This window comes from Moschus berezovskii, chromosome 8, assembly GCF_049115385.1.
Source record: "Moschus berezovskii isolate FMDL1 chromosome 8, NW_MosBer_1.0, whole genome shotgun sequence".
In the NCBI taxonomy this organism is placed as follows: domain Eukaryota; kingdom Metazoa; phylum Chordata; class Mammalia; order Artiodactyla; family Moschidae; genus Moschus; species Moschus berezovskii.
In genome coordinates this window covers 31656642-31800820 of record NC_142467.1, presented here as the reverse complement: position 1 = coordinate 31800820, position 144179 = coordinate 31656642, and the positions used below count along the sequence as shown (strand labels likewise).

The following is a 144179-nucleotide window of genomic DNA, read 5'->3' as shown; positions in this document are numbered from 1 at the left end:
CCTGTGGCCTAAATTGAGCTATGTTTGTGTGTAGTTGTAACTGCCTGTGGTGTTTTTAAGTTTTACGAGAAGCAGAAGTCTAGAGGAGGTAAAGATTTATACAGGGTTCCTAAAAGTGTGACCAAAAGGTTCAGAAAGTGAAAAATGCAAATGGACACCTTCTGATTCTTGTCAAATTGGTTCCAGTTACAAGCCTCATCTGGCCCATTGCTGGTTCTATTCTGTTATCTCGGTCTTAATTCCTTCCCTGGTTCCCATGGTTTCCCCACCCCCACCCCCCACAGCTACACTAGTAATGACGTTTGCCTTTGTCTTAATTTCAAAACAGGTTTTAAAATGCTAATGTTTGTAATGTCAAGAGATTAGGTGACTTGACTTAAGGAAATCTGGCATTTCACACTTGGGCAAACTGCAGTAAAACAGTGTCTTCCAAACAAAGGATGCACCTGGCTCTTTTCCACTGCCTAAAGCATATCAAATCGCAGGAAGTGAGATATGACAGGTTATTTTTATACTGTTCTTTTATTCTAGTACAGGTAAAAGGTAACGGGAATTCTCATTTACTTCTGGGGGGAGCATTAGGGGAGGGCAACTTGCTGAATAACAGCTTCTCACTGTATATTTAAAATAACATTTCAAACATTCATACATGTTGATCCAGCAAGACTTCATTTCAGAATTCATCCTCAGGAAATGAACAGAACAGTTTAGGAAGATCACTATATGCTTATATTATTTACAGTAACTTAATTTTTAAAAACCCAATTATCTAATAATTTGAGGCTGACTCAGTAAGGTACGGAGCATCATACAAAGGAAATACTGAATGGCCATTAAAGATGTTGCTACAGAAGAAGGAATATTTAACGCCAGAGGAAAATATTCTCAATATGTGAAGGGGCAACAAGCAAATTATAGAATAGTGATTTGGGTCTTACAAAGGAAATAGAAAGGACCAAAGAATAATCTCACTCTATTCTCAAGCTAAGTTAGAAACCAACAGAGGGAGAGCCAGATCATTGAGATTAATATAGCAGCTTCCTAGTACTCTTTGTTACTCTTCAAATTTACCCCCTCCCCGAGTGAAACTGAGTACACAGTCGCAGGTAGACCCAAGCAGTGCCAAGTCTCCTGGTCACAGAGCATGGCAACTGGAGAGTGGAATCTGCTTGTCCATTTCATTTTTACCAGTCAGACAAGTGATTCCTGTTCTTCGGCGGAGAAGTAACCAAGAAGTTGAAAGGGATGGAACTGGATCCTAGAACTCTATGCCTCTTCTGTCTAGAACATGGACATTCCTTCTTTTCTATGGCAAGAGAGGAGTAGGGGCAAAGGCTTTCACGTTTTGTGCTGCAGTTTTAGAGTGCTTCTTAATTAGTTTGGGACTCAGGAGGAGAGAGGATTACTATTCCTGCTACTTCTATAAACACCAATAAATATGTTTAGTGGACTATTAAATTTTTGCATGTGTGTATTACTATACATTTAATGGCTAGAAATATCCATATATCCATGCAAAATATTTTCTACAATGAGCATACACTGTTTTTAGTGAATTATGTATATGTGTACACATGCCCATATATGTAAAATAAATATATAATAGAATATGTGACAATGTATTCCTTTGTATAATACTCACAGTATAAAAGAATCTATCTGTAATGCAGGATAAAAGAATCTATCTGTAATGCAGGAGACCCAGGTTTGATCCCTGGGTTAGGAAGATCCCCTGGAGAAGGGAATGGCAACCCACTCCAGTATTCTTGCCTGGCAGTCTAAGGTCCATGGGGTCACAAAGAGTTGGACATGACTGAGAGACTAACACACTTTTATAAAAATATACATACACATATATGTAAAATATATAGTGAAACATATGAAAATGTATTCCTTTGTATAATACTTACAGTATATTATAGTATATTTGAGCATATACTTGTATTAAATATATATCTAGATACCCATATATTTAAAAAGATAAATAAAAAGTGTAATTATTAAGATAACCTGATACATATCATGACATAAAATTCTTCAGGTGCTTTAATATACAAGCAAAGTTAACCATTCCATACAGGGACCCTTTCTCCCTTAGACGTAGAAAATAGTTGGATGCTTGAACATAGCAAACCCTTCTGCTTACTCTTGTGTGGTTATGATGAAGGGATAGTTTTGTGTTGGTGACATAGGACGTGGAAGAGAGGAAGAGGCAGAGGGCCCCTGTGGATAGAAAGGATGCTTGCTGGGAAAGTGGTTCTTCCTGTGCCAGGAAAGTTCCCTCCCAGAGTCTCCCTGGAACCGCCCATGGCTGGATGGCATCACCGACTCTGTGGACATGAGTTTGAGTGTACTCTGGGAGTTGGTGATGGACAGGGAGGCCTGGCGTGATGTGATTCATGGGGTCGCGGAGAGTCGGACACAACTGAGCGACTGAACTGAACTGAACTGAACTGATGTCCATCATTCATTTTGACAAGCTTATGGGAAACACCATTAACTATTAGCTAATGCCAAGACAGAAAGTATTAAAACAGTTGTCCGTCATAGGAAGGACTTTTAATCAAGTCATCATTTCCAAGATAAATCTGTTATGCTACATTATCAACAAATAGTACAATAAACATTTGATATTATGAATTATATCTCGTACTATACATTATACATGCACTGACTTCTTGGATCCTCCCTACCAGCAATTCTTGCGCCTAAACCAGAGTTCTTATACCCCTTATATTTTTAAAATTTTTTAATGTAGTATTTTAAATTTTAATTATTTATTTTTGGCCGTAGTGGGTCTTCATTGCTTCCCAGGCTTTTCTCTAGGCGTGCACGTGTGTCCAGTCACTCAGTCTTGTCTCGCTCTTTGCAACCCCATGGATGGTAGCCCGCCAGGCTCCTCTGTCCATAGGATTTCCCAGGCAAGAATACTGGAGTGGGTTGCCATTTCCTTCTCCAGGGAATGTCGGCCGAGGAATCGAACCTGCGTCTCCTGCATCAGCATGCGGATTCTTTACCACTGAGCCGCCAGGGAAGCAGTGTGCAGGGGCTAGTCTCCAGTTGTGGTGCATGGGCTTCTCATTGCTGTGGCTTCTCTCATTGCAGAGCATGGGCTCTCGGGCATACAGGCTCCAGTAGTTGCAGTTCCTGGGCTCTAGAGCACAAGCTCAGTAGCTGTGGTATGCATGCTTAGTTGCTCCTTTGCATGTAGGATCCTCCCAGATCAGGTTTTGAACCTGTGTCTCCTGAATTGGCAGGCAGATTCTTTATGACTGAGCCACCAGGGAAGCCCTCTTATGCTCGTGTTTTAGATGAGAAAGCTCAGCCACAGAGTTTAAAAATTGCTCACAGTCATATAGCAAGTAAGTGACCAAGAAAATTTCATACCTGTACAATCTGACTCCCAATTTGTGTGCTCTTTGTTACCATTCCACACAGCCCTCACAGTCTGATCTGTTCAAATGTAACATGAGTTAGCTTTCTGAAGGCACCTCATAGTTTGCGGAAAGGAAAAGCACTTTAATATTCTGCGTCTTCTGGAGAAACATCAAAGTTCAGTGGCACCACATGATTTTTATAAAAAATATTTAAAATGGAATTCTAGTCATCAAGAGTGCATTGGTACTGAAGGAAAAAAAATAAATGACTGATGCTTGAAATAAACACCCCAATGCTGTATGTAATCACAAAAGAAAATAAGATGAGGATGCCGACCTGACTTATCTGATTCTCTCCCACCCTCCTCCTTGGGATTCTCAGTTTATCTTATAGTTGAAAAAGAACCCCAGGGATAAGTCACTTCATCCCATATCATTCCTTTCTGCTTTTTTGAATTTAAATTTGAAAATGTGAAGCCTGAGAAGTTCTAGAATCTAGTCTTTTTAATAAGAAATTTAATTTAGGGGATGGCATGGAAGAAGAGCTATAGAACCTCTAATGGATTTTTTTTTCTCCCCTCCGAAGTAACATGAAATTAAATATCGGTAATTATTTGATATGCTTTTAAATGTAGATTCTAAATCCATCCTATCAGAGGAACTTCCAGATGTACCAAGCATGAGTGTGACAATTGAAATGGTGAAATGCTTAAAAAATGATGAGAAATTTCATTTTCGAAACCAGATGACAGATACAAAAAGTTGGCAGAGTGTCTGAAACAAAACATAGCATGCAGAGGGAGATCTAAAAATACTGTAAACAAAAACTGAAAGACAACTTGGAATTTCACTTCAGAAATGTTGTAGATTTTAAAATAGCACCAGTGACTTCTTTTCCCCTATACAATGAAATTTGATGAATTTCCACTTTTTTCAATGCTTGTACCATTTTTTATACATTTTATTTTTGTTTACAGTTTCATTTTTAGTCATTTTTTTAATCATAAAATTATATGTAAATTCTCTAAATATGTTTCTCTGTCACAGTACCGTGGTACCATTCAAGAGAATGTACTAATTCACTTGTATTTCCTTGGTAATATCCCACTTAGTCACAGGGCAAGAGGTTGCCTGAGAGCAGTTGTTTCTAAACTGTGTATCGGGTGATCCATCAGAATCACCTGGATCATCATCAGAATCCTGTGGAGGGCTCCATAAACCATATTGCTGAACTCCATCCCCGGATTCTCTGATTTGGTTTGTCTGGGGAGATGCTTGAAGATTTGCATTTCTAGCAAGTTCCTGGATGATATATGTTCCATTGGACCACTCTTTGAAAACCCTTGACTTCCCTAGAAAAGAAGAAGCCAAACCATCTCCCTGTTGCTCCCACACCATATGATGAATGTCAGGGTCAGTAAAAGCTGAATTGATGCTGCACATGTGTGTACTGGGGGGAGGGCTGCAAAAAGTTTTAGCATCAATAATCATAACTGAAATATAGACTGAAGAAATAAGGGAGAGCATGAGTAAAATATGGATTTGTGAAAACAGAAGCCCTGTGTTGTGACCAAATACAGGTTGGTGTGGCTTTGGCAAAAAAAAAAATATGGATTTGGAGGGAAAATATTCAAACACTCAATACATATCATAAAACATTTCAAAGTTCTTGACTGAAGCATAAATATGCATATATGTTATGGCTAGCAGAAATTAAGAAAAACAAACGCTGGCCAAAAAATGAAATTCTGATGACTATTAATTAAATCAGTAAGATTGACTAGGCCACTAGAAGGGACATGTTTGCTTAGCTAGATGTGGGAGTGAAAGTGAAAATGAAAGTCGCTCAGTCGTGTCTGACTCTGTGACCCCATGGACTGTAGCCCACCAGACTCTTCTGTTCATGGGATTTCCCAGGCAAGAATACTGAAGTGGGTGGCCATTCCCTTCTCCAGGGGATCTTCCCAACCCAGGGATAGAATCCAGATCTCCTACATGGCAGGTGGATTTTTTACTGTCTGAGCTACCAGAGAAGCTCAGATTTGGGAGTGGGGGTAGCTTATAGCCACCCTGTTCTTTGACCAGATGACAATGGTGAAACCTAGCCAACTTCTTTTGGATCTGTATGACATGATGTAAACTGGATAAAAAAATTTTCACAATTTACTGCAGTGGCTGTAAAATATACAGCCCTTTCATCCATATCTTTAGATCATATCCATATTTAAAACATTGTTGAAGCAAATCCAGGGAAAGAGTCAATGAGATACAAGGTATGAAGTACCAATTTTATGGAACTTGGGAGAATTCTGAAAGGTCTGCATATAAATAAGGGATGGAGTGTAAATTATAACAGCTTGGCTATGCATTTAGCTAATGAACATCACTGATATTCAGAGAGCGTTGTCTCACCTCTTCCAGTGTATGTGTGTCTCCTTCCCACCTCTCTTTCTTCCTTTCTTCCCTACCCGCCTTTCTTCCCTTCTTTCTTTCCTCCTCCTTCCTTATAGTCAGTGAGTAGTTATGCACATCGGCTCTGTGCCAGGCACTGACCGTGAATAAGACTTGTTGTTTAATTGCTCAATCATGTCTGAGCCTTTTGTGACCCCATGAACTATAGCCCACCAGGCTCCTCTGTCCATGTGATTTCCCAGGCAGGATTACTGGAGTGAGTTGTCCTTCTCCAGGGGATCTTCCCAACCCAAGGATCAAACCCACATCTCCTGCATTGGCAGGCAGATACTTTATCACCAAACCACCAGGGAAGCCCAATGAATAAGATATAAATCCTCCTTACAACTTCATGGGTCTTTGCAGTCTATTAAGGATGTTAGATATTAAGCAAATTGAAGTAGAAAATGTCCTATGAAGTAAGGATGTGCATTGTAAAAGCTTATGACAGAGGGCAGGTCCTCTCAAGGAACTGGGTCACATTTCTCTGGATTAATGGTTAGACTTGCTATGTTTTTAAAAGCGTAGACTTTGCCTTGTCCATTCTTTTTCCTTTGCCTCTAAAGCACTGCCTAGAATATCTTGTGCACTCCATCAACCTGTGTTGAATGAATAATTCTGAGCTCTGAGTGTGACTAGGGCTGGCTAGGTGAAGGGTTACTTGGTAATAGGGAGCATTCCAGGAAGGGGGTGCATGATAATTGTACCCAAATGTGAGCAGAAGTGTATGGAACTTGGCTGTTCAACATGGTAGCCATTAGCAACATATGGCTGTTAAGCATTTGGAATATGGCTAGTCCTGTTTAGATGCATTATAAATATAAAATATACATAGATTTTTGAAGACATAGTAGGAAAAAAAGAACATAAAATGACCTGTTAGTAAAATTTAAAATACTGATTATATTGAAATTATAGTATTTTTGGATACATTAGATTAAATCAAATATCCCTTTAAAATTAATTTCACCTGTTTCTTTAAATTTTTCACGTGTCACCTAGAAAACGTAGCATTACATATGTGGCCTGTGTTTGTGGTTCCTATTATATTTCTACTGCACAGCGTTCATATTTAGTATACCATATGTATGATTTTATTTGATGGAAGTATCATGCGAGAGGAGTCTGATGTGTATTGCAAACTTCTGCTCCCTGACCTGAAATACGAGGGCATTTCATGGCATTCATTCCTGCAAGTCCCCATGCAGAGAGAAAACATGTGTCTTGCTGAAACACTGTTGTGTAGTAAAAGCTTAGTGTTTTGACCTATTATTCGATTGTTGTATTGTGCATCTCAATACAGAAATTTTAGTATCTGAGAATGCTGCTGAGCAAATAGATTTAGTGCGCAGCTTCTGAGAAGTGTGGTGATCGATGTAAATGCCAACCATATTTCTTTCCTGCGTCCCATTCCTAGTTTGTTTGCTTCAGAGGTTATGGTGATTGGACAGTTTTGTTTTTATTTGGCCAAGTGGTGATATATAGAGGCAAATTGGCTCTCTCTTTTGAGAAAGAATGAACTATGAGAAATATTAGTAGAGTGTGACCGTTCTCCACAGACACAACTTCAGCTTGTAGGTGTTTTAAATCCCTGAATAGGAAACAGCGCTAATGATTAGAGTCTTTATATTCTGAATACATTCAGAGGGATTGTGGCGTCTGGAAAGAAAAGGAACGTGATATAAAAGTTGATTCTGAGGTCCAGCTTTGTGTGCACATAAAGCAACAGAAGCATGAGAACTGACTGCATTTTTGCAATTGCTTTCAACCAAGGGGGTTCTTTGGATTCTAACAAATAACTAAATTCCAGTAGGGTTACAACGTACAAAGGTATAAAAACAAAACAATGAAACAGCACTCTTCCATAGGGAAATCTATAAATCTAAATAAACATTACAAGTAATAAGGGAGGGTTAAAAGAATTCATGTTAACGTCTAATGCAGTATATTCACTGTACATTTTACATGATATTTTATTTTCTGATTCTGTCCTTCATTCGCTTGGAACAAATGAGTTGAGAAGTAATATTTTCTTTACTTTTCTTGATGGAGAATGGGCAGAAGCTAAGGCTCTCTCCCTGCCCTCTGTTGAACTAATTTAGGCAAGTTTATGCTGTCCAGTTTGCACTCCACACAGCTGCTGAAAAATGGCCAAGTTCTGGGTCCCACCTCATCTTTGTAAAGGGTGGAGCATACCTCACTGACCTCATAAACTTCACCTACGAGATGTTTCACTTTGAATAAGGGAATCAAACTGACTTTGGACCATAGTTCCGTGAGGCAATACTTTGTTTTTTGTATGAATTTTTGAGATTTTGTGTGTTAGCTGTACTGTGGGTATCATGTTGTTTTGATATGCAATGTTATAGCATTGGAATTCTGGCTCTATCTTCTCAAAGGCCTAGTGGATAAATAATATTTGATAAATATTTATTGCATGCCTACTATGTGTCAAGGCAAATCTCTACTTGGCATCAGAAGAGATGAAGCATCCTCCACACTTGAAATGTAGAAAAATTTCTTGTTCAAAAATTTCTGAACAAGGTAGAGAAATGTATTCAGGGCCTAGATCAGGCCTTTTTGGGGGGCTTACTATGATGGAGATCTCCTGGCTTCTGCTCAAGTAAGAGTTCACAAGGTTAATTTGCTCTATGCTTCTGAAACCCAAAAGTGAAAATTTTAGAGGGCTATGAAATATCCTCTCTGAGGTTAGGGAACACTTTGCAGAAATTCAGAAAGCTACAGAATAGGAGTGCCAACGGTGATAAAGAAGGATATTGAGGAGTAGATGCCGAGCCCAAAGCTTGGGGAAATATTAGCCTGCACTATAATTCAACAAGTATGATGGAATCTAGCTGTGTCTGTTAATGTAGGCCAACCATGGCTGTAAAAAAAAAAAAACAAAGAATTCATTTGTTTCTTAATAACAGTAGTAGATAGGTGAATAGCAGTGAGTGGTTCTCTTTCACACTGTCCTTATAAGAGGGAGGGAACCCAGGTTAATAAGACTCTGCTACATTCAATATAAATCTTCAAAGATCACCCCCATTTGGGCCAGCTGTAGGAAAAGGAATGTGGTGAGGCATCTAGGAGGTCTTAATAGATTTTGACTGGAAATGGTCCACCTCACTTCTCTCTTTTCATTGGTAGATCTCAGTTCTATAGTCACACCTACGTGCAAGGGAGACTGTGAAAGATAATGTAGATGTGCACCCAGACCAGAGAGGAGAACCCAAAGTTAGGTCAGTGGCACGAAATCTTTGCTAGATGGGTTCAATGGAACATCAATCCCATGTACCCTTAACACAATCTGCTTTTTGCCTTGGGATCACTTTTGTGTAGACTTGACACAGCAACCCATGTCAAGCTGATACTTGTAACATTTCAGTTTTTCAAAATTATCTTACCTGAGTTGGCCTGCATGCTCCACTCTGATCTCACATGACATAGCTCTCTGGGAACAAGTTCAGATGAGTATAACATTACATCATCTTGTCCATAAACATTACATCATTTTGTTCATATCATGGCTGCACAGGCAACATGATGAATGCAATGACCATGTTTTTGGAGTCATCTGTAGATTCAGGCCGTGATTTTCAACTGCATAGCTTTGTACGCTTGGATAAGTGTCTTAAACTCTTTGCATTTTGGAGTCAGCATTTTAATGAGGAAAACAGAAACAAATAAAAAAAAATTTACCTTTCAAAGTTATCAAAGCAGTTCAATATTTTTAATGTAAAATAATTTTTAGAGATTAAAGTCTTAGCTCTGAGTCTCAATTTTTTGTGTTAAGATAGCTATCAATATCTATTTCTCAACTAATTTATTTTCACAAACCAAGATTGGAGGTTGGCCTTTCTTAAATAATGTTTTAGCATTTATGAAGACAGTAGCATTTTCTTACTTACCCATTCAAATGATTAATGTAAGAATAATCAACTTTATCCCTCCCCCCAGACTCTGCCAGTCATGTGGTATATAGGGCCATGTAGGACATGTTCATGTTGTGTGTATGCTGCATGCTCAGTCATGCCTGACTATTTACAACCCGTGAACTGCAGCCCACCAGGTCTCTCTGTCCATGGAATTTTCCAGGCAAGAATACTGGAGTGGGTTTCCATTTCCTGCTCCAGGGGATCTTCCTGACCCAGGGTTTGAACCCGTGTCTCTTGCATCTCCTACATTAGCAGATTCTTTACCACTGTACAGCTCAGAAGCCCCATAGTGCATACTGGGTGCTATACAAATACTTTCCAAAGGTCTGACTGTGTTCATTCCAAGCCCCAGAATTAACAATTCAAATTTGTTGCAAGCTAAAACTCTGACAATTCTGCAATGATTGTGATGTCCAGTTTTTCTGTCTTAGATGGGAGTGATCCACGAGAAAGGAACTTGGATGGGCTCATCTAAACCTTGCCTGCCAAATCAATTTGAAGTAAAGTTGGTAAACTCTTTTATCTCTTGGTTTTCCATCCTCTGAGATATTTAGTACAAATTGCTTGACTGGCATATGGGAAAAAGAAGAGACATTTTCTTCACTTCAGTGAGAATTAACAAAAGAACGATTTACACTCCCAGAGATCAGGTAGCATGGTGACCACGGACTTCTGAGCTTCCAAGGATCACAGTCAAAGTGTTCAGAACCAGGGAGAGAAAGGGTGAAAGAGAGAAAGGGCAGTTTTAGGAACAGCTGCCTTCTTCAGACCTTTCCCACCTAGGAGTTGCCTTCTTCAAAGCCTTCCAACAAAGACCAGGAAGAAAGCCATTTGTGTCAGAACCATGTCTCCTGCTGAATGCAGAGAGAAAGCACTCCCTTTCCTGCTGTGCTCCATGTGGAGATGAAATAGCAGCTGTCTATTATGCATTTGTGCCAAAGTCATTCCTTCATTCAGCTATCCTCCTTCCCAGGTAGAGTAAATTCTATCTGGGTCAGCCAATTAACCAGCCCTTGTCTTAAATTTATTCACCTACTCAGGCAGTCTGCAAAGATTCACTCGACTCAAGTACTATGAGGCTCTTCCGCTCATGGACATTACCAGGAAAAAAAAAAATTAGGGATCTCAACAAAAAATAGGAAAAAAAAAAGGATTATTAGGGAGAATGGTGACTACTGCTGATAAGGTGATACCTGGATACAGGGAGTAAGGAGTGAGTGTTGAATTTAAATAAGATGATCCATCCTGGAAGACCATTCTAGGTGAGGGACATTTGACCGAGGCCTGGATGGCGAGGAGTAATCGAGGAGGCAATCAGACATAACTCTGAGAATAGACCCTTCTGGAAACAGAACATCCAGTGCTGAGACACTGTGTGGGAATGTTTTTGACTAGTGCAGAGAACAGAAAGAAGACCCTTGTTTCCAGAGCGGGTCAATATGACTGATGGTGTGAGAACAGAAGATTCCAGGTTAGTTAGGTCCTCATAGGCCCCAGGAACAAGTGAGTTTAGATTTTATCCTGGGTATGATAAGAAACCATTTGTACCTACTGAGAATTTATTTATTTTTGTTTGTTCCATGTAGTTAAAATATTCTGTGCTACTGAAAGTTCTTTTTCTGGTGTCTTGAGCTCTGCACTCAAAATCTTAGTCTGTCAAATTGCAAAAGAAACAGAGACTCATAAAAGAATTTTTAAAATATTTATCGACACTTGCAAATTGCCAGCTCTTGAATGGCAAAGTTTATTCCTTTGTAATTTCCATTACATTTATGCCAAAGAGTAAAATCTTTTATTTTTTCCCCAGATGATTGTAATGAGGACTTTTATTTAATGTATCAGAAATTATACCATTATGAAGGCCCTATTTCCAAAGGGTGATTGCTAAAAGCCATTCTTTCTTTAAGGCATGCTTTCCATTTAAAAGCACTTATCTTTGCAAGAATGAATGAAGTAGTTAAAGGAACCAGTGCTAATTAGGAATGACAAGCTGATGATCAACTCCATTCCCCTTTTCTTCTTGGTATGTTTTTCTGCGAGTTTTATGTAAACCATTGGCATTTATTATAAATTCTTTCTTTCGTAGGAAAACGTATAGTTCAGTTATTTATTGCTTTGATTTCTGTAGTTTCCTTTGTTTGATGTTTGTCCATTCTTGAGAAGTAAAAATTTTAAGTGAACACGAAACTATAGACTAATTCATTTAAGGTATAATATCTCCAAGTAGAAGCTAAAGAATATGTCATATTGATTTAAATGAAATGGTAGCTCTAAGGTGTTGAAGGCTAAATTTTATTTTTATTCAGTGCTGTCTGTTATTGCATCTATGGTGATACCATGAAACACATGCTACCATAATTTTGTTTTTCCCTGAAATTGTTTAGAGCTCAGGATTATTAAAGAAATATTTGGAAATAATTATTTTTTAAAAACTTTGTATTTTGTATTGGATTATAGCTGACTGATGATGTTGTGGAAGTTTCAGGTGAACAGTGAAGGGACTCAGCCAAACATATATGTGTATTTGTGTGTGCATGCATGCTAAGTCCCTTCAGTCGTGTCTGACTCTATGTGACTCCATGGACTGTAGACCACCAGGCTCTTCTGTCCATGGGATTCTCCAGGCAAGAATACTGGAGTGGGTTGCCTTGCCCTCCTCCAGGGGATCTTCCCCACCCAGTGATCGAACCTGTGTCTCCTGCAACTCCTGCAATACAGGCAGATTCTCTACCGCTGAGCCACCAGTGAAGCTCACATGTGTGTCCATTTTGCCTCAAACTCACCTCCCATCCTGGCTGCCACAAAACATTAAGCAGAGTTTCCTATGCTATACAGTAGGGCCTTGTTGGTCATCCTTTTTAAATACAGGAGTGTGCACATGTCCATCCCAAAATCACTTCCTGTGCCTTCCCCTCATCCTTCCTCCCTGTAACCATAAATTCATTTTTTAACTCTGTGAGTCTCTTTCTGGGAAACAATGAGTTTTTGATGGTGGTTTGTAACATGTCTTGGGGAAATTGATGAGGCTTGTGATTGCTGTTATGTTAAATTCTCTGTATTCCCATTCATTATGCATTCTTTTGGCTTTAGCGTTAGCTTTGGTTTTGGATGTGATCCTACAATAAGTGGTACCCATCCTCTGAGTAATGAAATGCCTTTTGGTATGTTTTCAGGAGCCAGCCCATTTACATCGCTAGAGATGCAAGGAGATGACCTAGGTATTGCTTACAAGGTTTTGGTGTCCCTACAGTCTCTGGCTACAAGTAAAAGCAGGCTTTTGGGCTAGCAAAGCTTGGCAACCTTTGACATTAACACACTGAAGAATAAGTGGAAATTCTCCAGTTGTTACTACATGAGAAATAAAAGACAGTGGTGAAGCCATGCTTTGTCATGAATAACTGATCGAAAGCTACAAAGCCCAGTGTAAAAACTTAGATTAACAGAGCAATGGAAATAGTGTAACTGCCAGGGAATTTCTGCTGGCATTCATCTTTTGGTTTTTATTTATTGTAAAAGTAGTAGATGTTCATAGAAGTTGTAATTGGGATGCAAATTATTGTATTGACCTCCAAGTATAATGTAACATAAAGATCATTAGTAAAGTATAATATACACACTGAAGAACTAATGTAATTTATCCTCACTGTCAAGAAGGGTATTTTTTTTTTTTTTTGGTTGCTTCTCTATCAAAGCATGTGGAGATACAAGTGGAGTACACAGAAAGAGAATAATATATTTAGATTGATGCGCTTGGTGAAAAAGTAGCTAGGAGAGGGAGGGGAAATTAAGACAAGAGACAGATGAACATAGAGATAGGAAGAGAAGTTTTGGATGGCTTTAGGAGAAAGAAAAGTGAAAGTGGAATGGCTCCTATGGGGTGTGAAATTTGGGGAGATCAAGTGGTAGAACAATTTTTAAGAAAGTTTTACTGTGTAAAAAGATAAGGAGGTTTGCTGAATGTTGTGAGATGCAATTTTCCATTAATCCCTTTATACACTCTGAAAACATTTCAGTAAAGATATCCACATTTTTCTTCAATACTCGCAGTTAAAGTTGTGCTTATTTCTAATGCATCACCATGCTGAGATGGGATCTTGCTATTTGACAGGCATATAGATCAAGATTTTGATGGAAGAGCTTAAGGCACTATATCAATAAATTAGGTTATACAGATAAAATAGAATATGCAAAAAAGATAATGCAACTTTCTCCTAATACCATACCATAAAATAAGATCATACTCTATGTAATGTAACCTGTTTTTCACACTAAATATATTTACATACTGATACATGTCATTGTATTCCATGTGAAGTTTACAAAATATTTTATTTTGTGAGGGACTGCAATTGGTTAGTTCATTCTCCTATTTTTGGACAACCAATTGTTTGCAAATGCTTAGTTTCTATAAACACTACTGTGACACATATCCATGTAGCTAAATCTTTGGATATATCCTAATCTGTTTTGCAGGGACAAGAACTGGTGAGGAATAGATTGTTTGGAAATAAAGGATCGAATTTTAAGAGGTATCAAATAGTTTCTAGGAGTGATTTGCCAAATTAATTGAGGCAAAGCAAAAACAAGAATCCAGACAACTAAAAAATAAAGAACGTCAGCATAAAAAGCATGAAAATTAAGCAAACTCAAAAAAATATTACAAGATGAATTGAAAAAAGGTTTGCAATGAATATGTTACTTTAAGTCTGTCTTGTAGTTAAATGGACCAGTGAGATGTTGTAAAGACATCATAAGTGGAATAAAAAATATACTTAGTACACATAATTGCAAAGTAATGTAACAATTAAAACAAGTCAAAAATGATACAAAGAAGCTAGCAAAAATCCAAAGAGAAACGAGTCAAGATCAATGAAAATCAATTTTTATAAGAATATAGTCCAAATATTATACTCTCACATGAAGACTAAGAGTTCATGTGATCATGGTTGAAACCATGAAGCCAAGTGAAGTGAAGGACTTATGCAGCCCTTTGTTTTCCTTATTTCATAAAACAAGAAACAAAGAACACCCTTTGAAATTTAATTTGGATAGTTCTAAAAAAACAAAGAGAAAATAAAATCTTTTACTAACCAGCATTTGGAGATACTGTGTTTCATATTTTTCTTTTTATGCAATGTTAGCAACCTTTTTCTCATATATATGATGGGTATCCAAATGAGTTAGGAATGTATTAAACTGCAATTTAAAAAAAAAGCTTCAAATAAGAGATCTTTTTTTAAAAAAAAAAGAGGTTAGATTTTCTCATGTAACAAAATGTCCAGAGAAGTGGTACTCCTGATTTCAATTCAAGGGCTCAGAATGGGGTTAGTTAGATACTATGGTTTGTGTGTTACATTGTCATTTCCCAATGAACCATCTTTGCAGTCTCTATGCCTTTGTGTCTGCCCTTGGATCTCTGCTTAGCCTGAGAGAAGGTAGAGAAAGTGATGTAAAAGTGGTTCAAAACATTTTTGCATTTTTGTCTTGCACTTTCTTATTTTGAATGCCATAGTACCAAATACAGCCTCTTCTTTCCTCTCTTAGCTTCCTTCTATCATAAAAGCTTCGTCCATCTTCCTATTAAGAAATACATGTAGACATGGATGAAACTTTGTGTTCCTAAATCTGTTAAAACTTCAGCTGGAGTTTTCAGTTCAGTTCAGTTGCTCAGTCGTGTCCAACTCTTTGCAACCCCATGAACCGTAGCACACCAGGTCTCCCTTTCCATCACCAACTTCCGGAGTTCACCCAAACCCATGTCCATCGAGTCGATGATGCCATCCAACCATCTCATCCTCTGTCGTCCCCTTCTCCTCCTGCCCTCAATCTTTCCCAGCATCGGGGTCTTTTCCAGTGAGTCAACTCTTTGCATCAGCTGGCCAAAGTATTGGAGTTTCAGCTCTAGCATCAGTCCTTCCAATGAACTCCCAGGACTGATCCCCTTTAAGATGGACTGATTGGATTTCCTTGCAGTCCAAGGGACCCTCAAGAGTCTTCTCCAACACCACAGTTCAAAAGCATCAATTGTTTGGCGCTCAGCTTTCTTCACAGTCCAACTCTCACATCCATACGTGACCACTGGAAAAACCGTAGCCTTGACTAGTCAGACCCTTGTTGGCGAAGTGACGTCTCTGCTTTTTAACATGCTGTCCGGGTAATAGAGGGTTGTAGCTCTACTTGGGGATTACTCTCTGTCTCTGCTTCCATTTGTGCAATGAACATTTTGCTACAACTGACAACAAGAAGGGGTTTACTGATGTCTCCACCATTATTGGTCCCTCATAGGTTTCCGAAAATCAAAGCAAGAATAAATAAGCCTCTTAAGGCTTGGATATGTGAGAAGAATGTGCTAGACTAGTGATTCTCAAACTTGAGTGGGCATTAGAATCACTTGAGACACTTGTTAAACCCAGAGCAGTGGGTCCTATGCCCAGAGGTTTTGGTTCAGTAGGCCGAGGATGGGGGTCAGAATTTGTCCATCTAACAAAATCACAGATGATGCCGATGCTACTGCTTTGGGGACCATGCTTTGAGAATCACTGGGCTGCAAGTATGTTAGACCATAGTCAAACATGTAAACGTCAATAGAGGTCTGGCAGGTATATAAATGGTGAAATAGGGTTGAGCACTAGACCACAGAAAATATGGAAAACCAGAGATCTGGGGCTGAGTCTCTGGTGAAAGGGGATAGCCCCCAACAATCTTTTGCAGTTTGTATGTTGTAGTGTCTCTGGGTGATCTGATATCTAAACAGCAGCTGGAAATACATGTTTTATGAGTCATTTCTCAATTTTCATACATTGCACCCAACTAAAATAGGATTTAAATAATATGTGAGTCAAATAAATGTGTCTGCAGGTTAGACATGGCCAAGGAGTGGCCAAAATGTAACTGTGTCACCACACCCCTTCACTCCCTAGCTCAACAAAAACTCAAACTTGAATATGTACCTACTTTGGTTAAATGTAGATACTGACATTTTTGCAATACTCCCTATAGATACAACTTTCAATAAGGCATATGTCTATTTTTGGTGACAACATTCAAAGAAAGAGTAGCTATAAGATCATGTTTATTACCACCTTTATTCATCTTCTTTGATTTTTTTTTGCTCCTCATGACTCCTGGCCCTTTAAATGTTTTTCACAGAAAAATTCAATAAGTATCCTTATTACATCTGATAAATGTAAGAGATTACAAAAGGCTAAAGATAACAATATGCTCCTACCTTCAAAGTCTAATGCATCATAAAGTTAAGGATTGGTACTATTTTAAAAGCTAAGAATTGGTACCATTTTGAAGCAAAGAAGAGGAACGCCTGTTGACTTGCATGGGGTTTGCATTCTTAGTCGTTTTATTTCTTAGCCTTTCATTTTCTTGAATCAGTTAAAATGTTTTATTAACCATCTGGTCACCTACAGGAATAAACCATTGCCAAAATACATCAAGAGATCTTGTAAACACTCTATATAAAAGAATAAAATAAAGTCCTGGTCAGTTTATCCATCTTCATTAATGATTCATAATGTAGTTCTTTTTTTTTTTTTCACTATGACTAACAAGTATCATCTACTTATGATAGGCCATTATACAAAATCATTAAAACATGCTTAACGGTACTGTGTTAATTATGCAATGATAAATTATTCTTTATTTCTTCATTAACAGTATTGTAGCAGTAGAATTAGCATTGTTTGTTCCTTTTTGGAGAAAAAAATCATTAATATTAAAAAATGAAAATTCTAGAAACGTAATGTTGTGGAATGACAGCTTTAATTTGATCTTTAAAATCCTATTTGCTGCTCCCCTCAGCTATAAAAGTTTAACCATTATGTCACTGTAATTACATTGGCTGTTTATCTCTTATTCCGTGGTTACATCTAAGTCTGTGCGACAGACTGAAGGCTGCCTTTAGACTCTGCATCAGGAGACCTGAAGGGTCTTACTAAATCTTCTGCTGAATTTAATCTAATAGTATATTTAAATCTCCTCTAGTTTCACTCTCTGCTTTTGAATCATTTCATTTATTGAACAACAAACAATTCAGTAAATGCTTATGAAGCACTGAGCTAGGCACCATGGGAGACAGGCAAACAATGCAGATGAGCCTTCGTTTTCTGCCTTGTCGTACGGACAGTTTATCTTGAATGCTGGACATCTACATCATCATAAAATAAAGTGTAATCACTGGTGTGGGATGGTGCAAAAGCAACATTAGGACCTAGAAAGGAAAATGAGTCCAGCTAGACTGTTAAGTAAAATTTGAGCTTAGCCTCAGACAATGAAATAACAACAGTCATGACCAAAACACCACGGTGTGAACCTTTACTCTGTCTGGGATGCTGCCTCTAAGAGCTTTCTGTGCACGAGGTCTTTAAATCCTCACAAGATCTCTGTGAGTTTGGTCTTAGTATTATCCCATTTCACAGGCTCAAAAGCACAGAAGATTTTATTACGTTAGTGGTTCTCTACATTCTGATCTTAGGATCAGAAGCATCAAAGTCACATGGAAACATAAAAACTCCTGTTCCCTCCCCAACCCAGTCTTACTGACTGACAGACTCTCAGAGCGGGACAGCAATCTGTGTTTTGATATGCCTCCCAGGGGATTCTGATGTTCTCTGATGTTCCAGAGTCACAGCTCTAAGTGAAGAGGCTAGGGCAGCAGAGGGTCTATCAGGTGACGTAGAAGTCATGATGCTTGGTCACTGGTCCCATCTTTGGCACTTACTGCATGTGCAACCTTGAATATATTACTTACCCTCTTTAATCTCAGACGTATCATCTGTACAATGGGGAGAATCATTGTCCTTACTTCTCATCACTGTTTTGAGCATTAAATGAGACCACATACATAATTCTTAGCGCAGGTCCTGATACAAAGTGAGCTTTCAATAAGTGGTGGGCCTTATTATAGTGAATATCTTCACATCATCATCATCACCATCTTCATTGTTATTCCCATCCAGGCAAGGAAAACAGCATGAATTAAGGCAGGGAGAAGAGAGTAAATCCTTTTCCTAGGCAGAGGACTAAGGGGACAGTTTCTCCCTTTTGTGGCAGAAGCAGGTCACAAATAATGACCTGAAATATTAAAACCTTAATATTTATATCCTTCAAAAATCTCTTTGATTAATCTTCTTCCACAGGGACTTTTTTTTTTTTTTTGGTATGCTATCTTTGAACATGTTTGGATATATCCTGTTCTCAGTTTTTTATGTTACCTTATAATTGTTCTAATTTGAAAGAAAGAATGCATCTCTCTGGAATAGATAGCCAAGTCCCCTGGGTCTCCCATTTCTTTAATGTTCTCCAGTGGGAGAGTTGAACAGCTCCTGTTTTGGCATCAGAGTGAACTAAAAATCATCTCTAACACTCACCAGATGTTTGACTTGATGTCAGTGGCCTAAGGTACCTCATCTTTTAAATGGGATGATATTATATCACGTTGTTTGTTTTAAACAGAATTATTAAGATGTTTAATCTAAGAAGCTCTCAATAACAATCATGTATTTTCTTTCTTTTCTATTTTAAAAAATTTCTTTCTTTTGGTGCCTGAAAAGTTACAGAAGGATGTTGTTAATGGTTTGTGAAGTTCTAAAACGTTACAACTTAGCAGGACAGGGCAAGAAAGCAACAGTGTATAGTTGCCACTTCTTTCCCTTGTTTTTCCTAAGTGAGAAAAGATGAGTGCTATGTTCAGTTTGGGGGCAGGCAAGCTGGAATAAGGGAGATAAGTGCGAAGGAGGGGGCAAGGAGCGGAATTGCTGTAGTCTCAGTAGCTGTTTAACAAGCCTCAGTGAGAAAAGGGGTTAAAGGAGATATATCTCTGGTCTCAAATATGCACCTGGGAAGATTTTCTGGGAACCCTTCCAAGTACAACGCAAGGCTTTCAGTTTTCTGCGTACGATTATGTCTAAACACACTTCTGTTACAATTCAGTTATAGGACTTTGGCCAAATCACGTTCCCTTCCCTCTGCCTTTTTGTTTTAAGTAAATGAACAAATTCTTGCAGACTTGTTGGCATGTATGAATGCTTACTCTGTGTTAGGTGCTGCTTTCCTGTATTAGAATGTTTGCTCTAAGTCCTTGCAGTACTATCCTAGAAAAGTGAGGATTATTCTCATTTCTCAGAGGGGTAATGAAAGACGAAGACAGGCTAAGAATTTTGCTCAAGGGTCAGAGATAGCAAGGAGTGTTCAAGCTGAAATTTAAAACCGTGTGTGTGGACTCAGAGACTGAACTCTTGAATATTACTCCAGGGGAAAAGTGAGTGGACTAAGAGAGAAAATTAACAGTGTTTTCACCTCAAACTAGAATACTGTGGATTCCCCCACCCACTAGTTTTTACATATCCTACTTGGATGTTAATTTACATTCTGGCAATTCCCTTTATGCTAAAATAATAAAATTTCCTTCAATCCTGCATTTGCAATTCTTTAATATTTCTCTACTGTTCTTTTATATACCAGGCTTTCCCAAGCTACTTACTATCTGCTTTCTTGATTTATAAAACCTTCAGAAATGCTGGGCAACTCTGCTCCTTTTCCAGTGAAGAGCAAAAAAGCTTTCCATTGTTTGCTCTGCATCTTTGGTGGCTGGTACTAGGTCAAACAAGGAATTCCTAGTAGCCACAGTGCCTATTTTAAATGTGAAATTGAAGGCTGATTTCGCTGAAGGATTGGTATGAAAATGAAGAGACTATATTTTTATATTTTAGATATTGTTATTTATTTTGCATGAAAAAGCTGAAAAGATTGGCATTTGGCTATAGGGCTAACATGGAAATGTTACATTTAAGAACTGATGCTAATGACCCGAGGGACGTGTTCTCCCCACCTCCACCTACATCCTTATCTTTTATTTTTTGGTAAATTCTAATGCAGAGACAAGATGGGGCATGCTTGAAATAATTTGGCTGTTACTGCATATGGAAACATATTCATGAGTGATGTAGGAAATGTGACTGTTGAGTTGTATGTGTTTTGTTCCTAAACTCTGGGCTGTTTTCCCGTGGAGTGTGCATCAGCCTTCAGGCCCTCTGGTAGCTGCAACAGAACAGAGGCCCTCGCTGGCATCTGGAATAGGGAGTCACCCACTGTGGAATCTTTCCTAAACTGACCCAAGCAAGCACTGTGTCAAGATGCTTCTACCTGTATGCTTCCTATATGGCTTCTGTTACGTGAAATGAGTTGAGAGCTACATTTCTGTCACCAGGCCATGAATATTTTTCCATCTGAATATTATTTCTTCAGCAGTTTACATATCTAGGGCATTGAATGTTGCCGATGTGTGCTTAGCAAGTCAAACTGGCAGACAGACTTGTTAGCATCATCAAATTGTACCTAGGCATTTGGATGCCCAAGATATGTGCAAGGTCAGACAGAAAACGGGGTAAACAGCTTTCTCAGCCCAAGATTTTATTATCTGAAACAGCTAACTCTTATATGAGTCAAGTGCAAAGGAAAATAGTAAAGCCTTTCCGGAGAAGATGTAACCAGAGTGCATAAAAGCAAAGGGGAAGGTGTCCATTTCCAAGGGCTTTAGTTTGTAGAGTGCTAGGATGGGAGATGCAGTGTGGATTATGGTATTATCAAATCATCTTAATTTCATGTAAGTCCAGGTGATCGCTTCTTAAATTGATCTTTCTGTGTTCCAAATATGTGAAACTATCTTAAGTTGGTTAAAGCTGAAATGGAATTTTTTTTCCTTTGGGTACATAGATGTGAATCAATGTATAGAATTTTATGTAGCCTTGGAAAGTACGAGAACTAAGGGTTGGAAAACCATATAGACTCTCATTCCTACATCTCAGTGCAACTGCTTTATTCTTGTCTCACTCACAAAGTCAGTTCTTCTGCATCCGCTTGTCTCTTTACGAGCAAGAGGTTCTGATCTCACATTTTCCAAACTTGTACATTACAGATCCAGCTACTCGAATATAGTTGATTTCCATTAGTCGCTCCTTTACCTCCAAATATTTCCCTAATGCTGGGGAAGATACTGTCATTTTCCTCACTTTGGTCATGTGCTCACCCCTGTTCCAGTCAAACTGAAGAAATGGGGATTGGATTCATTTTACACTATGGTCAGTTCAGTTCAGTCGCTCAGTCCTGTCTGACTCTGTGACCCCATGGACGGCGGCATGCCAGGCCTTGATGTCCATCAACAACTCCTGGAGTTTACTCAAACTCATGTCCGTTCAGTTGGTGATGCCATCCAGCTGTCTCATCCTCTGTCGTCCCCTTCTCCTCCTGCCCTCAATCTTTCCCAGCATCAGGGTCTTTTCAGATGAGTCAGTTCTTTGCATCAGGTGGCCAGAGTATTGGTGTTTCAGCTTCAACATCAGTCCTTCCAATGAATATTCAGGACTGATTTCCTTTCAGATGGACTGGTTGGATCTCCTTGCAGTCCAAGGGATTCTCAAGAGTTTTCTCCAACACCACAGTTCAAAAGCATCAACTGTTTGGTGCTCAACTTTCTCTATAATCCAACTCTTACATCCATACATGACTACTGGAAAAACCATAGCTTTGACTAGATGAACCTTCGTCTGCAAAGTAATTTCTCTGCTTTTTAATATGGTGTCTATGTTGGTCATAACTTTTCATCCAAGGAGTAAACATGTTTTAATTTCATGGCTGCAGTCATAATCTTCAGTGATTTTGGAACGCAAAATAATAAAGTCTGTCACTGTTTCCATTGTTTCCTGATCTATTTGCCATGAAGTGGTGGGACTACATGCCATGATCTTAGTTTTCTGAATATTGCGTTTTAAGCCAACATTTTCACTCTCCTCTTTCACTTTCATCAAGAGGCTCTTTAGTTCTTCTTCACTTTCTGCCATAAGGGTGATGTCATCTGCATATCTGAGGTTACTGATACTTCTCCCGGCAATCTTGATTCCAGATTGTGCTTCATCCAGCCCAGCATTTCTCATGATGTACTCTGCATATAAGTTAAATAAGCAGGGTGACAATATACAGCCTAGATGTACTCCTTTCCCTATTTGGAACCAGTCTGTTGTTCCATATCCAGTTCTAACTGTTGCTTCCTGACCTGCATACAGGTTTCTCAAGAGGCAGGTCAGGTGGTCTGGTATTCCCATCTCTTTCAGAATTTTCCACAGTTTATTGTGATCCACAGAGTCAAAGGCTTTGGCATACTCAGTAAAGCAGAGGTAGATGTTTTTCTGGAACTCTTGCTTTTTTGATGATCCAGTGGATGTTGGCAATTTGATCTCTGGTTCCTCTGCCTTTTCTAAATCCAGCTTGAACTTCTGGAAGTTCACAGTTCACATACTGTTGAAACCTGACTTGGAGAACTTTGAGCATTATTTTACTAGCCTGTGAGATGAGTGCAATTGTGCGGTAGTTTGAGCATTCTTTGGCATTGCCTTTCCTTGGGATGGGAATGAAAACTGACCTTTTCCAGTCCTGTGGCCACTGCTGAGTTTTCCAAATGTGCTGGCATATTGAGTGCAGCACTTTCACAGCATCAACTTTCAGGATTTGAAAGAGCTCAACTGGAATTCCATCACCTCCACTAGCTTTGTTCGTAGTGATGCTTTCTAAGGCCTACTTGACTTCTCATTCCAGTATGTCTGGCTCTAAATGAGTGATCATACCATTATGATTATCTGGGTCATGAAAATTTCTTTTGTATAGTTCTTCTGTGTATTCTTGACACCTCTTCTTAATCTCTTCTGCTCTGTTAGGTCCATATCATTTCTGTCCTTCATTGTGCCTGTCTTTGCATGAAATATTCCCTTGGTATCTCTAATTTTCTTGAAGCGATCTCTAGTCTTTCCCATTCTATTATTTTCCTCTCTTTCTTTGCATTGATCACTGAAGAATGCTTTCTTATCTCTCCTTGCTATTCTTTGAAACTCTGCATTCAAATGGATATATCTTTCCTTTTCTCCTTTGCCTTTTGCTTCTCTTCTTTTCACCGCTATTTGTAAGGTTGCCTCAGACAACCATTTTGCCTTTTTGCATTTCTTTTTCTTGGGGATGGTCTTGATCCCTGTCTCCTGTACAATGTCATGAACCAGTTATTTAGGCACTCTGTCTATCAGATCTAATCCCTTGAATCTATTTCTCACTTGCACTGTATAATTGTAAGGGATTTGATTTAGGTCATACCTGAATGGTCTAGGGGTTGTCCCTACTTTCTTCAATTTAAGTCTGAATTTGGCAATATGGAGTTCATGATCTGAGCCACAGTCAGCTCCTTGTCTTGTTTTTGCTGACTGTATAGAACTTCTCCATCTTTGTGCAAAGAATATAATCAGTCTGATTTCGTTATTAGCCATCTGGTGATGTCCATGTGTAGAGTCTTCTCTTGTGTTGTTGGAAGAGGGTGTTTGCTATGATCAGTGAGTTTCTCTTGGCAAAACTCTATTATTCTTTGCCCTGCTTCATTCTGTACTCCAAGGCCAAATTTGCCTTTTACTGAAGGTATTTCTTGACTTCCTACTTTCATTCCCATCCCCTATAAACTAAAAGGACATATTTTTTTGTGTGTTAGTTCTAGAAGTCTTGTAGGTCTTCATGAGCCATTCAAGTTCAGCTTCAGCATTACTGATCAGGGCATAGACTTGGATTACTGTGATATTGAATGGCTTGCCTTGGAAATGAACAGAGATCATTCTGTCATTTTTGAGATTGCATCAAAGTGCTGCATTTCAGACTCTTTTGTTGACTATGATGGCTACTCCATTTCTTCTAAGAGATTCTTGCCAACAGTAGTAGATATAATGGTCATCTGAGTTAAATTCACCCATTCCAGTCCATTTTAGTTCACTGATTCCTAAAATGTCAATGTTCACTCTTGCCATCTCCTGTTTGACCACTTCCAATTTGCCTTGACTCATGGACCTAACATTCCAGGTTCCTATGCAATATTGCTCTTTACAGCATCAGACTTTACTTCCATCACCAGTCACATCCACAATTGGGCATTGTTTTTGCTTTGAATCCATCTGTTCATTCTTTCTGGAGTTATTTCTCCACTGATCTCCAGTAGTATACTGGGCAACTATCGACCTGGGGTGTTCATCCTTCAGTGTCCTATCTTTTTGCCTTTTCATACTGTTTATGGGGTTCTCAAGGCAAGAATACTGAAGTGGTTTGCTGTTCCCTTCTCTAGTGGACCACATTTTGTCAGAACTCTCCACTATGACCTGCCCGTCTTGGGTGGCCCTACACGGCATGGCTCCTAGTTTCACTGAGTTAGAAGAGGCTGTGGTCCATGTGATCAGATGGATTACTTTCCTGTGATTGTGGTTTTCATTCTGTCATTCCATAAGAGGCTTATGGAAGTTTCCTGATGAAAGAAACTGACTGAGGGGGAAACTAGGTCTTGTTCTGATGCGCAGGGCCATGCTCAGTGAATCTTTAATTCAATTTTCTGTTGATGGGTGGGGCTGCGTTCCCTCCCTGTTATTGAAGAAAGTGAAGTCCTCAGTCCTGTCCAACGCTTTGCGACCCTGTGGACTGTAGCCAGCCAGGCTCCTCTGTCCATGGGGTTCTCCAGGCAAGAATACTGGAGTAGGTTGCCATTTCCTTCTCCAGGGGATCTTCCCAACCCAGGGATCGAACCCGGTTCTCCTGCACTGCAGGCAGATGCTTTATCCTCTGAGCCACCAGGGAAGCCTGTTATTTACCTGGGGCCAAACTATGGTGGAGTTAATGAAGATAATGGTGACCTCCTTCAAAAGGTCCCATGCAAGCACTGCTACACTCAGTGCCCCCAACCCTGCAGCAGGCCACTGCCGACCCACGCCTCCACTGGAGACTCCTAGACACTCACGGGCAAGTCTGAGTCAGTCTCTCGTGGGGTCACTGCTCCTTTCTCCCGGTTCCTGGTGAGCACAAGGTCTGTTTGTGCCCTCCAAGAGTCTATTTCCCCTGTCCTGTGTAAGTTCTGGCAGCTCTATAGTGGGGTTAGTGGCAACCTCCTCCAAGAGAGCATATGCCATATCTGATCTGCTGCACCCAGAGCCCCTGCCCCTGCGAGTCCGCTGCTGACCCGTACCCAACAGGAGACAGCGAAACACAGCTCTGCCTCAGTCTCTGTGGCATCTCTGGGTCCTGGCGCACACAAGGTTTATTTGAGCCCTCTGAGTGTCTCTGGCACGTATGGGGTTTGATTATAAACATGATTTTGCCGGGAGTTGGTGATGGACAGGGAGGCCTGGCGTGCTGTAATTCATGGGGTCGCGGAGAGTCAGACACGACTGAGCGACTGAACTGAACTGAACTGAACCATCTTGCTGGGGCTTCTCCTTTGCCCTTGGATGTGGGATATCTCCTCAGTCACTCCAGCGCCACAGCCATATACAGTCTCATCACTGTATCAATAGTATTGCTCATGGCTCTGACACTGTGACAAACTTACAATAATCATCTGTGCTTTGGTCTGATTTCCAAGGAATGGGCAGGAAGATCAAAACAGAGTCCCTGTCTTTATTTGTTGTCTATCCACGGCATTCAGCATCGTTCCTAACTCTTTGGAGATGTACAGTAAGTGCTTGTTGAGTGCAAAGTTTAGAAACTGAATGAAGTCAAGCCCCAGTAATTGGAATGTCTGACTCTTCTCCTCCTTCAACCAACTGAGCCTCTCCTTTCAGTGTCTCCTTATTACAGTGATCATTTATCATGATTGTGAGATGGCAGATTGTCACTCATCATCTCAAGGAGAAGTGCAGAATTCCCCTGGAGTAAATTTTAATTCAAATTTAATCTTTAACAAATCACATGAAAACACTTGGGTATAATGGAAAGGGGGTTAACACTGAAAGAGAGGTCAAGGAATTCAACCTTGATTAAGGGTTGGAACCCTGGAGGAAGAAGTAGCAACCCACTGCAGGATTCTTGCCTGGAGAATCCCGTGAACAGAGGAGTTACAGTCCATAGGGTCAGAATGGGTTGGACGTGACTAAAGTGACTTAGCACGCACGCACACAAGGGTTGGAAAATTATTCGTTTGTTTTTGAAGTTTCTTCTTACTGGAAATAAAGTTTAATTTTCCAAAATTTAGATAATAAAGAGAGGTAGTTGGAAATAGAGTCATTTATAAATGCTTAAAATTTTAGATCATTTTTACATTGTGGAAATTTAACCTGTTTAAGAACAATAGAGGACACAGTATAGAAACAAAAAGAGGTGACATTTGTGGGTGATAGTCTAGGTTTAAAACTAGACGCCAGGATTTCTGTCCAGCCTCTGCTGCTTTTCTGTATTCTTAAGCCAAGTTTCTTTATTTTGTTCCTCGTTGGTAAAATGAAGATGGAGTAAGTCAATAAAAGAGTGGTCTGCCTTCCTGCATGCTGTATCACTTCAGCCTTGGGCAACTATTTGTGGCCCTATGGACCGTAGCCCTCCAGTCTCCTCCCTCCATGAGATTCTTCAGGCAAGAATACTGAAGTAGGTTGCTATGCCCTCTTCCAGGGGACTGACCCAGGAATCAAATCATCTCTTCTGTCTCCTGCATTGACAGGTATATTCTTTACCCCTAGTACCACGTGGGAAGCCCATAAAAGGATGAGAATGTTGTTTAAAGAGTTAGCAAGTACAGTCTCTCACATGGTATAGTAATTTAGACCTTCCCAATTCATATAAATAAAAGATTGCAGATATCCAGGTACACATGTTAATGACAATTTTGGGTAAATCTCACACCAAATTATAAATCATGAATGTCCTTTGATATGTGAATCACTTTTATAAGTTCCATTCCATCGGTTCCATCGCTCAGTCGTGTCCGACTCTTTGCGACCCCGTGGACTGTAGCCTACCAGGCTTCTCCGTCCATGGGATTCTCCAGGCAAGAATACTGGAGTGGGTTACCATTTCCTTCTCCAGGGGATCTTCCCGACTCAGGGATCGAACCCGGGTCTCCCGCATTGGAGGCAGACACTTTAACCTCTGAGCCACCAGGGAAGCCCTTTTATAAGTTAGGACAGTCCAATCCCATCTGTCTCTCTTCCTTGTTGGTTTATAGGAAACATGTTGCTCTGTGCTTTTCATCCCTCAGAATGTGTTGTGTTGTCTCTCCTCTTTGTCATCAACTGGTCCTGCTGGCCAAATCAACCTGTTGCTTTTTTTAAAATCCTGCCGCTTCCATAAAGGGTTATGAAGTTGTCTTTGAGTCCCCACTGAAAACCGCAGGTTATCCTGCTGGGGCATCTGAGAAGGCATTTGACAGAATCTGCCTGACGTTTGGTTCTGGTGTGTGCCCTTGTTTTGTTTGCTTGGCCATTTGTGCTTTGGGTCCTCAGCTGATGTTTCCCACAATCCTGACTACTTAGGTTTTCTAGCAACCTCTATTGAAAACCAATATTAATTTATCAAGCCTGGGTTTCTCTTCCACTCCCAGGACTTAAAGAGTGTCTATGTGTTGAAAGAGGGGTTTTGATGACCTCTTTGTGCCTTTATTCTTTCCCCACAAGAATGACCTTCCATTTTTCTAATCAAAGGCAAAGAAGAAGGTAGATTCACTTTCCAGGCAGTTGTACCAGAACACAAACATTTCATAGCATGAGGGATGTTGGTAATTGCTTTGGGAGGGAACATTCCCCTCTCAAAAATCAGAAGGTACCTCTATATTTCAGGCAGTACATCATAGCTGTCTCCCGCAGAGGCTTTTATCCACATGTATGGAAGAGTTTACACTGCTGTAACATTTGATACTATATTAGACAACAGAGAGTAATAGGCAAATGTGAGAGAATTTCATTTCCTTGAAACTCCAAGTGTTTACAGCATTATGTTTCTGGTGAATGGCAGTGCTAATGGTTGTAAAAATAAAGTGGTATACCTTGAGGGATCATTAGGAAATGCAGGAATGCAAGTACATAATTTTGAGATTCATGCTATTGAGTTTTTTTTCTTTAAATTTGCACATATTTTCTATTGGGCTCTGCATTTGCTAATCCTCTTTCATATTACCTATTGATTTACAACCAAACTACAATGGTAGGCACAGGCTACAAAGAGTCTTTTTAATAAAGGTTTGTATAAGTGAACTCTTAAGCTATTACTCAAATTCTTGCCCCTTCTTTATAAAAATACTTCTGAGCCAGAATGAATATGAGCTTCTTTCCAGGGGATTGTATTCTTCTGTGTCTTGAAACCTGAACTGTCAACATTTTTGGACACTGGAATTATAATCAATCTCAGACTTGCAAAATAAGGAATAGAGATGTAAATATGGGAGAAACAGTGATGTAAGAAAAAAAATGATTTGATATCATCATTGCTGCTTTTAATATTCAGTGACAAACCTAAATGCCAGAAAAGAATTGGCAAAATAGTAATTAGCAGGAGCAGTCAGGGAAGAACTAAACACATATTATGTAAAAAGGTCAAATTTCCAACTTGTTGTCACAAAAGCAGTTAACTACAAATCTGTCTTCTGGAGATGCACAGTTTTGGCTTGCAGCCAAAGAAAAAGTATCAATTTCAAATCAGCAACCTTCTAAATACAAGCAATTGCCTCTAGTTACATTGTTTTGGTTAGTACAAAACATTTTTTGATAATGGATGTCTCCTTTATGTTAATTCAACATTGTTAAGAAAATTTCTGGTAAGGAAGTCCTCCTCTAGGAAACACTTGGTGAGGCACGGTGAATTTCAAGCTAATAACTGGCCAGAATTCCGAACTTCTAGACAGCATATTAAAAAAGCAGAGATGTCACTTTACCAACAAAGGGCCGTAGAGTCTGGATAGTCAAAGCTATGGTTTTTGCAGTAGTTATGCATGGATGTGAGAGACAGACTGTAAGAAAACTGAATGCCAAAGAATTGACGCTTCTGAACTGTGATGCTGGAGAAGACTCTTGAGAGTCCCTTGGATAGCGAGATCAAATCAGTCCATCCTAAAGGAAATCAACCCTGAATATTATTCATTGGAAGGACTGATGCTGAAGCTGAAGCTCTAATACTTTGACCACCTGATGCAAAGAGCTGACTCACTGGAAAAGACCCTGGTGCTGGAAAAGAGTGAAGGCTGGAGGAGCAGAGGATGACAAAGGATAAGACGGTGGGATGGCATCATTGACTCAGTGGACAGGAGTTTGAGCAAACTCTGGGAAATAGAAGGACAGGGAAGTCGTGTGCTGCAGTCCATGGTGTCACAAAGAGTGGGACATGACTGAGCAACTGAACAATAGCAATCAAACTTCTTGATTTTGTTGGCTCTGTCCTTAGAGCAAGGGTTGAACTTCTGTGGCCTGAGGGTCAAATCCAACTTGCTGGCTGTTTTTGCAAATAAAGTCTTGTTGTTACACAAACACACCCATTCATTCAGGTATTTTCCCTGGTGGCTTTTGTGCTACAGGGGCATAGTGAAATAGTTGCAATAGATCCTACAATGCAGGGGGAAAAAAAATTACCACCTGGATCTTTACAGATACGTTTGTTGATTCTTGACACATGGCCTTGTGAAACCAGAGTTAAGTCACAAAGATAGACCACTGATCTGACTTCACCTGGTATCTGGAGCCAGCTTCTATTCTTTGAGTACTATTTAAAAAATTTCCAGGCAGTTGGCAATATTTATGCTTTGTTTTCCACTTAAGGAAGCAGAAGCTACCTTGAAAAAGAATGCTTACATTGTATTTGTTTGACAAAGCAGGAAGAACTATGTCACAAAATTTATATGAAAATTCTTATGGAAATCCTGCAAATTAGCAAAAGACATGAGAAATATGTTCAGGGAAGTTAAACACTAAGATAGAGAAACATTGCCTAAGATTTTTCAAAATTTTTCCCTTTTTTTTTTTAAGATTCCTTGATGTAAATACACAGGTATTTTAAACATAGTCTTTTTTTTGGGTGCTCATCAGAGGTGGGTTTGATGCCAAAAGCTCAACTTTTCTTTACACCACTAAATCATACCTTGGAGACAGAGTTTTTGGGTGAAGTAGAAAAGGATAGCTTTATTGCTTTACCGGGCAAAGGGGAACACAGAGGGCTCATGCCCTCAAAACAATGTGTCCCAACTTGGGGAAAACAGTGACCAGTTTTATAGTAAAAGAGGGTGTGATTAGCTCATGGACATTTTTTCTGATGGGTTGGTGGTAAGGTAAGTAGGAGTCAACATTTTCAGGTTTAACTGGTCTGGAGTTTACATGTTTGTGGGCAGCATACAGTAACTTCTTCCACCTGAAGGGGGTTTCAGTGTCTGCAAAAGAGCTCAAAGATAGTGTTCTGTGCATCCTTAGATGGGGAAGCAGGACCTTGTCCCATGGCTGCTCTTGACTGTTTCTTTCTGGTCTCACATTCCCTCCCTTCCCTAATTAACAATTGCTTGAATCTGTCCATTGGACTCAGGAAAGATCATGGAAGCTAAATGAAGGCTGTTTTCTATAATCAAAGAAACGGGGAGAAAAGCCTTGTGATCAAGAGCCCCGCCATGCCCTGCATGTTATCAGATTCTCTGCAATGTATCCACTCCTGGAAGTAGGTTCACTGACAGGAGACAAGGTCCCTGCCCTCAAGAAAGAACTTAGATAGTGAGAACATTTCTCTTTGCTTTCATCCCTTTCTGGATTTTGTACCTCAGTCTCATACCAGGTCATCATTGAAGCTAAGTCTTCATGAATGTTATTTACTTTCTCGTCAGAGTAAAATAGTAGAAAATATTGACTCCATGCTCTCACATCATGCAATCAAGTTCATAACAAAAATATGAATGTAGATTGTGCTGTAAGTTCAGTTCAGTCACTCAGTCCTGTCCAGCTGTTTGCAACCCCATGGACTGCAGCACACCAGGCTTCCCTGTCCATCACCAACTCCTGGAGTTTACTCAAACTCCTGTCCATCGGGTCAGTGATGCCATCCAACCATCTCATCCTCTGTCATCCCCTTCTCCTCTTGCATTCAATCTTTCCCAGCATCGGAGTCTTCCAATGAGTCAGTTCTTCACATCAAGTGGCCAAAATATTGGAGTTTCAGCATCAGTCCTTCCAGTGAATATTCAGGACTGATTTCCTTTAGGATGGACTGGTTGGATCTCCTTGCAGTCCAAGGACTCTCAAGAGTCTTCTCCAACACCACAGTTCAAAAGCATTTATTCTTTGGCACTCACTCCCATACATGACTACTGGAAAAACCATAGCTTTAACTAGATGTCTTTGCTTTTTAATATGCTGTCTATGTTGGTCATAGCTTTTCTTCCAAGGAGCAAGCGTCTTTTAATTTCACGGCTGCAGTCACCATTTGCAGTGATTTTGGAGCCCCCCAAAATAGTCTGTCACTGTTTTCACTGTTTCCCCATCTATTTCCCATGAAGTGATGGGACCAGATGCCATGATCTTAGTTTTCTGAATGTTGAGTTTTAAACCAGTTTTTCACTCTCCTCTTTCACTTTCATTAAGAGGCTCTTTAGTTCTTCACTTTCTGCCATAAGGGTGGTGTCATCTGCATATGTAAGTTTATTCATATTTCTCCTTGCAATCTTGATTCCAGCCTGTGCTTCCCCCAGCCCAGCATTTCTCATGATGTACTCTGCATATAAGTTAAATAAGCAGGGTGACAATATACAGCCTTGACGTACTCCTTTCCCAATTTGGAACCAGTCTGTTGTTCTATGTCTGATTCTGTTGCTTCCTGACCTGCATACAGATTTCTCAGGATGCGGGTAAGGTGGTCTTGTATTCCCATCTCTTTAAGAACTTTCCACATTTTGATGTGCTGTAAACCCCTCCCCTGAATCTTCGTTTTTGCTTGCTCATTCATTTTTATTTTTTATATTCCACATGAATGAAATCATACTGTATTTTCCTTTCTTTGTCTGACATTTTTATTTAGCATAATACCCTCAAGATCCATTCTTGTTGTCATAAATGGCAAGCTTTCATCTTTTTTATGTCTGAGTAGTTTTCCATTATATGTATGCATTCCACAACTCCTTTATTCATTCCTCTATTGACGGGCTCTTAGGTTCTTTCCAAATCTTTGCTATTGTAAATTATGCACAGATGAACATGGGGGTGCAAATATCTTTTCAGATTAGTGTTTCCATATTCTTCAGATAAATATTCAGAAGTAGCATAACTGAGTTTTGTGATGAAGGCAGGGCTTGGATAACTCTCATTCCTAATCTCTGCATGAACATTTATTGGGTGTGTGGAGTTAGCAAGTCACTTGACCTCACAGAGTTTCCATTTCCCCATCTCCAAAACATGGGTAAATATAAGCATGTCTCAGGATGTCAAAATGAGTGTCCACTTATGTAAGGAGTCGAACTCAAGACGTGGCATTTTGTAGGCATTCATTACATGGAAGCTTGATAATGACTGACTTTTAACATTTCATCTAGAAACCTGTGGTCTAACACCCTTCTCTCCCTGTGACAATTTGATGCTGATTTCAGTCTCATGTCTCAATACAGGGGCACACTCAACAAGACGGGAAGCGGATACTCACTGCTTTCCCTCGTTAGGTTTGGAGGCTGCAGGCTCCAGGCCTGCTCTGCTGGCTCTCTGAGCTCTGCCTGGCGGGGAGGAGGAGGGAAGGGACCATCTTTCCAGTTATGGTTCCTTAGCCAGTGCCTAAGGTGCAGCCATCTGTTCAGCTCCTGATCTCAGGAGGCAGAGAGGAACGCGGGAAGAGAGCAGAGGGGCCCACGTGTGGGGAAGGCGGAGCTGAAGAGCAAAGGCTTCAGTAAACTTCCACATTTCATATTGAAATTTTAGCAGGAGGTGTAGCCAGGCTGACTTTTGTGAATGTTAAACAGCTTGGAATGGAAAGAGGGAAAAAAGGGTGTGGAATTAGACTAAATACCAATCAGACATAGACTTTTGACTTCTCATTGATATTCAAGTGAAAAAAGACACAAACTCACAAGTTTGGACCATGATCACAAATATTTGGGCTTACAGGGTGCATTTCTGCCCTTCTGTGGCTCTAGCTCCTGGGGGCTTCTAGCATGGAGGAATAGCATTGCATTTCACAATTCATCAAATTTATAGACAGCAGATCCAGGGACCTATCTCACCATTTCCTACACAAATGGCTCCAGGGACCCTAACAGATTCTAAAAAGCAGCAACATGTCTCTCTGAAGCTAGAGAGCAAAGTACAATTGTGAATTTGCTTATCCTTTCTTGCTCTGGACATTAACCAGAGTTGGCTTTTTATCCCCAGACATATCAATAGAACAGCGCAGGGGAACAGAAAGCAAATTGCCTTTGACCTCTTATTTACTAGTGCATTAAATTACGAGGGCACCATCTTCCACTTTTGCTGATTTGAAACCAGATTTGCCCTGGTCCATTCAGAGGTCACAGGGATAGTCAGTCTTGAGATATTTTGGAGTATATCTGTGTTCAGACTTGTTCTTAAATGTTCCTAAGAGGAGAGACTGGAAATCTTCCAGGACACAGTCTGGTTTTCACACTGTGTCCTTTACAGTGCTATCTGGGGGTCGGGAAGGCTGAATGAGTGTGACTCGGACTCCCCACTCCTCTCTCTTTTATGGATGACTTCTGTATCATTTTTCATTTGGTGCTTTAAAGGTTTTAAAATAAAGCGCTTTCACAGAGGAGTTCTAGTACAGAGGAAAGGAATCTGTGAATGCACTGTTTTTAGGTTGACTTAGCATTTCTGCGTTTGGTAATAAACAAAATTTGCAGAGGAGTTAAGGATAAAAGGACCATGCATTATCCATTACATCTTCTTAAACACAGAAGCATGATACCTGCATTATTTAAGAAACAAGTAGACAATCCAATTAACATGTTATCAGGAGGAACAGCTTTTTTTTTTCTGTAAAAAAGTTTCTTTTTTACAGAAGCTTTCAGGTTGAGCTTTTAAAAATGCATTTTTTAAAAAACAAAAATGTGCTTATATAATGAAATTTTTTTTACTGGATTTCTAAAATATCTGTGACACCAGCTCAGATTAGGAAACAAGCGCCGCATGCACTGACCCTTCTCCAAATACCCTTGTGGACAAACTGCTTCCATGATGTATCATAATTTGAAATGAGGAAGAAAACTGGTCAAAGTGATGTGTATTCAGCATTGACAGTACCCCATATCAGATAGATTTTTGGTTTTCCTTGTACCATATCTCTCAGAGGTCTGTAGTCAATTTATAAGATGCAGATATTCAAGTACAATGAAACAGTGCCCAGAGTGTGATCAAAGACCATTGATGAGAGCGAGGCAAGTTTAAACAACTGCCTGCAGGATTGGTTGTCACAGAGAAATTGTAGCTCTCCATTAGACACACCTGAAGTCCACCTATGCATCATGCATTGCACATATTTGCATACCCACACAGGTACAACACACACACACACACACACACACACACATCTCAAATGGGCTGTCAGTGATTAACAAGTCAACCCCCTTAAGTAGTAGGATAATCTGAAAAGTTAATAGTGAACAGTGTTACAGCTCATAGGATTAGTTAATTAGACAAAGGCTTGCAGGCAAGATCTCTGTAGTCTTTTCTGCTAAAGTGATGGAACACACTTGGGCAACTGATGAAAAAACCAGTGTGAACACTCTTCAAGGGAGGAAATGTGGAATGTAACAGAATAAAAGCTCAGCATAGCAGGAACAAGCTGGCAGAGGCAGTGCCATCCATTGATTGCCATTTTTCAGTGACAGTAAAGGCAGAGGCTTGGGGAAAGATTTATAATTTTGGTTACCATCTTTCCTCCTGCTTCAAGGCAATTTTAATTACTTTTTAAAATCAGTCTCTAAACTTGCATTTTCCCACATGAATCTTTGACCTTCACTTTCAAGGACAGCTAGGCAAAGACTGCTTGTCCATAGGAGGTAATAAATATATTTTGTTAGATAAAGGATGGATATTTAGCCACATACAAATGAAGACTAATATCTTATTATTTTAAAATTTTTTTAAGATGAGAAATATGTTGGCAGATGCTGCTTCTTATAACTGTCCCATTGTGATCCCTTCCAATGACCACAAAATTGTTTCTTTTTCTTTTGTACCAACAATCACAAATGTATTGGCCTATGTTGGCCAAGCAAGGGTTTCAAATAAGTGAAGCAGACAGTCTATAAAATCAAAAGGAGTGATAAGATGATACTACTACTACTACTATTTTGGAGCATAGTACCCAGTTTAAAAGTGACCTCACAAATTAAACATTTGTTTTCATGATGGTGTTTGAACCCAGGTTTGCTGGATTGTCTGATAAATTTTTTAAATCAAGTTTTTGTTATAACCAGAGTCATGTACAATTTCAAGAAGTACGGAGACATCTGTGGTACCTTTAGTCAACTTCTACCAACAGCGATATCCTGCACAACTTTATTCTGATGTCAACAATAGAATTTTGACAGTGATACAGCCAAGACACAGAACATCATCATCAACACGGATTTCTCATGCTGACTGTTGGCAGCCATAATCATTTTCCTCGTATTTTCATTCCTTCCTTTTTCCTGGTAACCATTAGTCTGTTCTCATTTCTATATATATATATTTTTCATTTGAAGAATAGCATATAAATGGAGCATAAAGTATATAACCTTTGGAGTTGGCTGCTTTCACTTAGCATTATTCTCTAGAGAGTCACCCTGATTTTGTTTATATTAGTAGTTCATCCTGTTTTATTACAGAGCAGTATTTCCTGTCATGTGTACGCCAGAGTTTTGTTTAACCAGTCACCCATTGAACATGTATTCAGAATTGACAGAATTCCAAATCAGATGGACATTTGGCTTTTCTGGTGCTGTACCTCTCAGAGGTCTGCAATCAGTTGTTTCCAGATTGGGGCTATTATGAGTAAACATTCTGCTATAAACATTCATGTATAAGCTTCTGTGTGAACACAAGTTTTGTTTCTATGGAATAAGTGCCCAGCAGGGCAATTACGGGATTGTATGGTACTTCACATTCAGTGTTTTTTTAAAACTGCTCATCCATTTTCCAACATAACTGTGTCATTTTATACCTAAGCCAGTGGTGTTTAAGGGGTTTTTCCATATCCTTGTCAGTATTCAGTGTTGTCACTATTTTTTATTTTTTAAATTTTAGTCATTATGGCAAGTCTGTGGTAATATCTCATTGTAGTCTCAATTTGCATTTCTCTAATGGCTAATTGGGCTTCCCAGGTGGGTGGGTGGTAAAGAATCCACCTGCCAGTGGAGAATCCCAGAGACGGTGGAGCCTGGTGGGCTACCATCTATGGGGTTGCACAGAGTCGGACATGACTGAAGTGACTTAGCAGCAGCAGCAGCAGCCAATGCAGGAGACTCTGGTTCAATCCCTACGTCAGAAAGATCCCCAAAGAAGGAATTGGCAACCCACCCCGGTATTCTTGCCATGGAAATCCCATGGACAGAGGAGCCTGGCGGGCTGCAGTTCCTGGGGTTGCAAAAGAGTTGGACACAGCTTAGTGACTAAACAACATGGCTAATGATGTCAAACATCTTTCAAATAAATTGGTGAAATGTCACTTTTTCTTTTTGTCTATTTTCTAGTCAGATTTTTTTTAAGTTGAATTTTGAGAAATATTTTCTTTATTTTTATATATGTCCTTTATCAGCTATATGGTTTGCAAATAGCTGCTTTCAGTCTGTAGATGTTTCTTTCAGCCTCTTATCAGGGTCTTTTTATAGAGCAGAAGCATTTAATTTTAATGAAGTTCAATGTATTAATGTTTTATTTTATGGATTATGCATTCAGTATCAAGTCTAAAGGTTTTTTTTTATTCTAAAGGTTTTATAGTTTTTTCTATATAAAAGTTTTGCACTTTATGTCAATAAATCCATTTTAAGTTAATTTTTGAATAAATCTAAGCCAATAGACTTTTCTTTTTTTTTTTTCTTTTTTGGGAACTTATGGACATCTACCCATTCCACAACCATTTCTTGAAACTGTTATTCATTGATTTACTTTTGCATTGTTAAAAATCCTGTTGGCCATAATTTTTGTGAGTCTGTATTTGGGTTATTTATTTTATTCTCTTCAATTCACATTTATGTGTGTGTTCACTATGCCAATACCACAAAGTACTGTTACTGTAGCTATATAGAAGTCTTAAAACTGGGTAGGATGATATCTGACACTTCTTTTTAAAAATTGTTTTAGCTATTTCAGTTCCTCCCCCTTTCTATACAAAATTTAGAATAATCTCAACTGTGTCTGTAAAATTTTTTGCTGGAATTTGACATGAATTTCAATGTATATATCAGTCTAGAGAAAATTAGTATTTTTCCTTATAATGATTCTTCTATATCATGAATATGACATGTCTCTTCATTTATTTAGAATTAATTTATTTCATCAAAAAATTTAATTTCTTTCATCAAAAAAGTGTTTATTTTTCAGTTTACCATTTCTGTACACATTTTGTTAGATTTACATCTAAATAGTTTTCTTTTTTGAAAATTATATATAGCACTGTACTTTGAATTTTTGTATCTGTGTGTTTATTGCTAGTATATTGAAATTCAATTGATTTTTACGTGTTTTATCTTGTATCCTATAATCTTACTGAACTCACTTGTTTTCCACAAGTTTTTTTACGATTCTTTTCATAGAAAACCATGTTCTCTATAAAGAGGCACAGTTTTGTGTTGCCTTCCTGCTTAGTATGCTTTTTTTTTTTTGCCACGCTGTGTGTCTTGTGGGACCAGGGATTGAACCCAGGCCCTGGGCACTGAGAATGCAGAGTCCTAACCACTGGACCTGGAGAAGGAAATGGCAACCCACTCCAGTGTTCTTGCCTGGAGAATCCCAGGGACGGGGGAGCCTAGTGGGCTGCCGTCAATGGGATCGCACAGAGTCGCACACGACTGAAGTGACTTAGGAACCATTGGACCACCAAGGAATCCCCTCTGTATGCATTTTATTTCCCTTTCCTGTGTTATTGTATGGAATAGAATTTCTAGCACTGTGTTGAGTAATGTGATGGGAGCAGACATCCATGCCTCAGTCCCATCCTTGGGGACAAGTGTTTGTCTATCACCATTAAATATAATCTTAGTTGTAGATTTTTTATTGATTCTCTTGATCAAGTTGAGAAGTTCCCTCTACCATTTTCGTTTGAGTTTTTATCACCAGCAGATGTAGATTTTTGCCAGATGTTTTTTGTACTTTCACTGATTTTTCTTCTTTTTTTCTTTAATGTGGTGGATACACTATTTTAAAATGTTGAACCATCCTTGCATCCCCAGAATAAACCCTGTGTGGTCAGGATGTATAATTATTTTTATATACTGTTGACTTATGTTATCTTATTTGCTAAGATGAGAATTTATGTGTCTATATTCATGGGAAATATTGGTCTTTAGTTTTGGAAGTCTTTGGTTATGGTTAAGCAGCTTCATAAAATGAATTGTAAAGTGCTCCCTATTCTAGTTTCTGGGAGAGATTTTATAGAACTGATGTTAATTCTCCTTGAATCATTTGATGGATTTCTCCAGTGTAATCATCTGGGCATGAGATTTTATGTGAATTTTAAAATGACAAATTAAATTTCTATATTTGTCACAAAATTAGTCAAATGATCTAATATTTCATATTAGGGGAATTGCCATAGTCTTAGGATTTTGAGTTGTTGGTCCATTTCATCTTTGTAAATTTCTTTCAAGTACTAAGAATCTTGTTTACGCCATCAAGGCATCTAGTGATGTCTCCTGTGTCTTCTTTGTTTCTTTGTCACTCTGCCAGAGTTTGTTGATTTTATTGACTTTTTTCCCCAAAGAAGCCGCCAGTTTCATTGCCTTTCTGTGTTCTTTCTATGTGTGCAGTTTTATTTAATTTGGTTCTTTATTAATCTCTTCCTTCTCACTTTTAGTTTTACTGTTTTCTTCTGTTACTAGAATCTAGAAGCTTTGATTATTGATTTGAGACTTTTCCTGTTTTCCAATGAATGTGTTTAGTTCTGTAAATTTCTCTCTCAACTGAAACTGTTTTCAGTTTCTTACAAATTCTGATATATTTCCTTTTTCCTTCACTTTAATGTATATTTTGATCTTGTATGATCTTTTGTCCATGAATTATTTAGAAAATTGTTGTTTATTTTTTAAGTGTTTAGATATTTTCTTCTCACCTTTCTATTACTGATTTTGTTTGACTCTATTGTGGTAAGAGAACATACTCTGTGTGACTTCAGTTTGAGATTTGTTTTACAATCCAGGCTATGTTACTTGGGTACTTAAGGATGTCACAATCTGCTGTTGTTGGGAGGAATAGTCTGTAAGTGTTAAATAGGGCTTGTTGGTTGATGGTGTTTTGGGATTCTTCTGTATCTGTCTTGATTTTCTAGTTGTTGAAATTCCAGCATTGAAAGCTCCAGCTCTATTTATGGATTTATATATTTTCCCTTTCAATTCTGTTACTTTTTGCTTAATATACCTTGCAGTTTTTGTTATTGCTGTTTTTGTTTTGTACATATATATTTAGAATTGCAACTTCTTGGAAGATTGGTCCCTTTATCACTATATAATGCCCCTCTCTAGCTCTGATAATTTTCTTTGCTTATGAAGTAGACTTTATCTAATATTAACATAGTCACTCCTACATTCTTTTTGTTAATGTTAACTTTATATCTCTTTTTTCTTTGTTTTACTTTCAACATGCCTGCAATGTTATATTTAAATTTACTTACTCATTGACAATGTGAAGTGGGTTGTATTTTCTAATTCATTCTGAAGATCTCTATTTTTTAATTTGTGTATTTAGACCACTTACATTTAATATAATTATTGTTATTTTAGGGCTTAATTATGCCATTTTACTCTTTGTTTTCTATTTGTGCTCTTATTCTATTTTTCATTTTTCTCTTTTCTTCTTCCTACTTTTCTGTGGTTTATTGAACATTTTTTTGAACTCCATGTTGATTTATGTACAGTGTTTTTGAGTGCATCCTTTTGTATAGTCTTTTTAGCTGTTACATTATACCTACATATCTTATCACAATGTACTGCTTTCATCACCTTACTAGTTATATTGTTGAAACCCTACCTCCCTTTATATCTTTTTACCCTTCTCATTTATAATCGCATTTCTTAAATATGACCTCTACATGTATTAAGACCTCATCAGACAATTTTATAAATTTTACTTCAACCACTAAAAGTAATTTGGAAAACTCAAAAGGAGGGAGTCTTTGGTCTTTATTAATATTTTCACTAAGCATATATATTCTTTCTTATTTTTTCTTTCATTATTTTCAAGATTGTTTTTTTCCCCCCATTCTGTTTTAGAGAAGTATTTCTTTCAACATTAATTCAGAATAAGTCTGCTGGTCATAATGTTTCTTAGTTTTCATCCATCTGAGAATGTCATGTCTTCTCCTTCATTCTAGAAGGATATTTTCACTTGATCTAGATTTCTGGGTTGAAACTTCTTTTCTCTCAGTATTTGAAAAATGTTTTGCCATTTCCATCTTGCTTCCATGGTCTGAGAAAAAAAAATCTATGAGAAAAAAAAATCTACTTTCATTCAAATTGCTTTCCTCTAAGGGTAAGGTATCACTTTTCCTCACTGCCTTCTAGATTTTCTTTAAGTTTTCAGAAGTTTAGCTATGATAATGTCTTAAAGTAGATGCATTTGACTTTACCCTCTATGGGGTTTGTTCTTGATGTTTACAAATTTGAATGTATTCAGCTACAGTTTTAGTACTTTCTCCACCCCTCTTTCATGTCCTTTTCCTCTGTCTCTGAAGCATTAAGTCTTTTGTTCTCATTTTATAGGTAGGTCCCTAAGGCTCTGTTCATTTTTTCTTCTTTAGTTTGTTTTTTAATCAACTGTATAGAGTGGGTAATTTCCATTGTTAAGTTTTCAAGTTCCTTCATCCTTTCTTCTATCTCTTTATTCTTCTCTGGAGCCCATCTATTAATTTTTTTTTTTTTTGGCTATTTTAATTTTCACTTCTAAAATTTCTATTGGAGTCTCCTTTGTATCTTCTATTTGTTTGCTGAGACCTTTTTTTTTTTATTTGTTTATAAAGTGTGCTTTAAATTGCTGTTGAAGCATTTAATGATGGCTGTTTTTAAATCTATGTCAAATAATTCTAACATCTTTCTCCTCTCAATGCTCGTATCTATTGATTAAACCTTTTTCATTCAGTTTGAAAAGTTTCTAGCTCTTGGTGGTATAGGTTTCGTTTTGTTTTCTGAAATCTGGACATTTGAGGGATTATGTTTTGAGAGTCTGTGTCTTATTTAACCCTTCTAGTATAGTTGGTTTCCTCTGACACTGCTCTGTAAGATGAGGGATCCTACCTCATCATTGCTGCTTTTGCCTAAAAGTCCAGGTTTTTTCACTCAGTCTTTGCTAGCACTTTAGGGCAGAAAGTTCCTTGTTAGGATCTGGGAGAGGAGGAGAGCTGGGAGGTCTGGTTCCCCACTAGACCTCCACTGAGTTTCCCTGGTGGTAGGGTTAGGAGTGCTCCATTACTCTTCCCCACGTGATATCTGCTAGTGCCAATAGCCAACAACAATAGGCAGAAGGACTCATTCCCACTGGGAAATAATGAAGGTCCTGAGTCTCCACCAGTCCTCCTCCTGTACCACCCTAGCAGAGAAGAGTGGCACCTTATAACCATCCAGTGAGGGTGGAAGGCCAGGCTGGCATCCTCTGAGGAGGAGATGACCTCATTACTTCCTGTAAGGCATAAAAGTCCTATCTGCCTTCTTAACCTTCTGTGATAGCACTGTCTGGGGTTGGGGTCCTTGTTGCTTCCTCAGAAGCATGGAAATCTAGGCTCCACACTTGGCTTTTGCTGGTGAAGGTGGGAGTGGGAGCTACTGCATTTCCTATGCTCTTTGGCTGGGGTGAGATGGTTAACATCTAAATGTTTCCTCTCTTGTTAGGCTTCCCCTTTCAAAGTCCTTTGGCAAGAGGCAGCAGGATTTTGTTGGAATTTTTATTGTCTGAGTCTATTGCTGTTTCTGGGTTGACAATATCTTTAGTTCCAAAAATGAAATATATAGGGCAAAAAGAAATTTCAGAAACTCACCACAGTTTTGTTCCTTGGGTCCTGAGGGCACTAGTAAGTCTGTCTCTTATTCCTAACTTTCAGATTCTTCCTACTGTTATTTTATATATAATGTATAGGGTCTTCAGCTATACCTAGTGGGGAAAAAAATTGTAAAAGTACACTTATACAATCGTTTTGGAAGTGGGGATTTCTAGACTGCCTGATTTTCCATAATAAGCTCAGGACCCAGATTTTAATATGAATTCTGCAGGTTTGTCTCTTTTTTTATTGGAAATTAATTTTTAAATAACAAGCAGGCTAAATACAAAGTGTCTAGAGTCCAGCAGTCTGTATACTCTGCTCAGTTTTCTAAGAAATTAGCTTTCCCTGGCTAAAATTTGTCATTTTCTTACCTCATTTTATATAAATGTCTATCATTTATCTGGAGGTGACATTGCTGACAAACTGAACTATCAAGGGCATAGGCAAGAAAGAGAAATTTAGCAGGAAAAGATCACTAGGCAACCAAATTAGACGTCAAAATGTCCAAACATTAAATTTCTTGTACTTTATAAATAGGTAATAAGCCTTTAGGCGCCCACTTAGAGCTCGATTTTTAAAAATATGTGTAAAATAAAATCGCATACATGCACACGTAGAAAGTTAGCCCAATTTCCAAAGCATGATGCAAATTAGATAAGATAGGATTTCATGAGTTAGGAACACTGAAAACATTAAAAAGTAAAAACTCACAGTGAAGCAGAGGAGAGAAAAATGATAAAATACATTCAAAACAGCCAACCCTTCTGCTCCTAGAACATTTGTAGCTCCTCAGGGTTAGTGCACACAGTCTTATACATCTTTGTGTGGGTGCTCAGTTGGGTCATATTCTTTGCATCTTCATAGATGGTAGCTATGTATGGTTTTTCCAGTGGTCATGTGTGGATGTGTGAGTTGGACTATAAAGAAAGCTAAGCTCCAAAGAATTGGTGCTTTTGAACCTGTGGTGTTGGAGAAGACTCTTGAGAGTCCCCTGGACTGCAAGGAGATCCAACCTGTCAGTCCTAAAGGAAATCAGTCTTGAGTATTCATTGGAAGGACTGATGCTGAAGCTGAAACTCCAATACTTTGACACCTGATGTGAAGAACTGACTCCTCTAAAAAGACCCTGATGCTGGGAAAGATAGAAGGCAGGAGGAGAAGGGGACAACAGAGGATGAGACGGTTGAATGGCATCACCGACTCTATGGACATGAGTTTGAGTGAGCTCCAGGAATTGGTGATGGACAGGGAGGCCTGGCGTGCTGCAGTCCATGGGCTCGCAAATAGTCTGACACAACTGAGCAACTGAACTGAGACTGTAGCCCACCAGGCTTCCTCTGCCCATGGAATTTTCCAGGCAAGAATACTAGAATTTGATGCCATTCCCTTCTCCAGGGGATCTTCCCCACCCAGGGATCAAACTTGTATCTTGTCTTCTGCATTGGCAGGCAGATTTTTTTAGCATTAGTGCCACCTGCATCCTTAGTGGCTTCCCCAGTAGCTCAGAAGGTGAAGCGTCTGCCTACAATGCGAGAGACCTGGGTTTGATCCCTGGGTCATGAAGATCCGCTGAAGAAGGAAATGGCAACCCACTCCAGTATTCTTGCCTGGAAAGTCCCTGGACTGAGGATTGTGGTAGGCTACAGTCCATGGGGTCGCAAAGAGTCCTACTCGACTGAGTGACTTCACTTTCACTTTCACATCCTTCAGTTCAGTTCAGTTCAGTTCAGTCACTCAGTCGTGTCCAACTCTTTGCGACACCATGAATCACAGCACGCCAGGCCTCCCTGTCCATCACCAACTCCCAGAGTTCACTCAAACTCATGTCCATTGAGTCGGTGATGCCATCCAGCCATCTCATTCTTTGTCGTCCCCTTCTTCTCCCGCCCCCAATCCTTCCCAGCATCAGAGTCTTTTCCAGTGAGTCAACTCGTCTCATGAGGTGGCCAAAGTATTGGAGTTTCAGCTTTAGCATCAGTCCCTCCAAAGAACACCCAGGATTGATCTCCTTTAGAATGGACTGGTTGGATCTCCTTGCAGTCCAAGAGACTCTCAAGAGTCTTCTCCAGCACCACAGTTCAAGAGCATCAATTTTTCGGCGATCAGCTTTCTTCACAGTCCAACTCTCACATCCATACATGACTACTGGAAAAACCACAGCCTTGACTAGATGGACCTTGGTTGGCAAACTAATATCTCTGCTTTTTAATATACTATCTAGGTTGGTCATAACTTTCCTTCCAAGGAGTAAGCGTCTTTTAATTTCATGGCTGCAATCAGCATCCGCAGTGATTTTGGAGCCCCCAAAAATAAAGTCTGACACTGTTTCCACTGTTTCCCCATCTATTTCCCATGAAGTGATGGGACCAGATGCCATGATCTTTGTTTTCTGAATGTAGAGCTTCAAGCCAACCTTTTCACTCTTCTCTTTCACTTTCATTAAGAGGCTTTTGAGTTCCTCTTCACTTTTTGCCATAAGGGTGGTGTCACATCCTTCAGTTCAGTTCAGTTCAGTCGCTCAGTCGTGTCCGACTCTTTGCGATCCCATGAATCACAGCATGCCAGGCCTCCCTGTCCATCACCAACTCCCGGAGCTCACTCAAACTCATGTCCATCGAGTCGGTGATGCCATCCAGCCATCTCATTCTCTGTCGTCCCCGTCTCCTCCCACCCCCTATCCCTCCCAGCATTAGACTCTTTTCCAGTGAGTCAACTCGTCTCATGAGGTGGCCAAAGTATTGCAGTTTCAGCTTTAGCATCAGTCCTTCCAATGAACACCCAGGATTGATCTCCTTTAGAATGAACTGGTTGGATCTCCTTGCAGTCCAAGGGACTCTCAAGAGTCTTCTCCAGCACCACAGTTCAAAAGCATCAATTTTTTGGCGATCAGCTTTCTTCACAGTCCAACTCTCACATCCATACATGACCACGGGAAAAACCATAGCCTTGACTAGACGGACCTTTGTTGGCAAAGTAATGTCTCTGCTTTTTAATATGCTGTCTAGGTTGGTCATATCTTTCCTTCCAAGGAGTAAGTGTCTTTTAATTTCACATCCTTCAGTTCAGTTCAGTTCATTTCAGTTCAGTCGCTCAGTCATGTCTGACTCTCCGCGACCCCATGAATCACAGCACTCCAGGCCTCCCTGTCCATCACCAACTCCCGGAGTTCACTCAAACTCATGTCCACAGAGTCGGTGATGCCATCCAGCCATCTCATTCTCTGTCGTCCCCTTCTCCTCCTGCCCCAAACTTTCCCAGCATCAGAGTCTTTTCCAGTGAGTCAACTCGTCGCATGAGGTGGCCAAAGTATTGCAGTTTCAGCTTTAGCATCAGTCCTTCCAATGAACACCCTTCACATCCTTAGTAGACACTAAAAGTCTTCCTTTATCTGTATGTAGTTCAAGTATTGATATTTATAATTAGAAGTTTGAGTTTCAGGGATTCATATGATCATCTTTATCTTATGCAAATTTGCAGCTACTTAGCTAAGACAAAAAATTATTTTTAATCATTCAGAGGAGGAAAAAAACCTACTTATTAGAGAGCCTTTACCATGTGTTAGGCATCATATTGAGAGCCTTCCCATAGTGTCCCATCTAATTTTTATAAGTACTCTAATCTGTAAATACTAATTTTCTGTTTTCAGTGGTTGAGAACCTGAATTTTACAAGGGCTCTGGCTAGTCAGTAGTCATGATGAGATTGATATCCAACAAGACTACAATAGCCATGCTCTTAACCAGCCTATACTATGGATTCTAAAATGTTAAGATCACATTTTGGGTGTTAAGGGATAAGTTTTTGGACATCTGGAAATTGCACTAGTGTTAAGACACTTGAATCTTTGGTACAGCCCCCAAAACTTCCATGCTGACATTGATCATCTTTGTCCTCTAAGCAGGTCCTGGAGTCTTGATTGGTGACTCTCAAAGATGCTTCTCAGCTTCCTAAGTCAGAAACTGTAGGCTCCAGGAAACTGAGAATTTAAGTTTTTTATAAGTGACTGTGGCAACAGCTAACTCTGCTTGATGTTTACCACAGATATGCCCTCTTTTTATTGCCACTTGTCAAAAAAAGGTATTCATGATTACAGGCAATGTTTGATACTATACACAAATAGTCTTAATTAGGAGAGTTTCTGAGATCCAGAAGGACCTCTTGGTATGAAAGGACAAGAGGAAGAGATAACTTGGCTTCTGCTCTCTTGGGGCTGATGCCTTCCACATTGCTGCACATTTAGGTTAGTCCCTTGGTATACACAAGCATCCCATTGCAGTGTGGTAAATAACCAAAGAAGAGCAGAGGGGCTCCAAACTATAGATCTGCTCCCCAAGTACATTCTGACATACTGAGTAGACAGTGAGCATCAGGAGCCTGGAGAAAAATCATTACACTGGGTCTTGCTTGTATTTGCCATTTTAATTAAATTTGTGTTTTTTCATTCTGTCCAGGCCCTGGCCCTGTGGTCCAGGCTATTTTGCATGGCCGATGAAATCAATAAGAGCCTATCATTTGGAACTTGGAGGCATCTAAGCGTTTTGATCTTATTTGCTCGGCAGAAGGCTAGAGTTTTCTGAGTGATGTTTGTCTACATTTCTAGGTCCCGGGTGTCAAGCTGTGGGGCTCCCTGGTTGCCAGATCATATGTTGGAGAGGCTTCTTTACATCAACTTACCTATTGCATTCATTACTCTTCCCCATTTTTCTTTTGCACAGAGGATATCCCAACCGTGAAAAGGACACTAGGGTGGGCTTAGGTTGATAGCCATGTGGTTGTGCCAATTGGACCTCTGTGAGCAAGATGTACTGTTGGCAGGTGACTAGGGAAAAGACCAGGTGTGTCCAAGAATCAGATTTGCCAAGAAGATAAACCAGATGAATTTACTGAAGGCTCATTAAATAAATCAGAGGAAGACTGCATGTCAAGAATGCCTTATATTATTTTTCTCCGTACCCAGCCAGGCAAATTTTATGTCGGTCCAATGTGACCTGGTACCATTAAAAAGCATCATCAACATATATTTATGCCTTTTACATCTTTATTTTATTTGTATTTATTTAATTTTGGTGCCTTTTTTTCCCAGTCCTTCAGCAGCAAAAAGAGAATGCAATTAAAGTCAAATAAAATCAGTTTTACTCTGAACTACTTCATAGTAAGATGTTTCATTAGCGTGAAAGACTTACCATGTCTTCTTCACACATATAGAAAATCAAAATATGAGTTATTTTGCTACTATTTTTCCCTCAAATCTATTCAGTTAAACAGCATGGGAATTAATTTACTGCATCGAATGATTCTATTTAGGCTGATTGTTTAAGTATACGTTAAGCGTTTGCAGAAGAGATGATGCAGCGCTGACCAAATTTGCCTTTGTGCGTTTTGATCCGAGTCAAAGCATGAATCAGAACAGAAGGCAGTAATTCTTAGAATCATAGTCTGAGTTTTTCTCCTGTGATGTTTTTAGGTGGCCAAGTGACAAGTGCCCAAACCCCAGCCTGACTTTTCAGAAAGCATCAGCCTTCTGCCAGACCTGGGATAATGGATGTCAAGGACCGGCGACACCGCTCTCTGACCAGGGGACGGTGTGGCAAAGAGTGTCGCTACACGAGCTCCTCCCTAGACAGTGAAGACTGTCGTGTGCCCACGCAGAAGTCCTACAGCTCCAGCGAGACTCTGAAGGCCTATGATCATGACAGCAGGATGCACTATGGAAACCGAGTCACAGACCTCGTTCACCGGGAGTCAGACGAGTTCCCGAGACAAGGTAGGTGGAGCTGACCACACTGAGGGTCCGAGCGGTCTTCCTTGTTGCACCGTTGCGCATCGAAGACTGAGGCTGGTGGAAACAGGGAGCAAAGCAGGTCTGCATCAACTCTCCATTCAAGTTTAGTTCAAGAGAACAGTCTTCTTGTCAACCCATGTCAGATTCCTATGGGGATCACAGAAGGGCCTCTTCTGTCCTAGACGCTTCAATTCTTTGACAGTTTGTTGGTTACTTTTGGAGACATACCAGGGTAGGTTTGGATCAGATGTAACAGAGAGCAGACCCTTGGCTCCATGAGGGATATCCCCGTGACCATCATGGATTTTGGTCCCAAGGAACGTGGAATTATCTGTGATTTTTAAGCTATTCTCCTTGAAACTGAGACACAAGCCTCTAAGGGTTCAGATTTCTCCTGCTTCTCACATTGAGCTTCTCGGTAATATTCGCTTTGAACAAATCGTATAATGATAAAAACATATTTGAATCTCTCTCCACTCCCCTCCCATATAATAATATTTAATTTCTCTTTCCCCCCAAAAAATATGTGGTGTTAATTCTGAGTTATACATGTTTTTAATGTTTTGAAGTATAGGTCAATTCCAATTCCACTGGTATAATTCCCACACCTGCTTTCACCTAAACATAATTTTCTTATACAGTTTTGATTTCTTTGGGGAGGAGAATGTTTTCATCCTAAGCACTAACAGTTGGCATTCTCTTCTTAGTCACTATCCATGGGAAATGTTGTTATCACTTGTGATGAATTGCTGTAAATGTATGAACGCCTGGATTCAGGCACAGTGCTGAGAGGCAATGTGTCTAAGTTGACTGGCTGGCTCCAGGTCTTATGCTTTGTGTACCAGCCTCACCCTATATGTGATTTACATAAAGTCTTGGCCAAATTACCAGTGGACACGCAAAACTGCAGAGAAGGCACCAGGAAGGGGCACTCTGCAGTGCCAAGGGTCAAGGTTCTACCTGCTGGTTTACTGCATCGTGTTAATACTGATTCTATAGTTCTTGTTCTATGTCCCTGTCAGTAAATGTTGCAACTAATTTAATTCTTCATTAGATACTCTAGCTTGTGTCTTATTCCTTTCAGGCCGCTATAAGAAAATAGTGTGAACTGGTGGCTTATAAATAACAGAAATTTAGTTTGCGCAGTTCTGGAAGCAGGGAATGTCAAGGTCAAGTCCTAGCAGATTTGAGTTCTGCTGAGAGGTGTCTTCCTGGCCCATAGACAGCCATCTTGCCCTGTGTCCTCATACAGCTGAAGAGGGCAAGGAAACTCTCTGGGGGCTCTTTTATAAGGGCATTCAACCTATTTATGAGGGTTCCACCCTTGTAATTCATTTACCTACCAAAAGCCCCACCTCCAAATACCATTGAGGGTTAGGTTTCATATAAAAATTTTGGAGCGTCACAAACATTCAGTCTATAGAGGCTTCAAATTCCATCCCTGGTTTCTTAATTTCCTTAGCTTAGCTTACTTAGTCTTTTTTGTTTATTTCTTAGAAAACACTACTTATATGTAACATATATGTATATCTCCTATAATCCAGTGATTGTTCTAAAAAAACATGTTCTCAAATGCTCCTCCATTAGCCTAGCTTCACCTTTTATATTTAATAAAACATTCCACAAAATCAGTGGAGAAACAGTTAAAATTTTATCTCTGCTGCCTTTGTAGACCCTTGCAGAATGCACTTGTTATTTAATCTTCACTCTTATTTTCTGAGTTAACTGCATGTAAATGAAACACATTGCAAACAAGGGGAGGAGGGTTGCTTGAAAATTGCTCTGTATCAGATGTCTTTGATCTGTGAGTAACTTCAACAAGTGTTTTACTTTGTTAAGTTCTCACCCGACCCCAAAGTGCATGTAGTGGAAATTAGAAAAAAAAAAAAAACCTGAGGAATCACAGCTTAATTAAGGGAAGGCTTAACTATCCAATTTGAAAAATGAGGATATCTGCCTGTTGCTTCCAGGGGCGTATCTCATATAAGACTTAGATATTTTGAAAGGTGATGCACATTCAACAAGGTTGACAGCCTTCATTTTCTGTTTCCTTTATGATATTGTTGCGTATGTTTTTGTTTCTCATGATCCTGGGCTAAAATGTGGCCTCTCCTTCCTAAGTCTCATTAAAGGTGCATCCTGGCTTCTGATCATTGTGCACTGAGCTGTAGATCCCAGATTACTGTTGAACTGTGGATTTGCCTGTCACCTTTTCCCTTATTAATATTTACATAAAATGAAACCAAGTGCTTGGGATTTTATTTTCAAATATACCTTTATTCTTCCTGTTTAATCTTGTTCCTCTCCATTGATAATAATGAAAGTCGCTTGGCCATATCAAACCCTTCGCTTTGCAATTAACAATTCACACATGCCTTGTGTTGTTATTGAGCCCATATTTGTTTGTGTAATGTGTTTGCATGAATTAAAAACTGTGCAGGCCAAAAGTAGAAATGAAAAGGCATTGGAAGTATTTGCATATGCAAGTGCAATTCCTTCTGAAGACATCTATGAATTTATGCATGAAAATGTAGTCAGTCTGAGTGGATCTACTTTGATGGGTTCTAAAATTGAACTCTGCAGGAAGTAAATAAGCACATATTTAAGGAGAGGAGGAACAGGAGATACAATCTGGCAAGCGGCATTTTCAGTGTGAAACTTAGCCACTCCAGAGAGGGTTAAAACAAATTTTACACTCAGTAATAACAATAATTTTTTTTTAAATGTCATGCATTTCCCATTTTATTTTCTTATTCATGAAATCAAAGAGGAGGATCATCTCAGCACTTATTAGCCTAGAGATACATTAGCAAGGATCAGAGCAGGATCATCTCCTACAGTATTCTTATTTAAAACCCAAGACAGCGATCATAAAACAAACACGCTTCTCACTTGCAAGCAAGTTTGGCAAACACAGTTGGATGACTCTCCAGATGCTCAGAGGAGAAAAGACTTGCCAGCTAGTAGACGTGATTAGGGGCTAGGGTCAGACCTTGTCCGGTTTCCCCAGCTGGCCAGCAGCAAGCATCAAATGTGAGAACCTGCCAGGGCCCAGCGGGAAAGATGGGCCACCAGTTCCCCTGAGAAGCTTATGGAAATGCCCGTCAAAGTAAAGCGCCTTTGCTTGCTTTCCACACAGAATCCTCCTCCTGCCTCCTTCTCCTGTGGGTCTCTCCTACGAAAAGACAATGCAAATTACCTGTCTGGCCTCTATTATGTTGGATTCTCCTGGTGTGAAGGGAGAAAATGACTGACCTTAGGTCTGTGGCCTCTGGAGTAATTAGTAATTAGTAAATGACTAATCCTGCACTAAGTAGCATCCTAGTGGTCTGAAAGTTAATGCACTGACAAAAGTGACCAGTGGTCTGATCCCTGGGCAAACCCAGTCCCAGCCTGATCTGTGAAATAGATGCCACTTTGAGTAATACAGGTCAGCCAAGTTCTCAGCCAGGTTGTATCAGCTTGTCGTTTTGGACCCTGAAGTTAGGGTGTAGAGCAATGTGATACACAAGACATTCTCCTGGGGCTTAAGAGCCTCAAATTAGATGTGAATTCTGCTTTTGCATATTTATGCACTTTTGACTCTGGTAATACTGTGCTTCACCTGGATTATTATACAGTCTTCAGATATATTGAATAGCAACAACAATAATCACCAAAGAGTAATGGCTAACAGTCATGGAGTCTTTCTTCATCAGGTGCCCATCTAAGCACTTTACCTGTAGTAGCTCAGTTAATATTCATGGTAATACTGTAAAGTGGGTACTATTATTAGTCTGTTTTTTTCTGGATTAGGAAAGCAAGGCATGGGAAGATTAAAGAAATCATCCAAGGTCACAAACATAGGAAGAACTAGACCAGTTTCCCATACAGGAAGTTGGATTCAAGAGCTATGTTTTATTTGAGAAGTTTGAGAACTTCTCAAATAAATAAGTAAACCAATGAAAACCATGTGAAATTCAATGTATAAACCTTTTAGGTGTCAACACACCTATAAGGCTTTCTCAGTATAGGAACTATAGTCACGAAGGTTGATGAAACCTAGAATGAGCTCAACCACCGCCAGCACTGCTGATCTAGATTCCTGTTCTCGCCTACTCCCCTCCACTGTGCACAACTCTCCCAGACTCCTTGGAAACCTTCCTTCCTACAAGACCTTTCCTCCACTCACTCCTGTAGGAAAAAGTTTCCAGGGTCAATATGAGTGTCAGGCTAGTCAGCACCAATTCTCTGCCCTCCCCGAGGTCATCACTTTTATGTACCACCTCTCATTCTGGAACACTAACCAAGCAAGGGGTCCCTCTCTAAATACTATTTCTTAGGCAAACAGAGTTTCTGGGCTATAGGCAAGGCCCAGTGTACCAGAGAGTTCCACCAAACTGCTCATCCCTCAAACAGCCCTCCTCTCCAGTTAATAGTGCAAGCCTCTTGAGAGGGGGCCAAGATTAAATTCTTTCTCTGTACCTCAGGCTGTCTGTTTGGGTCAAGGTTGAAGAAAGAATTGGGGGAAGACTGGAGTTTCGAAAGATTGCTTGTATCACTTCTCTCCATCAGATCTAGCACAGAAATAACTTGACTAACCCTTTAAAAATACATCAACACATACACATATGCATTTGAGACTAGGTTTGATTTTGGCATGTCGTAAACCAGTTTTCACTCTTATGATCTTTAAAATAATTTGGGCAATACATTTTTTGCTCTGTGTAATTTGACACAGCATAACTTTAACATGTGCTAATGATCTAAAAACTCACGAACCAGTAAACTCAAGTGGTTACCTGTATCAATTAATGTATATTATAATTATTGAAGTACATTGGAAATGTATGAGCATTTCTGTTTATACCATTGTCTTAATATAGTTACTGATCCGCTGTACCCAAAGCACCATTTAGGTTCTATTTTGAAAAACCTAGCCTTTTAATTTGCCTGTAATGATAAACTTTTACATTTTAGGGGTGTTCAAAAGTTTGGTTGATAAATATCTGGAAGACTTGATCAGTAGCTTAAGGAGATTGCATTCCATTTATTCTTCTACCCCTAGGCAGGACTTCTTTTCGTGCCTCAACTGAGAATAATATTTTATCAATACTTCTTACTGTCGTGTTGTTGCTTAAAAAAAAAAATTCTTTAAGAAAAGAGAATTTCTAACATTTCAGTGGATAATGATATGTTATCTTCTTGCTGGCTAACTCAAATGTTTGTTGCTTCATCCGAAAGGCATATGGGAGAGTAGTTGCAGACCCAGAGTTAAACTGTGTCTAAATCTCAGTATCGACGTCTTTGAGCAGTGCGACCTTGATCACATTTGAGAATGTAGACTGTCTAAGTCTTATTTTCTGTTCTTATAAACGTTTCCACCAATATGATTTGGGACCCTTTCTTTTGACAATGCATTTATCATGCTGTGGATGTTATCTTTCTGTTAATAAGTGCTGAATATATGCTAACAGTTATAATTGCTATCATTTTAATCTTATAGCAAGCAAAAGTGGTGATCATCCTCTTTCTAACCTTACAATATTGTGTGCAACACAAATCTCTTTTTCCCCTTGCTTAGGTTTATTTCCTGTGACTTGCAATAGTTCTGGCTCCTCGAAGCCAGAAATTCTCTTCCAGCTGTTGGATTCCCCACACACCATACCTTTTGCTCCCGAAGATGAACATAATTCATAGATTCAGTTCAGTTCAGAAGCTCAGTCATGTCCGACTCTCCGCGACCCCATGAATTACAGCACGCCAGGCCTCCCTGTCCATCACCAACTCCCGGAGTTCACTCAAACTCATGTCCACAGAGTCGGTGATGCCATCCAGCCATCTCATTCTGTCGTCCCCTTCTCCTCCCGTCCCCAACCTTTCCCAGCATCAGAGTCTTTTCCAGTGAGTCAACTCATCACATGAGGGGACCAAAGTATTGCAGTTTCAGCTTTAGCATCAGTCCTTCCAACGAACACCCAGGATTGATCTCCTTTAGAATGGACTGGTTGGATCTCCCTGCAGTACAAGGGACTCTCAAGAGTCTTCTCCAACACCACAGTTCAAAAGCATCGATTCTTCGGCGATCAGCTTTCTTCACAGTCCAACTCTCACATCCATACATGACCACGGGAAAAACCATAGCCTTGACTAGACGGACCTTTGTTTGCAAAGTAACGTCTCTGCTTTTTAATATACTATCAAGGTTAATTCATAGATTATTTCCCTATTTTTAGAAAGGAATGAAAGATACCATCTAACAAATGTCAGCTGATGCCTATACACTGTAGAGTTGCTAATCAGACAATTTTACAAGGAAAGAAAGAACAGAAAAATGCTCGAAGGTAGTGGCATTGGATGCAATATTTTAACAGATGTGCCTTTTATAGCATATAATTGGCATGTGAATCTGAGGAACGGGTTTAAATTACAAGCAGATTTTATACATATAAACTCTGGATGAAAATGAATTCATTCTCATCATGCTACATGTAATACTTTGAAGTCCTTGTCAGCTTAGAGAGTTGAGCTTTTCTGGATTTTCATTTTTTATATTCTCTGCCCTTCTAAGATTACAATCTTCCTGTCTCCCAATTGTTTTTCTTTTAGTAATTACCTATTGTCAATTTTACCTTCAACTTCAGATCTAACTTTCTTCGGATTGTTTTCCTTTTTCTGCCCCCCGTGGTAATTCTCCATTTCACCTGTGACGTCCCCTCTTTCTTCTCCACCGCATCTCCTTTAAAACAGCCTTGTTTGTATAATGTCAGTGTTCACAACCTCTCTTTCTCAAGACTCATTCAATCACAAGTAAGAGTAGGATAATATCCCGACTGAAATTAACTTATGCAAAAATCATATGCTTTGTCTTACATCGTTGGAGAATCCAGAAGTATATCTGGCCTCACACTTATCATGTCTTGTTCCTCCTCTCTTTACTTGGCTTTACACTGGAGAGAGATATGTTTGATGTCTGTTGATAACCCCACTCTCAGATTTCTTCCCTGGGTAGCACCGTTGGAATCAGTATTTTGCAATCATCAGCAGAACATTCCTAACGAAGGTTCAGGTGGGCCGGGCATGGGACACATGCTCATGCCTCTGTCACTCTGCCCTCAGTTGGCCGTGTCTTGGGCTTAGGCTATCCTATACCTGGAGGTGGCTTATGGTGAGTACCTCTTAGGCCTGATGGCATTAATACTGTATAGCAAATACATGTCCTGACATCAGACATAGCTAAGAAATATCACCATGTCCCCAATACTAGCAGCACTCAAGTATGAAACACATGTGGTCTTTCCAAGCTGCATTATTGCTTTTCCAATTGCCATTGGAATATTTTTCTTAAAAAATCATGTGTCAAACGTAATTGTCTTTTCCTCAATATCTGTTTCCTGCGGCAGCCCCCCACCCCCCACTGAAATGCTAGTTTTGGGGAATGGCATCACATTTGCCTCTCTAAGACTCTTTTTTTCTTGCTTCTCTATATTGATCTTCACTGCATCGTGGCCATTATCCCTCTTAATTTTATTTTAGTCCCAAGCTTCCTAACCCATGGGAAGCGTCCAACATTGCAATATTTTCCCTCTGCTTCACCATTTAAGTTGCCTTTTGCCCTTGGTTTTTCCCCTAACATTTTTTTTTCTTTTGTATGATGGATAGTCTGGTGTTTCTAAAACACTGTCTTATTTTTAAGGAGTAGCCATGAGGCAACTGTGTTAAGTTATGGTACTCAACAATAAATAAGGCAAACATGACCACTAAGCTCACAAAACTTCACAATCCTAAAGAGGAAAATATAATAGAGAACTAGATTTGGTCTGATAAACACAGCAAAACAGAAAATATTAAATGGCTCTGGGGAGGTATCTCACCCAGAATTGTGCATCAAGGATCTCAGAAATTGTGATACTCCTTCATACTCTTGAAGGATGAGGAAGAGTTAGGTGATTTAAGAGGCAAGAAAGAGTATTCAGGCAAAAGATATAACATATCCAAATATCTGGATGTGACAAAGATGAGTTGTTCCAAGGATATAAGAGGAGTTCAGGTTAACTGAATGTGGCGTGGGGAAACATGAGATGGAGTGGAAGGGAGAAACTGGTTCCTGAAGGCATTTCAGAGAAATTACGCTTGCTTCAGTCGATGGAGTATGTTACAGGAAAACAAGATGATCAGTGAGGTGGGGCAGCAGGCTGTGTTTTGTTTAGGCAAGGGAGCCTCGTGCCCTAAACTGGGACAACAGAGATGATCTGAGAAATGTTGTTGAGGAACAGGCATGGTTGACTTTAAGGACCCTATGCAAGTGGGAGGCGGACATACTAATCTGGTTCTCTTGGGCAGTGACTGCTGTGTTCTCCTGCAAAGAGAATATTGCCTTTACTGATGCCAAGATCACTTTTAGAGTCAGAAAAGATCAATGTTTGTAAATATCCCCTTAAAGTGGAAATGCCTAAAACTGTTACTTCAAGTTTTCCTGCAGTGGCAACATAAGCCAGCATATAAAAATATGGTATTATAAAAATTTGAATGTTTTTCACAGTCTTATTAGGTTTGTCTATGCAAAGAATGGCACCAACAACAGAGTATCTCATATTGGTCCAGGGCAAAGAAAACAGGAAAAGATTTATGTGTTGTCTGCTGCCCCTTTGTGTGACCACAACACATTGCTCATTTTCTCTTATTGGCTAAATAAATCAGGAACTCATACCAGATTTGAGCACATGCCTGAGTGTATATTTTACTTCTGCCAATTGGAAACTTGACTAGCAAAAACAAGAGGATGTTGAGAATATGAAATCAATATTTCCTGGCAACTAGTGGGACAAGCAAGGTCAGGGAAGGAAGTAGAGTCAAGAACATCACTCAAGTTTCTGGATATGGCAACTGACTGCATGTTCTGCTCATCACTGAGGATGGGCTGTTTGTAGGTTCAGATAGGATGTATAACTGCAGACCTTTTGAATTTGAGGTGCCCTCAGGCCACACACATGTCAATGTCTAATAGACAGTTGAATGTACAACTCTGAAATTCTGCTGAGACATTTGAGCTGGATAGAGATTGAGAAGATGACAGCTAAATAATTTTATGGGACTCGGTTTGATCCAGCCTAAAAACTGATATAGAAGAGCTGTTTGTGAAGAAATTAAGTGGTCATTCTAATTAGTTTTGCTAAATGTCACTGGGAATGCTTTGAGCTTCCCTGGTGACTCAGATGGTAAAGAATCTGCCTGCAATGTGGGAGACCTGGGTTCTATCCCTGGGTTGGGAAGATCCCCTGGAGAAGGGAATGGTAACCCGCTCCAGTATTGCCTGGATAATTCCATGGACAGAGGAGCCTGGCAGGCTGCATGCAGTCCATGGGGTTGTGAAGAGTCTGACACATCTGAGTGACTTTCATTTTCACTTTGGTGTGATCAGTCAAGAAGAAATGTACAAGGAGCAGATATAATGGGCTCACATGAGAACACAGGTAATTAATAGACAGGAAGAAGATCCTGCAAAGAGAATGGAAACAAACAAAGAAAAAATATTATTGCTTTAGATACTCTACTGAGTCCATCTAAACTTGACTTAGCATTCCTTCCAGGTAAAAATAAATAAAACAACACCTGTTATATTTCCCATTCCACTGCAATGACTTGGCTTCCATTTTACCCCCTAGATCAGAGGTCACAAAGTCAATGCACACAGGCCATGCTTGGCTCCTGTGTTTTGTTTGGCCTACAGATTGCATTAGACATTTGAATGGTGCGCCCATAGCCAATCCATTTAGGTTCCCATTTGCCACAGATGCCATGGCTGCTTTTTAACACCTGTCCTTCTCTGTAGCCTCTTATGTTACACACCAGGACCCTGAAGGGTGTTGCCGTTGCAAAACTAACCAGAACTTTCCTGTGTCCGCTCCTTCCTTGTTGAATAATCTGACTGCTCCAGATCTATTCATCCCACAGATCTATTCTCTTTCGGATCCCCTCTATGGAGAAAACTCAGCCTTCTGATTTCCACAGGCCCTCCATGGCTGTTCTTATTGTCATTATCTCTTAATGAGTGACTCAGAAACCTTGGCACATGGAAGTTAAGACCCCCATGAATAAGGAGATTAACTGTTGCAGAAACCAGTAATTGAGAAACCAAGCATCATGCTTGGAGAGTTGGAGAACTCAGGTTTATTACACTGGCGGGTCCAGAGGAGTTAATACTCCAAAATCTGAGTTGACACTCCAAAATCTGGGTTACAGAGTTTTTATAGACAGACTATAGTGGGCAACACTAGCTGCTAACAGGCTGGTTTAAACCAAGGAGTTTCACATGCGCGGGAAAACCAGTCAAGATGGGGAGGGAAATGCCTGATCTTTACAGGGACAGGCATAAGATTAAGCAGGTTTGCAGGGGCTGGGCAATTGCAAAGAGCAGGACAAGGGTGAGTGAGATAAGCTTCAGCTTCTAGTATTTTAAGTCCCCACTTTCTGAGACTACATGACCTATATGATCCCAGACTTTGCAAAGAGCAAGCGGAGTTACGGAGGCAGAAGGAACAGGAGGTTACGTAAAATTTTAACTTTTCCTCTTCAAAACAAAGTGCAGTTTTCTGACTCATGGAGGCAGCGACAAGATAATTTATTTCCATTAGTGGTTTGTTTCCTGTTCTAATGAGAAGAATTTAAAGCACCATGACTCACAGAAGGAATCTGCTTAGAAATCTGGGTTGTGTATCTGTCCGGCATGACGACATCAAATCTCATGTTGTGAAATGCCAACTTGCAAGAGTTTTCTGCAACATACTTTGACGTACCTATGTTGAAATTCACTACCATATGCTTTTTATGTGTATTGGCAATCCGATGACAGTATTGGCTTTTCTAGGCTGGTGCTACGTACTGCAGTCCTGTCTCTGTAGGGACCTACTATGTCTTATGTGTAGGGAGCCTTTGGTGCACTGTGAGTGGTTCAGTTCAGTTCAGTTCAGTTCAGTCGCTCAGTCGTGTCCGACTCTCCGCGACCCCATGAATCACAGCACTCCAGGCCTCCCTGTCCATCACCAACTCCCGGAGTTCACTCAAACTCATGCCCACAGAGTCGGTGATGCCATCCAGCCATCTCATTCTCCGTCATCCCCTTCTCCTCCCGCCCCCAACCTTTCCCAGCATCAGAGTCTTTTCCAGGTGGCAGGATGTAATTCAGACCAGAAGCTTTAGAGAAATGTCACTGTGAGAGGTGGCATAATTGCCTATGCCTGTCTCAGGATACCTCGTACTGCGTTCAGAAGGGGTGCTGGCCCACCCACTCATGAATCATCATGCCGATATTATCAAAGGAGATACTCCATTTTCAGTGTCATGTTCTAGGTTTATAATTTAATTTTCAGCTCTGGCAATTCCAGAAGCATCTCTAGGGACATATAAAGGGGAAGGGGCTGATGTCTGGCCACCGTGAATTCACATTCATTTCTTAATTGGCACATATATTTCACAAGCCCTCTCATTTTGTTGCAGCCGGATTCCATCATACCACCGTTAGTCAAAGTTCCTTCTGCACTGACTGCTTTCCTTTCCACTCAACCTCAAGTCAGACCTACTTTAGTAATAAATGTCTGCTGGGAGCCATCAGAACAAATACCAAGTGTGCACAAAGATATTAAAAATAAGTGCAACACAGACTTATTTGATAATGTCCAATAGCCTTTTATAATAATTGGAATATTTTACCAAAGTTACCATGAGAATTATCTTTAACACATTTTCTCTAGGATGGAAAGATCTTTCTGGGGAAAGAAAAAGAAAAAACCTACACAGAGAAAAGTCAGAGGGACTCTGTTATATTCTTAACTGGACCTGTTATTCACCTCCTTTTTCCAGAGCTTTTTCTTTGGCCAGAACCACAAAATGTGAAGCTTCTCTTTGTTCACCCTGATTTCTGAATAGTAGGCATCGGGCAGTCACTGTCCCAGTGGGATGCATTTTATTTTAAAAATAGTTTGAAGTGCTTCCTTTTCAATTCCCCCTCGTCCATGGCCACCTTGACTATATAATAGGTGCTTCCCAGTCTGTCCTTGTACAGTTCAGGTCCACTCCACATATGGGGAATTAAAGCAGTCAATTTATTTGCAGCTCTGTGAACCAAAATGTTGAATTTATTTAGAGAGTAATTCCAGTGGATTAAATTTGTTTCTATGGATCTATTTGCTGTAGCTGGAACATTGACAGAAGAGAGGACTATTACTTTAATGTCCTCAAAAAAATAAAAACAGTCAACTGCGAGGTAAATATCCATAGCTCCCAAAAATCCCTCTCAAAATGACTGCAAATGCAGGGGACACTATCGACTTTAAAAAGGTTCCCAACCACCTGGCAGCCTCAGGATCAAATGTTCCTTAGTTCACAGTGGCAATTCAGTGAATGCTCACAGACTAACCCCCATCTCTACCCACTGCAAAAGCCCATCCTGGAGGTGACCCAGTTAACACTTCGTGCTTCACAAGCCCAGAAATTGAACAGCAGGGAGACTCCAGCAGAGTGCAGAGATGTCCTAGCTGAGCAGCGAGGGGGCCGCAAGTGGGGCCACCCCCTCATGTCATTTCTGTCTCTGGACCAGTGGCCACTCATTAGCCTCTTCTGGGGAGTTTTGAAAAGTCCCCACACCCAAGCCAGTTCAATCAAAATCTCTGGCAGGGGAGCAGGAGAGAGACGCTGGTTTGGATCTAGGCATCAGTATTTTTAAAATGGTACTTTTACATAAATGAAACATCTCAAAGGATTGAGTGCAACAAGGACACACCACGGAAAGTAACAGTTTCTTTGACAGCTGATAGCATTTCAAGCTTACAGGGCCTAGTACTGTAGTGACTTGGAATCTCACTTTTCATGCAGAAGCCCCTATTTCCAGTTTATTCCTAATTCTTAGAGGGCTTCAATTCATAAATACTGTACGGCCAGGAGCACATTCCATCGTATTTCCAAATCAAATCAGTAATGAGCAGCTGTTTGATGATGTTTTATTTATCATAGGTTCTGTGATATCAGGGTCTCCCTGTTCCAAGTCACAAGAACTAAGGGACCTGGATTCCTCCAGAACTCCTGCTTCCCATCATATATTCTGTTAGGCATTAAACACAGGTTTAATTTGAGCACCTGGCTTGGAATGTAGCACACAGTCAATTAATTGTGTCCATTGATCTACCATCTTCAATGGCAAAGCCGTCATGATGAATTGAAGCCTCCCCTCAGAAGAAAGACAGGCGGGTTACATGTATGGTGAAAGGTGAAGCCAGTGAGGAAGAGTAATACTAACAGTAGGTTCCTACCTGCTCTTTGATTTGAATATTTATTAAGACTGAGAATAGCTCAAATAAGGTTGAAAGTCTGACACTCACAGGGAAGGTAAGATCATGGAACCAAGCAGGCTGGGTTTTCACCTGTGTGTCATGGTAGAGATTGTCCTGATTTGGATTATTTATGTCCAGGCTGTGCCTCTCAGCTCTGATGAGTTGGTGCCTTTGGGAATTCAGGGCTAGTGTTGTTAGATCTTTCAGCTTTTCAAGAAAATTGAGAAATATGGATTTCATTTTCATAAAATACTCAGATTTTATTATTTTTTTGGTTATTCACATTACTTCTTTTTTTAATTTTATTGGAGTATAGTTGATTTACAATGTTGTGTTAGTTTCAGGTATATATCAAAGTGATTCAGTTATATGTATATTCGTTCTTTTTTTCAAATTTTTTTCCATATAAGTTATTACAAAATATTGACTAGAGTTCCTTATGCTATACAGTAGGTCCTTATTGGTTATCTATTTTATGTATAGTAGTGTGTTCAGTTCAGTTCAGTCGCTCAGTCGTGTCTGACTCTCTGCGACCCCAGGAATCACAGCACACCAGGCCTCCCTGTCCATCACCAACTCCCGGAGTTCACTCAAACTCATGTCCATCGAGTCGATGATGCCATCCAGCCATCTCATTCTCTGTTGTCCCCGTCTCCTCCCACCCCCAATCCCTCCCAACATCAGACTCTTTTCCAGTGAGTCAACTCTTCGCATGAGGTGGCCAAAGTACTGGAGTTTCAGCTTTAGCATCAGTCCTTCCAATGAACACCCAGGATCGATCTCCTTTAGAATGGACTGGTTGGATCTCCTTGCAGTCCAAGAGACTCTCAAGAGTCTTCTCCAGCACCACAGTTCAAAAGCATCAGTTCTTCGGCGATCAGCTTTCTTCACAGTCCAACTCACATATATGTTAATCCCAAATGTTGCTAGAATGGCCACTTGTGGGACAGTTTAGGGGGGCTCTGTGCACATGCTGGCCTCATTTCCTGCCCCAGAATTTTCTGATGCTGAAGTGCTGAATTCCCTTAAAGACAGGAAAAATGGAGTGTCAGAAAGTCCACCGCTGGCAGATGTGGGGCCCCCTTGACCAGTAAGTTCAGAAGCCAGAGGATAGGAAGCCAAGGATAAATGCCCCTCCCCTTTGTCCTGAGAGGCACAGCCTGAAGCTTCTTGGAAGGGTCCACCTCCATCATCACTAAACACCCACAGCAATGGCCAGCTCTACAACTGAGTCTTGTATTGCTGTTCCCTCCTGTCCTGTTCTTCATCCTGTCCTTCACTCTTCCTCCTTTCAATCATGTCCCAATTAATATACCTATCCACAAGAATTTTTCTCAGCTTCTGCTTATAGGGCAAAGTGAGTTAAGGCCTTTGGCAGCTAAATCGCTGGAAGAATCACCATGTAGGCCAAAGGAAGACTGTAGAGAAGGTGTAGCTCCTGAAGTTGTCAGTATAAGACTTCTTAGCTGGAAAATGGTTGATCTAAAAAGAAGACATTGAGCTTACATTAGACATGTGTCTTGGTACTTAATAAATTTTGGAAGGTTTGTGATTTGCTTTTTGGATGTTATTTTACATAAGAAATGTGATTGTTTTTTCTGTTTCTTTGGTTGTTTTTCTCAAAACTTTTAACTTTAGAGTAGTTTTACACAAAAGTTGTAAAAATACAGAGTTCCCTGTTTGGTTGTTTTTTTTGTTTGTAGTGCATGAGAGATTCCTAAGAACATGCCCAACAAACCTGATACTGCTTTTCCCCCTTGAAAGCCATTATATCAGATCTCGGACAGTGCAGAGTAGCAAGCGTATCCTGTAAGTTCCTTCAGGACAAAGACAGTGCCTCATGCATCTTTCCATCCCCTTTTGTACCAGCCAGAGTGCTGTGCATGGGGACATTTAATAAAGATTTGTTGAACAAGGAATCCCCATCACACATTAGAATCTGGAGGGATCACATCCAATCCCCAGCTCTGCCTCCAATCCCCAGATCCTCTTCTCCCTTCTCTGCAGGGCAACTTTTCCCCTGTGTTGTTTCAGTTTGGCCATGAAAGATTGAGAAAGAACATTGGAAGGCTCAGTTTTATACTCAAGGCTGGCTTTGCCAGACCCCCCACCTCCTCAGGCACGATCAAGTAATCTTAGTGCCAGGTCAGCCAGAGCTGCCTCTTGGCTGCCCTGGTACCCTGAGAGCTTTCTAGGACATGCCTGTGCCCTGCATGTCGTGATATATTTTTAGCCAAATCCTGAGTGAAAGCCAACATTCATTTTGCTTCTTTTCTAGATCGTCTAAGCGCATGTCTTTCTTGTTTACTGGGTGCCTAAAAAAAACAAAACAGCAATGATAACACATGCTATAATTTCAGTCTCAGATCTAAGAACACCTTAAAAAGGTCCTTTTATTAACCCTTTTCAGAAAACTCAACCAGCTTGATCACAAAGCCGTGAAAGACACAAAATTAATGTATTTGTGAACAACTTGCTTTTGTTCTACCTTAGTTTACATCTGAGGAGAATGATTAGTCAAAGAATGTTAAATTATGCAGTAGTTTAATACTGTAAGCTACTTGCTTTCAGTCTTTCACAGAATTAGAAGGATTCAGCAATCTATGGAAGAGTCAACACAGTTTATTAAAGGGCTTTGGTCAGGAATGAAATAAACAAAAGGTACCTTCTTTCACAGAGTTTTGTTGTGTCTTATTTTTTCTAGTACTTTTGATTGAGTACTTATTGGAGTGCCAGCAGTTCTTCCATGTACCATACCCATATGCATTCAATATCTCCCTAATTTTAAAAATGGGAACACAGGAAAATAAATCATAGATAACTTAAATGAAATGGACAGTGGGAATTCACTGGAGTATTTTCAGCAGAAGAGCAGTGTCTTATCATTTATCTCATAGAGAAAACCCTGAATTCTCTGTGGGAAACAGATCCTAAGTTAGTTAGAAAGTCAGCAGGGAGAATAGGTAAAAGCTATCTAGGATTGCTTGAGGAAAACAGCATCCTGAGCCCTACATGGGATTCAGATGTGTCTGATGGACATTTGGAATCTCTGAGTTCATTCATACATGAAGGGTAATAAGTTCATCTCTTGTACTGGATTTGCTAAGTTTCAGAGATGTTTTGTAGAGCATAATGACAGCACTTTTCAACTAGAACTTGGCTCTTATCTGTAAGTCTTACTTTCTGGATCAGTGGGTCCAACCTTCTGTTCTTTATCTCAAACCACATGTCCTCCGCTGGCCTCCACTACCCTGCCCTCCACATGCAGGGAGTACTGACTTCCTGCTCCTCAGTTGTCCTTAGCAGACAATTCCTTGGCTTTTCAGAGTGTATCAGCTTCTTTTTTTTTTTTTTTTTCCTTAAGAGAGAAGAATGTTTTTAAAGACCAGAAAGTCCTCTGTCATACAAAAACATAACCATCCCTGGTTATGTGGACTATCACAGCTTCTAGCTCACAGGTAGATTTTGTACAGAGATGCAGAAATTCCAGTTAAACCAAGTGCTGAGGAAACCAAACATGAAAGTGGCTAACAGCTCATCTTGCAAATGTGCCACTTGCATGACTGACTTAGCCCCCAGGCCAACCAATTATTCTGAAAACTGTCTCTTTGGAGCTTACTGTCACTATTATCCATTTCCCCAAATCTGTATCACCATAGAACTCCCCTCTTGCTTAAGGCAGAGACAAAAGAGTTGTAACAATAATGTTAGTAACTGAACTGTTACTGTCTCATTATAACCTATGAGATTCATACATGAGAATCATCACTATACCTAAGGACAACCAAGCTTTAGAGGGTTTAGCTACCCTACTAAGGACAGGCACTTTGTATAAAAGGAATGGAAGATAACTAAACTTATGCAGTCTGACCTAAGTGGCTGCTCTTTGTAGGTGCTTGGAAATGTTTGTTGATTGACTATGTAAAAACCATACTTTCCTCTGTACTTGCTGGAGGGAAGAAATCAAATCCAAATGTTGAGGTGGTCTGCACGGGCAGGCTGCTGAGAAGCAAAGTATCATTACAGCTATTAAGACAGTGCAGAGGGCTATTCTGGTGCTCAGATCTGTGCAGCCAGATGGAAATCATAGTTCAGGCTTAGTGTTGTCAGACAGCAGAGGCTTCGGGCCAAGGGGAAGGCATGGGTGAGTGATTTTTGACTGTTTATCTCTAATGTGTGTGGCCAGTGTCACTCCCATCTCTGATGGCTGTGATTTATTCTATTATACTGTCAGGATTAAAACACCTTAGCAGGAGGAAAAATAAAGGGAGGGATACAAATGCTGTGTCACTGATGTGACAGATGCTATTTCTCTGGAAACCATGGACGACAAGGGCATGGAAGCGCTCAAAAGCACTAGAGCTGGAGAATATCAGAACCAGACAGATCCTTGGGGACCATCTGTTTCAAACCACTCATTTGACAGATAAGAAAACTGAGACTCGGGGGCTTCTGTGGTGGCCAAGGTCGCACAAGTTCCTAAATTTAAAGCTAGAACACTAGTTCCCACGTCGCAGTTCACCGTTCATCCTGTTCGGTCACCTGCTGGTCAAGTTCATGGTTCCTTCCCTGGATTCATAGAGTTGAGTTTTACATTTGTGAGGTTTGCATTCTACATGAAGTAAAGAATCTGTTTGTATATTAACATGGTTAAAGAAAAGTAGGAGGGACTTCCCTAGTGGTCCAGTGGCTAAGACCTTATGCTCCTAAAGCAGGGGGCCCAAGTTCGATCCCTGGTCACAGAACTTGATCCTGCATGCCAGTTAAGAGTTTGCATGCAGTAACTTAAGACCTAGTGCAGCCAAATAAATCAATAAAGTTTTTTTTTTTTTTATAAGTACAAAGCACAGGCAGGAAAATTTTCCCTGTGCTCTCTAGTATCCATGCAAGTATTATTTATTTTAACCACAGAATGGTGGTCCTTAGCTCCTCTCCCTGTTATCTGTTTTGGCTGGTGCCTTTGCATTCTCTGACCCAAAGGAGACCTCTGTGAAATGACGGCTGAGCCATCCTCTGCCTGCTGTAGCCGCCAGCTCCTTGCTGTGTCCTTACCTTACCTTACCTCACAGTCCTCATCTACTTTCTCTCTCCTGCTGTTTCCTATGTGAACAGAGAGGCTGGATCAGAGCAAGTCAGAGCTCCAGCCTGCCAAGAAACCCCAGTGCCTGCCTCTCCATCTCCTGCCCCCCTCCTGACTTATTCCTCTGCACAGATTTTCCAACAACTCAGATGTTCCAAACTCCTTGAAACCAGTAAAAGGACCCAGAATTTGAAACAGAAAGACAGAGCTTCAAGCCTATGCCAGATCACCATGTGCCATGCGATGCTGGGCAAGTCTTAGGTTTTCCTGGGGTGAAGTTGTGTTCCTGTATATAACTGGTATCTTGTTACCTACTCCAAAGTGTAATTTTGGGGGTAAACTTTATTGATGGTGAAATAAACAGTGTTTGTTACTACCAGATTGTTACTGTGAGTGAAAAGTGTAGTGACAAAAGAGATTGGGAACTCTACAACTCTATTCACGAATCCCTGTAAGACCGAATACATTCCTTTTTTGATGAAGACATCTTGTGGGACAGCCTGTTCCAGCCCAGGAGACTGAGCCCAGGACTCCCCAAAGCCATTGGATCTTCCTGGTGTCAAAGTGTGACATGCTATCCCCTCACCAGAGCCCTTCAGTATCACCTATCAGCAGGACCAACTTCCCAACTCCAAATTCCATTTATCACTTAGTGGAGAGGCAGCATTTCTTGTGGCTCAAATCTCAGCAATCCCCCCCATGTAATGAGGCCATCAGGCTCTGCCTGTACATTTCTCTAAGAGATAAGTCTGCCACGTCATAGGCTGAGACCACGGCGTTCAGCGATTTCCATTTCTCTAGGCATGAACGTGGACACATACATGTGAAAGTAGCCCCTGAAAGAGAAACCAAGGGAAACTATTATTGCAGAGGTGAGGGTGGGGGCAGGGGGGTGGGGTATTCCTGCTCAATCAGAGCTCAAATTCATCTAAAACCAGTCTTGCCACATAGTAAATGTATCTTTAGGGTTGCCTAGAGTTCTAAATGATCTAATTTTATAGAAGCTAAAATCTTTATCTGTATGAAGGTGCTTTTAAATTTTTTTAAAAAATCACTTTTCTAAGAGAATGTTTCTGTTGCCTCTAATAATTCTCCTACTTTGTGTCCCTACACTGAGGCAGGTAAGCTGGCCGTAGATGTAGTGTCACAAAGGACAACGGGAGGAACAAAGGCCTCTTTCCTCTCTCTCTCTGATCCCAGTGGGTTGGTACCAGAATAGAAGCAATCTTTTCCACAGCTCAAACCAGGGATGGATCCCTCAGAAGAATGAACTTCTGTAAACAGCTTGAAAACCTCATTTGCTGTTTGCTTTATCCTCACCCCCATTCAAACCTTAGGACTGTGGAAAGGATTCGAAACCTCAAATCCAGGCTAGTTAACTTTAAACCCTAGGAGATCACTCAGTCAGCAGACACTTACCTATGGCAGGCTTTGTCCCTAGTTTTGTTTGGGAGCTGGGGAAACATGAAAAAGGTATAGTCCATGCTCTCAGGAAATTCACAAACTCATGCCAGAGAGGTAAAGAGAGCTCAGTCATGCTAACACCAGATAGAAGCTAGTCTGGCCGACAGAAGCCCAAAGCATTAGGGAAACAGAAGGGAAGGCTTCCTGGAGACCATTGTCTGTTGAGATTTTTGCAATATGAGTCAAGGTTGAGTTTGCTGAAGATTTCCTAAGATCCATTTAGGATTGCTCTAGTGTGAACTAGATTACTAAAATAGACCGAGAAAATAGCATCCAAATATTTAAATATATGATTACCCTTTCTTTATAAGTACTTAGCTGGAAGTGTCTTAGGATGAATACTAAAGCGCCTGTCTGTGAATGTACACCATATTGGAAACAGATTTACTGTCCCAAAGTGTAATGCTTACTCAGCCATCTGATGAGATTTGAGCGCTGAACAGTTTGAGAGGGATGCATAGAGCTGTTTTATTACAAGATGCTGTTATGAGTTATAGCAGCTTTCCTTATGCTATACGGCTGTCGCCAAACAAGTTACATGAATATAAGCAGTTTTATTTGCAATTTTTTGCTTACATTTTCTTAGCATATTCCGATTATGGCTTCTCACAGCCCGATTCATGCTCCCGTGGCAGTCCCAGTATATTGCTTTATTCAGAGCCAAAAGGAGCCTTTAAAAACATTTGTAGAAAGTCGTCCTCTGAGTATGCAGTGTTTGTGTTTAATGGATGCTATCACCTGGCACTTGTTTAAAAAAAAGAAAAAAGAAATGAAAAAGAAGACTTTTCACTCTTGAAAATATGTGTTTATTTCAGAGACAACCTAATAAACACATTAATTAGCCTCTTGTTTGATGCAGTTTCGGTGACCTCTGAGTAGGAGGTTTTGTCTTAGGAAAAAAAATAGCATTTTGAATTTCATTTGATCAGAACTGAATCCAAAACAACTAAAGTAAAAAAGAATTAATTTCATATGAGAGATGTACACTAGGCTTGGTTGTTACATACAAATTATAGGCTGGAAAATTAGTGTTGTTGATTCTCCTTGAATGTGTGAAAGTAAATCAGAGAAATTGATGATGTTAATAAAAATGATAATAACAGTAAATTAGTTTATACTAAATGTAAATAATTGTTAAGCTGGGAGCCAGATGAACCTGAATAGCTAGGGACTTAGTTTAAACCCCATGTATTTTTTATTTTATTAATTATCCATTTAATCAAATGAATTGTGCTTCATAATTACAATCAATATTTAACATATGTGCTCAAAATTCAGTGTCTTCCTTCATTTCGCTGTTTATTTTTGGAAAACAGTGTTCATTGCTGCTTGGCTTAGCCCAGTGTTTAAGAGATCCTGGACATTTGCACATGACTGTATAACAACCAAGCTGCATTGACAGGCAGGGAGGGCACAGGTTGCTGCATGGAGTTGGGGTACTTTGGCTTCCCTGGTGGCTCAGTCAATAATCTGTCTGCAATGCAGGAAACCTGGGTTTGGTCCCTGGGTCAGGAAGATCCCTTGTAGAATGAAATGGCAACCCACTCCAGTACTGTTTAGCAGGTTACATTCCATAGGGTTGCAAGAGTCAGACACAATTTAGAGATGAAACCACCATTCTTTCAGAGTCTTTTAAAGTACTAGCATTAGATTTTTGTCTTTTTCCTGGATAAAAGAAATTCACATCTATTGTAGACAATTTGTAAATACCAAGTATATAAAGAAGAAAATTATAACAACCTATTATTTTACCTCCCAACAGTATTTGCTATTATCATTTTGGAATATTTATTTTCTAGCCTCTTATCTGTTTATGTATTTGGGTAATGTGTTTTAAAACTTGGAACTATATGTACTATGTAGTACCCTACTCATTTTACTTAGTATATCATGAATGTGTTCTTTTTCTTAAAATATTCTTCTGATATAAGTTTTCCTTAACAGCTGTGTGGCGTTGTCATATGGATATACCCACACTATGCGTTTCATTTAATCTTTTTCTTCCAATGGAATTTCAGTTTTCGTGCATTTTTTATTATAATGCTCCAGTGAACATCATTCTATATAAATCTCTATGCATGTCACTAATTTCATATGAAGAACTTGTGAACATTTTAAATTATGTTACTATAGAAGGGAAAAAGAGCAAGTAGGCTAGGCTTTAATACTGGTTTAAACATTTAGGGACTTTTAAAAATAAAATTATAATTCAATTTACAAATGATGTCCCAACATCATATTTTATTAAGTATCATTTTGTTGTAATGATACTTTGCTAAACCAATTTTTATTTGTATGAGTGTGGAGATCCTATGTCGTATTTGTCTAGAGCCCAGTTAAGGAGGGATCCATAAGATCAAATGACTACACCTCAGACCTCAGGATTTTTGCAACAGCATCTTAACTGCTAAATCTAATGAAATTAAGGATTGTACCATATACATGCAGAAATACTTTTAATATTTTCACTTGACTGTACTCGTATATATTCATATACAGTTCAGTCGAGTTCAGTCACTCAGTTGTGTCCGACTCTTTGCGACCCCATGGACTGCAGCATGCCAGGCTTCCCTGTCCATCACCAACTACGGGAACTTACTCAAATTCATGTCCATCAAGACGGTGATGCCATCCAACCATCTCATCCTCTGTCATTGACTTCTTCTCCTGCCTTCAATCTTTCCTAGCATCAGGGTCTTTTCAAATGAGTCAGTTCTTCATATCAGGTGGCCAAAGTATTGGAGTTTCAGCTTCAGGATCAGTCCTTCCAATCAATGTTCAGGACTGATTTCTTTTAGGATTGACTGGTTGGATCCCCTTGCTGTCCAAGGGACTCTCAAGAGTCTTCAACACCACAGTTCAAAAGCATCAATTCTTCAGCATTCAGCTTTCATTATAGTCCAACTCTCACATCCGTACATGACTACTGGAAAAGCCATAGCTTTGACTAGACCTTTGTAGGCAAAGTAATGTCTCTGCTTTTTGATATGCTGTCTTGGTTGGTCATAGCTTTTCTTCCAAGCAAGCATCTTTTAATTACATGGCTGCAGTCACATCTGCAGTGATTTTGGAGCCCCCCAAAATAAAGTCTCTCACTGTTTCCATGGTTTCCCCATTTATTTGCCATGAAGTGATGGGACTAGATGCCATGATCTTAGTTTTCTGAATGTTGAGTTTAAGCCAACTTTTTCACTCTCCTCTTTCACTTTCATCAAGAGGCTCTTTAGTTCTTCACTTTCTGCCATAAGGGTGGTGTCATCTGCATATCTCAGGTTATTGATATTTCTCCAGTCAATCTTTATTCCAGGTTGTGCTTCATCCAGCCTGACATTTTGCATGATGTACTCTGCATGTAAGTTAAACAAGCAGGATGACAGTATACAGTCTTGACATACTCCTTTTCCAATTTGGAACTAGTCTGTTGTTCCATGTCCAGTTCTAACTGTTGCTTCTTGACCTGCATACATATTTCTCAGGAGGCAGATCAGGTGGTCTGTTATTCCCACTTCTTTAAGACTTTTCCACAGTTTGTTGTGATCCACACAATCAAAGGCTTTAGTTTAGTCAATAAAGCAGAAGTAGATGTTTATCAGGAACTCTCTTGCTTTTTCGATGATACAGTGGGGGTTGACAATTTGATCTCTGGTTCCTCTGCCTTTTCTAAATCTAGCTTGATCATCTGGAAGTTCACAGTTCAGATACTGTTGCAACCTGGCTTGGAGAATTTTGAGCATTACTTTGCTAGCATGTGAAATGAGCGCAATTGTGCAGTAGTTTGAACATTCTTTGGCATTGCCTTTCTTTGGGATTGAAATGAAAACTGACCTTTTCCAGTCCTGTGGCCACTGCTGAGTTTTCCAAATTTGCTGGCATATTGAGCACAGCACTTTCACAGCATCATCTTTCAGGATTTGAAATAGCTCAACTGGAATTCTGTCACCTCCACTAGCTTTGTTCATAGTGATGCTTCCTAAAGCCCACTTGTCTTTGCATTCCAGGATATCTCGCTCTAGGTGAGTGATCACACCATCGTGTTTATTTGGGTCATGAAGATCTTTTTTGTATAGTTCTTCTATGTATTCTTGCCACTTATTCTTAATATCTTCTGCTTCTGTTAGGTCCATACCACTTCTGCCCTTTATTGTGCCCATCTTTGGATCAAATGTTCCCTTGGTATCTCTAATTTTCTTGAAGACATCTCTAGCCTTTCCTATTTTATTGTTTTCCTCTTTCTTTGCATTGATCACTGAGGAGGGCTTTCTTATCACATTGCTATTCTTTGGAACTCTACATTCAAAAGGGCATATCTTTCCTTTTCTCCTTTGCCTTTAGCTTCTCTTCTTTTCACAGCTATTTGTAAGGCTTCCTCATGTATATTTATATACAGATGTGTATAAATATAAATGTGTGTATTTGTGTGCTTCCGTTCCGTTCCGTCGCTCAGTCGTGTCCCACTCTTTGCGACCCCATGGGCTGTGTGCTTAGTCATGTCCAATTCTTTGTGACCCCGTGGTCTGTAGCCCACCAGGCTCTTCTGTCCATAAGGTTTTTCAGGCAAGAATACTGGAGTGGGTTGCCATTTCCTTCTCCAGGGGATCTTCCTGACCCAGGGATCAAACCCACATCTCTTGTATCTCCTACAATGGGAAGCATATTCTTCACCACTGTGTCACCTGGAAAGCCCATAAATACAAACATATTAAACATGTATGTTAGAGAAATCACAGAGAACATAAACATATATTAAGCACATTAAAATATTTACACATTTATATTCATGAACATGCATGAAAATAATATTTTTTAATGTATATTATATTATTTAAAGAATTTACACATAGAGTTGGGGGCCTTGATTGGATTTGGTTGTGATGTGTTAAAATAAGTACCAAGAATGTGGGCGGCTGCGACACTGAAAATTAGGTAAACAGGTCTGATAAGTTTATCTCGTTAAGACACCAGGATAGAGATATGCACAGCTGTGTGTGTGTGTGTGGAAAATTCCTGTGAGTTAGGTAATTTAGAAATATCATGATTTGAAAATGCTATATAACCCCTTGGCTCTGAGTGCTCGGGGTCCTTGTTGAAACCCGCTGTGTCGGGCAGATGCTTGGACCCCAGCTAGCTGGAAATAAACCTCACTGTGTGTCTTGCAAAAAAAAAAAAAAAAAATTATTAGAATACATTAAAATCAGATGATCATTAGAACAATTAACAATAAATCCCAGGTCATATAATAATCTGATCTACTATTAGTTTCCATTTACCCTAACTATAAATTCTTGACTAGAGTTTATTTCAAAAGGAACTCTTGCATCCTGGTTCAAAATACACACATGCCAGAACAGAAAAGATGGAGTCAAGAGACAAAGGCAAGGATGACTGGATTTTTCTGTCTATTTTGTATGTGTCTGTGGGAAGCTTTCCACCTATACAACAAATCATCTCTGGGGAGGACAGTGTCATGATATGAGAAGGGCACGAAAAATGAAATGATGTCTGATTCCCGTGGGAAAAATAGGTCTTATGTGAAAATTAATCTCAGTGTGGTACAACATTTGCTATATAAACCTGAACAAAAGAAGAAGAAGGAAAAAAAATAAAACATTGTGAGAAGATGCTTTCGCCACTGAAGCTCTCTTTTATAGTCATCTCTGCAGTTCCGTGGGGCACTGCCAAGGTGATGAAATATAAGGCATGATGTTCCTAGAGGGCTCAGTTATTGTGGAGCCAGCACACGTGCTGCCAGCCGAGACCCTGGCAGAGGACTACCCTGTCCTCATGAAGCCTTGACTCTGACACTAATTTACTTACATTGCCTTGGCAAGTCAGTGACCCTCTGGAAGCTTCAATTCTCTTCCCTAAAGTGAGATTAAGAAACATGAATGATCCTTAAGATCCCTCAGGTTACTCCTTCTATGTCTGCTTTTCTAAAGACTCAGTCTCAGCTCTTCAACTGACTTGCCAGATCTTTGAATATATCTAGTCATAATTTCATAATAAATTATTAATACCACATTATGAGAAATCTGATGAGCAAGAATACAACTATGTTTGGATGTGTGGATACCTGTGAGTGGATTTGGAATAAAGAACCAGCGTGTGTGCCTAGTCGTGCCTGACTCTTTGCATCCCCGTGGATAATAGCCCCCAGACTCCTCTGTCTGTCCGTGGAATTCTTCAGGCAAGTATCCTGGAATGGGTAGCCATTCCCTTCTCCAGTGGGATCTTCTCGACCCAGGGATAGAACCCATGTTTCCTGCATTGGCAGGCAGACTCTTTACCACAGAGCCACCAGGGAATCCGCTAAAGAACCTCCAGATGGCTCCCTGCCCCCTGCCAAAGGAGCATCCTTTCTAATCTACCTACCTCCTGCCCTGACTGTCATTTTCACACTCACCGAGATTCTCTATCAGATTATGTCATTCCTCTTCTTTGATCCAAGTGGATTATATTTATAAATATTGAATGATAGACATAACCTCCCAGTATTGCCATACAGTAGAAATGGTGTTGTAAAAGGATTAGGTATTTTGGAAAAATTCATATGGATATTAATTACATATAGGAGGAGTCAAAAAAAATCTCTTTCTTTAGGTTTTTGCTTCTTGCACTCCTAAAGAATTAAATGTTTGTTCTCCTATTATGCTTATCAGTAAATTCTTAATTTTGTTAAAGAAAAAAAAGAATCCAGGGCAAGTGCTTACATTATCACCATCATCTGCTTGAAGCCTGAATTTCATTAAGTAGATTGTTAATAAAATGAGGAATGATATATCACAACTGCAACGCTGTGTCTCCCAAAGTTAATGAAGAGTTATAATTTTCTAGACGACAAATTAAAAGGCTGTTAAAATGGTTGGTAAGACTGTCAACGGATTTAGCAACATTCCAATTAAAATAGTGCATTAAAGAGAATTAGAATCTTGAATTTGGAGAAATGAGAAAATATGTTTAATATGTGATTTAATATAGTTAGGAGCCCCAGAATCTTTACATAAGATGAGATGGATATCATCTTAAAGATAACATGACACAGTTAACAAAAAGTAGGACATCAGCCATCTAATACAGTTTCACAGACTCATTCAAGAATTTGCTTGCCTCAAACATTAAAATTATGTTTTATAAATTGTAGAAATAATATTTAAACAATGGTAGCCTAATATATAAAATATGTTATTAGTATATGTATATGATATTAATATATGTTAGTAATATATGCACTTTTATATTACCTCTTCCTAGAAAATCATTGATTTTCATTTTTCTTTTCGATACTAATCGTTTGGGATACGTAGAATAGTTTATAGAACATAATGCACTTTTATATAGAATAGTCATATTTTTATATGCTTTTTTTTCCAATTATACTTCAGTCTTACTTATCTTCAATGATTTCCTTTTTCAGTTCAGTTCAGTTCAGTTGCTCAGTCTTGTCCGACTCTTTGCGACCCCATGAATAACAGTACGCCAAGCCTCCCTGTCCATCACTAACTCCCGGAGTTCACTCAAACTCATGTACATTGAGTCGGTGATGCCATCGAGCCATCTCATTTTCTGTCGTCCCTTTCTCCTCCTGCCCCCAATCCCTCCCAGCATCAGAGTCTTTTCCAATGAGTCAACTCTTCGCATGAGGTGGCCAAAGTATTGCAGTTTCAGCTTTAGCATCAGTCCTTCCAGTGAGCACCCAGGACTGACTTCCTATAGGATGTACTGGTTGGATCTCCTTGCAGTCCAAGGGACTCTCAAGAGTCTTCTCTGACTCCACAGTTCAAAAGCATCAATTTTTCGGTGCTCAGCTTTCTTCACAGTCCAACTCTCACATCCATACATGACCACTGGAAAAACCATAGCCTTGACTAGATGGACCTTTGTTGACAAAGTAGTGTCTCTGCTTTTTAATATGCTACCTAGGTTGGTCATAACTTTCGTTCCAAGGAGTAATCGTCTTTTAATTTCATGGCTGCAATCAGCATCTGCAGTGATTTTGGAGCCCCCCAAAATAAAGTCTGATTTCCTTTTTAGAATGCCATATATAGGATTTATATACTGGACTTTACCTAACCATTCCCTGGTTGTTAAGTAATTAGGTCACTTCATGGTTCAATAAATAATTTTGTGTTTATTTACAGTAGGTTTATAGAAGTAGAATTAAATATGTGAAAAGAATGACCTCCTTTGGGACTCTTGACACATCAAATAATTTTTATCATTTTACGACGGGTTGACTCACTGGAAAAGACTCTGATGCTGGGAAAGGTTGGGGGCGGGAGGAGAAGGGGACGACCGAGAGTGAGATGGCTGGATGGCATCACCGACTCTGTGGACATGAGTTTGAGTGTACTCCGGGAGTTGGTGATGGACAGGGAGGCCTGGCATGCTGTGATTCATGGGGTCGCGGAGAGTCAGACACGACTGAGCAACTGAACTGAACTGAACACTACCATCAGTAATTTAAGTATGGTAGGACTTCCCTGATAGCTCAGACAGTAAGGAATGTGCCTGCAATGTGATCCAGGTTCATTCCCTTGGTTGGGAAGATCCCCTAGAGAATGGAATAACTACCCATTCCAATATTCTTGTCTGGAGGATTCCCTGGACAGAGGAGCCTGGCAGGCTATAGTCCCTGAGGTTGCAAAGAGTTGGACATAACTGAGTGACTAACATTTTAAAAGGTACTACATTAAAAGGTAATTCAACTACAAGCTGAACAGCATTTGATGGCATCATTATTTTATAATTTTTATAAAATTAATAGATAAGATGGCACCATATGGTGGTTAACTTATTTTTAACCAATCTGCCCCAAGAATTTCACAGGTAATTAGATAACATGACCATTTTCTCTTTTAATTTGGCTTTCTATATTTTATTCTTTGACAAGTGGTAATATATAAGGTAGCCTGCATATGATGCCATAATTTTCCATTAGCAAATTCTCCAGATCTTCACAGAATTGAGATTAAGCTTATGGATCAGGAAGATCCTCTGGAGGAGGGCATGGCAACCCACTCTAGTATTCTTGTCTGGAGGATTCCATGGACAGAGGAGCTTGGCAGGCTGCAGTTCATGGGGTCACAAAGAGTTGGACACGACTGAGTAACACCTTTTTACTTTCAGTCTTCTACTGCTAAGAATAATGCTGTTTAATATAGCAAGATACCAAGTGTTTAGAAATAGACTAAAGTCAATTAATAGACATCGCGAGGGTACTTTTTTAAGAGGTACTAAACATGAAAATTGACTCTTCCTAATTAGTATTCCAGGAACTATAAAAATCCCTCCGATTCTGCCCCCCCCCCAAAGAAAAGATGAGGAAGAAACAGAGGAGAAAGACCACTAACATACAGCACATAGGTGAATGTCACTGCCCTACCTACTTAATATAAAATCTAAAAACTCGACACACCCTACTTGCTACCCACTCCCTATTCCCCTCTATCCTGCTTTTTGCTTCATAATCTGACATTTGCTGATTAATCTATTTGTCTGTGTACCCCAAGAATGTAAGCTCCATAAGGGCACTGAATTTGTGTGTCTCTCACTCATGACTATATTTTTAGGGCTTGACAGAACAATGCTGGCTCCCTAATGAGTCCTTCATAAATGCTTATTGAGTGAAGGAATGAATGAGAGAATTGTGGAATATCACAGAGGGGAAACTGCCCAAACTCTAGTTGATACAGATATGCCCAAACTCTAGCTGATACATCAGACCTGATACAAATAAATGACTTATTCCAGAGTTGTGTTGTAAACACGGAGATGTAGTTTTGGGACCAAGGAGCAAATGAAGACAGAAGGCAACCAATGAAACAGAAGATAAGATTGTATCCTGTCTGCATCTGTCTAAGTGTGTTTTCATTGCTTTCTGAGGAGGAATTGAAGATAGATTTCAGAAGCTCATTGTATATTATTGTCAGTTAGATAAGGATATACACACATATACACACACTGATGTGAGATATCCATGAATACGCATAGCTAGAAGCATATATCCACATAAATACACATATTTACCCACACAAGATTCTGTGAGTGTATTGTTTAAGTTAACTTTAACCTCTGCAGGGGGTATCCTGGTGCATAGAATCAGTTCATCTCAATATTTTCAAATCTTTTAAAAAGCCATTTAAGAATATCTTGAGATACTGCAATGGAGAAGAGCCTGGAATAAGTAAATTTCAATTGATAACTACAGCTTAAGTTCTGATGTTCATACTGTGTAGGCCAGAGGTAGAGTATTCTGCGAAGAGTTATACTTTCTAACGATGCTTTTCTGAGAGCTGAGAATACAAAGAGCACAGTCTGGGGTCTCCAGCCTTTCTCTGCACCTCCTCCCCATTCCCAATATCTTCTTACGTCTCAGTGTTCTTCTCATATCCATTGGTCGCTTCTTAGTCTGTCATGACATCAATAACTTGTAGTATCCTTAACCCTTGCCTTCTATCTCATCTATGATTCCCCTAACCCAACAGATTTCCCTAATTTAAAATGTCCGTGGCTATCAAAGACAGAAAATCTGCTTACTCTCAGCAGGCAGTACTGCAACTAGAAAGGCTCCTTTTGGTTGGCTGGTGAATCTTTTTATTCAAGGAATAGCCCTTGGTATTTTAAAATCAATTTTCTTTATGACTGTATTTAACTCATTTTGTAAAACTTTCTCTTATTCATGCTAAGTCAAATCAGCACTAAACTGTCTCTGTGGTTGTTCTATATCTCAGCTCTCCTTTGATCCTCCCATGGAATTGAGAGGAAGAATGCTAGAAGAGACCAGTAAAAGATCAACTTGTCAACCCTACTGTTAATCACAAAGTGAATTCACTCTTACCAGCCACCCTTCTCCAAGGATATAGAACCCTGAGCATCTCCCTGTTATTCCTTTTGTGTGTTGTGCTCAATGGACATTTTCCATATCTCCATTTCTGTGACTCTGCCATCAAGAACAATCTCTTAGACACTGCCTGTCATTGTGATTATTGGCAATATCACTGAATTAAGGTAATCAGGCCACATTCATTGCGTGTACTTGGAGCAGAAGCTGAAACCACAGGTAAAATTGAAATGCCCAGTAATGGCCATTTCAGTGTTGGTTTCCTGTACTTTTTCTAAAGGACATTTGCTTTTGCTTTTCCTCCTTGCCTGCTGAGATCATTGTGTGGGTGTGAGTGTCTGAGGGCTCGGGTTGATAAGTTGCAGAGGGAAAGGGAGATGGGGGAAGGCCACACAGCTTGAATAAATAAGTACGTGAAAATATATGGTGCTCTAGCATGCCCTACTGCCATGTCTCCATCACTGCACAAGGATGTCTTCATGTATTAACTTCAGCATCAGAATTCTGAAGGCAAGGAAGCAAAAGTAGCAGCTGTGGAGGCTCCCTAAAGTGGTGCCGGGCATGACATTCTGAATTCTGAAATTGCAAACCCACAGTTCAGTGGTTGCAGCAACACAGAATGCAGATGGCGTGTTCCTCTGGATTGTCAGGGTAGTTCTATAGTATAGAGAAATGGCTTCGGTTCACTCCTGTTGGCTCTGTCACTGCCTTTTAACACCCGTAGGTCAGGAAAGCCATGTTGCAGTGACAATCATGTGTTGGTAATGGGGCTCAGAGGAGAGTACCCTGGGAAAGTTTGAAATTAACCATTTCAGAACGGAGGAGTCTTTTCCACGTGTTCCATGCAGAAAAATGAACAAAGGCTGCGCTGTATAGTTTAGGGGGCTGCAGTAACGCAGATTCATTTGATGTATGTTAGGAAATTAAAGATTAGATGAAATCCTTCATTCTTTTTCCTTTTTTGTAGAATTACAAATACATGTTTTTTCCCCCATGGCATGAATAAAGGGAGATAAGCGCACATTAAAACCACCTTGGTGATTAAACCATCTTCTTTTCATCTGTAAATATCAGATAATAGAGTCAGAGTAAATACAAGACTGTAATTAACTTTAAGGCCTCGGTTGATGCACTGTAAGAATAGGGCCCAGCTGCTTTTCCAGTACCAGCATAGTAAAACAAAAAAGTCCTCTCCATTTAGGAATCATGTTCAGAGGCTTCTCAATTCAAGGGACATTCCGCCTTCTTTCACCACACAACCTTCCTGGTCAATTGAGATAACCAGGTTCCTGACCATTTGCAATAACCCTGTAGGAGACTGGTTAAGAGATGCTGGTTTGATCCCTGGGTCAGGGCGATCCACTGGAGAAGGGCACAGCAACCCACTCCAGTATTCTTGCTTGGAGAATCCCGTGGACAGAGGAGCCTGCTAGGCTGTTGTCTATAGGGTCACAAAGAGTCAGACATGGCTGAAGGGACTTAGCACACACATATACTTCTAGGTATCTCCAACTTACCAACTGTTTTGTGACCCAAATCCAACAAGTGGGATCTGTACGTGTGAAATGTATTTAGAAAGCAATTTTTTAAAAAATATTTTAGAATTACATTTTAGAAACAGTCAGCTTAGGGCTGTCTTCCATTGAGTTGAGGGAGAGAGGAGCAGTGGGGAGCATGTGTAAAGTATTATTATAAAGTATTATTTTCCTAGTAGAGTGATAAGCTATGTCTTACAAAGTCAACTTGTCAGCTGACACTTTCTTGTATGGGGAATGTCCCCACATTGCAGCCTTGTGTAGGGGTCTCACATGTGTGATCACAGATGCAAACACCCCACAACCATGCATGATTGGAGACTTAAAAATATTTACCTGTCAATCTATGTACAATGGGCCAATTTAGGATGACTGAGGACCCATCAGTGAAAGGAGTTTAAAACCAAGCTTAGTTTTAAGGGGGCAGGCAGAACTCAATTTGTTTCACCTTTGTGAAATATACTGAGCTCAGATGTCCTAATTCTGCTTGTCATCTGTATGACCAGAGGCAAACTAGTAACTTTCTCTAAATTTGAGTTTGTTTTGGAGATATTAATAATACTTTATTTTGACTTGTGGAAGTTATTAAATGAGAGACTCCTTGTAAAAGCACTTAACACATATTACCTGGCATTTAGAAGTCCTCAGATGCTGTTAACAATGGTCATTGTTATGTTAATTAAATTTGTCCACATAACCCCTAGGAAAGTCATGGAGAGAAAACCAAAAGTTGACATAATTTATTCATCTGCATTTCTTAAGGGCTTTTTTGGTCATTCAGATGGTAAAGAATCTGCTTACAATGCAGGAGACCCAGTTCGGTGTTGCTGGGTCTGGAAGATCCCCTGGAGAAGGGAATGGCAACCCACACCAGTATTCTTGCCTGGGAAATCCCATGGACAGAGGAGCCTGGCAGGCTACAGCCCTTTCAGAATCTTACTGTGAAAATTATTTAGGATCATAAACAGTTAATGCTGGAAGGAAACATCAAGTTTGAGTCAATTCTCCTCATTTGACAATTGAGGAAGAAATGTTCAGGGAGGTCTAGAAAGTGACTTTTAAATGTCATACATCTATTTGGAGGAAATGACCCTGTCAGGGTGCTGGGTTTATTCCAACCCAGTGTGATTTCAGCTATCACACATAGCGCTCATATATTCCACTCTAAAAATTAACTGGACTTTTTAAGTCTTTGAAAACAGAATGATTTTAGTGTCAACTTACTATATGTAAACCTTTCCAAAACCTATTAAATGACTGGAACCGTGGGGCCAGTTAGTATCAATGATAAAACCAATTGTATCATATGCATGTGAGTGAAGTGGAAGTCGCTCAGTTGTGTCCGACTCTTTGCAACCCCATGGACTTGTCCATGGAATTCTCCAGGCCACAGTACTGGAGTGGGTAGCCATTCCCTTCTCCAGAGGATCTTTCCAACCAAGGGATTGAACCCAGATCTCCTGCATTGCAGGCAGATTCTTTAGCAGCTGAGCCACAGGGGAAGCCCAGGAACACTGGAGTGGGTAGCCTATCCCTTCCCCAGAGGCATAATATGCATAGTCACTGCCTTGTTAGGCGCTGTATGCAACCAATATTTGACCATTCGTTCTGCAAATGCTTATTAAATCTCTGGTGTGTGCCAGGCACTGTGCTAGCAATAGTGATGTATATGCTAGCAATAATGATATATAATAATGTGTATTAAACACTAATGACACTTCAGACCATGGGTAAAGGGTTGCTTCTGTAATCTAATTTGATTCAAACAGAAGTCGTATGGAATATGTACTACTACTATTTTCATTTTATGAAATATGAGGAAAAATCAAAATCAAATAAGATTTAAATCCTCAGTCTAAAAGTGTTTGTCTTCTGGCCCATAGTGGCTGCTCAATAAAATTTTTATTGAATGGATAGACTTACAATCTAATACAAGTGAAGTAAATATGAAAAAAAATTAATGCATTAAAACTACCCTAGACAGTATAAAAACCAGTGTACCAAACTACAGTTAGGGCTCAGAAGAGGAGATGGACTTCCTTCAGGAAAAGACCTGAATAGATAAGATTCTTAAATGTGCAGATGAATTCTACCTTAAAGCACATTTCAAATTATGGCCTTCTTTTCTGATGTATTCAGAAGCAGATAATTCATGGCCTAGCTACACAAAAACAACATTTTTTTAAGGGTTATTAAGACTTTCACTTTCAAGCGTTTCTTTTACTTTTAGAGGGACCTCTTCCTGTAATGACAAAAATACATCTGGAACACACCTGTATTCCTAATTCCCTGTTTTGCTATTTTAAGCCACTTCCTTAGGATAAAGACTCTCTGAGTCTTTAAGGCCCCTCTATTTTCAAATGAACTCTCCTGTAAGCATGAAGGGACTAGGAAATTGCTAGTTCAGTCAAAAAGATTTTTATTTATTTTTTTAACTGATGCTCTTCTCTGGAGATTATATTACAATTCTAGCCATGATGCATATCCACAAAATGAAGAAACTTTAGTCCAAAAGTAAAAACTCACTTATTTGGCCATAAATAGTAGAGGATTTGGGGTGTATTTGGCCCAAGATGGCAAAGGAAATGAGTGCCATTCTTGAAGCTTCTTTCTCTCAGGCCTGCTTTCCTATTTTTTTCTATCTGGAGTCAGACAGAGCTCACCTAGAAGCCCTGAAGTTAGTTTTATTTGGAGAGGAGACATTTTTCCCCTTCTTTAGACATGAGCCTTGCAGGATTTTTCACCTGCTCCCAGGGTGAGAAACTTCTTTGGCAGGAATTTGTCTGCTCTAACTTGCCTTGACTTTGGTTCCTCGGCCAACTGCTTGCCCCTTGTTTTCAGGCCAGTGATTAGGTTGATTGCTAAGAGAGAAGGGAAAAGCAGCAGCTAAGGCAGGATGCCCAAATTGCTGTTATCCTTGCCTGCTTTGTTTTGCTTTCCTTGTGTCTCAGCTCTAGTTATCCTCCCATGATCAAACTTTTCTTTGCTTCTCCTTAATGGCTGCCTGGATCTTGAATCTCTTTCCTTTTTTCCCCCTTCTTCTTGATTGTCTTTGATTTGCTTGTTTATGTTGCTCATGTATTTAAATGCCAAGAAATGTCTTTTTTAAAAAAAGAAAAACTAAGAATCTAAGAACATCTGCAGGGGTTCCACTGCGGGTCATATCTCAGCCTTAGTCTTACCCTGTCCTTTTTAGCCTCCACTCCCACCCCGGAGCATCATAGAGAAATGTTCTTAGCATTTCTCTCTTTGGGAAACATTGTGGAAACACTTGTATTCTAGAGTCAGATAGTGAAAGTCGCTCAGTTGTGTCTGATTGTTTGTGAGTCCATGGAATTCTCCAGGCCAGCATATTGGAGAGGGTAGCTATTCCCTTATCCAGGGGATCTTCCCAATCCAGGGATCGAACCCAGGTCTCTTGCATTGCAGGTGGATTCTTTACCAGCTGAGCCACCTGGGAAGCAACCAGGAAAGCTCAGGTAGATTAAGTTCAACTCCCAATTCATTTCTCACCAGCTGTGTGACCTCAGTTATGCAACTATTTGGTATCTTTTCCTCATTTGCAAAATGAAGGTTTTTCCTTTTGCTGTAGTATTACAAATACTAATATTGATCGTTAGCCTAGTGCTCAGGAAATCTTAATTCCCTCCCCCTTTCCCTTTTTTCCTCTCCCTATTCTTCCTTGAAGATGGAAAAACATCTAACACTGTTATCCAAAAGAGAAACAAGGAGGAATGAAGGATGAAATGGTTAAAACTCCAATTTTCCTTTTCTGTACTTAACCAGTGGGTCACTCAAGGTACTTCACAATTTGCTGAGAGAACCATTAAATACCATTAGTAGGTCATCTGCCACTGACTCAAACTATAGTCTTTAAAATTCACACAAATAGGGAAATCATCCTAATTGCTCCGATCACTTTGATTTGGGCCACAAGGCCATGGTGACAGATGCACTAAGCATCGCATAAATACCAGGGTGTTTCCTTTAGCTGGCATAATTTGCAGGATACAAATGGTCATGTGCTATCATTATGTAATATGATATCATTTAAAAATGTAAAACTGTAACTAGGCTATTTTGACCAATTGGCCCTGCATCTTTAACCATCTTGTCGAACACCCTTCCATTTATTCTGGTCTCATTTAAATGACCCTCACATCCCAAGGTGCCTGATATTTGGTCTTTTCTCCTTCAAATCCTGAAAGGAGAATTTACATTAATACAGTATATAGACCTGGACTGAACTTTGGAGAATAGATAGTCTTTTAAAAGTCCTTTAACTATGAGATGTTTGATTCTAGTCCAATCTTCTAAATGTACAGATAAAGAAACCTATCTGAAGTAGTGAGTTTACCAGGCATGGCTAAGTGGAATGAGCAGCTGGTTCAGAATTTGACAGATCTTCCTGACCTAGGTTAGGCTGAAAAATTAAGTTTGTATCCTTGTGCATGTAAAGATATGTGTTTCTATGCATATATGTGTATTCTCCCCTGCTAGAAAAGGTGTTGAGATACTGAGATCCCTGCAAATGTCACACTTCTGAAGGTTTTTGTTTTATTTTTCCTAAATGCAATCATTTTTATTCACCAATAATAAAAATTATGTGTTCATTTTTGAAAAGTAAAACAATTCATAAAGAACACTAAAACTGCCTGAAATTCCAGAAGTAACATCTATAAAGGTCTTGATAAATGTTATGTTGATACATTTTAAATTTCATATAAGCATATGTAAAACTTCTGAAGTAAGATCATTATTTGGTTGGTCCTGATGCCAAGACTTACATTTTAACCAAAAGCATGATGTAGGCCAACACTCCTCAAAGTGTGAACTGGACAGAAATGCAAATCATCAGGCCCCACAAAGGACCTACTAAATCAGAAACTTCGGAGCTGGGCCCAGAGATCTGGGTTTTTTACAAGCCACCTGACTGTTCTGATGAAAGATCAAGTGAGAGAGGCTTTGGTATAAGGGATAGTCTGAAAGATCTGAGTTTGCATTCATCTTAGCTGTGACACTCATTAGATTGTGACCTTGAGTAAGTTAGTCACCCAACTGTGAGCGCTGGGTTCTTCATGGTGAAGTACAGATAATATTTCCCTTGAAGTGTTGGTGTGGAGATTAGAGACAGATTATGTGAAGTATTGAATACAATGGCTAGCCCACTGAAGGAGCTCAATTGATGACCGCATTACATGAGGCCATCATAGCTTTCATCAGCTGTTCCGTTGTACGGCTCATCCTTGAGAAATATAGTTGCATGTGCTCTCGGAGAGAAACTCACTGTTGTTCATATTTAAAATTGCAAATGGCATTGCAGCCAGAGAGACGTGATTGCTGTCTGTTTCCAAATGTGAACTCCTCAGAAACAGCACGTGATTTGTTCTTGCCAGTTGTCTCATTTTAAAGGAACATAACAATTTTTTAAATCATTTTAAACTATCTATTTTGAGCTAATAATTCTAGACATGAGCTTCTCCAAGGAGAACTTCAATTTGATTGTAGAACTCTGAACTACAGATGTGAAATTATATGGGGTTCTGTCCTTCTCTATTTACCACAAATAGAAAGATCTAAATAGACCCGGGGGTTAAATCCCTCTTCCTAAAAAGATTAACAGTCACTCGGGAAACAGTGCATTTGGGTAGAACCAAAGAAAAGACTATAGAAATAAATATGAAATAGAAATAAATATAACTGTATGTGTTTTTAGTTTTATTTGTAATGTCTTAAGATAATAGTCTTGGAGTTATTCTATGACCAGGTAAATTGATCTTAGGGAAGGTGGCTGAAATAAGTTATGAGGTAAAGGAAGCAAGACAAACTTATTAATGTGCCGAACAACTTCCCTCTAAGTCTACAAAGGGTCCAGATGGACTAAATTTGACCCAGCCTGTCCCAAAGTGGCAAATGTCAATGTCTGTGCCTTGCAATCTTATTCAGGTGCAAGCTTGCCTTAGCAGCTCCTACTGGCAACTAGGTATAGAGATGTTTAGTAAGTCTATGGAGAATGTACCTTCCATTTCTATTCCATGTGTTTTAATCACCTTAGATTGAGAAAACATTGCTATTAAAAACTTTCAACAATTTCAGAAAGATTTTTTAAAAATTAACCAATGGAATGAGATAACGCAATGACAATATTTAAGTAGGAATATTATGGCAGATAAATTTTGGGAGATTTACTGCTAATGGCCACTTGACATTTTTAAATAGAGCATTTCAGTAAATCACTGGAAATTAGCTGACAAGAATTTATATTCATCTATTTAAATGATACTTATAAATAAGTAAATATGGTTTAAATATAGTTTGAGTGATGCTGGAGTTTATAGCAGCAAATGGCCTAGTGTAGGTTTGTGTTCTAATCTGAGACCAATTCAGCAAGCATCTATTGTAGATTTCATTTAAGCCAGGAAGTATGCTAGTTCTTGAAGACCCACAGAGGAGAAAAACCGAATTCTGGAAATCTAGGAATAATAGCCTGTATTACAGTCCAGCATCCTGTACCTCAGAAAACCTTCTTTCTTCCTTGTATAACATCCTATACAAGGGAACTTACATGCCAGTTCATAATTTAGAATTGTTCTATTTCTCTTCTTAATTATATCTTGTGGAGTTTAGCTGACATGCAATTCAAGAGCTATAAGCCATATAACTGTTTATAATAAATGTCCATGGGATATTTTCATCATGTATGTGTTAATTCATTCATTCTGCAAGTATTTATTATGCATGTTCAAAGGTGTACCAGTCACTGTTCTAGGATAGTAGCAATGAACACACCAAGATATGTGCTAGATTGCACTTACATTCTACAGTGGAGACATCAACCATGAACTTGTAAATAAGTTAATTGCAGTGAGTGGTAGGTGTTAAGAACAAAAAGATAAAGAGAAAATATATAAAGCACTTTGGAGAAGAGTGAAGAAAGGACTCTGTACACACAACTTTCTGCAAAGATCTCTCTGAAAAGGTGGTGTTTGAATTGGAACTGAGAGGAGGAGCAGAAGTCTGTACTGTAGAAATCAGGGTGAAGAGCATTCTGGGTAGAGGAATGGTCAGTGCACAGCCCAGAGAAGGGAATATACTCTCTGTGGTTTGGGATTTTTTTTAAGAAAGCCAGCATAAATTGTTAGAGAAATGTAAATGTAAATAAAAACTCAATAAGTTATCACGTAACACTAGTTAGAAAGGACATCATTAAAATGTCTACAAATAATCAATGCTGGAGAGTGTGCAGAAAAGGAAACCCTCCTACACTAATGATGGGAATGTGGTTGGAGAAGCCACTATGGAAAACTGTATGGAGGTTCCTAAAAACTAAAAATAGTGACCATATGATTCAGCAATCCCACTCCTGGATAAACTGTCATTCAAAAAGTTACCTTTACCCCAATTTTCATAGCAGCATTATTTAGAATAACCAAGACATGGAAACAACCTAAGTATCTATTGACAGCTGAATGGATAAAGAAGATGTGGTACATATATACAACAGAATACTACTCTGACATAAAAAAGAATGAAATAATGCCATTTTCAGAAGCATGGAAGGACCTGGAGATTATCGTATGAGTGAAATAAGTCAGACAGAAAAAGACGGGCATCATATGATATCACTTACATGTGCAATCTAAAAACATGGCACAAATGAACTTATGTGGTGTTCATCAAATAACAGAAAAAACTCTGTTATTTACAAAACAGAGTCACAGCTACAGAAAACAAACTTATGGCTACCAAGGACGGGAATAAATTGGGAGATTGGAGTTGACATATACACACTGCTATATATAAAATAGATAACTAATAAGAACTTACTGTATAGCATGGGGAACTCTACTCTCTAATGGCCTATATGGGAAAAAAATCTAAAAAAGAGTGCATATATGTGTATGTATAGCTGATTTACTTTGCTGTATAGCAGAAATTTACACAACATTGTAAATCAACTGAAAACATGTTTTTAAATTAAAAAATTTAAAAAGAAAGCAAGTTTATGGTCACCATAGGGAATAGTGAGGAGTGCATGCTTCGTCATTCAGCTGTGCCCCACTCTTTCCAACTCCATGCACTGTAGCCTGCCAGGCTTCTCTGTCCACGGGATTTTCCAGACAAGGATACAGGTGTGGGTTGCCATTTCATCCTCCAGGGGATCTTCCTGACCCAGGGATTGAACCTGTATCTCCACAATGGCCGGTGTATTCTTTACCACTGATCCACCTGGGAAGCCCCAGTGAGAGGTTGGGGAGAGATAAATCAGGATTTGGGGATTAACATATACACATTACTATATATAAAATAGATGAACAATAAGTATAGTATAGCACAAAGAACTATACTCAACATTTTGTTCTGTGCTTAGTCACTTAGTCATGTCTGACTCTTTGCAACCATACGGACCATAGCCCGCCAGGCTCCTCTGTCCATTGGGATTCTCCATGGACAAGCAAGAAATTCTCCAGGCAAGAAAACTGGAGTGAGTTACCATGCCCTCCTCCAGGGAGTCTTCCCAACCCAGGGATTGAACCCAGGTCTCTCGCATTGTAAGTGGATTCTTTACTGACTTAGCCACCAGGGAAGCCCCACCATCTTTTAACAGCCTATAAAAGAAGAGTCTGAAAAAGAATATATATGTGTATATGTATAACTGAATCACTTTGCTATAATCCTGAAACTAACAAAACATTGTAAATTCACTATACTTTAAAAAAAAAAAAAGGCCAGCATGACCGAACATATGTGAATAAGGGAGGAAAATTATCCTAGAAAATGAGTTTGGTGAAGAATGCAGAACATACATTCTGGAGGCTTCTGGAGTCTCTAGTTTGGTATTTTTTGATATTGTAATGGGAAGTCTTTAGTTTTAAAGCATGGAAAGTAGCGGAGGCTTCCCTGGTGGCTCAGACAGTAAAGAATCTGCCTGCAATGCAGGAGATGAGGGTTTGATCCCTGGGTCAGGAAGACCCCTGGAGAAAGAAATGGCAACACACTCCAGTATTCTTGCCTGGGAAATCCCATGGACAGAGGAGCCTGGCAGGATACAGTCCATGGGGTCACAAAAGACTCTGACAGGACTTAGCAACTAAAAAACAAATGGCAAGTACATTTGCTTTGTTGTTAAACTTCGGGAACTACCCAGAGCCTTAGTTATTTTATACTACCCTTTTAAAATGGAATAAAGTCAAGTCTTCTAAAAAGCATGCATTTGAGGTATTGAAGAAAGTCCTAGTGTTCTACCCAGTTATTAGTTCAATTCAGGAAGTATTTTTAGTTACAAAACTAAGCTAGGCCTTTGAAAGATACAATAAGAAATAGCTTCTATATCAAATTAGCTACATGCTATTAAGAAAAGAACTATCTAAAATTACCTATGAAATAAAATTTTAATGAAATAAGTTTTATAATAGAAGCCTAAAGGAAAACCCAGCAGATCCTGAATAACATTATTTATTTATTCCACAAATATTTTTTGATTACCTGTCACATATCAGAAATAATACAATGGTGAACAGAACACTTCTGACTCTTGCCTTTATGGGGTCTGCAGTCCATTTATAAATATAGTCCATATGTAGTCCATATGAAATATAGTCACAAATTAGAATAAATGAAATGAGAAGAAAAGAATGGCATTTAAGGGAATATTGACATGTAGACATTTAATATCAATTGAATTTATGAATGAACGGTGGATAATAGGATAACAGAGAGTGACATACTTTACACAGCACGGTCAGAAAAAGTCTCTCTGAGAAACTACCATTTAAGCTGTGATCAAAAGAAAATGAAGACATTATCAATTCAAAAGACTTCAGGGAGAAGCAGCCTCTAGGGAGGGGGACAAGTGTATGATGGTCTTGTATCATAAAGCCAGAGGGATAACAATGAAGAAGGAGACAGTGGCAAAATCGGGTACGACCTTGCAAGGCCATAAAGAGTTCAGTCACATTCTAAGTCAGTAGGTAAATCACTGCAGGGCTTCATAGGTTTCAATGATCCTCCCAATCTCTGCCAAAGAAACTGACTAAGTGGGGACAAGAGCTGATAATGGCAAACCATGTATGATGATAGTATTTTAAATTATATAAAAGGTGATGGTTAGGCTGAAGAGAGAGTATAGATGCATAAAAGTGGATGGATCCAAAGGTTTCCCAGATACAGCCACTGAATGAATGGAATGATGTATTTTCCTTCTTTCAATTTTTTAAGCTAAAAATTTGGGAGTTCTCCTTGGCCCAGCACGAACTGTGACTCTTTTTTAAAATCTGTCTTATTCCTCTGCTCAAACCCTCCAGTGGTTCCCCATAACATTCAAAGGAAAAGATAAAATTCTCAGTTTGACCTACAGCCTCCTAAATCCTCTTCTCCCATGTTAAATCTATGCACCAGTTTCCTACTAGTGTCCTAACTAAATCTGGGCTAACCACACTGGCTTTCTCCCAGAATTCGAACACAGTGATCATGCTCTATCTCATGTTACTTACCCTTGGTGTTCCTTCTAGATGGAATTACCTAGATAGGCATGAAAGCAATAGTTCACTTTCTTTGGCTCTTGGCTCAAATACCCCCTTTACTGAGGTCTTCCTTGGTCACTGATCTAAATGTTCAAACCCTCCTCACCAATATACTTTATCCTTTCTCACTGCTTTATTTTTCTTCTTAGTTTTTACCAGTATCTAATGAAGTTTAGATGGGGAAACAGTGGAAACAGTGTCAGACTTTATTTTTTTGGGCTCCAAAATCACTGCAGATGGTGATTGCAGCCAGGAAATTAAAAGACGCTTACTCCTTGGAAGGAAAGTTATGACCAACCTAGATAGCAATTTAAAAAGCAGAGACATTACTTTGCCAACCAAGGTCTGTCTAGTCAAGGCTATGGTTTTTCCCATGGTCATGTATGGATGTGAGAGTTGGACTGTGAAGAAATTTGATTGCCGAAGAATTGATGCCTTTGAACTGTGGTGTTGGAGAAGACTCTTGAGAGTCCCTTGGACTGCAAGGAGATCCAACCAGTCCATTCTAAGGGAGATCAGTCCTGGGTGTTCATTGGAAGGACTGACGCTAAAGCTGAAACTCCAATACTTTGACCACCTCATGCGAAGAGTTGACTCGCCGGAAAAGACTGATGCTGGGAGGGGTTGAGGGTGGGAGGAGACGGGGACGACAGAGAATAAGATGGCTGGATGGCATCACCAACTCGATGGACATGAGTTTGAGTGAGCTCTGGGAGTTGGTGATGGACAGGGAGGCCTGGCGTGCTGTGATTCATGGGGTCTCAAAGAGTCAGACACGACTGAGCAACTGAACTGAACTAAACTGAATGAAGTTTATAGTTTATTTTACTCTTTTGCCTGCATAGTCACTAAAATATAAATTCAGTACACATTGATTTAATGATTAAATATATCATAGTTGCAGAAGAAGGTAGTTCCTTCTGGGATAATGCTCTTACAATAGCTAAAGTTTATTGACAATTGGAATTTGTCAGGGATTGAATTTATTGACTCCTTACAACAACAACTTTCTCAGTGTGAGATGAGTTTAGCTACAGGTGGATAGATTTGGGGCTATCTATCTTAAATAGCTTCCCAAGAAGTCTGGACACAGTGCTATGGATATTCAGAGTTTATTAGATTTTTAAAGAGGAAGGTGGTATAATGTGTCCTGTGTTTTGAGTTAATAATAACTTGGAGAATAGTGTGAAGAAGGAAGCATAAATTTGGAATTAGAAAAAATGCGTCAGGAAATTTCTCAATTACTCCACTTAGACAGTATAGGTCAAATGTCCAAACCTGAGTTTTGAATATGGAAATGGAAGAAGATATGGGGAGTGGAGATTGTGGCTTCTCACTTCTAGTACTGCTCACTGTTGGTGTTCATGGGCTTCTCTCTCATTAAGACAATTGGTTTAGTTTCATAACCCCAGTTTCTCACAAGGTTTTCCCAGGTGGCTTTCTGGTAAAGAATCCACCTGCCAATGCTGGAGACATGGGTTCAGTCCCTAGGTCAGGAAGATCCCCTGGAGAAGGAAATGGCAACACACTCCACTCTTCTTGCCTGGGAAATCGCATGGGCAGAGGAGCCTGGCAAGGTACATACAGTCCATGAGGTCACAAAAGAATCAGATACAGCTTACCAACTGAATAAAAACAGCTATTTTTCACAAAGCCCTTGAGCCAGTTGGTCATTTGGAATATTGAAATCTACCTTGAATCTTGTGGTACCATTTATTACAGAAGAAACTAGAGTACTGTCCTGACTCAGATATTTGAAACTTTCTTAAAATGTTTCATAATGGCAAAGTCACTGGATTTTTAGGATATCTCGGTTGTTGCTCTATTTCTGGCACTTCCCAGACATGTGACCTTGATCATGTGACTTCTCTAAAGATCATTACAGTTTGATATAAAGAACATCATGGAAGAGGAAACCAGAGAGTTGCCTTTGAGGTCTGGATTAGGATCTAGGCTGTATGACTTCAGATCCTGGCCTATTAACCAGAGGCCTAAATTGCAGCATCCCTGGGGTCAAAGCAGAATATTTGTATGGTTCCAAATTAACATACGAAAAAGCTTTCAAAACAGAGAGGATGAGCTATTTTGACAGGAAGTGATCTTTCTGTCTAAGAGAGATTCAAGCAGAGGCGGGGTATGAGTGGACCAAGCATTTCCCAAGGAGATCCAAGACCTAAACTAGTAGCTGAATCAGATGGTTTTTAGTTCTTTCAGGCTCCTGTGTAAATCTGGGAACCCAGGTGTCAGCAGTTGCGCAGTTTTCTGCCACCTGACATCCTTTCTGTTTCCTCTCAGTTCCTCTAGCCTCCTGGGTCCATAGCTGCTTTTTCAGTAACACTCATGGGTCTATATCTTATGTCTTCCCCTTAATTTTGAAGGCAGAGGTGATGTTTCATTCTTCTTCAGATCTTCTCCGAAGTTTGTAGACCCAAACTTTGCTCAGTGTAGACCTTTAAGTCATACTTTTTATTTCTTATCTATTGAAGGATGTTATGAAAGAATAACTTGTTCAATACTGCTTAAATGCCTGTTGAAATTAGGAACTATTTCAAAAATGTATATATAAAAGCTGAAAAGTCCAATCAGCTAGAAACTCTTTGAAGATCAAAAGCTTGATAGATGGTGCCAGGGGAAATAAGACCAGGCCCTTTAACCTCAAGACCTGACTATGTGTGTGCCTACAGAATTGATGACATGGGGTATCTAAACCTTGTTAGCCATATCTGAGAAACGTTTATTTTTTGATGCAGAAAGTTCTGTTATCTTAAGATAATAAAAAACTATCTTTTTCTTTGCTGGGAGCAAAAGAGAATATATTTTACTGGACATAAAAGAGAAGGAGTACTTCTATTCCACAGATATACTTCGAAGGGTCTGTGAAAACAGTGATGGCAAATAGAACTGTATAAGGGAACCATCATTGGAATAAATGTGGTAAAAGAAACCACCATTAGAATAAATGTGGTAAAAGTGAACCCCCTTTAACTGGAGCACCACTGAGTCAGGCTGCCGAGAACGATGATAGAAGACAATAGCCTAGCAGAGAATGTTGTGAATGATTTGTCAGAGCCCAAGTGGTGTGGAAAACAACTCAGAGTGCATTTACCCCTCCTTTTCTGTAGCCCATCACAATGTAAAATTGAGGGGGCACCTGACATTAAATACTGTATTTACAGAAATGCAGCAAAAAAAATCAGGATAGCATTTAGTCTATTGTTCTTATACAAAAGAGAAAGAAGGAAAAAAAATTGCCTTTATCGACCAACATATTCCAATTATGATGTTTTATTTAAATAATCACAAATGGGCAATTTGTTCAAACTTACTTTTGTATTCCCAGCATGAAATAGTCCCCTATCCACTCAAATTTTTCTATGAATCTAAGATGGGATAAGTAGAACCATAATTACAGGAAAAAACTTGGGCGTTGCAATTGCAGCCCGAAGTGTTGGGGCATTTGCTTTCATGGCCTCGGCAGTTCCATTTATCTTTGTTGGGCTTTTTTCTCCCCTTCTCTTTAGCTATGCTTTCCTTACGGTATTTGAAATTAATTATCAATACCTTTTATGCTTTTTTGTGTGTGTTTTTGTTCTACATTTGTATGGATAGCTCTTGCTATTCTTTGTCAAAATTGCTTCCTTTGCCTTCTGCGCTTCTGAACTGAACCATGGTTGAATCATGGTGAGTGTTTCTTTGCTGGTAGCTGTACCCGCCTCAACAGAAACAGGGCTTTGTTCCCTAGAAAACAGCCTTGTGACAAGTGAAGGCGAGGCTTCTGTTTTTCCAGGGAGGGGGTCAGGAGATTAGAATTTGTTTCATTTGGCCCTGGTCACTTGGCTTTGTCCCAGTTTCATTCCCATGAGTAGCAAGCATTCATAACTTGGGATTCTTAATGTAACCTATCACTTCAGGAATATCCGGTGCAGTATGTTACTTCCTTGTGTTGATTGAGTTCATAAACACTAATTACAAAAAAACTAATTAGCTCCACAATGAAAATGGAAGCACTGAACATCTGAGTGCTTATAGAATAGTCTTTCAGGGTTGTTGATTCAGTTAGTTATCATGTGTATTTCTTGTCCTACACATTCTGGGAAAATCATAATATTCTATAGAGACACACTTATCAAAGAAGTCAGGAATAGAAGGTACATAGGGCTGAGTCCCTAATTGAAGAGACAAATGGATCCTCTGAATTACGTGCAAATACAGGTGCCAAACCAGGTAAGGAGTTAGTTGAAAAGGTCAGATGAGGTTCAGGAAGAACTGGATGTGAATTTAAATCGCAGAAGCAATAGTGGACATCATAAGGCTCGAAAATGAATCCATAAATCATTAACAAAGATGAAAGATATATTCTCTCAGGGACACAGGCAGTAAGTAAAATAGATGAAGAGATGAAAAGTAAGTAGAGTAAGCGTATCCCGAAGCAGGAAAACAGGGCTGAATTCTTAGCGGATTACGGGGACAAATCAAAGAAAATGGGAAGCGACTTCAGGGTCCTGCCTTCCCCAGTTTCTGACGGCGGGACCACTAGAACTACTGACCCACCTTCTTAACCTCAACTTTCTCATATGTGTCCTGTGCTTAGTCACTCGGTTGTGTCTGACACTTTGAGACCCCATGGACTATAGCCCGCCAGGTTCCTCTGTCCATGGGGATTCTCCAGACAAGAATACTGGAGTGGGTTGCCATTTCCTTCTCCAGGGGATCTTCCTGACCCAGGGATAGAACCCAGGTCTTTTGCGTTGAAGGCAGATTTTTTTACCAGCTGAGCTACAAGAAAGCCTTTCTCATGTATAAAGTGGGAATAATGATCGTATCATCTCCTAAAGTTGTCTAATAAGATAACCATTACAGAAATTTATTAAAGCATATATTATACAATAACTATTGTTGTTATTATTACTATAAATATTTTATCATTATTATTTTTAGGAAAACAAATGTTCTAGACAAATTGATCAGAGAGTCTCCCTCCCAACTTTTTTGAGCCTTTTAAACTCAAAATTAATTGCAAAGAAATGTGAAATTATCACTTATTTTCTGTGTCCTTGGGCCACCTAAAATAGGACATGTTCTCTAGGAATGGGCAAATGGTGGCATTGGTATTGGTATGGGTTAGAGTGCTGCCAGGGCAATGGCAGGAAGGCTAGAGTTGCTGTTATTTTCTAGCTTGTGATTGGTGTGTATGTTTGGTGTTCTTGTCCCTTTTCTCCACAATGAGGGATGTAGATCAACCTGCATGATGGAGAAGGTGGCAACCCACTCCAGTACTCTTACCTGGAAAATCCCATGGGTGGAGGAGCCTGGTAGGCTGCAGTCCATGGGATCGCGAAGAGTTGGATGCGATTAAGCGACTTCACTTTCACTTTTCACTTTCATGCATTGGAGAAGGAAATGGCAACCCACTCCAGTGTTCTTGCCTGGAGAATCCCAGGGACAGGGGAGCCTGGTGGGCTGCCATCTATGGGGTCACGCAGAGTCGGACACGACTGAAGTGACTTAGCAGCAACAGCAGCAAGCAGCAAGGCTGGAATAATACTGGCCTCAAGGAGATTTAGAAAATCTGTGTCAACCTCCTAAAGTACACCTTCTAGGCTCATGAATCAGTGGTTACCTTGACTTCCCTCTCTATGGCAGCAGTGTTAGAGAAAATAATTTCAATAAAATTATAACAAACTCATTAAGTCAATGGTACAGGATGCCTTGTCTACATCCTATTATGAGTTGATATATGTACATATTTTATAACAAAAATATATAGCCTTTAAAATACTTAAATAAGAACTCTGCTAATAATTATAGCTTATGTTTACTAAATACTTCCTATGTGCCAGATACTATTTTAACTGTTTTTATAAATCATTTTGTTTATTGCCCCACTAAACCCTTATGATTTAGGCTTTTATCCTTCCCCATTTGGCAATGGGAAAACTAAGACGAAAAGAGAGTAAGTCACTTGCTTAAGTTCACACAGTTATAAAATAGTGGAGTTGAATTCTAGCCCAGGAATCCTGATTCAGGACCCAACATCTTAACCAAAACTAAAACAAAAACTGACCTTAAGTAAATCAACGGCCACCATTTGTATTGAAGGATATTCTTTAAAGGTACTTGATGAACTTTAAAATATTCCTTCAACATCAGCATTAAGAGTTTACTTGCTGAAAATAAACTAATTTGTTTCCAGATACACTTGTGTGTGTGTGTGTGTGTGTGTGCTCAGTCGTGTCTGACTCTTGGCTACAGCAACCATGTGGACTGTAGCCCACCAGGCTGCTCTGTCCATGGCATTCTCCAGGCAAGAATACTGGAGTGGGTTGCCATTTCTTCTTCCAGGGGATCTTCCCAACCCAGGGATTGAACCCACATCACTTGTGTCTCTTGCGTTGGCCAGCAGATCCTTTACCACTGCGCCACCTAGGAAGCCCCCAGATACACTTAATAGCATAAAATTATTAAGAAACATCTGCATAAATACCACCTCTGTCTCTGAAAATTGAAGTTTAGTGGAACTTTTTAGACTTGGCCAAGTAAACAGTGTATTTGCTAATCCAGGAATTTCCATTCAATAATGCATTCTCCTTTTCTTTCTTTTTTTTCTCCTTCCTCTTCCCTTTTCTTCCTCTCTTCTTTTTTCTCTCATTCTTCCATTGTGCTTGGCATTTTTTTCAGACCTTCAACTTTGGGTTCACATGCTATAGGTGCATTGCATTTTGGCTGTAAAAGGCCTCCTTAAAATACATCCTCATGCTTGCAGGTCCCATTATTTGAAGTGGTGAGCTCTCCTCATATCCTAAAAGGACACAGAATGAAGCTTTGTTTTGCAGACATTTTGCAGATGTCACCTTAGCCCTACTTCTCATTTTACATCTGAATGTGTATTCTCAAGTGGCAGACTGGTAAAGAATCTGTCTGCCAATGCAGGAGACACGGGAAATGCAGGTTCAATCCTGAGGTCAAGATCCCCTGTAGGAGGAACTGGTAACCCACTCCAGTGTTCTGCCTGGGAAATCCAGTGGACAGAGGAGCCTGGCAGGCTAGTCTGTAGGATCGCAAAGAATCAGACATGACTGAGCGACTGAGCATGCATAGAGGTTTAAAATGTAACAGGATATGAAACTAACAAAATCCATTGATGGGTAGAAATTTAATTCAAATTTCATGGCAAATCACTCATGAGGGTTGCCTAACTGGAACCTCTTATTATTGTGAACAGGGCTTGACTGTTTTAACTCGGCTGGCTAGCAATTGCCTGCTCTGTGACTTCCTTAGGACACCTGCTTTTTGAACACACTCTCACCGTGGTCACTATGATCACTTCCTTTTGCAGACAATCCAGTCATGTCTAGTTTATCTCAGAGATTCAAATATTAGCACTGAAGATGAGACCAATTGTTGTAATGCATTTATTTTAAAGATGAGGAAACTGAAGTTGAGTTACTTATGAAAGATAATATGACTACTTAGAGGTTCAGCCATGCCTCAAACTCTAATCTTCCAAATCCATCCCAACTATTGCCCCGTATAATCACAACAAACCGAGCTAATCAAACTGTGATCAGCTGCTGGTGTAATGCTAGTGGTTGTTGATAATGAAGGCTCTGACCCTGTATATAGTCGAAGGGACCTAATAACACATAAACCCTTCTTGGGAGTGAGTCCTAAGCTTCGTGCCATGAGCTGTGTTCAGCACTTCTTACCAAATCATTGATGGTCCTCCCACCTTAATAAATGAAGAAACAAAGCCTTAGATGAAGTCATTTCCCAAAACCCACTACCATGAAATGGCAATGTTTACTTTTAAGCCCCTGTCTTTCTGATGCCAGCCTCTATGCAGTGCTGCCTCGTGGATAGTTTTCAATCCATTTCTCCCATCTCTCAGACTAGAGCACTTGTAAACACGTACTCACACCCACAGCCATCTCTCCAGGGTTTCATCTGATATAAGTCCTTTTGGTTTCTCCTTTCTTTGTCAGGGTAGAGGGCCAGGATAAGGGGTGGGTGTGGTCATTTGTAGTTTCTCTTGTTCTGCCAGCCACATGCTGTAGCCGGCTAAGCTGGACCATCCCTACTTGGGAGAGCTGCTTGGAGTGTGCACCAGGCTCAGGCAGCCACAGTCTTTGATTAAGAGCATGAAAAGGCATCTCTGGTCTCTGGCTTTTTTCTGCTTTTGTTCTTGCCCACAGGAGTGGTAGAGATGAAGACTGAAGAGGTTCAGTAGGCTGGCTGTGAAGAAAGTTGAAGAAAGCTCCTGTATTACCTAAGGAATATAAATCACATGTCAGAACTTTGCAAAGGAGCAGAGCTGTAGAGACTTCTAAGTTTCTTTATAAATTCTTTCTCACCAACTGTTACAAAGCATAGTCCAGCAAATTTAAATGCTAGTCTAGAAAAACTTTCTTTGTTTTAATAGAATGTATAATACACAGAAATAAGAAAGCAAGGAAAATGAAGACAAGTAAGTTTACAATCTATTTTCCTTTGTGATTAAGAAAAATTAAACATTATGCATATAAATATTCACTTTTATTAAGTGGTAAACATTTTTAGGTAGAAATAGTTTATAATTTGACTCCTTCACCCATTCATTCAACAAATAGATTGTAGCTACAGAATGCATTAAGTGAGGGATTATTTTCAACCACTTTGATTTCACAAATCCATAAGCAGACACATTAATAGATAAATTGTGTTTAAGGGTAATAATACTATAGTAAAGATATTGATCATATGATCTGGGAACCTAAAGGAGGAAAGAAGCTTTGCTGGAGATTTTTGCCAAGATAGTTTGGATTAATTGACATTTGAGATGAGTCTTGTGGAATAAGTAGTCATCATCCAGTTGGTAAATGGGAGGAAGGATACCTCCAAAGCACAAGGAGACCATTGGGTCAAGACTCAATGTGGTCAAGGGATGTGGTCCACCGAGGACAAGTTGGATTATTTAGAGTGGTGGGCTGACATCAGGAAGTGACAATGAGAAAGGAAACCAAAGGTCAGCCTTGGGAACATAGTTGAGATGATAAAAGTTTCAACCAAAATATGACCAGTTTCAAATGGCAATCTCAATATGTGTCAGGATGTTTTCTCATAAATCAAGTAAGATTAATTTGCTATTGTTCACCCTTATAACTAATAAAAGCTTTGCAAATAATGTTAAACAAGGTTAGATGAAATCGCAATGCTATTTCAAAATTATCTGGCATCTGAATAGATATTTTTATTAAAATATTAAAGCATAAAATGAAATTTTGTGCTTTCTCAGTAGATACCAAATCAGTTGGGCCATCTCTTAATTAAAATGTCTACACGGTTACAAAGGTGAACACATTTTTCCTGATTATCCTATCTGTGATGTATGCCCACTGTGGTTATTCAGTGGGTTATGCAGAGCATTACCAGGTTTGTTCTCATCGTTGTAGGCTTCTGCTTTCTCCCCCCTGTAGGACTAAGGGCTTTTTGTTTGTGTGCTCACTTGCTTTACTGTTTAGTTTTGTTTCTTTGTTTTTTCCCTATAGGACTAAGGTTGCTATATCAACCTTAACAAAGGAAAGTCTCAGTGACTCAAAACAACACATGTTTATTTCTCACTCATACTCCATGTCCACTGTGGGTTGACTGGGGCCTTTGTTCCCTGTCGTCCTCATTCAGGCATTCCGCTGATAAAGACTTCAGCATCTGGAGCTCTGCAGGTGGCAGAGAAAAGAAAAACAAAGCACATGGAAAATCACACCTTCTCTTCTTATTGAAGGCTCACTGAAAGTGACAAATGTCACCCTTACTGACATTTCATTGGCTAGAAGGTGTCAGGTGGCTTTCTCTACTCTTAAAGGAATTAAGGAAGTGCAGCCCTACCATATTCCTTGAAGGAAGGGAACCCTGATTATTTGGGGACCACACTAAGTTTCCTGCATAATGTGTTTGTCAGCTCAGGTTACCTCAACAGAATATCATAGACTGGGTGGCTGAAACAACAAGCGTTTGTTTTCTCATGATCTGGAGGCTGGAAGTCAGAGATCAAGATGTCAGCATGGTGGAGTTTTGGTTAAGTACTTTTATACTAGCTTGCAGGCAGCTACCTTCTCACTGTGTCCTCACATGGCAGAGAGAGTGTGTTGGTGTCTCATCGTCTTCTTATAAGGGTACCAGTTCTATCAGATCAGGACTGTATCTTATGTGACCTTATTTAAACTTCATCATCTCCTTAAAGCCCCTGTTTCCTATACAGTCACTTGGAGGACTAAGGCTTCAACGTTTGAATTTATAGGAGGGGACACAATTCAGCCCATAGCACATTATATGATTTTTTATAAAGTTTGGTTAAATATAAACTTTGGGAATGACACTATCAAAATGGTCTGTTGTGTATAAAAGATAAACCATATTAATTACACTGAGAAATTACTCAACTGTGTACTCTAAAAGTTGTTAGTAAATATTGTCAAGATTTAGATCCTAAAATATTCCTGTATGGGCTTTTCTTTTTTTAACTTATTTCAACAAGATTCTAAAAAAGACAAGTCAGAAGGGAGTAGTGAGGGAGCTTGCTCATCTGTCACTCCTGATCTTGCCTCCCTTCCTTCTCCGTTTGCAGAATGGAGGCAATTCTGCTGACACACCATAGATTCTGCCTCAATGAGAGGCCATCCCTGAAGATACTGTCAGTATATTCCCGGGCCTCTGCTATTCCTGTTTGGGTCTAACTTTAGCTAACTGATAGGTGTGCCACCATTTCTTCATGAACAGGCCATGTCAAACTCACCTGTGAGTTGTTCTACTTTAACTGTGTCATTTATTATTTTCCTTCAATCTTCATGTCTTGAAATTAGAGAAGGAGATTTTTATTTTATTTTAGCTAAAAATCTAACTTAGCTATTGGTTTGTCCTAAGGATAAATTATCTTTCATTCCTTGCTACTGTGAAGGATTTTTTAGTGTTTTTTTTTTCTTTTTTCTTTCTCCAAAATGCCAGGATAGGCAGTGAGAAAATCAGTCAAGGTTAATCACTAGATTTATTCATGTGTTATAACTCGATGGAACCGTCTACATGTTTCAACAAAGAACACATGGACTGCTTCCTTTTCTTCCTTCTTTTTTTTTCCATTTGTCCCTTGATTTTTCTGTGAACATTTCAGTCAGCGGGTTAATTCTGTGCCATTAAATGATTCATAGCAAGGCAGTGCATGATCTTTATGGAGTACTTCACATTTAAGATGATTGACGAAACCTTCTGTCTTAAATTTCGTGAAGGAGGAATCATGTGTCTGTGTGTTATTGTTGAAGATGAGGTTGTCTGTCTCTGATTCTCAACCAAAGGATGGCTCTTGTGCCTGAGGGCAAAGAAACAGCTGTGACATTACTTGGCTAATTTTGCTGTGATTTAAAAAAAAAATTCTTTGAATTAAGTTTTATAATATACTGTTCAACCTGATGATACAAGAATTTCCCTCACTAATGTTCTTTCTAAATTGTTCTTAACTGCTCTTGTACCTCTACTCTTTCAGGCGTACACTGCAACTATATTTTCAGGTTCCAAAAAAATCCTGTTGATTTTTATATTTGGATTTTTTTCCATATATAGATTGAAAGGAGAAAATAATCACTTTACAATACTTTGTCTTTAGTGAGGTAATTAATATAAAGGCTCCACACAAAGTATGGTGTATAGTATAAAGCATTTAGTACATGTTATCTATTCCTAAGGAAAAAAGAAACAACAAAATTTACATTTACCAAATAGTTTCCCCAATTAATCTCACCAAATACTGATATTTTCCCCCTTTTTAATCACTTTTTAATTTTCTATTTCTGAATGGACTGAGGTTACAGTACACAATTGGGAATATTTTTTTTTTTGCTTTTTTTTTTTTTTTTTTTAAGAAGAAAAAAACCTGTAATCTTAAGTGTTTTTAAAGTTTTAAACTTACAAAATCACTACAAAGATAGTACACAGTTCCTGTATATTCCCATTCCCAGTCTTATTAGCATCTTGCATTAGTATGGTACATTTGTCACAATTAATGAACCAATATTGACACATTATTATTAACTAATAATAATTAGTTCATACTTCATTCAGATCTTCTAGTTTTTTCTTAATGTTGTTTCTCTCTTTCAGAATCCCATCTTGACATTTAGTAATCATGTCTATTTAGGCTTTCTTGGTTGTGACAATTTCCCAGATTTTCCTTGGTTATAAAGAACTTGGCAGATTTTAGGAATTCTGGTCAGTTTTCATAAAATGTTCCTGAGTTGGATTTGTTTGATAGTGTTCTCCTGGTTAGAGTGGGGTAATGTATTTTTACAAGGAAGGTTACAGGGGTAAAAGTGCCATTTTTGTTATGTCATATCAAGGGTATGTCCTACCAACATGACATCATTGTGGTTAGGAACTGATTCCCTGATTGAGGAAATGTTTCTCTAGTTTCTCCACTATAATTTTACTCTTTTTGTCTTCCTTTTCATAATTTATTTATTTTTATTTTGGGGAAAAAAAATCACTCATACCTAAAGAGCGGGAAGTTACGTACTTCCTTATTTAGAACAGAATATCAACATGAATGATTTGGGATTCTTCTACATGAGAAAGTTGTCACTCTTCACATTTAATCTATTTGTTGTTTAGTTCCTAGTCATGTCCGACTCTTTGTATCCCATGAACTGCAGTCTGCCAGGGAGCCTGTCCATGGCATTTCCCAGGCAAGAATATTGGAGTGGGTCGCCTTTTCCTTCTCCATTTATACTGTTTATTGAGTTATTAATTCATATTACTATGGACTCTTTTTTTTTTTTTTACACTTTGGATTATAAACCAGTGCTACTTTATTTATTTTGTTTCTCAAAAGGTTCCATTTTGGCCACTGGGCACTCTTTCAGTTGGCCTTGGTTCCTTTATTAGAAACCCATCATGTGGGTCTTTGTTTTGTTTTGAGCATTTCCTTCTTCTGGCATTATAAAGATACATTAGGCTTTTGTATGTTTGCGTGTGTATTTTCTGCCCCCAACCCTAGAATCAGCCATTTCTCCAGGGGGACCTGGTATCCCCCGCCCATTTTCTTCTTTTTTTTTTTCGGAGAATAATATTGGGAACCATGATTTAAGTGTGATTTGATATTTTCCATTCTCTGTTTTGATTTAGCTTTAATGTAGCTTTAATGCTGGCCATGCAGGACTTGACGTTTGTCCCACACACTGTGAAGAAGTCATCTTTTCTTTCATTTCCACTTATGTACTATATGATCTTTAGGTTTTGTTTCCAGTTGTTTTGCTTTATCATCTAGGACCTTTAGAATCAAACTGCTTTGACCATATAAAAAGGGATGCACTTTTGTTTTAGTTTGACAGAGCATAGTTTTCTTCCACAGTCGACCCAACTGTGAGGAAAAAAATTAAACTAAATTAATGGAATTTCTCTACTGAATTTTTTAAGTGAAATGATGAAAGAAGTTTGTTCCTTAACATAAAATCAAGTCTAGTTCAATTGTTTTGAGACAATTATGCTTTCATTTTTCTTAAACACTATTGCAATGATCTGCCTTTTGAAAGATCTGTCTGAGAAATAGCATATTGCTGTAGAGACATTGGTCATGGAATAGCAGCTACAAAGAGGAAAAAATATTTATTAAAGCAATTACTTTCATCATAAAATATATCAGTGTTAGAAGGGATCTTAAAAACTATCTTCCACTCAGTCATCTTAATATTGAGCAAAATGACTTTTCTAAGATCATTCATTTATATAGCTGTGAAACTGGAATGAGAATTTGAGTGTCCTAGAATGCCGCTTCCATCTAGATTAGAAAAAAAAAAGAAAATTACTTCCAAAATTTACTTATGAGAGATGAAACTTTGATTCATTGAAGTATTTTGGTGACTAGGGGCATGACCATCTGAATTACATTTGCTACGAGACAGCAAAAGAGACACCGATGTATAGAACAGTCTTTGGGACTCTGTGGGAGAGGGTGAGGGTGGGATGATTTGGGAGAATGGCATTGAAACATGTATGTTGTCATATGTGAAACGAATCACCAGTTCAGGGTCGATGCATGTTACAGGATGCTCGGGGCTGGTGTGCGGGGATGACCCAGAGGGAGGATAAAGGGAGGAGGGAGGTGGGAGGGGGTTCAGGAGGGGCAACTCATGTACACCCGGGGCAGATTCATGTCAATGTATGGCAAAACAAACCAATATAATATTGTAAAATAATTAGCCTCCAATAAAAAACAAATAAAAAGAAAAAAAATGAATTACATTTGCTATTTTTTACCTGAGATTCACTGACTAAAACCAAAATTTTTGAAAAGAAATTCATCTTTGCTTGGGACCACACGTACAAGGAAAAACTAACTTATGTAAAGGAAAATAAAATACACAGCTAACTAGATTGATTTTGATGATTCACCAAGAATATTTCCCTTTGAATGATACTAAAAATGGATATAAAGTTTTCTTGAAAATTGTCATTAATCTAATGGTATTGCCTTTATCCTTCCCACCTATGTCAGCAACTTCTTGTCTCATGACTTAGTTTCTTATTTCTTTCTGTTTCTTTAGTTTTGATTCTTGGAATTGGTGACAAGGAAGGCCATCTGTAAGGTGGGCACACCAGAAACTTGGAAGGCAGTAAGATATCATGTCTGCTCTTTAATTTCTTGGAGCAGCATTTCTTAGCTCCTGGGTTACCAGAAAGAAGAGTGTTAAAACTCTTTCTATGAAGATGAAAGATGGATAAATGATGACCATTTTGACCCTCCCAAATCACCCCATCGCAAGCCTCCTTTGTCCTTGTGGCGTCCCATGCCCTGACAGACAGAAAGACAGGAAAGTTAGCCTCATTTGAGGTGAAGAGAGAACTTCAGCTTTCTTAAGCATCTTTCTTCTCCTGTACTCCTGACCAGCATTTTACAGAGGACCTGGAGGCCAGGTTCTTATGAGCTGTTCCTCTTAGTTTGGGAGCCATTATTCAAAAATAGGGTTGCCGGAGATAGGCAATGAGTCCATTTGCTATGTACCAGGTGCTAACATCATGATTATAAAAGAAAGCTGATGTCCACAGGCCTTCCCTCATTTCAGGTTTCAGTGGCCATGTGGATCCAGTGGGACATGGCAAGGTATCAGGGAGCACATACAGTTTTCATTGCTAGGAGACAAAAGTGTCTTAGATCGCTTTTCTTAGATTTGGTGACCATGAACATATGCAGTTGACAGAAAATTGGTACTAAAAGGAAAGAATTTAGAACAACTTCTTTAGTTGGAGAATGAATGCTTGAAGAGAGAGATTAATACAGATATTGCCTTTGGACAGAAATATGATTTCTCAATGGCCTTTAAAATTATTAATATTGTTTTATGTAATTGACATAAGCCCTAGTACTGGAGAGAAGCTCATATTCCTGATTTCTTTAAAAACTATATTTGGACAGACCAAAAAAAGAGTGATTCAAAGACTCTCAATATGGGAGGGAATGTTATTTGGCAACCCACTGACCCTAGTGATTTTTTTTTTTTGAGAGGAAACTTTTTTCTTATCTCTGAATATAATCTGATTTGCTCTGATCATTTAATTCAACTGAATAACACGTAGCGAAAATCAATAAAAGGAAAGCATACCATAAGTTTCACGAAATATCTGGCTCTTAAGTAAATTCTTTCAAAAGAATCCAATAGTAAATGTGGCCTGCAGAAATGTTTTACAGAATTTTGCCAGCAGTGGAAGAGAAAGACCTGGCCTACGTGTGAAGGCCTTTCAGTCAAGCCTACCCTTTCCCCATCCTTCTTCCAGTCTTCCTTCCTTCTTTCTCTTTCTTTTTTCCTTCCATCCACTTAAACTTGTTTGTGGAAAACGTTCTCTCTATACACTCCTTATTGTTGTAGACGCGGAATATACAGAAGTCAGTAAGAAAAAGTACTCCTTTAATGAAGCTTCAGTTCAGGTAATTAGCTTTCACACGTGCTGTGTTGCTGGACTGTGGTGGATTGAAACAGTGGGACTGCAGGGAAGAGCATACGCCAGCACCCATCAAACATTTCTTAATGACCTCCCTTCCCTTTGAGAAGAGAGGAAATGTGCATGTATGCTCAGTCATGTCTGACTTTTTGCTACCCCATGACTTGTAGCCCTCCATTACTCCTTCGTTCATGAAATTTTCCCAGCAAGAACACTCTGGTAGAGAACAAGGGAATTCTCTCATCTGCTTTTTAATTGGACAGGGGGCTTGTGATTCAGAAATAACTCTATTCTACTGGTCCTGCTTAGAGTCTGGAAAAGAGTTGTTCAAATCAGATGAGAGACAGTTCTTTGAAAGGCTATGGCTACCATGAAAAGAAAAAGATATGCAATCCGAAGCCAGACTTAATAATACATAACGAATTGCAGCTCTGTTTGGGAATCTCCCTAGGTACCATTCCTAAGGATTCCAAGTGTTTAATTGAAATTTCTTTGGGGACAGTAGTCATCATTCACTTAAGCTTTATATTTATATTTGTGCATGAAGGAAGAAAGTCAAAGGGCTAATAGACCGAGCGAGCAGAGTGGCTGCTTTTCAGCTGCGGGCCACGATGAGCCGGCAACTCTCAGAGGAGCGCTTATCCTGGAGACAGCTTGCTTACGATGCCCTCCAGGGACCGTGGGAGGAGGACAGAGATGTGACTGACAGCTGTTTCTTCCTGGACTGAGACGGCACGCATGATCCCAGTGCAGCCTGTTTAATCAAACTATTTTCAGTCAAGGGGATTAAAACACCTCGGAGATGGAGAAGTATTCTGTTCCAGATTTATTCTTAGAAAGACTATTCTTTATACCTTTGCGGTTAACATCAAGAGTTTTAATCCTAGGGGAACTTGTGTCTTCCCTATTTTCAAAGAAAAGTTAATGAGGAACTATTATTCTAGACATGTTTTAGCTGCTAAAATTTGTGATGTAATCAAAATAAAAGAAACACTGTTACATTAATTCTGCTTTCTTTGTACAGAGATCCTTGTTGTTCAGTCGCGTGGTCCTGTCTGACTCCTTGTGACCCTATGGACTGCAGCATATCAGACCTCCCTGTCCCTCACCATTACCTGAAGTTTGCCCAAGCTCATGTCCATTGCATCAGTGATGCTATGCCGCCGTCTCTTCCCCTGATGCCCTCTTCTCCCTCTTTCAATTCATGATATAGGAGTCATAGATTAGCTTTCATTTATTCCACATTCTATAAATCTGAAGTGCTAACTCTGTTGTTGTTCTCTGGATTTTCCAAGTGCGGTTTTTACCTCCATACCAAGAAATACTTACATGCAACCAGTTTAATTTTTTAACAGCTTTGCTGAGGTATAATTTGCAAATAATAAAATTCTCCTGTTTCAAGTGTGCAATTGAATTAATTTTAGAAAATTAACAGTTGCACACCCATCACCACAATATAATTTTAGCACATTTCTATCATCCCCCAAAGATTTCTCCTGCTCCTTTGCTCCCAGCTCCAGTCCCAGGTAACAGACTGGTTTAATTTTAAGCTCACATGATCGTGGTTTCTGCTCATCACCTGAAGGGTCTAGGTTTCGTTTCGTTGGATGTGGACTTCTTCTGTATTTTTTAGTATAGTAGATATTATCATCCTTATTTTATAAATACGGCAATTGAGATTGAGAGAAGCCAGGAAACTGACCCAAGGTCCTAGAGCTAAGAAGCAGGAGGATTTGAACTTTGTTTAGTCTGATTCTATGGCCCTTTTGCACTGAGCCACACATCACCACAGTTAGAAAGTGAGCTGACTGTGGACTTTAAGGGAAATTGGAAATTAGCGATTATTCTTATGTATGTACCATTCCACTCTTCTTTCTCAGTTCTTCTTATTAATGCATATATACTGTATACACACACACACACACATCGTGTCTCTTTTTTACTTTGAGTTGTGTTAGGGATTATTGGCTGCCAGTTTTCTGATGCTAACTTACTGTTGTTACTGAAGAATAAAATTGAATACAATTTTATAATGTTACTCATTAGCCAACTAATTCTTTATGGCAGAAATTTTATTAAGAGGTACTTGCATTTTTCAGTTTTTTTTTTATTTGTAGTACAAATAATCAGATCTAACATATGACATATCAAAATGGTGCTAAATTTTATCAAGTTGGATGGGTGAGGATTTTAATAAAATCTCAGATACCAACTCATGACACTGCAACAAAAATTAGTGTCAGTTGGTGAGAACTTATTTGGAACTGCCAACATCTGGGTTTGAATCACTGCTTTTACATGGACCAGTTTTATATTCTTTGGTGGGTCATGTCATTTCCCTGGTCCTCCATTATTTAATATGAATAGATCTGAAAATGGTAGTTATTAACATTAGTAAGTTCTCAATAAGAGTCAGTGTTTCTTTTTTGGATCATTTTGTTGTGTATATTTACTATTATAATACACTTTCAAACAATTCAATATTGACTGCATTCAGCTCAGATCAGTTCAGTTCAGTTGCTCAGTCGTGTCCGACTATTTGCGACCCCATGAATCACCGCACGCCAGGCCTCCCTGTCCATCACCAACTCCCGGAGTTCACTCAAACTCATGTCCATCGAGTCGGTGATGCCATCCAGCCATCTCATTCTCTGTTGTCCCCGTCTCCTCCCACCCCCAATTCCTCCCAGCATCAGTCTTTTCCAGGGAGTCAACTCTTCGTGTGAGGTGGCCAAAGTATTGGAGTTTCAGCTTCAGCATCAGTCCTTCCAATGAACACCCAGGACTGATCTCCTTTAGAATGGACTGGTTGGATCTCCTTGCAGTCCAAGGGACTCTCAAGAGTCTTCTCCATATCACTCGTATCATAAGGCGAAAGGAACATGGAAAAGGATCATTTGCCTTTTAAGGTCTCTGGTTTTTAAATGGCACCATCACTTCTGCTTCACTAGGTTGGTGAAAGCTAGATACATGGCTGACCTAGATGCAATGGAAACTGCATGACAGGTCCTGGCTGGAAAACCACTCTCTATGGCAGTTTGTACCATGGAAAGGGAGACACTAATTTTGGTGGACAGTTAATTTTCTCTGACACTCAAGATGAGTTTCTAAGGCAGAAGATTAGAGGTGATCTGACCCTGAAACTTAGTGGAGTCGAAAACCTTGAGCTAATTAAATATTTGAGGAGAGGATGGTGGCTAACTGGATTGCTTCACTCTCAAACAAGGAGATGGTCTTAATTAGCTGTTTTCAGACGTTTTCTCACCCACAATCATTATTTAAATAAGAAAGCACAAATGCTCCAGTTGAAGAGACTTCAGGAAGAGACCCCCAGGGATCCTGGAAATAGAGATTAAAACCACTCGAGAGGATCTTGTGATTCATTTTTCTCTTATTGTTTTCGGATTTAAAGTTTTCATTTTCTCTCCCTCCTTTTGTTATTTTTTTGGCCACGCATCTTGTGGGATCTTACTTCACTGACCAGGGATTGACCTGGGCCCTCAGTGAAAGCATGGAGTCCTAACCACTGTGCCACCAGGGAAGTCCCTATTTCTTAAAACTTATTTAAATGGTCACTCCTGAAAGTCTAAAGCAGAGATGAAAGACTGGCAGGCCAAACATCTCTTCTATTGGGTTGCTTTTTCGAAATTACATTTTTGACCATCATTTATTGACAGGTAAATAGCCCATAAAATCTAGGTATCAGGCTTTTCTGGAAAAATTGCAATACCTAGCAACAGTACTCTTGCCTGGAAAATCGCATGGACAGAGGAGCCTGGTGGGCTGCAGTCCATGGGGTTGCTACTAGTCGGACATGACTGAGCAACTTCACTTTCACTTTTCACTTTCAAACATTGGAGAAGGAAATGGCAACCCACTACAGTGTTCTTGCCTGGAGAATCCCAGGGATGGCGGAGCCTGGTCGGCTGCCGTCTATGGGTCACACAGAGTCGGACACGACTGAAGCAACTTAGCAGCAGCAGCAACAGTAATTCTGTCTTCTTGAATGACAAAAATCTACTGGCTGAATAACAGCTGCCTTATCTAAATGGACATGTACTTCCTTCCATTTTTTAACAGGTCCCCACGACTCCTTATTACTCTGTACACAACTTGACTTACCTCCTTACATTAACCACTGGGTTTTTGTAAGTCATTTACATTTACAAAATATAATCTAATGGGAAATTGTGTGACCTCACTGAAATTTTTATCTTTTTCAAGCAAGCAGATAATTATTAAAAACTTATGAGCAAGAATAAATTGAATCTCCACTTTGAATTGTTCTTCAGCCTATTTTTCATAGAAAGTTCTGCTGTGTGAGCCTCTCCTTCTTGAAAGACATTTATTTATGAAATGAATTTTCCACAATAATTATTCCCAGTTGCCCGTTTTACTCCCTGTAGCCTTTTGGCTTCCGGGATTTTAGTCTTCTACTCTGAATTAATTGAAGTAGTGATTTTTCTCTTACCAAATGAAGGGTCTGTAGAGCAACAATATATTTGACAAAAAAAGATAATGGCACTTTTTTGAAATTTGGCAATCTTTTTCTTAGAGTTGTAACTAATCATGTCTTTCCGAGGATGTGGAGTGAAACTTTGACATATGTCATGGTTGTCAAAGTCGGCATTAACACAAAATAATAAGTTATTTAATATAGGATTCAACTTTATTATTTTTTCAAGTGAGCTGTCTATCACCAAGTTCTGAAGTGGATTTCTTTCAAGTCTCCCTGTCTCCAGAGAAAAAGGGGAAAAGGCAGTGTGTCCCTGGACAGGCTCTATGACTCATTATGTCAATCAAACCCCACTTCAGAAGGGAATAAAGAGATTTGTATCTCAAAGCTGTGCATAACGACTCCTCGGCTTTTCATTTCATATTTATGAGCGGTTTACTTTGAAGTGTTTATCAGCCAATGCACAGAAACATGAGGGAGCCTTGCCTGAAACCATACTCAGGCGTCTAATCTGTGAAACGCTCACTGAGCAGACTAGCTCATCAGTGCATGCCATGCAAAAATAAATACATAAATAAACTTTTTGTTATTTGAGGTCTTGAAGCCATGTCTTTATATGAACTATAAAAAAGGGATAAATGGTGCTGAACATTTTGAAATTGGTGTAACACGGGAAACTTAGCTCTGTGATGTGCAAAAACGAAGGAGGGACAGATTATTTCTTGCTTGAAACAAAACTTGATAGAATGCAGAGAAATAAAAATATACAAATATTTAGGTATACTTCTCACCTGGTCTAAGGTTTTGGGTCTATCCAAGTGCCCACTTGATGACTGAGGATAGTATAAAGTGGCGTGTTTTTTTTTTTTTAATATTTTTTTAAGATTATGTAATTTTCAGAATGGTTGGGGAGATGTCACTACCAAGATGTTGAAACCACTATATGGAAAGCTGTTTTACATTTTTAACGTGTATTAATATCCCATGCATATTTTAGGATATGTAAAATGGGCAGAAGGAAAAGTCAGGGAAGGTAATAAAGAGGGATGCATAGAATAAAATGAAATATTTATTCTTAATGAAAGGAATGGGTACATTTTCTCTATTTTTAATCTACCTGCCTATCTTTAATTATTTCGACAAATATTTATTGAGCAGCTACTATACTAGATCCTGACTTTACAAGGGTACAGTCAACCAGAGTTGCTGAAGAGGATCTCATGTTAGAGGAGGCCAACAAATTAACAAATCAATGTCAGTGTCAATGTCACAGTTGATTACTGTGACCGAGGGATGCTCAATCCCCTACTTCTTTATATTAGATCTCGTATGTCTGCGTGCATTTCTCATTCATTAATAGCAAAAAGGGTATTTAAAGAAAAAAAGGAAAATTCACTTTGATAATCTGTAAAGTGTTTCACTGATTTGAACAGCTGGGAGAAAATTAAGGCTAGGAGCCTATAAGCCATTCACTTATAAAAAGGTGACTTCCTGTGTTGCCCTTTTTTCTACAGATTCTTCAAAGAGCTCTTTCCCTTTCTTAGTATCCCCCCTTCCAGTGTCCTGAGTGGGAAAAGTGGCTCTGATGCCTAGTCTCTTGCGAGCAATATTGTATAATCACAGAAGTTTAAAGGTGAAAGTCTTTAGACTCAGCTAGGAAGCCTGGCATGTAAGAAGCCACACAGGCTTTAGAGCCAAAAGATAAATGCGTGAATAGAGGCTATTCCACTCTTTATCTTGAATCTAATGCCTTCCTCCTAGTTTTGTTCTGAGGATTATATGAGATTTTCCATATATAGTGTTTATAACATACAGTGTTTATAATTAATCTTGATCATACAACATAATATTAAGCCATAAATGTTTTTGAATGAATGAATGAAGGATGTCTCCCTTCTATTTCCATCCTTTTACTTTCAAAAGAACCTGAGAGCTCAGGGTTTTAAGGGGTTTCTCTCTCTCTGCTTAGTCCCTCAATCTTGAACTGTAGCCTGCCAGGATCCTCTGCCCATGGAATTTTCCAGACAAGAACAGTGGAAGTGGGTTTCATTTTCCTTCTGCAGGCGACCTTCCTGACCCAGGGATGGAAGCTGTGTCTCTTGAGTCTCCTGCATTGGTGGGTGGTTTCTTTACCACTAGCACCACTTGGGAAGCCCATTATGGGGTTTACCAATGATTTGCCACCCAGAATAATGTTTTCTAGAGGACAATGAAATATAGTTACCTGCCCCCTGCTTCTGTCTTCCCATCCCCACCAATGTAAGGGGAGCAGAAGATAAATTTACAAGGAATACACTGTGCAATTATAATTATAATTTTGTATGTTTATCTTACTTATTAATATGGGAGATTTTTGAAAGCAGGGACACAGATATTCCATCTCTGTATCTCTAATTCATTCTCAGCACACCTTTTTGTCTATTTGTAGAAGTGAATTGAACCGATCAGTTTGAAACATGAACTTGGGTCTGTGTGAGCCATATAACAGCAGTGATTCTTGGAGAGACAGGCACAAAGAAGTATAAACCCTGCCAGATGTGCAGGAAAGACAACCAAAGCCATTGTGGGGTGTGTTCCTGATAATTCTGATGGATAGATTTTCTAAAAGGACTATTTTGACTTTCTCATCCAAATGGAGATGAAACACGCTGCACACAAGAAAGAGTGATCTAGGGCCAATTTTAAGAGGGGAGAGTGAATCAAAAGATAAGTCTTTGCAATAATTACCTGCTTCTGACTCCCAAACAACCAGCAGTGAGAGCAAAGGAATTAATGGGGCTTCTCATCCCTGTGACATAGGCACGCATATGCAACTTAAGTCAGCGCAGCAGCCATTTCCTTGGTGGTCCCATCATGGGCTATGAGAAAGCGAACAGAGCCAGTGTCCCCTTGGATAGCAAAGCTGTCTTCTTAAGGAAAAGGCCGTTTCTCAGATGAAGTGCCAGATAGGGCCAATGTTTTTCATAGAGCACCTGGGGAAGCCTCAGCAAAGAGAAATGTCTCGATAGAGAACAATTAAGTGTCACCTTGGATTTCATTGCCTGTCATTCCAGAGAAGTGGCAGTTTTGCTAGGAAAAGTTGGCTTTTTAAGAAAGAAGCAATCTACCTGGAGTGACCTCTGATTTTAATAGGAAAAAAAAGGCAGGGAAATGCAAGAGAGGGACATCTTGCTCCCTTCACAACTGTCAGAAGCATGTTTTGCGATTCCTAGAAAGCCCAGGAAAGTCCGTATTTCTCTTTCTCAAGGGAGTAATCCTTGCTACTTTCCACAGGTGATGTTGAGTCCTAAGGCAGTTTGCTTTGAACAGTAATATAAATATGCTTTCCTGTTACCAAACAGAGGCAATAGTTGGTAGAGTCACTGGTTTCCAGAAGATGTTTAGGGAAAATTGGGAATGGTCAAGGAAGTCATTTGTAATGATGGAATAGTTGTTCTGATAATTAAAAGAGGCAGGATGATATTAATACTGGGTATGCCTTTGCTAGCACCTGAGAACCGAGACCAGACACTCTTCTCTGCCTCTAAAAGAGCCAAGTGGCTAGAGCATTTAATGTTGATGTACGGTAAGGTGTATTCTGTGCATTCCAGGATGATAACACTATTAGAACACAAACTACATTTTTTTTTTCCAGATCCTTTAGGGAGGCTGGTGCTTTGATTCATTATGATTTTTTTTTTTGATGGAGTTTTATTTTTTTATTTTTTTCCCTGTTTTTTTTTTTTTATTGGAGGCTAATTATTTTACAATATTATATTGGTTGGTTTTGCCATACATTAACATGAATCCGCCCCGGGTGTACATGAGTTCCCCTTCCTGAACCCCCCTCCCACCTCCCACCTCCCTTTATCCTCCCTCTGGGTCATCCCCGCACACCAGCCCCGAGCATCCTGTAACATGCATCGACCCTGAACTGGTGATTCGTTTCACATATGACAAAATACATGTTTCAGTGCCATTCTCCCAAATCATCCCACCCTCACCGTCTCCCACAGAGTCCAAAAGACTGTTCTATACATCTGTGTCTCTTTTGCTGTCTTGTATACAGGGTTATCATTTGCATCTTTCTAAATTCCATATATATGCGTTAGTATACTGTATTGGTGTTTTTCTTTCTGGCTTACTTCACTCTGTATGATAGGCTCTAGTTTCATCCACCTCATTAGAACTGATTCAAATGCATTCTTTTTAATGGCTGAGTAATACTCCATATGATTTTGGTCTTTTGTATGTGTCAGGGTTTCATGGAGGAAGCAGGGCTGCACTATGATTTCTGTGGACCCTCAGCAGTTCTGCTTCTTCCTCTTTAAAAATGGGCTTCCCTGGTGGCTCAGACAATAAAAGCATCTACCTACAATGAGGGAGACCAGGGTTCAATCCCTGGGTTGGGAAGATCCCCTGCAGAAGGAAATGGCAATCCACTCCAGTACTCTTGCCTGGAAAATCCCATGGATGGAGGAGCCTGATAGGCTATAGTCCATAAAAGAGAATATTTAAAATTACATTTTACAACTGCATTGGTAGGGAGATGGATAGGTTATTGTTAGAGATGACAACCTTTTCTGCAAACTGAAATTTTACTTTCTTTTCCTTATTTTAAAAGAAACTAAACCATTTTTGTGTGTCCCCAAAAATATGCTGGGCCCTATGGCAACCCACTCCAGTGTTCTTGCCTGGAGAATCCCAGGGACGGCGGAGCCTGGTGGGTTGCCGTCTTTGGGGTCGCACAGAGTCGGACACAACTGAAGCAACTCAGCAGTAGCAGCAGCAGTGACTCTGTCTATAGTCCCTACTGGGTACCTTGGCCCTGGTCCTATCGCAACTGACATGTCTTTCTGTTGCATTTACTCATGGATTTAAAGCTGTGAATTTCAATGTTTTAAGATAAAGATCTCTTGTCTTAAAGATAGTACCTCCATCTGAGGAAAAGTAGAAGCTTATGACATAATGTAAATTAATTTCTGTGGATTCAGAATCTAGTTACAATTTACAGTTAAGGAATAATTTGGTCCGCAGGTAACATATCACCTTAATTGCTCTTTTTTCCCACTAAAGTGCCTTTTAAGGACAGTGTTTGTACATTGCATTTATCATTGTCTCACTTCTTAAAACTGAATACAGTATCCATAATTTACTTTTTTCCATATGAATCAAGGCAGCCCTCCTGAATGATGACAGTTCAGTGTTATGTGTGGACTATGACAAATCTGCTCCCAGAAGATTTTGAAGTTTATTAAATTCTAAGTGCTCTGCAATTGTAGTGTGGTCTGTGCGTTGTCTCACTTTTCTCGATGTCAGCTTCATTCCATTCTCTCTCCAAAACCCCTAGAGTCCCCTTCCCATTATGGATCAAAAGTGAAATCCCAAATCCACATCTACCATCTACACATTCCCAGCACTTGCAACCACCAGTTCTGCCTTCCAGCCTATTACTCTAAATGAACCGTCCATACTCTTATCCCAAGAGAAACCCTGACTTGTGTGCTCCATCAGAGTCCCACTAGTCTATTCAATAATGTTGCTGCCAGAATTCCTCCACCTTTAAATGAACCATTTTTTCATTCCTACCAGTAGATAAACATGCTGTGACTTTCCCCAATTTCTGTTCACCACTTCTTCCACCAGCAACATCCTTTAACCCCTTATTGCAGGACATCTCAGAAGAGGTAGCTATTGTACTACTTCCACTTTTGCTCCCCTATTTTCTTTAAACACAGCCCAATCAGATATTCACACATATCCCTCCGTACAATTGATCTTGCCAAGATCACCAGTGATTTCCATGTCACTACATTTATGATGTCCAATTTTTTAGTCTCTTCTTACTGACCTGTCAGCAACATTTCAAAGAGTTCATCACTCCCTCCCCTCGGATACATTTTATTTGCTTAGATTGTCCCCTGGCACATGCTTGTGGCTTTACAACCATTGCACTGGTAGCTCTTTTCCATACTCCTTTATTGCTTCTTCCTCTTTGCTCCATCCTCTCGAGTATACAAATAACTGAAGACCCAGATCTTTCACACTGGTGGTCTTGTCCACTTCCATGACACAGAATAGCATATATATGCCAATGACTCCCAAATCTCTATCACTTATATCTAACCTGTCATTTATTGATCTGTTGACCTATTCAGCATCTCCATTTCAATGTCTAACACCCATTCCAAACTGAAATATCCATGACTGAAATCCTGACCCTCTACACACACACACACACACACACACACACACACACACATCACCCCACTTCCTCTTCTTGCATCCTTCCCCATCACAGTCCCTGGCAACTCCCTCCTAGTTTTCAGTTTGAAAGTACTGATGCCATTTCTGATTTCTCTCTTTCTGCCACACCCTGCATGTAATCCATCCACCAGGAAATCCCACTCTGCCCACCAGTCCGCTGCTTCCAACTGGAATGGGCTGTGATCAGCTATGACGAATGTATTCTGAGCATCTCCTGGATGCTGTTCTTGCTTGTGTCAAACACAGTTGTGCAATCTTTAAAGATATAAGTTAGGTGATGTCACTCCTCTCCCCCAAAACAGTATAATAGCATTCTCTTTGAGTAAAAAGCAGTGTCCTTAAAATCACCCCAAAGCCCATCCAGACGCAGCTCTTATTAACACTCTAGTTCTCCCCTGAAGTTTGCACCTTTGCTCACTTCATTCAGCCACTCCATTCTTCTTGACATTTTAGAACATCCCTGGTATACATCTCCTTGGGACCTGTGCACAGACAGTTGCTTTTTGCCCCTGGGGTATCAGAAAGCTGACTCCCTCAAATCTTTCCAGCCTTTGCTAAATGTCCCCTTCTCCCTGAGAAGATCAAATAATTTGATCTCCCTCCCAAGATCAAATAATTCAAAATACTCATAAATGGCTTTCACTACTCTACTTTCTCTGTTTTCACTTCTCACCTTTGAAGATATTAGTACTTAGTCATTATATTAACATTTTGTTTTTTGTCTACCCTGGCTAAAATGTAAGCTTCTGAGGAACACAGGTCTTTATCTCTTTTGTTTGCTGATAGATCCCAAGCCATTTGACTAAGGCTGAACACTCATGCTGTGTGTTCAGTCACTCAGTCGTGTCAGACTCTTTGCGACCCCACGGACTGTAGCCTACCAGGCTCCTCTGTCCGTGGAATTCTCCAGGCAAGAATTATGGAGTGGGTTGCCATTTCATCCTCCAAGGGATCTTCCTGACCCAGGGATTGAACCTGTGTCTCCTGTGCCTCCTGCATTGGCAGGCAGATTCCTTACCACTGAGCCACCTGGGAAGCCCTTTTACTAAGCCCTTTGTAAATATTGATGAAATGAATGAGGGCTCTTTCCCATCATTCTGCTTGCCTAAAGCCTCACCCATTCTTTTTGGTAGATGTCTCCTCTCATGTAATCATGTGTTTGCTCGCAGGTGGTCAGCTGTCTATATTCTTGGAGTAGCCCTCACCCTGATTTGGGGTGTTGAGATAACCATATCAATCTTCACATGAATGTAGATTCCACAAGTGAGGGCTCTAAAATCTCTGTTCTGCTTCTGTTTCCACTGCTGCTACTGCTAAGTCACTTCAGTTGTGTCCGACTCTGTGTGACCCCATAGATGGAAGCCCACCGGGCTCCCCCGTCCCTGGGATTCTACAGGCAAGAACACTGGAGTGGGTTGCCATTTCCTTCTTTAATGTGTGAAAGTGAAAAGTGAAAGTGAAGTCATTCAGTCGTGTCCGACCCTTAGCAACCCCACGGACTGCAGCCTACCAGGCTGCTCCATCCATGGGATTTTCTAGGCAAGAGTACTGGAGTGGCTTGCCATTGCTGTTTCCACTACTTGATAGTATATTTAGAACATTTTATTCAGCATCCCTCTGCTCTGGCTACACTGCTAAATGTTTAATGAGTTTAGATAACTTGATCTCTACAGTCTTCTGAGTGTAGATATTATTCAACCTATTTCATAGGTAAGGAGACTAATCCTTGGGGGAAAGAGGGCTCAGTTAACTAGCTTGTGATCAAACCATAAGTGGTGGAGTACAGATTCAGACTCTGGGTTGTTTGTTTGTCAAGTACTCTTAACCACAGAAATGTAGAGTCATTCTCTTAGGGAGAAAAGTGCAAGGATTCCCTGGCAGTGTATCTGTCATATAATGAGTTGATTTGCATTTACTTTTTCTTTTTTAATTAAAAGCAGTTTTTAGAAGGGCTTCCCTTGTGGCTCAGTTGGTAAAGAATCCACCTGCAATGCGGGAGACCTGGGTTCGATCCCTGGGTGAGGAAGATCCCCTGGAGAAGAGAAAGGGTACCCACTCCAGTATTCTGGCCTAGAGAATTCCATGGACTGTGTAGTCCATGGGGTCGCAAAGAGTCAGACATGACTGAGCAACTTTCAGGTTCATGACAAAATTGAATGGAAGGTGCAGATAGTCCCCGTATGCTACCTTCCACACATGCATAGCCTCCCCATTATCAACATTCCTCATCAGAATGATAGGCATTTGTTAAAACTGATGGATCTGTCAGGACATTGACACATCATAATCACCCAGCGCCCATGGTTTCCATTACAGTTCACACTTAATGCTATACTTTCTATGGGTTTGAACAAATGTATAATGATGTGTCTTTATCATTACAGTATAGTACAGAGTATGTTCACTGTCCTAAAAATACTGCATGTCCAAACTAGTCATCTCCCCCTGCCCAATTCCTGACAACCACTCACCTTTCTGTAGTCCCCATAGTCTTGCCTTTTTCAGAATGCCCCATACTTGGAATCATACATATGCAGGCATTTCAGATTGGGTTCTTTCATTTAGTAACATGGATATAAGTTTCGTCTATGTCTTTTCATGGCTTGATAGATTATTTCCTTTCAGTCCTGAATAATATTCTATTGTCTGAATGTACTGTGCTCAGTCACTGAGTCAGGTCTGATTCTTTGCGACCCCACCAGGCTTCTCTGTCCATGGGATTTCCTAGGCAGGAATACTGGAGTGGGTTGCCATTTCCCCCTCCACTGAATGTACCACAGTTCATTTATTCATTGACTGCATTTACTTTGCTTCATGAGTTTATTTCTGACTGGCCGGAACTTAAAGAGGCATGGAACTAAAGGCATTTCTTTGTAGTTTAACTCAAAATGTAAACATAAAAATGTTGAATGACAGAACAATGAGAACATTATGATAGCACATGATATTTTAAAGTTGGGAATGGAGTTAGATTGGTCCAAGCCTTCTATTTTAATTATTTTAATCTTTAGGAAAAAAATTTCAAATCACAGAAAAGTACAAAGAATAAGGCATATAATACTCATAATTTCCAGTTAACAAGTGTTACCATTTTGTCAAACTTGTTTCAAATCCTTTTCTAAATGCCCCCCAACTTCATCTCCAGAAGTTATTGCTATTAAGAATTTCAGGTTTATTTTTCCAGTTCAAAATTATCCCGTTAGTGTATAGATATTGTATGCAATGCACATCACTCGTATTTTTCTAACTGTGCTTTGTAACTTGATATTTGGATTTTGAGATCTATGTCTGTTAAGACAAAGACCATTATCTCTCCTCATAAAATTGTATCATGTGGCAGATGGTGGCCAGAGTTAAAGGCTTACGGCTCTTGATGCCAGTTTCTCAGGAGACTTATTTCTTCCTGAAGTAAGCAGTATCTGAATTAAATTACTTAACACATCTAACTTTGGTGAAGTCTTGACTAGAGAGTGTGAAGATCTTGCTGTTGAAAAGTTATCAGTTGATACCTCTAGAGACCGAAATCCGCATGAAGTTGTCTCCAGTACAGGTACACATCCATCACCCACTGAAAGCAATGCTTGTTAAGTCCCTCGGCTGATGACTTCAATCACTTTGGAAATATGTATTTTAGTGGTGAGATAGTCTCTGGTGTTGCTGAGACTGATTAGTTACAGCACTGCTCACACCATGAATATAATAGGGCTGATAGTGGAGTATTTCAGCTATGATGACATAAGACTTTTTTCCTCCATTGGGCAAACTTCTGCCTTCTATTCCCGAATTTCTTTCCGACTTGGAATTTATGTGACTCAACAACTCTCTGCAAGTCAACAGCTGCCAGATGCTAAATATAATTAAAGCTTTACATGTATTCGTAACCTACGACATGTGTTTGAAACACAGGAAGCAAGGTGGGAAAGGAAGAAAAGGAAAACCCTTGACTCAGTTTCAATTATCCTCTCCCTGTTTAACGGATGCTAACAGGCACTAGGAAACTGTGGTTGTGTTCTTTTTCTACAAGCTCAATGGCTGGATGCTTACATTGGTTTTAGACAAGTACCTAAATCCTGACAGTAATTGGTGATGAAGCATTTGATTTAAGGGAACTGATTTACAAACAAGAATATATCATTAACATTTCTCCCCCAAATATTTGCAGTTACAGTGTAGATCCTGATTAGTTACTGAAGCAAAATACCTGTTATACATATTTTCACCTGGTGATAGACTGTGATCTATCCATCTCACTAGATGTCAGACTGTAGATGAGTTAATTAACTCTTGAGCTCTAGAATGATTCTTCAATGATGGGAAAGTCAAAATGTTTTCAAAACATCAAGTGTGTGATGGAGACAGGGACCTTCATGAGTGCTGAGAATGCAAATGTCATGTGCCTTTGTCAAAATTTCAGCTAATATTGGTAGCTTCTATACTGACATATCAAATCTTCTTTATATTACTTTGAGAAAGCAGGATATTACATAACATAATAGAATAAGCATTAAATATATCTAACTATATGCAGCTTAATAGGAAAAAGTATTTCATTTGTATAGGGGTAGGAAAAGTTTGAAAATGAAATCATGCCCATCGTTTTGTAGTTTTACACTTACTAGGTAGCATCATAGATAACTAATATTTATTCAGTATTTATTTCATTCTAAATTTATATATATATACTTGTTCATCAACACAATGACCTTTTGAGATAGATAGTGCTATAATTTCCTCCATTTTACAGGTGAGAAATTTGAAACATAGAAATATTAACTAGCTTGATCAAAACAACAACACAGTCCTGAGAGTTAAGAGAATCTCTAAATAACTAAAAAAAAAAAAAGAACTAAAAATGAGCTGAAGTCAGAAATGTGAAGATTGAATTGCAATCTCATAGAAGAACTTCAGTGAGAGAAAAGTGTTGCCTTCAGAGTTTCACCTGGGAGATCTGACCTTGAACTTAGAGCAAGATGCAGGACATGAAACTGAGATTCCTACGTTATTCTGGAAACCTGATAAAAGACATGTGGTGAAGAGTATCCATGGCCTGAAAGGGAGACGTTAGACATTTTTCAGGAGACAAGAGTCTTCACTATAGGCCCTTGTGATTTTTAAAAACTAAAATAAACTTATGTCAGCTAAAGTTAAATCTAATTAAGTATGTGAGAAAACAAAACTTTATAATTAAGAGTGAACAAGTCTACAAACAACCATTTTTGATCCTTAAAGCCCTAAAATGTTAGAATTTGTCAGTTACATACTTTCAACTGTGTATAATATGCAAATTAGCAAGTAAGAATATAATAGAAAAATGGAATAGAAACACTTAAAAAGCTATATAAATTTTATAAAGGAAATAGTCAATACATAATTGTTGAAATAAAAACTTTAGTGCATACAGTAAATATGACATCAGGCACAATTAAAAAGAGAATTGGTCAACTGAAAAAATAACCAAAAGAAATTAGCAAGGGATGGCACAGAAAGAATATAATGTTCAAAATATAATAGAAACATTAGGAGAGAAGAATAATCTTAGTTTAATTAGTGAAGACAATAAAGAGTTTGGAAGTGAGTAGATATTTAAAACAGTGAGAATTTTTCAGAATAAAGAAATCAGGAATTCATAGAAATTGGAAGAACAGCTCGTATCAAGTAAGATTAGAGCTCTAAACAGACTGATATAACATACATATTATAATCCCTAAAGCTACCACTAAAAACATTATGTGGAGATATAGATAAGAATCCAAAATTAAAATGGAATTAAAAAAAAATTATCAACCTAAGTGAAGGTAGAGAAGAGGAACATCAGAAAAGGGAAAAACAGCAAAGTGGTGAACTGGAATTCAGCCAAATAAAAAATTACATTAATATAAATGTACACTGATTAAAAGGAAAAGATTGTCTGATTATTTAAATAGCAAGTTCTAAATATATGCTGTCTACAAGAGACACATTTTAAATACAAAGACACAGAACAGTTGAAAGTAAAGGAAGGAAATTAGACATAATGTTCACTGTTTATAGTAAACTTAACAAAACTGAACAGTTTTGTATCAGGCAAACTAGACTTTGAGACCATGAGTATTTCCAGAGAAAAAGATGGATATTTGAAATTGATCAAAGGATTACAAAGTGAGTCTCAGTTAATTTCAAGAGGGAATCCTAGAGAATTTTTTCTCTGTCTACCAAGTACTTAAGTGAGAAATCATTAACAATAAAGAAATCTAGACAAGCCCCAAATATGTGGAAATAAAACTACATATTTCTAAGTAATCCATTAATCAAAGTAGTACAAGAGAAATTAGAGAATATCTGGAATTGAACGATAATGGAATGTACAACATATCCAAATTTGTGAGATGCAGGTAAAGAGGGGCAGATGATAGGATTGTATTTTTATTTAAGAAATAAAAATTGTTTTTAAATCAATGATCTACATTTCTACCACAAGAAACTAGAAAAGGCTAAGCAAATGAAACCCAAAATAAGTAGAGACAAATAATTAAAGTGAGAACAAAAATTAAAGAAATGGAAAAGAAACAGTAAATGAAAATATTAAGGCCAAAATCTGGTCTTTGAAAAATTGATAAAATTGATAAAGCAATAGCTAAAATAATCAAGAAGAAAAAAAAGAGAATACACAAATACTCCAAATCAGGAATGAAAGAAGGAATGTTGTTATGGATCCTGTGTGTATTCAAGAACATTGTCATTGACTATGGCAAATTAAATGAAATGAACAAATTCCTTGAAAAATATAATTAATAATAAAAAAGCAGATATAATCTCAAAATTTTTTGGAGATACAGAGTCATTCCATATTAATGACAATATTCAATCCATCAGAAAATTATGCTGCTGCTGCTGCTAAGTCACTTCAGTCGTGTCCAACTCTGTGCGACCCCATAGATGGCAGCCCACCAGGCTCCCCCGTCCCTGGGATTCTCCAGGCAAGAACACTGGAGTGGGTTGCCATTTCCTTCTCCAATGTGTGAAAGTGAAAAGTGAAAGTGGAGTCGCTTAGTCATGTCTGACTCGTAGCAACCCCATGGACTGCAGCCTACCAGGCTCCGCCGTCCATGGGATTTTCTAGGCAAGAGTACTGGAGTGGCTTGCCATTGCCTTCTCCGTCAGAAAATTATAATTATTCTAATTATTCTAAACATATACCTATAATATAGTCTTGGTTTAGTTGTTCAGTCATGTGCAACTCTTGCAACCTCATGGACTGCAGCCCTCCAGGCTTCTCTGTCCATGGCATTTTCCAGGCAAGAATACTGAAGTGATTTGCCATTTCCTTCTCCAGGGGATCTTCCCAACGCAAGGATCAAATCCAGCTCTCTTGCACTTCAGGCAGATTCTTTACTAACTGAGCTACCAGGGAAGCCCTATAATATATCATTAAATTGACATAATGCAAATACAGATAAATCTATGAGGAGAAGCACCCATCATAGTAGGAAAATTCATCATATAACTTTCAATTCTTGATAAGACAATTAAATAGCAAATTAGTACTATGTAGAAAAATTGAATACAGGATTAATAATTTGGTTTCATTGAAATATGTAAAATCTTGCACCTAATAATTAGAGAACATGTGTTTCTCTCAAGTGGATATGAAATACTTTTAAAAATATATCAGAGGGAGGATAAAGGGAGGAGGGAGGTGGGAGGGGGGTTCAGGAGGGGGAACTTATGTAAACCTGGGGCAAATTCATATCAATGTATGGCAAAACCAACCAATATAATATTGTAAAATAATTTGCCTCCAATAAAAAATAAATTAATTACCTAAAAAAAAAATATATCAGGCTATGGAGGAAATTTAAAAATTGTTCAAAAGTTTAGTAATATAAAAACAATGCTCTTTAGCTAAATGCAGGTAAATTAGAGCTCAAAACCAGAAATATATACAAAATAACCCAATACATTTGGAAATGCAATAAATAGGTTCATTAGAAACATTAAAATATTTAGATCTAAGCCACAGTGAAGATGCTGAGTCAAAACCTGTGAGATGCATTGAAAATGGTCCTTAGAAATACGTAGCCTGAAATATTTACAATAAAAAGGAAAAACGGCTGAACACTGATGGAATAAGAAATCAAATTTTAAACATATGAAAAAGATCAATTGTCTATACTCAAAGAAGGAGTAATTTGTATATATATATATATAAAACCTTAAAAATGAATAAACTAGGAAACATTATAGATAGTAGATAGAACCAGGAAAGCAAAAATTTGTTTATTGAAAGACAAAAACAATTTATCATTGCTGAAACCAATCCAATCCAAAGAAAGCACAAATAAAATAATATCAGGAATTTAAAAAAAAAGAAGAAACATTCTACAAACCCAGAAGAAATTTAAAGGGATTTAAAAATACTTGGATAAATCTGTGCCAACACATTTGAAGATGTAGATGAAGCAGGCATACGTCCCTGGAAAAGCTTATCCCTAGAAAAATGTATTGTTCTGAAACTTTCAAAAACAACTCAAGAAACATAAAGTGTTAATAATCCTTTAATTTTTTTAAAAAAAGCAAGTTCCTTCATTTGTAAGCCAATGATCATCATATTATCTACATTTGTGGTGTAACTACTGAGTGGCAGGCAGTGTTATAAGCATTTTGACCTGCCTTATCCAACTCAATGTTCAAAAAGAACCTTATAAAGGCCGGTGCTATTTTTATGTGTATTTTATAAAGTAAGTGGAGACTCATCAGAAGTAATTAATTCTAAGAATATATAGTCCACAAGTATTTTTAAACAGACACTGGAATCCCATTTGAACCCTTGGCTATGTAGGTAGTGACTATTTCACAAGGCTGCTACACTAATTAACTATAAATCTGTATATAGCAGCTTCTAAGACAGTGCCTGCTACCTTCTGAAGCTTTCAGAAAGCATAAGCTAATCTTACATTCTCAGACTCAGAATAGTTAGACCATTGCAGCTCACCCACTCTTGTCCTCTGCTTTCTTTATTTTTTCTGATGAACAAAAAACTGTTTAAAGAAGCAGAGTCTCACAGGGTCAGATGACTGTATGCCTCTGTAATGCTCTTACATAGGATAACTGATTGCTATAGTTTTTAATACTGGAATTGATTTTTAATCTTATTGGAATTTTCATCAGCAGAAAAGAGTCTCCAGCAAGCTCTGGAGCATTTCATTTCTATTTATGAACTGGCAGTTGTTCAGGAGAAACTTTTGTTGTAGTCGGCTTTTGGGTTTTTCAAATTGGGCTTTGTTCAGATTAGAACATGAAAATGCCATATCAGAGGAGAATGCCACGTTCACTTTTGACTTTGAGGGGATAAAGCTTACAGGAAAACCTTGAATACTGGAAACTTTTCTGTCTTCACTAGCCTTTGGTATTTTTTTATTTGGAAAGTGTTTATTAACATGGGAATGATTCTGGTTACAAATTTGATAAGTTGTGACATGTCAGAGATTCAGATAAAGACCAAAGTAATAATTCTGCAAGTTTAGAAATATTAAAATATGAACATTTTAGGTGCTATACACAAAAGAAAATTTCGATTTGTAAAGGATATTTTTGAAATATAAATATTGGACTTACATTTTACGAATAATAATACATGTACACCTACTCTGTGGTTTTAAGCCACAGGATATTTTGTGAACAGTTTTGTCAACATTTGGGAAAATATCTGAATGTGTAAAATCAGATGAACTTTAGAAGGGCATTAAGAGAGAGTTGATGTGAAGAATTTTAGTATACACAAGTATAAAACATTAGAATTCATTAAGTAGCTCTTTCATTGGTTTTCAAAATTGTTACCATTGCATGAACAAATATGCAGATTTTAAATTTGTATGAAAATAGTATTTTAGATAATGTTGGTGTTTGTTTTGGGCTGAATATTTTGTATCACTTATACATATCTTCAACTGTGCAAAATTTTAAGTATCAACATTAAATGTAAGGTAATAATTTGGTGATATGTTTTGATGAATCAAACCAAAACAAAAGTTCTATCTCTTGTAATTTCCTATTTTGCCTGGTAGCTTTCTAGTTTGCAAAAGCTTATGGCATCAGATTAAATTACTTCACTTTCTGTGATAAAGAGAACTATAGTATTATAATTTGTGTTCTTTTCCTAAATATCTGGAACAAAAATTTGGAGTCAGGATTCATCCCTGACTTTAAAATGTAGAGTCTAACATTTGCTCAAGAAAAGTGACCCATGTTTATTTATAAGACATTCTCTTTGTCTTAGGATAAATGATCCTAGAAAAAAGGCCACTTCAAAAATGAATCACTGTTTAGAAAGAAGCACTATTTCATATTAAATAGTAAAAATAATTTATTGTGACTTTATCTTGAGAAAATAAGATTGATTATCAAGAGTATATTTTATGTTTAATACAATTTATTATTCCTGCTGCACTATAATTATTCAAAAGGATAAAGAATAATAATTTGTGTGGGGCACAATATACATTTTATGGCACAACTGTATGAGTGTACAATATTTCATCTTTCATTCTGAGTTGCATTTTGCAGCATGATCACAGAGGGTCATATTTTGCAAAAACAAAAATATTTAGATTATTTAATTTTCCAAATGGCCTATAGTTAATTTTTGATTAATAATTATTTTTCCTCACTCACATTGAGATTTTCCTGATTCTTGGTATGATGAGTGATTTTTTATTGTATCCTGGCTATTTGAAGTATTGTTTCAAAAATCTGGATCTTATTTAAATATTGTTTCAGTAGGCCTCCTCTGTCACCAAGCTTTTGGGAACAATCGAACCCTGAGGCTTGACTGGGAGATGGAGGTGAAAGCCCAGCTTCCTCACTTGACTCACTTTGACAAGGGGGGCAATTGGGGTGGAGTGGGGAGGGACGCCTCCTTGCAGAGTTGGGGTTTCAGGCTCCCTACTAGGACCCTGCATACACCAACCTGCTTGAGAGGGAGAGGGCTACCTCCTTAGAGTTCCCTGTGAGTCCCCCAGTGGTAGTGAAACTAGATTTAACATTTATCCATTTCAAACACCAGCAAGGAGAGGGAAGGGTGCTTCATTACCACTGTATACAGATGGAAATCTAGTTTCCCTTCATCTCCTCCAGCGACCCTCTGTAGGGGAGTCAGGAAAAGCTCATTGCCCCTCAGTAACAATAATAATTCCAGTCCCCAGTTGGTCTTTGATTCCACCCTAGTATGTTTGTGGAGGTGGGGAAGGACCCCTCATTGGAGTAGGCTTTACTTTGGTCTGCTTCCATTGGTGTTTTAAGTTTGCAAATTTCTCTAGTAAATTTCTCTATCCACATCTGGGATACATAAGGCAGAAAGAAAATCCAGAGAACTCACCGCTATGTTGTCCTCCAGGTCCCAGGAGGAAATAGATCTGTCTTCTTCCAAACCTCTTTTAGACTCATTTTATGTAGTTTTTACATGTACAGTCCAGGGATTTTAGCTGTCCTTAAAGACAGATATATAGAGAAGTGGGAAATTTCATCTTGATCTAGAACAAGAAGTCCCTCACCTTTTCTGTTTCCAGAATTTTTTTTTTAAAAAATTGGGGTATTGTTGCTTCACAATATTGTACAACAAAGTGAATTAGCTACATGTATACATATATCCCAGAGAAGACAATGGCACCCCACTCCAGTACTCTTGCCTGGAGAATCCCAGGGACAGCGGAGCCTGGTGGGCTGCCGTTTATGGGGTAACACGGAGTTGGACACGACTGATGCGACTTAGCAGCAGCAGCAGCATACATATATCCTCTCCCTCTTGACCCTGCCTTCCACCCTTCCTGCCATCCCACCCATCTCGGTCACCACAGAACACTGAGCTGAGCTCCCTATGCTATATAGGAGATTCCCACTAGCTAACTGTTACACACATGGCAGTGCATCAATCCCAATCTTCCAGTGACTCATTTGTACCATTTTTCTAGAGTTCACATATATGTGTTAATTTGTTTTTCTCTTTCTGACTTCACTTGTATGACAGACTCTAGATCCATCCACATTTTTGCAAATGACCCACTTTCTTTCTCTTAATGACTAATATTCCATTATATATGTATGTGTATACACACACACATACACACCCTACATCTTCTTTATCCATCCCTCTGTTGATGGAACTTTAGGTTGTTTCCATGCCCTGGCTATTTTAAGTAGCGCTGCAGTGAACAGTGGGGTGCATGTGTCTTTTTGTTATGGTTTTCTCAGGGTATTTGCCCCAGTGGTGGAATCACTGGGTCATATGGAAGTTCTATTTTTAGTTTTTTTAAAGAACCCCCATACTGTTCTCCATAGTGGCTGTATCAATTTACATTCCCATCAACAGTTGACATTACCACACCAACATTCATTTATATTTTCTCTTAATAGCTTAATTCTGTTAGATCTTGGTTATTTTGTGGTCTTGATTATGATTCTAGGGTTTTTAGTATCACTTTTATTGACTTCATGGAAATCTGCATCTTCACCAGTTTTATAATTTAATCTTAGATTGGTACCATATCATTTCCCATTATCAGCAACTAATTGATGATTGACATTAATTTGGTGGTTGATATGAGAAGAGATACTGGTAATAAGTGGGTGGGGATAGGTGGGGATTATTTCATAAATGATTACTATAGACTGTTTTCATGCTACAGCAACTTTTCATCCCACGTATAAAATTTCTTCTCTTAAACTCAGGGGACTCACATAGTAAACATTTAGGTCATTACTACAGTTAACTTTTATCTTTCTGCCCTCATAGTAGAAAATCTGTTCAAATCCTGACATTTTCAGTGCTATTTGTATTCACTGGTATTACCATGACATGGTAATTCTGACTTAGCAACATATGTGTTTTTCCTACTTAAAGGTTATTTCAAAGTGTGAGAAGTTGGTAAGAACTTTGAAAATAAAGCCAAGATCACAGTGCAGTGGCATATCCTTCTTTAGGATTGTATCCCCAAGTAAAATTAGTTGGTCAAAGGATGACTCCTGAAATCTATTGCAAAATTTTTCTCTAAAAAAGGTTTGGAAAGGATCTGGGTCATATACCAAGGTTATGATTCAAAAGAAGTCATGTCCACACTGCTATATTTAAAATGGGTACCCAACAAGGGCCTTCTGTATATTGCAGGGAACTCTGCTCAATGTCATAAGGCATCCTGGATGGGAGGGGAGTTTGAGGGAGAATGGATGCATGTATATAGATATAGCTGAGTTGTTCTGCTGTGCACCTGAAGTGATCACATTGTTAATCAGCTATACTCCAATATTAAATAAAAACTTATAATAAAAGATGACTTAAAGCAAAAGAGACTTATCAACTGAGTTGTTTTTAAAAAACTTGTGTTCTGCTATCCTGATCACCTAATAGTTTTTAGACATTGACATTCTCTCAATGGCAATATTCAAACATTGATAACACCTTAAATTATAATAAAATTCCATGATATAAATACCATTTATTTTGTGTAATCATTCATTTATATGGATATTGACTCTGGTCTTGACAATGTAATATGAGACAACACTAGGCTGTGTATTGACAACAGCAATAAAAACATAACTGAGAGGAATCGGAGACATCATCCACACCCTCTTGCATTAGTGATATCAGGAAGGTAGGAGGCAGAGAGAGTGTGAATATGTGTTCCATGAATACTTAAATGTTGTGCCTCTTTTTTTATCTTTCTGCAAGATAGTAAAGAAGGAATGAAATGTTGACTGCTTTCCACTAGAAATCTTAGCTTGGAGAATCACACAATGACTAGTTTCTCTCTTCTATTCAAAGCTGCCATGGAGCTTAATAAAGACATAATTATACAAGATGAATTAGAGCCAAATCAGTCTTCCATCAATGAGCAAAGTAAGTGTAAAACAATAAGTTAACATAGTATTAACATTCCCCATACTATTTACATGCTAAGCAGAATGGTATAATATGAGGGCTTCATGCTTTAAGACAAAATACATGAAAATTGCTTGTCTAAAGAAATTCATTTGGAGGGATGTTTGGGAAAATGGGTATGATAAGAGCAAATGGGAGGGGTATGATAGCTTCTCGGTGGAGTAATTCCTAGTCCCTCAAGTCTGCCACTCGATGAACATGTGGGCCAGCTGTGACAAAATGAAGGGATGATCTTTCATGGCTCCCTGTCCCTTTTCTACATAATATTTTTCATTGTATAGATTGTACTTTTTTATGTGATTCTTTGATTAATGCCCCTTTCCCGATTAGACTGTAAATATCATGACTGTAGTTTTATACTACTCACTGTTATATCCCCAGTGTTTAGCACAGCACTGCTGCTGCTGCTGCTAAGTCACTTCAGTCGTGTCCAACTCTGTGCAACCCCATAGATGGCAGCCCACCAGGCTCCCCCATCCCTGGGATTCTCCAGGCAAGAACACTAGGAACAATAAATATTTGTTGAATGACTTAATAAATGATAGACCAATTTTTCCTTTCTACCATGTCCATGACTCTCCAACATTATGTTGTTAAGCCAGCAAACTTGGGAAAGGCTTGGTCCACAATCTGTCCCAGAGACTTAAGAGCAAGGTTTTCTCTTCTATGAGTTAGTTGAAAGCAAAAAGTTACCAAACTAGAAATTGTGGGAGACATAGCATTGAGGGAGTGTGGTCCCAGTGGAAGATGAAGCTCCATTTCAAAAGGAATCAAAATTACCACATGTGAAATACAAACATGTATGTTTTTGTTTGGGCTCCTTTCCTTTAATGAAGGAAAAGGAAGCAGCGTATCTCATGATCCTCCAGAGTAAACCTGAGCTCAGAAGGCAAGATGGAAGAACGCTCATATGAAATGACTTTTTCCCAATGACTGACGCATGAGAAAAACAACAATATAGACAGAAGTGTCATAATATCAGATATATATGAACCCACTTGAGTTTTATAGACTACTAAAACTGAAATACATATTTTAGTATACAATTAGAAGATAATATCTAATTGCCAAGGATGCAGTCTGGAAGAGAATACATTGAGTACAGAATTTCAGACAGCATCATGAAACTCTGCTCAGGGAATAACCAGTTAGTACTATGCTGATTGGCAGTGAGAATATCCTTCTTCCCCACACAGGTAGTAGAGTTGGCTCTCCAATGAACAGTATCATTCTCCAGAGATGGTTATGTGTAGTATTGGATTTGACTCCATTAACACAGCAAAAGAAGGCTGTAGAAGTCCATTGTGCAATGAAGTAAAGCCTCAGAATAAAAATACTTGTGTCTATGACAAATTAACTTCATATGAGGTTAACAGACACAGTTGTCTGGGGCTTAAAATCTGAGATCATGTATGTAGACATTCGTAGTGTTCATTATGTCATGAGTTTAAACAATGAGTGGCTCTAATGTAATCAATAGAGAGAAAACAAACCCATGAGTTTTGTGTTATTTAGAAGATTTTCTTCATTGATATTAATAGCATAAGAGTGTATTTTTTCATTATATATTTTTTCATTGTCCATGAATAGGGACAGATTTAAATGTCAGTAAGTGATTTCATCTGATATGCAGCTTTTTTAAAGCTGGTTATTAAAGCATACAAATAGATAGCACATTCACTGTGCAAAAATGTTGCCAGACTGGCTTTTGATTGAGACCATTTGACATTGTAGAGAGAGCATAGACTTGGGATCTACAGATGTAGGGGTGAGCCATGGATCTGCCACTTGCCCAGGTGTGACCTTGGAGACAGTATTTAGCCTCCCTGTAAAGTGGTTAACACCTAAACTGCTGTGCTTTTATGAGATTTAAATGAGATAAAGCCTATTAGAGTACCTGGCCCCATGCCCAACACATGGTAGTGTGAACGTGTTCAATAAGTGCTTATTTTCTGCTTCCCCTCAAACCAGGGGCCCATTCCTTCACTTCCCACATGTGTACACATCCACTTTCACTGATGAAACTCACTTGTGGTTTTCAATTGCATTAGCAAAAAGAAATTGATATAATTTAAAAACAGTCTTATATGATATCACTTATATTTGGAAACTGATTTAAAAATAATACAAATGAACTTATTTACAAATCAGAAACACAGATCTCACAGTCAAATTATGGTTACCAGAGGGGAAATGTAGGGGGGAAGTGATAAACCAAGAGACTGAGTTTATCACATACGCACTACTATATATATAGAATAGATAACTAATAAGGACCTAGTGTATAACACAGAAAACTCTATTTAGTATTCTGTAATAATCCATACAGGGAAAAAATCTGAAAAAGAGGTGGATATATGTATGTGTATGTATATAACTGATTCACTTTGCTGTACACCTGAAACTGACACAAGATTGTAAATCAGCTATACTCCAATGAAAATAAATAAATAAAAATGGAATGACTCCATCCCTACGATTCTGACTTAAGTAACACCTTACCTATACTCACTTGAAAACTAATACTTGGGTGTATATTTATCACATATAAACCATACAGTGATTCTGAGAGGAATTTAAGAGATTAATACCCAGATTTTACAGAAGAGAAAACTGAGGCTCAAGTTGTTAAAAGAGTTGCCACAATGGGACTTACCCGTGGAAAGCTAGGACTGGTCCCCAGTCTCCTGGCCACCACTCCCATTTATTGGAAGATTAAGCTTCTTTGGCATGAAGACAGACTGCTCAAGGATCAGATCCAGGTTTTGCTACAGTCTAGATGTGTGACCTTGGGTAAGTCACTTAAGTTCTCTGTTCCTCAGTTTCCCTAATGACAGCGTGATTATAGTAATGTTATCATCATCATAAAGTTGTGAACTTTTTAAATATAAGAAAAAAAAATCACAGAATAAAAGATACCTGGAGCAAGGAAGTGCTTGGTATTATATTAGCTCTTCTTATAGATCCAGTGTTTTATCAGCTACCTGGTGCTACCTAGACAGCAGTAAATAATTAGAAATTTTTGAAATAAAATCTGAACATCCTGTCCTAGGATTAAAATCAATCTCAGTTGTTTACTTTCTTGTTGCTGTAATTCTCAAGTACACCCCAATAGCCTACATACTCTTGCCTAGCTGTATGCTATGGCAAACCTGGTATATTTTTTGAATAGGAAAAACTGTCTGCTTTTTGTAAGAATAAATTTGAAATTTGAAATCATTTCACAAATTTTAATCGGTCTCTTTGTTTGCTGTCGCCCTAGGAACTAACTTCACCCTTGCGGAACTGGGAATCTGTGAGCCCTCCCCCCACCGAAGTGGCTACTGTTCCGACATGGGGATCCTTCACCAGGGCTACTCCCTGAGCACAGGGTCTGACGCCGACTCCGATACAGAGGGAGGGATGTCTCCAGAACATGCCATCAGATTGTGGGGGAGAGGGATAAAATCCAGGCGCAGTTCCGGCCTGTCCAGTCGTGAAAACTCGGCCCTTACCTTGACTGATTCTGACAACGAAAATAAGTCAGATGATGAGAACGGTAGGCCTGCTTCTTAAATATTTTTTTTAATATTTTGGGGACTGTACCATGTGGGGCTTGGGATTTTTTTTTTTTTAATAAAGAGGCATATAAAACCATTCATTTTCTTTTAAATCGACCTTGTCTACCCACACTGAGCTGAGGGAAAATAAACCAGCAAACCTCGAACACACAAGAAATGAGGAGAGAATTTTAAAATCTCATTTTGATGATAACACACTATTCAGACATCATCAGTTGGTCTTATTAGCAAGTAAATTACATTGCAAAAGAGGCAACTTGATAAACTATGACCTATACCTAGAAAATGTCCTCTCTCCACAAGTTTCTAGGTCTTTGTATTGATTTCCCCTTCCCAGTAAACGGCAACCTGGGTTATTTTTTTTCATGAAGATCTCTTAAGAATCCTACCTTATCTTAGACTTTCATTTCCAGGCAGCAATGCCTCATATCCGTATTGAAGATCAAACTTGGAACAGATGCTCTGGAGTTTAATAATGACAAATAGGAAGAGACTTGTCTTCAAAAAAGTATTCTCTTCTATGTTTACTTTTCTCCTTGGTACCTATGTAGGTTAATGGCTTCCCACACCTTCTATCACAAATCACTATTGCTTATCCATCCAGCTTTGTAGATGGGTTTTAATGAAACTTTGAAAATTAAATGCTTCCGATCATTAAGCAGTAAATATAGGAAAGCCCAAGCAAGTCATTAAAGAGATAAGGTGCTTATTTGTGGCTTTCTTAGCAACTCAGAACTGTGTTGAGCCCAAAACATTTTTTAAAAGATAAATTGCATTAGGTACGGTGGATTTATGGAGAAAACATCAAATGCGATGTGGTTTATTATGAATAGATTTTGTGTTTGCTAAAAGAATTACCATTAAAATGTTTACAAATAGATCAGTTAAGTTTTCTATAAAACATTGTAAACATCTACTAGAGCAGCTCTAAGTATTTTCTTGCATTAAAAAAAAAAAGAAATTTGCAGGCAGACAGCTTGTTGTAAATGCAAAAGCATAGCTAAATATCATTTAATCTCCAAACCATGTAGAAAATATTAATACATCATATCCTGGGTAAGTCGCATATATTCAAAAAGATGTCACCATATTGCATTTAAATTTATGTTTAATTCTGAAATAGTTTATTCTCTAGTGGGGACAAGGGAATGTGTCTTATTATGCCTCGGTTCATGTAGCTAATCAAGGTGTACTCTTAAGGAAAAATCTGCACTTGACTCCTTTTGAATTTTAACAAAATTCTGACACTTGGCACATTCAACACTCTAAAGGTGCTTATTTGATAGGAAATTACTTTTAGAAGTTTTCATAAAGGCATACATTGAATCCATTTACTGATGTACTATTTCAACTTTGGTGTGTGTCAGACATTATTTAAATGGAGGCAGTTTGATTGCCTAATAAATAAAATCACTTGTAATCCAAGAACTTAGAGCACATCTTAAACAACGTATTTTAGAAAATGTTCTGGTTGGAATTTTCGCTGGTCTCGCGGGATCTATAAAGAATTACCTATACATATTTCTAGAATTTATACTCTTTTTTTTTTTAAGCTGTATACATCTTAAAAACTCAGCTAATGAGGGGAGGTTTCTAGTGAAGCAAAGGGAGCAAAAATACTTGCCTTGAATTTACCTACAACCGTTAGAGAGGAGTGAATTTTACAAGTCAAGATGTATTTGGTAGACCAATAGCAGTCACTTTTTTCCGATATAATTTGGAACACTGTATTCAAACAGTTTTCACCTGGGGCAACTCTGTATAAATCCCTGAGTCCTGATAGGAAACATCCCTTAAATATAATGTGATGATTTTTCGCAGTAACGGTAGTTCTAATATAGTCAGAGTTTCATGAACGTAGATAATGCACTTAGAACCAGGAAGCAATTCTTTTGTTCCTGCATTTGGCAGAGCATGAAAGTGGATCTGAAGTCAGAGTTCAAGTTTAGGTAATAGATGGTTATTTCAAAACGTACAAATAGAATGTGTTCCTTTTCAGCTTCTTTAATTTTTTCAGTATTTTACATATTCCAATGATGTACATAATTCAGGCTCTGTTCCTCTTGGGAACTAGAAATAAAAATAAATTGTCCACATTACCTCATAAATTCCTTAATCAAATAAAAAGTGAGGTGTGAGCTACTCTGCAGACTGAAGTATTAACTTCAGTCAACTTCTTGCTCTTTCTTTTTGACAAATTCTTTTTAGCTCACACACACAAAAAAATCAATGCATTTTCACCTGACTGAATTTTTGAAGTTTGGGAATGTATTATCATATAGATTGGCAGTTGCCCCACTGGTTCCATGCCACAGCATGGACACTTACAAAGCCATCATTAATTTCTCACACTCATGCCCCGCCATGACTTCCTCCATAATAAACACTCTGTCCTTCAGAACCAAATCAATAACCTTTTAGGTATGTCTCTCTTGAAGAGGAAGTAGTGGGAATCTACACTTTGAGAAAGAAGGTCTCCAATCTCATTTTATATTTAAGGATATGTGGACACAGAATGAATCTCTTCTTTGGACCCCATATATTTTTCTTTCATTTTTATGATGCTATCTTGGAGTACAGATCTATTCACAGTTTTTATTTAAAATCTCCCTTAAAAGAAACTCCAACTGTGGTTTTTGCTATGTGTAGGTAGCAAGTCAAAACAGGTCTCAAAAATCAACTTGACTTTCTTTAACATAAAACTTGGATCCTACCTTCAAACTCATGTAATAAAAATCGCTGACTACTAACAGTCCTTTGTACCTGCTGCTATGGCAAAAATGACCTACTAGGAACTAGTAACTTGAAATTCGCATCACACTGAACACACAGATGAATTTGTCCTTTTTTTTCTTTTTCCCGGAGTAGATTCTTCAAGGTTATCACCACTCACAGCTCTGTGTCTTACACATACTCCATGGCCACCAAATTAATATTGTACTGTTGGATCGCTTTAAATAGATAAACCGCTAATGTTCAGGTTATTTTATCAGATTCTTTAACTCTATCTTTCAGCTAACAAGGGCTTAGCTAGAAATGGCAGTGTGAGTTGCAAACAGCAAGGCCAAATTTTTGCAGCTGTGAAATTTGACTGCATCTGTAGAAAGGGCTTTCCCAGTAACTCTAAATTAGAATCATTCCTTTTTTTTGGGTAATAAATGTCCCACTTAAAATATGTCCTCTCCAAGGCCCTTTTTATCACCTGAGTTATGGAGAAAATGGGGCAGTCAGTAATACACAAGAATAACTAATTGCCTTCTTAAAAATGCGAAATAGCACACACTGTAAAAAACCTGGTCTACGTACCCTTGACTCCCTTAGGCAGTTTCTTCACCTTGGGGACTTGAAAATATCCTTGAGTTTTTTTTTTTTAAGCATAATTCTAGTTTCAGTTATTTTATTGGAAATCCAGAAAGGGGTGGGGGCCGGAGCGGGGCGGGAAGGAAAAGACAAAGAAAATAAACTTGGCTCTGGGATAGGAAACCAGAAATTATAGAAAACAAATCTGACCTTGGATGAAGCTTTAGCAAAAATATCCTTCCTTTGTCCTGTCTGTTTCCACCCAAAGTAAATAAGGACAATGTTAATTTACATCTGTTGTCAATTGGGAAATTTATAATTCTCCTAATATATTTTGAGGTTGAAAATATAAACGTTGGGTTAATTCTATTACATTTCACCAAATGCATTTACAAAGCAAGCTGGCTCTTGGCACATAATGGATTTGTGTAAAGTGTGTTTGTGGAATCCAGATGCTATTAGATTGCAAGTCCTCTTGGAAGAGGTCTCTAGTGTTTCTCTCTCTGCTGGAGAACTTGAGCACACCCCGGTATTTGCTGCAGGTTAATAGAGCCATGAGGTGTGAACTTGGGTGGGACGAAGGAGTTCCCTAGTCACAGCAACAGTGTCTATAAATTGGTACCTCAAACTAATGCACTGCATACTTGTCATAGGAGGTGGGTTTTTTAAGCCTTCCTTTTTTCCCTTCAAAAACCAGCTCCTCAGTAAATTTTACATTAGAGTGCCCTGTAATTAAACACACCTAAGACCTGCCAGTAGGTTTCTGCCCCACTCTATTCCTCTTACATATTCTTAAATTTATTTTGTGTTTTATGATCCACTCTACTCCTGTCTTCACCCCCAGCCCATATGTAAAAATTACAGAGAATGCCTGGAACATATATAAAGTTTTACTATAAGCACCAGACAACAATAGCCAAGAGCTCATAATTTTGCTCTTCATGAAAGCAAAAATGTTTTGAGTAAGAATAATTAAAGAAGTAACTATAAAAATCATAGGGTAATGATTTGTACTTTTGAGGCTGATATGTAGGTGATTTAACTTCCACGGCAGCTAGAGAAAATATTGCCTCAATCCTTCAAAAACAAAACAAAAACCACACTTTAATCCCTTTTGGATGACCATTATTTCAAATTGTGTTTCTAAGCTTTATCTATTTTTAACTTTGCAAATGTGAAAGAGTAACATTTATAAAGAAGAATATGAAATGAGTTATCATGGATAGAAAAAAAGTAAAGGACTTGAGAACCAAATGTCACAGTTTCTTAGTCTTTTCTCTTCCTAAATGCAAGGATGATTTGATTTTAATAACCCTGGCCCAATTCCCTGCAAGTCCACATACTTGAGGTCATAGGGGTACCTTATCTTACAATAAGTTATTCAGGGGAGTCCTAAATAAATGATTATCACAATGTTAAAATACAACGGATAATAATACAGAATCAGAGGCAAAATTTAGGAATATCACATCGTCACATGGCATAATCGAGAACCAAGAAGCAAAAGGATCAGTGTTTTGCAAATATATCTATATGGGACTTCAGAGATTCAAGTTTTTGGCAAATTAAGCAATGCTTGCATAGCTAACATATTACAGGGTGCTTGAAGAAGAATAAGAGTATGTGCCTGATTCCCAGGACTGCATGTTCCAGATTATAAACTTTAGTGGCATGGGTTTTCCTTATTTATATATTTCTTTCCTATGGTGGTTTCTTTCATGTTTGTTAATGCTCCCAGGGGCTATCGAGCAATGGCTCCATTCAATAAATACAATAAATAAAATGAAGCATTAAGCTTTACTTTTTGCAAGGGCAGCCTTATTATTACACATGTAATCTCCAGGCCTTCGGGGAGACATTGGGCTTGGTGGATAATCATTTGCTTTTAAGCTGCTGAGTTTCTGATGTCTGTAGTCTTGCTTCAGTTAAGAGCAAAGGCAGTCACCCGGTGAGCAGCACCATATTCTTGTCAGTTCCTGATTAGGAGCCTCTTAACTCAGAAGAAAACTCTAACTTGTTCATTTATTGTTTGGTCATTTTTTAGTTAAGTTGTTGTTTGTCAAGGCTCAAGTTAACTTTACAAGTTGGGAGAGAGATGTAACCAAATGCTAAGGGTATAAATAAAATGAGTGAAACCTAAGGAAGTTGATAGCGTGTATTTTCTACACACAACTGCATCAAGATGAATTGCTCCGACCCTAAAATCACACCAAAAAGTATCTGAGAAGTGCGTATGAAAAGCAGTGAGACATTAGAGTTACCCATTCTGAAACCAGGACTTGAGTGGAAGGGGGAATTTTCAAGTGATAGATTTGTATTAATAAATAAAACAAAATGCAGATATGTACTTATTATGTCTATATGATTATATACAAACATAAAAATGTTACTGGTAACATTTTTTGGTTACTAGCTGAAGGAACTGCCTAGAAAATTGTCCTTTCAGGATTTCCCTAAACTCAACTTCAGGAATTGTAAAGGAATACAGTGAGTGAGTCATAGAATAGTCATCAATAGCAGAGGGGATGAACTATATACTCTATGAGCCAGATCCTGCTCATAGTTAGTTATTTCATTTGGTCAGTGCAGTGTTTAAACATTGTATGTTACTAATCAACATTTTAAGAAAGGGAGATTTCATATTAGAAATTTTTATTTTTGGCTTCTCTTCAATGTACAAGACGCAATAGCATTTGTCCAGGTTTCCCTCCAGACAAACAGGCGTAGAAGCAGTAACCAAAGCAGTTCTTGTTAAACCCATGTCTTCTAACTCACCTGGGCTCCCTCCAGGCAACTCCTCTCAGTTAAGGTCTGATTTAGCCTTTGTAGGCACTCGAATGACCAACCTTGACCTTGTGTTACAAACTGTAGAGAGATCAGAGTTCATAAAAATGTAGAATGAAAGCTAGAAACCAGCCATTGTAGCTTAGGTTAACGTGTTTAGCATACTAATGTCAACTGCTTTTTGTAAGTTTGGCTCATCTGTAGGATAGGTTTCATTTTGCTTTATCAAATTTCTAAAACAGTTTACAGGGGTTCCAATAAAATGAAATCAAGTGAAAATCAGTTTAGTTTGGAAATTAATAAAGTAACTGTGGACTGGGGGATGATAACGTGAGTAATATACAATTCGTTTCTTCTGAAGTAAATGCCCTGAAGTACTGAACGATTAAAGTCAGAATCTTTCAATTTTAACACATACATTTAAGTTATTTTAATATAGAAGTGTCTAGATGGACTTTCAGGAAATAAATGAAGGGAGAATCTATTTTAAAAACTTTAGCTACTTCAGTTGATTAAGGAAAACTCAGGCTTTTCAGGCAGAAGCCTTTCAAAGAGGAGGAAAATGACTTTATGGTATGTTCAGTTTTGATCAAGCAAGTAGTTGATGGAGTCTGTTACAATCAAGTGAAAAATAATAAAGGCTAGAAAAGGAAAATACAATGGTATGCAAGGACCTCCAGCTCCCCAAGAGAGAAAGTCTGGGAGCAATATTGGGTGATGCTGAGTTGGGAAAAAGTGATGCAGAAATGATGCTCCGTAAACTTAGACACGATTGTCTACAAGTGGATAAGCAGAACACCCAAGTATTACTCAGGGACAACTCTTAGTCACAGCAAAATATACTCCCAGTTCTCTTTGTATTTTGAAGATATGTGTGAAAGAGAAAAGGTAATTGAAATATAAGCATGTTGACAAATGGAATGTACTGAAATATTTGAGTTGACTGGAGTCTCCATTCCTGGAGGTTTATACTGGCATTAGGAGGGTTCAGTTCAGTTCAGTTCAGTCGTAGACAAGATCAATACTAAAGCAATACCTTTTCTGCTTGTGTTAAACATAAGAAAGCGGGGCATGGAAGTACATGGAGAGAGTGGAGCACAAGAAGAAATAGTTTATAAGTTTATAAAGTTTATAAGTTTATAAATTTCCAATAAAGAAGAGAAGATTCAGAAAGTATTTATTTATAGTGTAGTTTATGCAGGAAATACACTCATACATTCACTGATCCAACAGGATCCTTGAAATATATTTTTTATAAAAATTGGAAGGTGGACATGAGTTTGAGTGAACTCCGGGAGTTGGTGATGGACAGGAAGGCCTGGCGTGCTGTGATTCATGGGGTCGCAAGGAGTCGGACACGACTGAGCAACTGAACTGAACTGAATGCACGTTACTTAAAAATGCATATTTTCATACACATGAAGTATATGATGCTGATAAAACTATTTTCTGTTTTATTCAGCGTCAATGAAAAGTAAGCTAAGCAATCCCAGATGAGGAGACACATCAATTTGTGGGGGAAGGGTTCAGTTCAGTCACTCAGTCGTGTCCAACCCTTTGCGACCCCATGGACTGCAGCACACCAGGCTTCCCTGTCCATCACCAACTCCCGGAGCTTACTCAAACTCATGTCCATCGAGTCACTGATGCCATCCAGTCATTTCGTCCTCTGTCGTCCCCTTCTCCTCCTGCCCTCAGTCTTTCCCAGCATCAGGGTCTTTTCAAATGAGTCAGTTCTTCACATCAGGTGGCAAAAGTATTGGAGCTTCAGCTTCAGCATCAGTCCTTTCAATGAATATTCAGGACTGATTTCCTTTAGGATAGACTGGATGGATCTCTTTGCAGTCCAAGGGACTCTCGGGAGTCTTTTCCAACACTACAGTTCAAAAGCATCAAATCTTCGGTGCTCAGCTTTCTTTAGAGTCCAACTCTCACATCCACACATGACTACTAGAAAAACCATAGCTCTGACTAGATGGAACTTTGTTGGCAAAATAATGTCTCTGCTTTTTAATATGCTGTCTTGGTTGGTCATAGCTTTTCTTCCAAGGAACAAATGTCTTTTAATTTCAGGGCTACAGTCACCATCTGCAGTGATTTGGGGGCCCAAGAAGGAAAAAGTCTGTCACTGTTTCTTTTGTTTCCCCATCCATTTGCCATGAAGTGATGGGACCAGATGCCATGATCTTAGTTTTTTGAATATTGTGTTTTAAGCCAACTTTTTCACTCTCCTCTTTCACTTTAGTCAAGAGTCTCTTTAGATTTTCTTCACTTTTTGCTCTAAGGGCAGTGTCATCCACATATCTGAGGTTATTGATATTTCTCCTGGCAATCTTGATTCCAGCTTGTGCTTCATCCAGCCCGGCATTTCGCATGATGTACTCTACATAAAAGTTAAATAAGCAAGGTGACAGTATATAGTGACATACTCCTTTCCTAATTTGGAACCAGTCTGTTCCATGTCTGGTTCTAGCTGTTGCTTCTTGACCTGCATACAGATTTCTCCGGAGGCAGGTCAGGTGGTCTGGTATTCCATATCTTTCAGAATTTTCCATGGTTTGTTGTGGTCCACACAGTCAAAGGCTTTGGCGTAGTTGACATAGCAGATGTTTTTTCTGGAACTCTCTTGCTTTTTCGATGATCCAACAGGTGTTGGGGGAAAGGGGTCCTTATTTTATTTCTGAAAAAAATTAAGGAGTCTCTGCTG

The 144179-nt window shown here is 39.0% G+C and overlaps 1 protein-coding gene across 1 annotated transcript; it reads left to right on the top strand.

Moving 5' to 3' along the window:
• The first annotated feature begins 48225 nt into the window (after nucleotides 1-48225).
• On the top strand, nucleotides 48226-135417 carry LOC129558576 (teneurin-2-like). The gene is made up of 3 exons (XM_088838513.1): nucleotides 48226-48499; nucleotides 131712-131786; nucleotides 135091-135417. The coding sequence occupies exons 1-3, from the start codon at nucleotides 48274-48276 to the stop codon at nucleotides 135381-135383; spliced, it is 594 nt and encodes a 197-aa protein (XP_088694639.1). The 5' UTR covers nucleotides 48226-48273; the 3' UTR covers nucleotides 135384-135417.
• The last annotated feature ends 8762 nt before the right edge of the window (nucleotides 135418-144179 follow it).

What these genes read in the sequence shown, in the direction of transcription:
- LOC129558576 (XM_088838513.1), top strand. Translation starts at nt 48,274, where the DNA reads ATGGATGTCAAGGACCGGCGACACCGCTCTCTGACCAGGGGACGGTGT. An exon ending in AGACGAGTTCCCGAGACAAG is followed by an intron (nt 48,500 to 131,711) that starts GTAGGTGGAGCT and finishes TTCTATTCAAAG; the next exon opens with CTGCCATGGAGCTTAATAAA. An exon ending in GTCTTCCATCAATGAGCAAA is followed by an intron (nt 131,787 to 135,090) that starts GTAAGTGTAAAA and finishes CTGTCGCCCTAG; the next exon opens with GAACTAACTTCACCCTTGCG.